Consider the following 125,924-nt stretch of genomic DNA (forward strand, 5'->3'; position numbering starts at 1 on the left):
GAATAACTATACAGGCTTCAGGGGTCGCTGAAGAGAATGAAATTTTGGGGATCTGATGAATTCATCTGAGATTTCATGGAAGAGATCAGTTTTTATTCACACTAGCTTTGATGGAGGATTATGGCTCAGTTTGGCAGAGAGAACCAGGGAGAGTGTTCCAGGCTCGGCGGCAGGAAATGAGACAGGTAAAGCAAGCAGGAGAAGGTAGAAGAGAGTGATTGACAGAATTTTGCTCCTGGCCTGCCACCTGAAAAGAGGACAGTAGGATTGATTAGAAGTCCACCATGTGAGCTGGAAAGCCGGAACAGGGTCATGCTACAGTCCACCTGAGATATGCTGCTTCTCCCTTCTTTTCCCTTCCTCCACTTTCTCTCCCTTTATCACAACTGCAATCATTCCTTGCAGAATCATTCCTTCCAACTCTGCAAACTGTATTTAGGGCAACCTGCCCAGAAACCTGCAGGAAGCAGAGGGGGTGGTCAAAGGAGCAAGAGAAGTGGCAGGGGTAGCAGGGAAAAAGGGAGAAGAAGAGAGGAGGAAAAATTTTCAGGCAACAGTGGGAGGGGTACAGTGAATGTGTGTGTATGTGTGTATGCACGTGCTTATGTCTCCTATATGGACCCTGTCTCAATCTCCTTTTCCCTTAAATGTTTTTCCTTCTCTGTTTCTTGCTTTCTGGGACTTTTCCCTCTCTTCCCATTTTGTCTCTCTTCCTATTTCTCTTTTTCTTCCCTACTTCCTCTGTTTCTTTCTCTCCATGCCCCTTGGTCTCCATCTCTGTTTTTCTCTCGCTCTGCCCTCTAGGCCTTGGCTCTTGTCCACATGGCACTATGAGAAATGGGTGCCATTACAGTTTGAGGTGTAGGAAAAAACAGTTGTCTAAATCTGAGCTGGAGATCTGGGTCTGGCATGTCCTTAATTCCTTAGGTCCTTCCTGAACTCACACCTCCTCCTCAGCCTCTCCTCTTTCTCATCTGTTCAGCATTGGGGCATCTGGTAAGGAATTAAAGGAATCTCTAAGTTCAATGTAAGATCTCCTGACTCATTGCCCCGCATGGAAAGCCAAACTTCCTTTTGGGTTGAATAAGCTTTAGGAGCATGACAGGCAGTCTGGACTGCCTTAGTCTTTTATGACTGTCCAGAATGCCTCCAAGGGAGTCAGTACTAATTAGTGCCCAGAAGAAACACCGGCCACATTATTGCCAGGAGATTTTATATATACTGTGTCCAGCCAAGCTACCTGAACAGCAGGGTGGCCTAGTGGAAAGACGAGGGGCCTGAGAGTCAAAGGACCTGGGTTTTAAACCCAGCTCTATCACTTGCCTCCTCTAAGACCTTGGGCAAGTCACTTAATTCTCTGTGCCTCAGTTTGTTCATCTGTAAAGTGGGGATTAGACTGCAAATTCCAGGTGGAACACGGACTGTGTCCAACTTGATTATCTTGAATCTAGTCCAGTGTTTAGTACAGTGCTCGATATGTAGTACGTGCTTAACAAATAACATTATTATTATCACAATTTCAGGAAGAGGCCTATGAGCCAGGTCCTCTGTATTACCCCGAAGCCTCAGTGCATCTGCTCAGTTTGATTTGCAAAGATGGAGGAAGCTGACAATGAGTTTACTGCTCGCCAATAAATCTGTTATTGGCCCAGAGACTGTGCCCTTTAGCGGCACTGAAGCAGGAGTGCTTCGCCGTGTTTTAAGGGCATGGCCAGAAGGGCATGGCTCCTGGAACAGACATAAATCCTGTTCCACCTACTAAATACACAGCCTTTGAGGAATACCTCTGAAGGCCAGAGGACTCAGAATCGAACACTAGAAATCACTGGCAAGGAAATACCTAATCATGGCACCAAACTGCAATGAGAATTAAAATTAACTCTGGGAAAACCAATGTCCCTGATCAGAGAAAGCTTTGATAAGGGCACAAAAGCCTCTGAGAACTGCAAAACTAAGCAAAATACTGGGGTTAAATTTAGATTGTCGTAAGAGTATCACAGAAATGTAAGGAAGAACTTGTTGATTAGAAAAGTAATGAAACACTGGAATAATAAAAACCTAGGTAAGTTGTGGAATCTCCAGGAAAGGAGATATTTAAAAATAGGAATGACAAAATTACTATGGGATGGTTTAGGAACTCCATTGCCTGGGCTAGGTAATGTCTAGTTTCCAACTTCAGAAAGTGTGCTGGTAGTGTTTTCTGTTTCTGCTTTTGGCTTATATTGGGAAATCAGTTAGCTGTATGCTGAGAAAGGAAGTTTGCAAATGTCTTTCCAGCCAGAGTTTGAGAGAGTTGATGTGGCTCTGAGTTTGAAAACCCCATGGCCTCAGATGTCACATTTCACCTGACCTACCAAGATGTGTGGTCAGAGAGGTGGGAGAAGAGGATCCTTGCTTCCGTTACCATACTCAAAGTTCTCCCTCTGAGGGGAGAATTTAAACTAAAGAGCAAGTCTCCCTTTCTCAAAGGCCAGCGAAACCCCAAGACAACAGACCCACAGATGTCCAGAGGTGTCAGGGAAAGTATAAATTTAGGGAAGCAGTGTGACCTAGTGGAAAGAGCATGGGACTGGGAGTCAGAAGACTTGAGTTCTAATCCCAGCTCGCCCACATCCCTGCTGTGTGACTTCAGGCCAGTAACTTAATTTCTCTGTGCCTCAGTTCCCTCAACTGCAAAATGGGGATTCAATACCTTTATTCTGTCTCCTACCTAGACCGTGAGCCGCACTGCGAACTGATTATCTTGTACCTATCCCAGTGCTTCGTACAGTGCTTGGCACTTAGTAAGTGCTTAACAAATACTATTATCATTATTAATAATAACACATAATAATAATAATATTTAGAATTACTTGGTACTCAGATTTCAGATAAATAATATATGGACTCATTTCTATTTTAACTACATGCTGCACTGACACTGTTACTGATGAAAAATATTCCCATGTGTTCCAAAGTGTTTAAATGACAGTAAGAGGAAAGCCCTTACAGTTTGATAAAGGAATAGAAATCTATGCATTTCTATGATAGTCCATACCAGAGACATTGAGAAGAAGCATTTTCTACAAACAGCTGTTCGAGGAGTTATATGAAACTTCAGACCCAATGCACACATTCTGATGCCACAAAACCATCATAGCTGATGTGCATCATGGCAACTTGAGCAGCAAGGGTGAAATGTGCCTTTGGAAATAGGGAAAGGCCTATTATTACACAGAGGAAAGGTTTGCAAGCCAGTGTGGAGGCTGATCTCCTGTGGCCATGGCCAGGTTTAGAAGGTGGCACCAACAGTTCAAAAGCACTGTTTGTTTTGGGGTTTTTTTTTGGGGGGCGGGCAGGTTGGGTGGGTTTTGTAATGGTATTTAAGTGCTTACTGTGTACCAGGCACTGTTCTAAGCACTCGGGTAGACACAAAGTAATCAGGTTGGACACAGTCCCTGTACCACCTGGGCTTCACAGTCTTAATACTCATTTTACAGATGAGGTAACTGAGACCCAGGGAAGTGAGTAACTTTCCCAAGATCACACAGAAGACAAGTGGCAGAGCCAGGACAAGAATCCAGGTCCTTCTGATCCCCAGGTCCATACTCTAACCACTAGCACATGCTGCTTCTCATGTAATAATAAATAATAACAAAATAATATCTCTTGGCCCATCCTGTGGCCAGTCCCTCCTCTGGTACTCTGGATTTGTAACAGTATGTCATTGACATGAAACATTATGAGGAGGGTGTGGCCTAGTGGAAAGAGAACGGTCCTTCGGGTCAGAGGATCTGGGTTCTAATCCCAGGCTCTGCCACTTGTCTGCTGTGTGACCTTGGACAAGTCACTTAATGTCTCTGTGCTTCAGTTACCTTAACTGTAAAATGGGGGTAAAGACAGTGAGCCTCCCACTTGTTAGCTGTGTGACTTTGGGTGAGTCACTTAACTTCTCTGTGCCTCAGTTACCTCATCTATAAAATGGGGATTAAGACTGTGACCCCCATGTGGGGCAACCTGATTACCTTGTATCTACACCAGTGCTTAGAGTGGTGCTTGGCACATAGTAAGCACTTAACAAATACTATTATTAGTATTATTATTATGTGGGTCATGGACTCTAACCTGAATATCTTCTATCTACCCCTCTGCTTAGTACAATGTCTGGCACATAGTAAGCAATTAATAAATGCCATAAAAATTAAGAGTACTATGTGGTGCAAAGCACTGTGGAAAGACCATGGGCCTGGTATTAAGGGGATCCAGGTTTGAGTCCCAGCTCTGGCACTGGCCAACTGTGTGATCTTGGGAAAGTCACTTAAGCTCTCTGAGACTGTTTCCTCATCTGTAAAATGTGGATAAGACATACTGTGAGTCTAATATGGGGATAGGACTGAGTCCAATCTCAAAATCTTGTATCTACACCAGAGCCCCAAATAGTAAGTACCTAGTAAATGTTATAATTGTTTTTATTATTGTTATTATTATATTTAGAGAGTGGCACAGTCCTTACCCATTAGGAAGTTACAATTTGGTAGGGAGATAAGTAGGACAAACTGAGGTTGAAAATTACTAGATACATAAATTATATAAAACATGCATTCATATTTAGGCATGGGACACAAGGCAGACAAGAACAAAGTAAATCAAACTGATTTTGTTTATTTTACCCACTGCATATACCCTGGAAGGAGATGAAAAGGTTAAAAAAAGTGTTTGATTGTAAATTTTATTTTGCAGTTTGCTCTTGCTCTGGGTTCTCACTGCTTTAAGTCCAAATGCCCCAAGTAGAAGTGTGCTCACCTTAAGCATTAAAATATTGTTATTATGCTATCATATGAATTACTTAATCATAGTGTTTTATGTCAGCAACTGATTATTCCTCAAGTGAAAGTGGGTAAGGATCAGATTCATTCTGAGAGAGTTCGTTGTGGGCAGGGAACATATCTACCAATTCAGTTATAGTGCATCATCCCAAGCACTTAGTACAGTGCTCTGCATACAGTAAGTGCTCAATAAATATGATTGAGAAATAAAAAAATATAATAATAGATCTTGGATTTCTATAACACATTTATTCCAAAGATCTCAAAGATCTGTTATTTTTCCTCTCTTGTTGGACTGCACTAGACATGCATTCCTGTCCTCTGGTCCCTCTACACAGGCACTTCAATTTGAATGGAGGGGAAGCTGTCTTGGAGATGGTCATATCATATTAAACCAAAAGACACTGTCCTCTGGGGAATTTACCATTTCTTAACTCATCCAGCCATTAAATGAGAACAGGTCCTTTGGGAATCAAAGGGAGATAGAGAAGAGGGAAAATATCCTGCTGATTCATGCCCTTTTTGGTGCCTTAGAAGGGAGAGTGGAAGATGAATGAGGAAGTCCCAGGAAGCAACACATAGGAGAGATTCTCTGGCTATCAAACCAAAGAGGGCTTGCCCTCCCTTCAGAAACACTTATGGGGGTTGTGGGATCAGGGTCAACAGTTAAAGGCAGAGAAGATGTTGGGGTCCAGGCTTCTGATGCCATTTCCAAAACACTGGATTCCCATATTGCCCCGGGTCGTTCCTCAACTCATCTGTAGACACTGACAGGAGGGATGTCTGGAATCCTTCATGGCCACAAAGCCAATTCTAGAGAGGCTAATGAACAGTGCAGGGGCCACTTTGGAGCTCAGTCCATGGTATGAGGTGGGGAGGGGTATTGAGGAACAGACTCATCCTATCCTGACTGAATTACTGCATCAGCCTCCTTTCTGATCTCCCATCCTCCTGTCTCTCCCTGCTTCAGTCTATACTTCACTCTGCTGCCCGGATTATCTTTCTACAGAAACTCTCTGGGCATGTCACTCCCCTCCTCAAAAATCTCCAGTGGTTGCCTATCAATCTTCGCATGAAACAAAAACTCCTCATTATTGGCTTCAAAGCTCTCCATCACCTTGCCCCCTCCTACTTCTCCTCCTTTCTCTCCTTCTACAGCCCAGCCCACACCCTCTGCTCCTCTGCTGCTAACCTCCTCACTGTAACCTCATTCTCACCTGTCCTGCCATCAACCCCTAGTCCACGTCCTACTTCTGGCCTGGAATACCCTCCCTCCACACATCCGCCAAACTAGCTCTCTTCCTCCCTTCAAAGCCCTACTGAGAGCTCACCTCCTCCAGGAGGCCTTCCCAGACTAAGCACCCCCTTATCCTCTCCTCCTCCTCCCCTCCCCATCACCCCCCTCCCTCCCTCTGCCCTATCCCTTCCCCTCCCCACAGCACTTGTGTATATTTGTACATATTTATTACTCTATTTTATTAGATGTGTATATATCTATAATTCTATTTATTTTGACAGTATTGACACCTGTCTACTTGTTCTGTTTTGCTGTCTCCCTCTTCTAGACTGTGAGCCTGTTGTTGCTTAGGGACTGTCTCTATAGGTTGCCGAATTGCACTTTCCAAGTGCTTAGTACAGTGCTCTGCACACAGTAAGTGCTCAATAAATACAACTGAATGAATGAATGAACAGATTGTCAGCACATGGCTTCATTCCTTTAACCACACACCCCTTATTCATCCCTAAAATGGACTCTGAGATTTAAATTAATGGCTTGACACATTGTCGTATGTCACATGTCACTGTCACTGAACTAAGCAGTTGGGATAGTACAATATAACAGAGTTATATATCTCCTCGCTGGAGGACATGTACCTTCAATAAGACTCTGAAGGTGGGGAGAGTGATTGTCTGTTGGATATGAAGAGAAAGAGCAGTCCAAGCCAGAGGCATGACTTGGGCAAGAGGTCAGCGGTGAGATAAATGAGATGGAGGCACAGTGAGCAGGCTGGCATTATAGGAGTGTAGCGTGTGGACTGGAGAAAGAAAGGGGCATGGTGATCAAGTGCTTTAAAGCTGACTGTAAGGAGTTTCTATTTGATGCAGACATGGATGGGCAACCACTGGGGGTTCTCGAGGATTGAGAAAACATGGACTGAACTTCTTTGTAGAAAAATAATCTGGGCAGTAGAGTGATATATGGACTGGAGTAGGGGAAGACAGGAGGCAGGGAGATCGGCAAAAAGGTTGATATAGTAATCAGGGCATTAATACTACTACTACTCTTCTTCTTCTGAAGGATTAGAAAGCATATTTCTACTTTATTCCACAAAACAGTAAGTAGCTTTTTGTCTGTAGCCTCTCTGGAAGATAAAGAATTATCTTCAGTGTGTGTGTCATCCTATAGGAAAGATGAGTCTGTGTGACAGGGAGGGACAGCCCGAAGAGAATAATTTATGTGCTGAGAAAACGGAAGGGGTCCTGCGCATGCCAGATGAAGGCCACCAGCACCAAGTTTTGTCCAAGACAGGGATGTCTGTGTTCAGTGCAGTAATGATGTTGAGAAATAATGAGTCAAACTACTGGAGACTGACTCTTGATGTGGGAGAAGTGGGGGAGGATGAGCTATAAGGGTGAGATGGTGAGGGAGTCCTCTTCCTGTTCACAATTTCATTTTGAACCTATTTAAACTAGAAAGAAACCATCACCAGACAAGGTTGGAAGCCCCTTATCCTGCCATTCATTCCAGCTGGCCGAGGTGCTGGCCGAGGTTCTGGGCCTCCTGGATTCTCCTGGATTCTGCGAGGACAGAGATACCCCAGCTCAAGAACTGAACCCCACGGGTCTGTCAGAGTTTCAGTTTACAACCCGTGGAATTCAGTTCTCAAAGCTGAGTGTACTGAATCTCCAAGTTGAAACCAGACAGTCACGTAGATGGCCAGCCTTCTCTCCTCATAGCCTGGCCTCCTTCCAGAATCAGTTAGACCCAAGAAAGATGCCACAGGACAGCAGTGGCTCTTGTTCCTTACCCTTACTGCCATGACACAGAAATTATCAAGGGATGTTCGCAGGTTCAGCTAAGTCCAGGAAAGTGAGGGATCGGCTGGACACATTTCCTGGGGTGGGGACATCATTATCAGAATTGGAATGGTGATCCCAAGCAGTTTTGCTGCCATCCTGATGTTCTCCTGAGGTGACACAGGCCACTAGGAGGATAAAGAAAGTTGTAGTGGGGTGGAGTGACCTGGAAAAAATAACAGTTTCAGCCTTCTCAGTTGTCACCTGGGTCCAAGAATTTATATAAGGATTAGCAAATTATACACCTGATTGTTTTAACCAATATACAGTATACCTCATAACCAATGATTCCCCACCCCTACCCACCTACTTTTCAATAAGAACTGAAAAACCCCAAGTTTCTTGAAACTTTCAAGGTTTTCCTTTCCAAAGTTTCTCTCAACCGAAGGCTCAGGAAAGGCTGCCCTGAAAAACCTGAATTACCAAATGACCAGAGGTGAGTGAGAGTGAGTAGGAAGGAGTGAAACAATAATGCCGTAATACGACACCCTTGATCCAATACTCCCAAAGCATTTTGGTAGCAGATCCACAGTGACTGTTTTTTGTTTGCTTGGTTTTTTTTATGGTATTTGTTAAGTGTTGACTGCTAGCAGGCAGTGTGCTAAGTGCTGGGGTGGAGGCAAGGTATTCAGGTTGGATACAGTACCTGTCCCATATGAGACTCACGATCTTAATCTCCAATTTACAGACGAGGTAACTGAGGCACAGAGAATTAAAAGATTTGCACAGGGTCACAAAGCAGACAAGATTACAACCCAGGTCCTCTAACTCCCAAGATCATCCTCTAGTTTTCTATCAGAGAAGGAATTTTAGCTCCTCTAGGAATCTCCGAAGTTATGTGTTGGACTCCTATCTTGTCAAAGCATGTAAAGTTAGCCCCGTTCCCACACCACAATGCCCAAACTTGCCCCCGCCCCACCATCCGCTCCCTGTCCCCACCTTTCTCCAACTTCCAACCTTTCCTGGCTCCTTTCCCGTCTTCCTGTCTTCCATTTCCTCTTCCTCAGTTTCTCCAATGCAACAGACCTGCTGCCCCACCCTAGCCCACACAGAGCTTGTTGCAATCAGGAGCCAGGATGGTATGGGTAGAGAGAGCAGGTGGCAGAGGAAAGAGAGGGTTGAGGAGAGCTTCAGATCTTCCCAAAAGACTCCTATTTTTTTAATGATACTTGATAAGTGCTTACTATATGTCAAGCACTGTTCTAAGCACTGGGAGGAACAAGTTAATCAGATCAAAGTCCCTGTCCCACGTGGGGCTTATAGTCTGAGTAGGAAAGAGAATAGGTATTGAGTCTCCATGTTACAGATGAGGAAACTGAGGCACAGAGAAGTTAAATCACTTGCCCAAGGCAACTGGCAGGTCAGGGTCCTCTGATTCCTAGATCCATGCTCTTTCCACTAGATTCCTCAGCATTGATCTTTTTGACCAAGCAGTGGTACTTACTGAGGGCTTATTCACTGGGAGAGTACAACACACAGTATACATTAGGCACTAAATAAATACTATGATTGAGAGTTGAGGTTCCTTTATTTCTTGATTTGGCCAAATCTCTATGGGATCTGACTGTTAATAATAATGCTATCCTCAAATATAAAAGAGATCATATAGATATTTAATTTCTAAACATTGCTATTAACTTCTGATTTCTGAAAATATTTCCTTTCTCTATACTGATTTTTCCCCCTGAAATGTGAACAGAAAATCAATTACTTAGGATGTGATCTGGTAAAAATTCCATATTGGTTTTGTTTTTTTAATAAGCCGATGGGTTTCTCAAAACATAACTACTGCCCTGATGCCAGGAAACTTTAAAACTCAGGTGCCTAAGTGTGTATTTGAAAAGCAAAAGCTTTTCCAAGCAAAATGACACTTTTATGGGTGGTTTCACCAGACTCATACAAATCAGCAGAGGAAATAGTCCCAAATTGCTTCAGTGTCCTTGTTTCTTTATAACCTTGAGAATCTGAAGAGGTATCTTTCATTAGACACCTGCAATCCAGGACCCATTCACCGGGGTGGGTCCCTCAAGGTTCAGTTCTGGGTCCCCTTCTATTCTCAGTGCTTAGAACAGTGCTTTGCACATAGTAAGTGCTTAACAAATACCATCATCATCATCATTCTCTTTCTACACTCACTGCCATGGAGAACTCAATTACTCCCGTGGTTTCAACTACCACTTCTACGCAGATGACACCCAACTCTACATCTCCAGCCCTTATCTCTCTCCCTCTCTCCAGTCTCGCACATCCTCCTGCCTTCAAGATATACTTGGATGCTCTCTCATTACCTCAAACTTAACATGTCCAAAACAGAGTTCTTTATCTTCCCACCCAAACCCTGACCTCCTCCTGACTTTCCCATCACTGTAGATGGCTCCAACATCCTTCCTGTCTCACAAGTCCATAACCTTGACATTTTCCTTGACTCTCTCTCATTCAACCCATATTTTCAATCCACCACAAAATCTTCTGGGTCCCACCTTCACAACATTGCTAAAATCCACCCTTTCCTCTCCATCCATACTGCTACCACATTAATACAATCACTCATCCTATCCCGCCTGTATTACTACATCAGCCTCCTTGCTGACCTCCCAGCCTCCTGTCTCTCCTCACTCCAGGCCATACTTCACTCTGCTGCCCAGATCATTTTTCTACAGAAATGCTCAGGACACATCACCCTGCTCCTCAAAAAACTCCAGTGGCTTCCTACCCACCTCCATATCAAATAAAAACTCCTCACCATTGGCTTTAAAGCACTCCATCACCTTTCCCCCTTCTACCTCACCCCTCAGCTCTCTTTCTATAATCCAGCCCTAAACACTTTAGTCCTCTGTGCTAACCTACTCACTATTCCTCAATCTCACCTGTCTCGCCACCAGCCCCTAGCCTCTGACCTGGAAAACCCTCCTTCCTCTAATCCGAAACACAAACACTCTCCCCCGCTTCAAAGCATTATAGAAGGCATATCTCCTCCAAGAGGCCTTCCCAGACTAAGCCCCACTTTTCCTCATCTCCAACTCCCTTCTGCATTGTCCTGATGTGCTCTCTTTGCCCCTCCCAACCCCACAGCTCTTATATACATATCTGTAATTTTTATTGATATCTGCTTCCCCCCACCCTGCAGACTGTAAACTTGTTGTGGGCAGGGAATGTCACTGTTTATTGTTGTAGAGTACTTTGCTAAGTGCTTAGTACAGTATTCTGCACACAGTAGTGCTGAATAAATATGAATAAATGAATCCATCATACACTTACATCTTGGGTACATACTGTCCTTGACACATCTGCTCTACTGTTAGTCTATCATCTTTGTAAAAGTCACATGTGCCCTTGTCAGGATAGTTGGGTGGGTGGTAAGCGTGGCCTAGTAGAAAGAGCACGGGCTTAGGAGTCAGAGGTCCTGGGCTCTAATCCGCTCTCTGCCACTTACCTTCTGTGTGACCCTGGTTAAGTCACTTAACTTCTCTGTGCCTCAGTTCCCTCTTCTGCAAAAAGGGGGGTGAGACTGTGAGCTCCAGCCCTCCCACCAGCTAACTGGTTCTAGGGTTCATAAAAGCCAATCTGATCATCAGATGATATCCAATGGCCATTCAGAAAATGGCCAATCCGTATGTCAACCAAGGAAAACCCCAATCCCCAAAACACACCTGCTTCCAGAATCCAGGAGAGTCTAATGGAGTCTGTCTGGATCAGAAGAGCAAGGAACACTTGGCTTCTCGGAGGCTGCTCATGGAGTTGGGCCAAGTCAGTCCAATCATGTGGCATTCTGGCATGGGAATGATGTTTTTTTCCAGTCCAAACAGACTCCCTGGTCCCAAAGGACAGAAAGGCACAACATTTACGGCCACAGTTGGATGCATCATAGTCACCATTAAAATTTTTTAAACCATCACTGTGTGACACAAGATTAGATTCTCCCTCTTTCCCTACCTTCCTACCCATATCTGCCCAGTGACTCCAAGAACAGAGCACTCACTAGTGCCTTTGCGATTGGACACTCCTTTACAAGAACTGCAGAAGGAGGAACTGAATCCGCGCTTAACAGACTCAAACACTGAGACTCCACCCACCTCCATTCTAACCACTTCATCTTCCACTAGGCCCATTTAGTAATTTACAGCTTAGATTTTATTACACTGGAAATGACTGTCCCTACCAGATGAGTACTCTTGAGAGCAAGTGTAATTGTTTTACATAGGCAGCTAAGATAAAAGGCTAGTTTTTTTTCTGGGGAATGTAAGTAACATCGAATGCCAGGAGACTATTTTTCCATCCATCTCCTCTGAATTGCCATATGATGGTGTGTTTCAATGGTAAATGGGCCCAACATTTCCAAAGCTATCAAACTAATGAGTCATGTAAATTCTCAGCTTTTATCCTCGTCACCCAAGATTTCTATCATTTTTTTTATGCCACTGTCATTACCGCAGTGCTTAGGAAATCATTTCTGCTCTGTCTGTGACTCCTTGGAGCTGTATTGTCATTTTCAGTTCCTGTTAACTAACCAGAATTGCTCTTCTGTAAAATCAACAGGCAGCCAGAATGAGTTTATCATGGGAGGTAATTAATTAGCATCGATGGGACCCTGGAAATAAATATGGTTCCATCCTATTAGCAATAGCATATATATTTTTTTGGTCTTTTGTTGTGATTTAGATACATTTGTTCCACAACAGGCAGGGGTGAGGGAGAGAAATAAAGAGGATTTGATGGGAAATACTTGGTGTGTTTAGTGAGTAGGTTCAGAATGGCAAAAGTGGAATTTTAAATACAGAATCAAAAACTCATTCTAGAGGACTGAGGAGCAGCATAGCCTAGTGGAAAGAGCATTGACCTGGGAGCCAGAAGACCCAGGTTCTAATCCCGGCTCTAACGATTTTTTTAATGGCATTTATTAAGCGCTTACTATGTGCAAAGCACTGTTCTAAGCGCTGGGGAAGATTACAAGGTGATCAGGTTGTCCCACAGGGGGCTCACAGTCTTCATTCCCATTTTATAGATGAGGTAACTGAGGCTCAGAGAAGTTAAATGACTTGCCCAAGGTCACACAGCAGACATGTGGTGGAGCTGGGATTCAAACCCATAACCTCTGACTCCAAAGCCCGAGCTCTTTCCACTGAGCCACGCTGCTTTGCTATGTGACCTTGGACAAGTCACTTAAATTATCCGTGCCTCAGTTACCTCATCTGTAAAACAAGAATTAAATCCTCTTTTCTCCTTTTTAGACTGTGAACCCCATATGGGACAGAGACTGTGACTAACGTGGTAAACTTGTATCTACCTCAGAGCTTAAAACAGTGTTTGAAGCACAGTAAATGCTTAACAAATATCTTTTAAAAAATTGGTGTGTCAGGAACAGAAGTTCAGAAGCATTTGAAATCGTTGGAGTACTTAAGACAACTAATTCCATAAGGTTTAGTGGAGCTAAGTCACTCTATTATCTTTCCCTATACCAGCCCTTAGTCCCCAAGATAAGCAAGACATTTGCAGTGAGGACTTGAGCCATGGGATGTTCTCGAAGGGAAGCTTAGTTAGCAGTCTGGACATGTCATGTTTTCCCAGAAGAGGACACTTCTTGGACTGAAGGCATTTTGGCCTTGAGCTGCCCAAGGAATGGATATGGCAGCATTTAGGATCTTGCACAGTGACCTACAGCTTGGAAGAGTTTTAGCTATGATTTTTGTTTCCAACTCTATCACCCAATGACCTTTAGGAAATCGTTCTGAACTCTTACCAGGTTTCTCAACTCGGACTTGGAGCAAGTGCTTACTTAATACAGTGCTCTACGCACAGTAAACACTTAATAAATACTATTGATTGATTGGAGGTGAATTTATATTTGGCGACAACCATTTACACAGTTCTCAGACATCCTAGAGAAAGAGAATTTTAGCCAAACTGTTGATTTTGATATGGAGGGGGCGTTTTGTACTTGTTTTTAAACCACTGATGAATAACCGATATTCCAGCATCATCATCATCACCCTCATCATCATCAAAAGTATTTATTGAGGGTCCACTGCATGCAGACCACTGTTCTAGGCCTTTATTTCGCAGTAGAAGTAAAAGATACCATTCCCGCCCTTGAGGCGTTTACCATCTAATGGGCGAGATAACGAGGTGTAAATTGTCAAATACACATTAGAAAAAAGACTGAGTATTCTTTAATACAGTATTACAAGGTAAAAGAATAAGAGAATAGATGTAACAAATATGCCAAAAATCATTATGACATTTATGTGCTGAAAATGGCGTAGATGGAAGGAGGTACCTACCTGACGGTCTTTCATTTTGCAATGAATCACTCCCGTCTGTCTAGAGGTTCTCCCTCCCTGCCTCCTCCCTCGGCCCCACGTTCTGTCACGAACAATCATAATTAATCCTAGAAAGGGAATAATCACGTTGTAAAGCTGCCTGTAAGTCAATCAATGTGTAACAACTAGCCCAATATGATGATCATTGGCAAAAGTCAGCTCAGCAGGGATCGGGTACAGTGCCTGTCCCTATTTTAAAAAAGAGAAAACTGAAACTCTGAGTGGTTAGGCGACTTGCCTAAGATCACATATTAGGCAGAACAGGGATTCAAAACTGGATCTCCTCCTAATCCTGTGCTTTTTCCATTGGGCCACACTGAACACGGGAGAGCAATTTAAAAACAGCAAATAAATAAAAGAAACTTACATGAGGACAAAGGTGGCTGATGGGACAGTTTACAAATTTTAGTTTTTCGTAGTTCGACTGAAAAGACACTCTCCTCTTGAAATACCCGCCGCAGTGGTTCCTCTTCTTGCCGCTACCTAGTAACTTGAATGGCAAAAATGAAGCCTATTTCACTTCCAGTGGCAACATCTCTACATTTCTGATCTGTCTTGGGTCACTTGCCTGTAGAGAGTACAAGGAGCTCCCCATGATTCAGTCACTCAGTAGTAATGAGTCCCAACTGTGTGCAGAACACTGTACTAAACCCTGGAGAATACAATGTACACCACCACACAGGGGCTCACGATCATCGCCAAGAACTTCCTGTACATGGAAAGAGCCCGGGCTTGGGAGTCAGAGGACCTGGGTTCTAAACCTTGTTCAGCCACTTATCTCCTGTGTGACCTTGGACAAGTCACTTCACACCCTGGGCCTCAGTAACCTCATCTGTAAATAGGGATTAAATCCTACTCACTCCCACTTAGATGTGAGCCTGGGACTATGTCCAATCTGATTAATTTGCATCGAACACAGTGCATAGAGCAGTACTTGGCACATAGAAAGCACTTACAACATAATCATCTTAATAAAGAGAAAGTGAAATATTTAGGAGGGCTTTGAATGTGAGGAGAGTTGTGGTCTTGCAGATTTAAGGAGGAAGGGATGAACCTATTTATATCCTCCTTGGCATTTATCAATCGTCATCATCATCAATCGTATTTATTGAGCGCTTACTATGTGCAGAGCACTGTACTAAGCGCTTGGGAAGTACAAATTGGCAACATATAGAGACAGTCTCTACCCAACAGTGGGCTCACAGTCTAAAAGGGGGAGACAGAGAACAAAACCAAACATACTAACAAAATAAAATAAATAGAATAGATATGTACAAGTAAAATAAATAGAGTAATAAATATGTACAAACATATACATATATACAGGCGTTGTGGGGAAGGGAAGGAGGTAAGATGGGGGGATGGAGAGGGGGACGAGGGGGAGAGGAAGGAAGGGGCTCAGTCTGGGAAGGCCTCCTGGAGGAGGTGAGCTCTCAGTAGGGCCTTGAAGGGAGGAAGAGAGCTAGCTTGGCGGATGGGCAGAGGGAGGGCATTCCAGGCCCGGGCGATGACATGGGCCAGGGGTCGATGGTGGGACAGGAGAGAACGAGGTACGGTGAGGAGATCAATCAAGCAACCGAGCATATTTACTAGGTACTTACTGTGAGCAGAGCATTGTAGCAAGTGCTTGGGAGGGTACAATATAACATAGTTGGCAGACACGTCCCTTAACCACAACAAATGTGACCAATTTATTAATTGTGAGTGCTGTAAACATTATTATGAGTATGAGGTCATTGTATCACTTTATTCCCAAGCATCCAGAGTTTACTGCACCAAGTGAGACCTCAGTAAATGCTGCAGCTACCACTACTACACTTATGGCTGAGTTGCAAATCCAGTATAGCGTGTGCAAGAAGCCAGAGATCAGAGTCAAGAACGAGGTGTAGTTGGAAGATCAGCTCGGGCAGAACCAAGAGAGTGGTTCTTGGGAAAGCAGCTTGGCCTAATGAATACACCATGGGCCTAGGAGTCAGGAGGACCTGGGTTCTAATTCTGGCTCTGCCACTTGCCTGCTGTGGGACCTTGGGCTAGTCATTTAACTTCTCTGGGTCTGTTACCTCTTCTGTAAAATGGGGATTAAGACTGTGAACTCCATGTGGAACAGGGACTGTGTCCAACCTGATTAGCTTATATCTACTCCCAGTGCTTAGTACAGTGCCTGGCACATAGTAAGTGCTTAACAAGTACCATAAAAAAAATGACCGAGCTGGGGAAGACAGCAAAATGGTAGGTAGTAAATTGAATCATTCATTCATTCAATTGTATTTATTGAGCTCTTACTGTGTGCAAATTCCTGTACTAAGCACTTGAGAAGTGCAATTCAGCAACAGAGACAGTCACGGCCCACAACGGGCTCACCTTGAACTCTTCTTGAATCCAAGAACTTCAAGTGGACCTTTCAAACTAAAGCCATCCCTGTTCATTCAGTCATAGTTATCGAGTGCTTACTGTATGCAGAGCGCTGTACTAAATACTTGGGAAAGTACAGTATAACAATATATCAGACACAGCCCTTTTCTGTGCAGTTTGCTTTTCTAAGTAAAAATGTCTGACCCCGATTGGCGAATGGGATTCTCAGAGGCAAATGAATCTGTAATGAAACACCTGAAATATCCTTAGAGCTGGCAATGGGCCAACTTGGCAACCCACTGAAGGAATTACAGAAGAAGGCAGTGTAAGGAGACCTAGAAGTAAATCACCTGTTCTGCTCACAGAGGAAATTTTCAACCAATGATTTGGAAACATGACACATAGTGATCAAAGGAAAGCACCCTTTGGGTGGACCTTACTGTCGGCACATTTTACCTGCTTCCGTACCTTTAATTCTTTATCCCATGTGGTCTGCAATGATGACCTAAAAGACTCGTGTGATCAGCTTTTCAGTCCTACTTTTGAGCGGCATCTTCAAATGGAGCATTAGCCTTTTCATAAACTAGATTTTTTTTCACTTTGAAAGTCTGGAATCGTCTTGCTCTCAGTCCCTGAGCCGGTTTGTGTGACTTTTCCTCCTCCGAGGAGCAGGCAACCTCAGTTGTCCTTTCCAGTTAATGGGACTAATGTGTTTATTTTCTCCCAGCCCCTCCCAAAGCCTGAAGCTGCCTCAATAGTTCATTGTCACAAGCTTTTCCTGTTGCTCGGGAATCTAAAGGGGAACTTCCCAAACTGAGAAATCCAGCCTCCCTCATGACCTACTGTTTACTATAATAGAATCTCCAATGCATCAGAACTGAAATTCTGAAGATAATTCCTGGATGAGAACAGGGCATCTCTTGAATAGCGAGTAGTTATCTCCATACTAGATAAGCTTTCCTTCTATAATGTATCTTTTCATACAAAATTTAGAAAGGGAAAGTGTTCCAGCCCAGAGTTTAAAAGACTATTTTCACTCATTCAGTCATATTTACTAAGCGCTTACCGTGTGCACAGCATTATGCTAAGCACTTGGGAAAGTACAGTATAACAATAAACAGTAACATTCCCTGCCCACAGTGCTCTGCACATAAGTGCTCAATAAATATTATTGATTGATAGCTAATCAGGTTGGACATAGTGCTAAGTGGAAAGAGCACAGGCTTGGAAATCAGAGGTCATGGGTTCTAATCCAGGCTCTGCCACTTGTCAGCTGTGTGACTTTGGGCGAATCACTTCTGTGTGCCTCAGTTACTCCATCTGTAAAAGGGGGATTGAGACTATGAGCCCATGTGGGACAACTTGATTACTTTGTATCGATCCCAGAACTTAGAACAGTGCTTCATACATAGTAAGCGCTTAACAAATACCATCGTTATTATTATTATTCCTCCTCTAGCAGGGATAGATCACAGCCTAAGTAGGAGGGAGAACAGCTACAGTACCCATTTTACAGGTGAGGAAATTATAGAACAGAGACGTTGTGACAGGTCACACAGCAGGTGGGTGGCAGAAATCAGTTTAGAACCCAAGACCTCTGACTCTCGGGCTCATGCTCTTTCCACCGGGCCTGTCTCTAACATTGAAAAGATTTAGTCTTTAGGAATTTTGACTCTGAGGAAGAGAGGAGGAATGCCTTAGCTAGTTAAATAAGAAGACTGAATCAGATCTGCAAAAAAGAATTCTTTGCCCTCCTTCTCTGCCATCATAGCATTACCACATTCCTTGCCTGGGCTTGCTGACTGTCCCTTGGTCTCTCCCCACAAGGTCCTAGCCATGGACCTCCCAACGTATTGAGTTGTTATACTTGAGTTGCTGCTTTTGAGTTACTCTTGAGTTGTCGCATTCAACAAACTTCCTTTATTTAGATTCCCACCCCACTAGTACCATTCAAAAATTATCTATCCAGCCATTTTTAAATTTAAATTCTGGGTAAAGGCAGCATTGTCTAGTGGGAGTCATAGGACCTAGGTTCTAATAATAATAATGGCATTTATTAAGCACTTACTATGTGTAAAGCACTGTTCTAAGCACCGGGGAGGTTACAAAGTGATCAGGTTGTCCCACGGGGGACTCACAGTCTTAATCCCCATTTTACAGATGAGGGAACTGAGGCCCGGAAAAGTGAAGTGACTTGCCCAAAGTCACACAGCTGACAATTGGTGGAACTGGGGTTTGAACCCACGACCTCTGACTCCAAAGCCCGTGCTCTTTCCACTGAGCCACGCTGCTTCCCATCTTCCCCACTATCTGCTGTGTGACCTTGCACAAGTCACTTAACTTCTCTGTATTTCAGTTATCCCATCTGTAAAATGGGGATTAAAATATGAGTCCCATGTGAAACATGGACTGTGTCAAGCCTGATTAATTTGTATCTACCCCAGCGCTCAGACCAGCATTCGGCACATGGTAAGCGCTTAACAAATAACATAAAACAAAACGAATTCTCTTTTCACCTTCAATGGTATTATTTGAGTGCTTACTATGTGTAGAGCACTATACTAAGTGCTTGGAAGAGTACAGTAGAACAGGATTGGTAGGCATGTTCTCTGACCACAACGAGCTTACGAAAGCAGCCCGATGAAAAAGGAATGATTTTTGTTCCTGTCTTCAAATTTAGCCGTTTTCATGTGCCTCATTATAATGGGACATCCAGAAGATAAAAGGGAAATATCAAAATTCAGTCAATAGTATCAGGACATTTGGCCTCTAATATTGTCCAATTTGATGAGAGAACCCAGGTATAGAAACTAGTACACTTGGCAGTGTAAAGCTGATGAGCTGTTGGAGAGTGAGCAAAGGTTTTGACGGAGAAAATAAAGTGAGCTCAACACACCCAGCAAAAGGCTCCAATATTTGTCAACCTCATTAATCAGTCTCAGAATCCTCAAGAAATTTCCTTTCCATAAAAAATAACAACTAGCATGTTAATGTCCAAAAGACTAAGACTAAATACCAAGGTTAGAAAACTGTAGGGGAAAAAAATGAGCATTTTTATAACTGAGTGTCCCCTTCACAATGCATACTGTTAACTATTTTTAAAGTGAAAAGCATGTATTGTTTTCAGCTTCTTTCTATCCAGGATGTTTGTTTCTTCCTAAATCGGCTCAAAAGATAAAGCTGCTATTGCTAGGAGCTGTTATTGTGGAGTAATTAACAATTTAAAAAGTTAAAAAAGACTTTTCCCTCAAAAATGGTTATTTTTTTCCTCAAAAGGCTAAACATTATTTTAAATTTTGAATAAACCACATCTCAATAAAACCCATAAAAAAAGATCAACTCCTTGACTTATTTACGATTATAATTCCTAGCAAGTCTCGCCCACTTCCATTAAAACAAAATCCAGTGTGATTTAAACATAGATGATTGTATTTTCAATGTGCAGTTTACTCTGCACAAAGCCATTATATAAGAGCTCACTGCCTCTAAGAAGATAAGTAGGTAATAAATAAGCTTGGAATTTTTTTTTCCAACTCTTCATCATAAATCATCAATCGTATTTGAGCGCTTACTATGTGCAGAGCACTGTACTAAGCGCTTGGGAAGTACAAATTGGCAACATATAGAGACAGTCCCTACCCAATAGTGGGCTCACAGTCTAAAAGGGGGAGACAGAGAACAAAACCAAACATACTAAAAAATACTAACCAAAGTAAATAAATAGACTAGATATGTACAAGTAAAATAAATAGAGTAATAAATATGTACCAACATATATGCATATATACAGGTGCTGTGGGGAAGGGAAGGAGGTAAGATGGGGGGATGGAGAGGGGGACGAAGGGGAGAGGAAGGAAGGGGCTCAGTCTGGGAAGACCTCCTGGAGGAGGTGAGCTCTCAGCAGGGCCTTGAAGGGAGGAAGAGAGCTAGCTTGGCGGATGGGCAGAGGGAGGCAATTCCAGGAATGACTTGGGGGACGATCCGGGGGGCGTTTGGGGGGATGGGGCTCCTTACTCTTACTCACGGTGATCTCCTAAAAATTCTTTCTATTTATCTTTTCCAACTCCAAGGCTTTTCCGTTTTCCTCTTCTTCGGTCAACTTCTGCGGCACGATTGCATCTTTCCAGGTAGCTCCACAACTTAATTGTCCCGCTGTCGGACAGAGAAAAAGTGAGCTGTCACACCATCTCCAAGAGAATACCTATGCCCATCTTCTGGAGAGCCACATGCTTTCTAAGTGAGCAAAGGAAGAGACTCAAACCCCATTTGCATACGCTTTTATTCCATCTCTACACCCGGCACGCTGATGGCTCTGGAAAGTCCCTTCTCAATTCCCTCCGCAGTCTAGAACTGGGGAAGCAGAAGGTCTCTCCCCTTCTGTTAACCTCTCTGTGAGGGAGAAAGCTACAGTCTTGAATCCTGCTATATCCTCTATCCAAGAGCCTAGTGGTCTGGGCTCTTCTCCCTGCAAACTGGAGAGCTCAGGACCATTCATTTGGCCTGTATTGTGCGGAGAACTCCTACTTTTTCTCTTTTTTTTTTCTTCACGGGAGGAAGCTCTGGTCAGGCGCTCGATACTCTGGCTTCCTGTCTGTACTCTCCGTGGTCTAATCTGGGGAAATCCTGAGAGCATTATCAGCTGCCTGATAAGCCTCTAAGCTTTTCAAGTATGCTCTGGTTAAGTTTCAGCCAAAACCTCAATTGAACGTTAGTCAAAAAAAAAAAATGCATGTTTTTTTTAAAAGTTATGGGCACCAACCAGAAAGCTTTTGTTCACATCTTATGACATGTAGAGCCAGCGCTTGAAGCCTAAATTTGTCAACCTCTCCAGAGCCTGGATGCTCCAAGTCAGCAGGCAAAATTCTGTCAAAAAATAATTTTAAACATCCATCACTGAGGAGCAGGGTAGTCCGCCACTGATCTTCCCCACACAGACATGGTTCTTTCTTCCTAGCAGTACTTCCCGAGGAGACAGAAATATTAGAAGACCTGTGATCTAACCCTGGCTCTGCCGATTGTTTGCTGTGTGACTTCAGGCAAGTCACTTAGTGTCCCTGGGCCTCAGGTACCTCAACTGCAAAATGAGGATTAAATACCTATTCTCCCTCCTATTTAAACTTTGAGACCCATTTGGGTCAGTAACTGTGTCCACCCTGATTGACTTGTATCTATCCCAGCACTTACAACAGTGTTTGAACACATACTAAGAGAATTTAATCTGACCTATGTGTTACTCTTCAGACCATCCTTGTAAGTGTGGTACCTGGTACCTGGAATAGAGGGAGAGGGAGGTACGAGATTCTATACTCCAACAATTTCTGGAATATGCAGTTGTAGAAACGTGATCTGGAAAAATGGGAAATGTCTCTGGGACTATATACCCCAGAAACATCTGAAACCAAAGAATTGATGGCAGTGACAGTAACATAACCATAGTTTGAACCAGGGATCTGCCTTGTTGCAGTATTGGGTAGTCTTTATGTAACCTGAACAAGACTGTGAGTCCATTGTTGGGTAGAGACCGTCTCTATAAGTTGCCGATTTGTACTTTCCAAGTGCTTAGTGCACGCTCTGCACACTTTAACGCTCAATAAATACGATTGAATGAATATTGAATAGGCTGCTATCTACATTTCATCCAGCTTGCGCAAACTAGATTAGGAACTCCTTGGGAGTAAGGGTCTTGCTTTTTCTTGCCCTGGTCTCTTATTCCATAGCACATAAAATAAGATTGGGCCTTATGCTATGCATGTTATGAAATTGGTAGTGTCAGTGTCAATCTATTGATGTTTGTGTGTGTGTGTGTGTGTGCATGTAGACATAAACTAGTACTGTCTTTCTTTGCAAAAATGTCACCTTTTTTATTAAGCTCTCATCCATGTACCTCACTGTGGCTGAGAGATATCTTGCATCCTGTGCCCATGAAAATAAATAGTAGAAAGACTTTTCTGGCTCCTTCCCATTCAGGATGAGCATTGTATTCTCCCAGAAGGACTGCTGTCTGTCTCAGCAAGAAACTATACTGGGAGTGTTTGGGTTTGAAAGGGCTTTGATTTTAGATTGGAAGGAGAAAAACATACCCTACGGCCAACTGAAGACAGGTTTGATTGGTTTTTGCTATAATGATAAGGGTTTGCCACACTATTTCACCATGTCCCCTGTGTTCAGCTGAACTCACTGTGAAATAGCTGGTGTGGAGAGTGGTTTGGGACAGAAGATCTTGTGAGCTGTAAATGTCATTTTGCTCACCCATTTTTCAGAAGTCACTTTATATTATGGCACCCAGGGTGGTTTTATAGGAAATTTATAGGGTGGATTTATAGGAGAGCCACTTCAGTTTTTTTGCAAAAACCAGTGTAAAAACTAAACCCAAACTCTACCATGCAGAGGAAATAAAACCAAAAAAGGAAGCCAAAGAGAAAATTCAGGTGAAATAAGACAAAAATCCTTATATGAATTTTTTTTATTCATTGTTGTGCCTTACTTTAAGCAGAACACTGAGCTTTCCCCTTCACCACAACCTCTAACCTCTTCCCTCCTTCCCTCCCTGAACCCTTAGAAATACAACCAGCCTTTTCAAGAAGTCAATCATCTCTTCTCTCCCACAAAGCCTAGGAAATTCACCTTGTCTGTCCACTGAAGAAATTTCCTGGTCTCTCCAACTGAGCTGTCAATTGTACAACTCGTATTTTTACAAGAATTTTGGGCTCTAGCATGTTGTTTCCTCATTGGTCTATCTGGGTTGCCCTTGTGTTTTACATTGTAAATATCAATCATTCGAGAATCTCGAGTAAGCTGGCTTAAATATTAACATTTTTGGCCTGAGCTGACAAACATGAATCAAAGTGGTGATTTCCCTCTCATCACCAGCTCCTCAGAGCCCAGGTGTGTCTGCCATGAGAGCACTGCAAGAACAGCTTCTCTGGAGCTATTCAGGCCTTCTGTTTCCTGTTTCAGGAACTAGGAAATTGTGTCATAAGTGATAAAGCATGATAGCAAAATGATGACATGTTGTGTTTCCACACCACTTTCCAGTCGAGGTGCTCTTTAACCTGAATCTCCACAACAGCCTCAGACCAGGAAGGGGTGAGATGAGGAGATCCCACATTCAGGGATGTCATTAGGGAATTTGGGGGGTGGGGGCAACTAACCCTGTGTGGTTGCCATCTGTTCAGGCCAGAGGGGGTTAAAAAGCAGATACTCCACCCATAAATCTTCCTCCTCCAAGCCAAACTCTGCTAACTTCCTGGTCCCTTAGCAGATCTCCAGAGATCTCCAGACACCAGGGGTCCCATCCTTCACGGGACTCAAGACTCGGGAGAGGTGCAACTTGACAAGATGACCGAGGGAGAGAGGTAATTGAGGCACTTGGGAAATGGGTGTGAGACACCTCCCGCCCTGCTTTACACTGCCTCATGGAACAACAGTTCCTGGGGCCCCGCTCTCTAAGATAAGCAGAGCCCTCTAAGGTGTAGAACCTGAGGATAGTGCTCAATCTGACAGCCCTGATATTTTATTAAAGCACTACCCAGCAGCTGAATTCCCTCAAGCAAACCATCAACGGTATTTACTGAGCTCGTATTGAATGCAGAGCATTGTACTAAATGCTTGGCAGAGTAATAATAATAATAATTGAGAATTGGTAGACATGTTCCTTGCCCTCAAGGAACTTACCCACAGCAAGTCAGTCAGGCGTCCAGGATTTCAACTCAAGTTCCATGTTTCTCAGTCCAGCACTCTATCAGTTCAATCAGTGGTATTTATTGATCACTTACCATGTGCAGAGCTCTGTTCTAAGTGCTTGGGAGAGAACAATGCAACAGCATAGATAGACATGTTCCCTGACCACTCTAAAGACTATATTTTGTCCATGTGCACACCATAGGGTTTTGCCTCATCAAAAGGTCACCAATCTTCAGCCAGAATCAGCCAATAAAAATCACTCTCCAGGCACTCTATTCTAAATTATGCATTCATTCAGTCAGTCCGTCAATCATATTTATTGAACATTTACAGTGTGCAGAGCACTATACTAAGCACTTGGGAAAGTACAATACAGCAATAAAGAGAGATCTAACCAGGTTGGCTTTATCTCAGTTAAACATCCCTTTTTTGGTTTTAGCTAAGTTCAGTGCTTTAATGGTCAACTTAAGCAATCATTTGATCATATTTATTGAGTGCTTACTATGTGCAGAGCACTGTACTGAGCGTTTGGGAGAATACAGTACAACAGAGTTGGTAGATACATTACCTGTATCTACCAGTGATCCCTGGATCACTGCCACTGTCCGCCTCCTTCGCTCTTATGCTCGAGCTGCCAAACGCTGCTGGCGAAAGTCTAAACACCATGCCAACCTCGTTCACTTCAAGTTTATCCTTTCCTGCCTTAACTCAGCCCTCTCTTCTGCCAGACAAAACTATTTCTCCTCCCTTATTGACACCCATGCCCATCACCCCCGCCAGCTCTTCCGTACATTCAACTCCCTTCTCAGGCCCCCGGTTCCTCCCCCTCCTCCTTCCCTCACCCCCAACGATCTGGCCTCCTACTTCATTAACAAAATTAAATCCATCAGGTCCGACCTCCCCAAAGTCTCTTCCCCCCCTTTCTCCAACCCCCCGGCTCTCAACACTCTCTGCTACTCTCCCATCCTTCCCAGCGGTATCCTCAGAGGAACTCTCCTCCCTCCTCTCAAGTGCTACTCCGGCCACCTGTGCTTCTGACCCCATTCCCTCTCATCTTATGAAATCTCTCGCTCCATCCCTTCTCCCCTCCTTAACTTCCATCTTCAACCGCTCACTCTCCACTGGTTCCTTCCCCTCTGCCTTCAAACATGCCCATGTCTCTCCCATCCTAAAAAAACCCTCTCTTGACCCCACCTCACCTTCTAGTTATCGTCCCATATCCCTCCTACCATTCCTTTCCAAACTCCTTGAACGAGTTGTCTACACGCGCTGCCTAGAATTCCTCAACAACAACTCTCTCCTCGACCCCCTCCAGTCTGGCTTCCGTCCCCTACATTCCACGGAAACTGCGCTCTCAAAGGTCACCAATGACCTCCTGCTTGCCAAATCCAACGGCTCCTACTCTGTCCTAATCCTCCTCGACCTCTCAGCTGCCTTTGACACTGTGGACCACCCCCTTCTCCTCCACACGTTATCTGACCTTGGCTTCACAGACTCCGTCCTCTCCTGGTTCTCCTCTTATCTCTCCGGTCGTTCTTTCTCAGTCTCTTTTGCAGGCTCCTCCTCCCCCTCCCATCCTCTTACTGTGGGGGTTCCCCAAGGTTCAGTGCTTGGTCCCCTTCTGTTCTCAATATACACTCACTCCCTTGGTGACCTCATTCGCTCCCACGGCTTCAACTATCATCTCTACACTGATGACACCCAGATCTACATCTCTGCCCCTGCTCTCTCCCCCTCCCTCCAGGCTCGCATCTCCTCCTGCCTTCAGGACATCTCCATCTGGATGTCCGCCCGCCACCTAAAGCTCAACATGTCGAAGACTGAGCTCCTTGTCTTCCCTCCCAAACCTTGTCCTCTCCCTAACTTTCCCATCTCTGTTGACGGCACTACCATCCTTCCCGTCTCACAAGCCCGCAACCTTGGTGTCATCCTCGACTCCGCTCTCTCATTCACCCCTCACATCCAAGCCGTCACCAAAACCTGCCGGTCTCAGCTCCGCAACATTGCCAAGATCCGCCCTTTCCTCTCCATCCAAACTGCTACCCTGCTAATTCAAGCTCTCATCCTATCCCGTCTGGACTACTGCACTAGCCTTCTCTCTGATCTCCCATCCTCGTGTCTCTCTCCACTTCAATCCATACTTCATGCTGCTGCCCGGATTATCTTTGTCCAGAAACGCTCTGGACATATTACTCCCCTCCTCAAAAACCTCCAATGGCTACCGATCAATCTGCGCATCAGGCAGAAACTCCTCACCCTGGGCTTCAAGGCTCTCCATCACCTCGCCCCCTCCTACCTCACCTCCCTTCTCTCCTTCTACTGCCCAGCCCGCACCCTGCGCTCCTCCACCACTAATCTCCTCACTGTACCTCGCTCTCGCCTGTCCCGCCATCGACCCCCGGCCCACGTCATCCCCCGGGCCTGGAATGCCCTCCCTCTACCCATCCGCCAAGCTAGCTCTCTTCCTCCCTTCAAGGCCCTACTGAGAGCTCACCTCCTCCAGGAGGCCTTCCCAGACTGAGCCCCTTCTTTCCTCTCCCCCTCGTCCCCCTCTCCATCCCCCCGTCTTACCTCCTTCCCTTCCCCACAGCACCTGTATATATGTATATATGGTTGTACATATTTATTACTCTATTACTCTATTTATTTATTTATTTATTTTACTTGTACATTTCTATCCTACTTATTTTATTTTGTTGGTATGTTTGGTTCTGTTCTCTGTCTCCCCCTTTTAGACTGTGAGCCCACTGTTGGGTAGGGACTGTCTCTATGTGATGCCAATTTGTACTTCCCAAGCGCTTAGTACAGTGCTCTGCACATAGTAAGCGCTCAATAAATACGATTGATTAATTGATTACCTGCTCACAAGGAGCTTATAGTCTAGAGGGGGAAACAGACATTAAAATAAATGGATTATGGATATGAACGTAAATGCTGTGGTGCTGCTGATGGGGTGAATATCAGGTGCTCAGATAGTACAGATCCAAGTGCTTAGGTGACACAGAAGGGAGAGGAAGTTGGGAAAAAGAGGGCTTATTCCATGAGGAAGCCCTAATGGAGAGATGTGACCTGAATAAGCCTTTGAAGGGCATGGGGGGGAATGGTGGTCTGGCCTTATAAGGAGGAGGATGGAGTTCCAGGCTAGAGAGAGGACGTAGAAAGGAGGTCAGTAATTACATAAATGGGATCAAGGCACAATAAAAAAGCTGGGACTAGAGGAGAGAAGTGTGTAGACTGGGCTGTAGTAGGAGATCAGTGAAGTGAGGTAGGAGGGGGTAAAATGGTCACGTTACATTTCCCCCACATTACTGAGTTCTGAATTGACTTGGAAGGACTTCCTTCTGCAGAATTCAAAATAGCCCATGTGAATTATTACCTATGCATATGCATGCCTTGAACACATATACTAGACAAAAGACCTGTGCTATGCACAGATTAAAAAAAAAAAAGAAGAAACAGTGTATACCTGAAGGAAGAGAAGACCAAGAGAGCCAAGGGAGTCAAAAGAGACAGACTGAGAAAGAGTGAGACACAAAGGGGACACAGGAAAAAATACTGTCAGAGACAGTGAGAATCAAACAGGAGCCAGACTCGCATACATGCTGTAAGCATATATCCTTTCAGACACACCCACTCACAAAAACACACATGCATGCACAGAGAGAGAAACTTTTTTTTCATTTATCTCCTTTCATTCCTGCACCTGTTTCCTACTCTTCCTCTCTATGAGGATATCTGAATGAACAAGTGGATTATTTCAATGCATTTTGTGTGTATGTCTGACCATGTTTGGGATCTATGTCCTGTATGTCTCTGTTTGGGTGCTTTGTGTGTTGGCATGAGGGACTGCAGCTACAGAGACTCCATAGTGATGGGTGGCAAGGGTAAAATTATTTGCCAACTTCTGTCCTCCAGCATTTATCCCATCCCTCTCTTATAAAGGAGGCAAGCCAGGGGCAGCAGGGACATATGGCAAGAAAGGGTGGGAGGATAATCAGACTGATGTGACACATGTTTGCTACAGCCTTGCCCTTCTGGGGGCATTGCTACAGTAGCCAGAGTTGGGTTCAGTGAGAATGGCGGCAGTAGATCAGGAATTTAGTAGGTGAATATTCGCATGGCCCCATCTTCCCAGCCAACGAACCATATAAGGCCATCTCCACCCAAAAAAATCACTCAACCGAGTACAGACGCTGAAACCCAGACAGTAACCCTTCCAGTGTTTTATCTCTAGCTCTATCAAGCTGTCCTTGATGCCATATTGCATATCATTTGGCAAGACAGGAGCACCAGCAATATTGGTCTCTAATACCATCAGCTCACTAGGATGGAGGCAATACTTTTGTGACATAGCTTCATTGACTGGAATATGAAACAAAAATGGATCACAGCAGGGTATCCAAGCAGCTGCTGAATGGTGAACTGAAATCGGGCATGCCCAAGCAAGGAAAGAAGGATGAATTTTTTAAAGCCATAGTGGAGTACAGTGTATAACCGCAGACTGCTGCAGCCCTTGAGCTCTTCATGGGTTCTCCTGCTCTAACTATATCCATCCTTCTACTCAAAAAAGAAACAATACAGGGACATGACCCTCCCAATCCCAGGACAGAATATCTAGGGCTTTAGTGGAGTTTGGGGTCCCAACCAGAATATCTATTCAGATAGGTTATTACCATGGTTAGCTTGGAAAACCTTTCATACTAAATGCCACGACTATACATTGTGGTTTAAAAAGTACTCTATTGCTTCTGTTACCCATACTTATCATCAAACTTAAAAACTCGTTCTAAATTCAAGGGATTTGTCCAGTCTTTCATTCTAAGGGAAAGACAGAGGAAATAAGCATCTGATAACTGAGGGACAAAAAAAAAAGACAAAAGCTAAATCGTGAATTGTTCTTACCCACTTACATCAGCCAGGATGGTTATCTTGTTGCCTTCTCTTCTGGAACGTTTTGACTTAAGGTTCTTTCAACAGGAAGTGTCACCGGCTAAGATCTTACCTTGATCCGTGGCTGGGAGTTCTCCGAAGTTATGTTACAAGCAGCAAGATAACCTTACCTTCAGGCTGGAAATATTATCAGCAGAACAATGAACAGTCTCCTGCTAGGCTTCACCTGCAAACACCAGCAACATTAGTGCCCAAAAAAGGTGGTTTCTGAAGTCAATTTATTTTTGCTCATGACATCTCAAAGCAAAACATTATAAATCAAACCACTATCTCCTGTGGAATATCTTTCAATTAGAAAAAAAGAATACACTGCCAGCTCTAAACCAGACATTATTCTGATGCTACTGAACATACATTTTGTGAGTGCATGTGTGTGTGCATATTGGCTTTTATTTCCGAAAGGTAGAAAATGGGTTAACCCCAACAGCAGGATGTAGAGCCAGGAGTGCTACAAGTGTTATTCAAGAGATCGATCTAACAATGGTATTTAAAGAATGCTTACTGAATGAGCATTGAATTAAGTTCTTGGAAGAAGACAAACAAGTTAGTAGATGTGTTTCCTGCCCGTAAGAATCTTACAATCTAGAGGAGACAGACATTAAAATAAATTATGGCTATGTTCACAAGTGCTGTGGGACTGAGGGTCGAATGACTATCAAGTGCTTAAAGGACACATAGCCAAGTCTACAGAAGACGCCGAAGGGAGAGGAAGCAGAGAAAATGAGGGCTAAGTTGGGGAAGACCTCTTGGAGGTGTGTCTTTAATGAGCCTTTGAAGGTGGAGTGAGTGGTGGTCTGTTATATGTGGAAAGAGACGGAGCTCCAGCCCAGAGGGAGGTCATGGGCAAGAAGTCAGCGGCAAGATAGATGAGATCGAGGTTCAGTGAGTAGGATGGTGTTAGAAGAGCAAAATGAGAGGGCTGAGTTGTAGTAGGAAATGAGTGAGGGGGTGAGCTGATTGAGTGCTTCAAAGCCCGTGGCAAGGAGTTTCTGTTTGATGAGGAGGTGGATGGGCAACGACTGGAGGTTCTTGAGAAGTGGGGAGACGAGAAGTGAACAGTTTTTTACTGGGCAGCAGATTGAAGTAAGAACTGGAGTGGGGAGAATCAGAAGGCAGGGAGATTATTCATTCATTTAATCATATTTACTGAGCACTTACTATGGGCAAAGCACTGTATTAAGCCCTTGGGAAAATATAATGCAACAACAAATGACACATTTCCTGCCCATATCGAGCTCACAATCTAGAGAGAGGAGACAGACATTAATATTCATAAATAAATTAAGATAAATAAATTGCAGCTAAAATAAATACATTACAGATACAAATTACAGATTAGCTAGGAGGCTAATGGAATTGTGAAGGCAGAAAGTAAGTGCTTGAATCAGCATAGTAGCTGTAAAGATGGAGATGAAATGGTGGATTTTAATGAAGTTGTGAAGGTAGAACAGACAGGATTTTGTAACAGTTTGAAAATGTGGGTTGAATGAGAGATGAGTCGAGGTTTTGTTTTGTTCTCTGAATCCCCCTTCTAGACTGTGAGCCTGCTGTTTTGTAGGGACCGTCTTTATATGTTGCCAACTTGTACTTCCCAAGCGCTTAGTACAGTGCTTTGCACACAGTAAGCGCTCAATAAATACAATTGAATGAATGAATGAATGAAGGATAAGCCAAGGTTATAAGCTTATGAAACAGGAAGGATAGTGGTGATGTCAACAGTAATGGGAAAGGCACGGATAGGACAGGCTATTACTGGTAGGAAATCAAAGTCATTTGGATGTTAATTTGATCCCTAGGGCCCTGGAATAAGTTGGCCAATAAGTGACAATACTCGAGGATACCAGACCATGAGCACAAAGCATCTCGTGATGACATGGGCACCATTTTCTCCAAACCTAAAGTATCTCTTCAGGGAGATCACTGCTTTCCCCACTTACCCCAGAGGAATAGCCTTCCCTCCTTGGGTCCATTTAAACACAAGGGCTAGACTGTAAACTCATTCCTCTAGACTGTAAGCTCCTTGTGGGCAGAGAATGTGTCTGTTTATTTTTATATTGTACTCTCCCAAGCTCTTAGTACATTGCTCTGCACACAATAAGCAATCGATCAATCAATCAACCAGGCGTATTTCTTGAGGGCTTATTGGGGGCAGGGCACTGAACTTCTCAAAAATCTCCAGTGGCTACCAGTCAACCCACGCATCAGGCAAAAACTCCTCACCCTGGGCTTCAAGGCTGTCCATCACCTCGCCCCCTCCTACCTCACCTCCCTTCTCTCCTTCTCCAGCCCAGTCCACACCCTCCACTCCTCTGCCACTGATCTCCTCACTATGCCTCATTCTCGCTTGTCCCGCCATCGATCCCCAGCCCACGTCCTCCCCCTGGCCCAGAATGCCCTCCCTCTGCACATCCGCCAAGCTAGCTCTCTTCCTCCCTTCAAAGCCCTACTGAGAGCTCACCTCCTCCAGGAGGCCTTCCCAGACTTAGTCCCCTCCTTCCTCTCCCCCTCCTCCCCCTCCTCACCCCCTCCGCCTTACCTCCTTCACCTCCCCACAGCACCTGTATATATGTATATATGTTTGCACATATTTATTACTCTATTTATTTTACTTGTACATATTTATTCTATTTATTTTATTTGGTTTATATATGTTTCGTTTTGTTGTCTGTATCCCCCTTCTAGACTGTGAGCCCGCTGTTGGGTAGGGACCGTCTCTATATGTTGCCAACTTGTACTTCCCAAGCGCTTAGTACAATGCTCTGCACACAGTAAGTGCTCAATAAATACGATTGAATGACTGAATAAGTGCCCAATAAATACAACTGAATGAATGAACAAGGGCTGCTTCTGAGATGTGAAACTTGATGGGAGGAGCTGAGGTGGGAGTAAGGCCAGGTGGGTGCTAAAAATAAAATTTCCCAACATAAAGACATCTCTAGACTATAACCTTCCTCCAAACCATAAGCTCCCTCTAGACTGTAAGCTTGTTGTGGGCAGGGAATGTGTCTGTTAAATGTTATATGGTACTCTCCCAAGTGCTTAGTACAGTGCTCTCCACTCAATAAATATGAATGAATGAATGAATGACTCTTGACTGCAAGCTTGTTGTAGTCAGGGAACAAGTCTTTTGTAGAGTACCCTCCCAAACACTTAGTACAGTGCTCTGCACACAGGAAGCACTTGGTAAATATGATTGATTAATCCAACCGGTGATGTGTCTAAAATGGACAGAAAGCTAAAAAACTGGACCGTCAGGTACTAAATTTTTCTGGGATTTTTCAAGAGGCTTTTTGGGGTTGGAATTTCTTTTCACTTTAAGAATTGTGGTCCACCTTTTCCATATATCACTCTCCAGGAGCTTTTTCCATCTGGATTCCATAGGCGGGGTTCCAAGTTTTGTTTTTTGGGGATGTGACATGATTCTGGACCCTCTAACTGATGTCCACATCTGGGGGATCCTCTGAGCAGCCCTGGGGACCCAGGCAGCCTCGCCATGAGAGCCCTCCGCCGAAGCACGTGTCGAGCCAATGAGTCAGAACCAGATTTTGATCTGAAAATGATTACTTTGCACTTGCATCAGGCTTCTAAATTAGGGCTTTGAGTCCTTTCAGTGTCATGGGTGCTGAGTTCCTTCCTCTTGCTCCCTTAGCCCATTTTAAAAACTTAGTTTTAGTTTTTAATCCTAATGCTAAAATCCCTGTGAAACTGAAGTTTCTAGGACCAAAGGAGGAGCTGTCCATCAGAGTGCTCAGGCCATATCCAAGCTTCCATAATCAAGGAATTTCATTTTCAGAATGGGATTGGGAATTCAGGACGCACCTTTCTGAAGAGCCTGGAACATTTCACACATTATTAGGCCCTTGAATGCTGAGGAGTAGGTAGGGGCAGATTTGAACATCCTGGTTTTAAGGAGCAAGCTGCTGCCAGAGAGGTTAAATGGATGTATCCGTGTCTACAGCTAGCCAGAGACAGAATAAAACCTAAAACCCAGCACTTGGAATTGCTGATTCAACAGTCTTTCCAATATGCTGTCCGTTGTGTTCAGCAATGATGCTGCTGATGGTGAGATTTTATCAGTGTGGAAATCTGGCTGATGAGAGCCCAACACTGTCCCCCTGATGCAAGGACATATAAAGATGGCCCTTTGCTGCGCTGTGGCTTTTCACAGGGCACCACTCTTTGTGCTTGTCTCTCTTTAAACTCCAACCTTCCACATCTCTACCAAGCCACTGAGGATTTTCTATACCGTTTCCCCCCAGAAAGGTGCCAGCCTACACGAAAAAGATGTGGGATTCTTTGGGACCATAATAATTATCGATCCTGCCTAAAAAAAGACAAAAGCTGTTTTGAGAGGGACAAACAGTTCATTGCATATAAACTGTATTGTAGTTAATCCAGTGATTTATTCAATCATATTTATTGAGCACTTACTGTGTGCAGAGCACTGTACTAAGCGCTTAGCACTGTACTAAGATTTATAGAGTATCTTTTCACCCCAACATCTATCAAATGCCTGTGAAAGTATTTCTCACTGCCACAGAAATATTAGCTGTTTGGTGGTGGTGGTAGTGATAGTAATGGTAGTAGTTAGTAGTATTAGTAATAGTAGTAATAGCATTTATTAAATGTCCACTGGGTGCAATGTTCTCTAGTAAGAGGCTAGAAAATTCTAAACAAAGTGATATGTTCCAATCTATCATTTGTATTTAAGCAATCATATTTATTGAGTGTTATTGTGTGCGAAGCAGTCCATAAGCATTTGGGAGACAACAGAGTTGGTAGACATGTTTCCTGCCCACAAGGAGTGTGCAGTCTAGAAAAGGTGGACAGACACTAAAATAAATTATGTATATTTACATAAGTGCTGTGGGGCCAAGGGTGGGGTGAATATCAAGTGCCGAAAAGGGTTCAGATTCAAGGACAAGGGTGACGTAGAAAGGAAAGGGAGTAGGGGAAATGAGTGGTTAGTTGGGGAAGACCTCTTGGAGGGGATGTGCTTTGAGGAGTGTTTTGAAGGTGGGGGAGAGTGATGGTCAGTTGTCTGTGAAGGGAGAGGAACTTCAGGCCAGAGGTAGGCTATGGGTGAGGGAACAGGGGCAAGATAGATGAGATTGAGTTAAAATGAGAATGTTGGTTTTAGAGGAGCAAAGTGTGTGGCCTGGGGTTGAGGTAGGAAATCAGCAAGGTAAGATAGGAGGAAGCAAGGGGATTGAGTGCTTTAAAGCCAGTGGTAAGAATGGTAAGTTCCCTAACTACAAGGAGCTTCCACTCTAACAGGGGAGACAGACATAAAAAGATCGCACATACCACTTGATTTTAGGAAGCGCATCCTTGATGCTTGAGAGAGAAATGTAAGGGTCAGGAATAGAAGTTTAAAGAAGAGTGAGAAGGGGAGAGATGAAAGGGACAGGTTTAGTAGGAAGAAATTGCCAAAGAGACAAGGGTTCAGAATGAAAGGAAGTCCCCTCAGCAGAGGGAAAACTGAGCCTGAGCAATTGACTAGAGAAGTAGATGGGGGAGGCCAAAGCAGATTGCAGAGCAGAGCGGTCCAGAGAAGCAGCAAAACCAGTTAAAGTAGATGGGGATGAAGATGCTGCCTCCCAGAATCCCAGTGAGGGTGCCTTGTGAGCCAAGGAAGAAGAATATGAATAATAACGATATTAAGCACTAAGTATGTGCCAAGCCCTACACTATGTGCTGGGGTGGCTACAAGAAGTTTGTCTGTCAAGTCAAAGACAGTCCCGGTTCCATGCAGGGCTCACAATCTTAGTAGAAGGAAGAACAGGCATTTAATCTCCTTTTACAGATAAGGAAACTGAGGCACAGAGAAGTTAAGTGACTTGCCCATGGGCACAGTAGGCAAGAGGCTGAGCCGGGATTAGAACCCAGGTCCTCTGACTCCCGGGCCCCTGCTCTTTCCACTAGGCTACGCTGCTTCTCGAGGAATCCCTACGACCTTAAAAAAAGATCCAAGGACTATCTGTCCTGGATGCTTCAGGCACCCACCTGCTCAGAGGCAGGGGGCTGGACCAGTTGACCACTCAAGGTCCACTCCAGCTCTGTGATTCGGTAATGATGATAATAATGATGTAATCCTGAGGCCCACTGGAAAGAAGCTGGCTTAAGATGGTGCAAAGTTGAACCTAGCAGGGATGAGGAGAACAACCAAAGTGTTAGCAGGGGAGATGTCAACTTGAGAGACCTGGGTAAGCACAGAAATTCCCCTGGATTGTGTTTAGTTGCAGAATCTCATCCAGCAGAATGGACCCTGCCTGCTCTTGGCAGCAAGAGGGACTATTCATCTAATTCATAAAGAACTTACAATAAATACCCTACAAATTTCAGGCTTCCCAGCCCCACCCAGCCTCATCACAATGCCAAGGGCCCAGAATCGACCAACGGGGAGTTTACGCCCTGACAGACTCTGTAGGAGCCTCATGGTCATTTTCAGGAAGCAGTGGTTAGTGGGCCAAGCAGAGGACAGGGTCTGGTTTTCAGTGTCTCACTTTGGGCTCAGCACAAGTTGTCGTCTCCCCCCACCAGCCTCCAGAGTTGCTTGCGTGGGCTGCCTGCACAGAGCAGGGAGCTCGTGATGCTGGAGCACGAGCAGCTCAGTCCTCTGAGAATAAAGGTCAGGGCCTCTCGGCTTTCCTGCTCAGTTCTGCTGTTGACTCACAACGAATTCCAGAATATTGCCTACTGTTCTAGGGGATTCCAGTGTCTTAATTGTACCTGCTTCACAGAGAGAGTCTGGGGGGCCTGTGTGTGTGTGTGTGTGTGTGTGTGTATAGAATTGGAAGTATTCCTAGGTAATTATTCCAGCCTGTTAATTCCCAGAAATGGGGGTGATGGGCTGACATAAAGACCACCAGCCATTGAGTCAGAGACAGTGGCTGGGTCTTAGGAGAAGTAGTTTTCACACCTGATTCCACAGCCCGCCTCTCCGTGGGAAGAGGCGGAGGCGGTATAAAGGTCAAGGGCCTCTGAGTCAGAAGCAGTCACCAGTGCCCCAGAGAGCAAAAACTAGTCTCGGGACCCACACCCATGAGGTTTTCATTTTGACAAATTTGTGTGTTTTATTCATACGGAAGCCGAATCGGAAGGTTGATTCAAGCAGGATTGGCAAGGAAACTGGAATGATAGGGATAGAGGTCACAGCCTTTGAGTGAGCCATGAACTGGACAGGCTCAACTGTATGTGTTGAGCACTTTACTGGGCATAGAGCACTGTATTCAGCCCTTGGGAGAGTACGATAGAATTAGTGGACATAATGCCTGCCTTCAAGGAATTGATAATCTAGTTGGGAAGCAGAAATTAAAATGAAATACAAAAAGGAGGAAGAAGGAAAAGGGGGTATGTACATGAGTTAGGGTGTAGGTAATAAGGTGTATGAGATGTGTATGAAAATGCTATAGGGGCCTGTGAATACTTAAGCTCTTAGATGGCACTTAGAGAAGCAGCGTGGCTCAGTGGAAAGAGCCCAGGCTTTGGAGTCAGAAGTCATGGGTTCAAATACCGGCTCTGCCAATTGTCAGCTGTGTGACTTTGGGCAAGGCACTTAACTTCTCTGGGCCTCAGTTCCCTCATCTGTCAAATGGGGATTAAGACTGTGAGCCCCCCGTGGGACAACCTGATCACCTTGTAACCTCCCCAACACTTAGAACAGTGCTTTGCACATAGTAAGCACTTAATAAATGCCATCATTATTATCACTGTTATTATTATTACGGCCCACATGTGCTGAACAGTCACTATGGGTTCATAAGTAGGGAAGCAACATAGCCTAATGGATAGAGCATGGGCCTGGGGATCAGACCTGGGTTCTAAATCCAGCTCTGCCAATTGTCAGCTGTGTGAACATGGGCAAGTCACTTCATTGCTCTGTGCCTCAGTTACCTCATCTGTAAAATGGTGATTAAGACTGTGAGCCCCATGTGGGACAGGGACTATGTCCCTGTGTCCACCTGATTAGCTTGTATGTACCCCAGCACTTAGAAGGGTGCTTGACAAATGGTAAGTGCACAATACGTATGATTGAAGGAAATATCATCAATATTATAAGAGAGCTTAGCAATTAAATCAGAGAAGGTCTCCTCGAGGCGACACAATTCCATAAGGGCTTTGAAAATGGGGAGAGTTATTATCGGTAGAATTTGATAAGGGGGAAGTTCCAGAGAGAAAACATGAGGAAAAGGTCAGTGGAGAGAGAGATGAAGACAGCACAGCGAGTAGGTTAGCTTGAGAAGGAAAATGAGTGAGAGCCGGAGTGTAATGGAAGCAGAGAGTGGATAAGGATAAGAGAGAGAGCTAATTTAGTGACTCGGAGCCAATAGGGAAGAGTTTCTGATTGGTGTTTTTCAGAAGTGGAGAGATGCATACAGATAATTGTGAGGTAAGACCAATTCAATATGGTAATTTCATACGAATACTGGAGCTTTACCCGAATTGGAATTTTCCATTGAATTCAAGAGACCTTGATCTAATTTTGAGCATTGAGCCAGATTTATAGTCACAAAGTAACATTCTCCTCAGTTTTTAGTTCCTATTTTAGTTCCTTCAGCCATTAAAAAGCTGGAGAAAGAGGCTGAGGTTTCCAGGTACCAAAGGTCTCACTAAGGTGAGCGCCTACCCTCAATTCTCAACCCCCTAATTACCCACCATGTAAACAATGTGAACAGTTGTACTGGAAAGAAAGCAGTGTGGCCCGTAGAAAGATCCCAATCCTGGGAGTCAGAAGACCTCGCTTCTAATCCCAGCTCTACCACTTGCCTACCATGTGACCTTGGGCAAGTCACTTAAATTATCTGTGCCTCAGTTTCCTCATCTATAAAATGGGAATTAAATACCTGTCCCAACTCCTATTTAGATTGTGAAGCCAGATGAGAGACAGGGACTGTGTCTGATGTGATTATCTAGTATTTACCCCAGATCTTGGTACATATAGAGCTTGGCACAGTATAAAAAACCCCACCATTACTGTAGTTATTTCGGTGGGGTGAGTCCATTTTGGAGATTTGATCCCACAACCTGCAGGCCCTGGCAGGACCTATTTGTGTTCCTCTTCCTGCCAGGATGATGAGGGGGATCTGTCAGCTGCCAGCAGGGCAGCAAAGAGGGGGAAATAAGTAGAAGAAGCTGCCCAGTCCCTTTCTCCTCCTTCCTCTTTAATCATCAGTCACCATGAATGGGATTTATTGAGTCCTTTCTATGAGCAGAGCACTGTACGAAGCACTTGGGAGAGTACAATATAACAGGTTGGCAGACATTCCCTGTCCACAACGAGCTCAGTCTCGTGATGGCAAACATCTGCTTCCACTCTCCCTCTGCCACACTAGGGAGCTTCTGGCCAAGTTAAGAAGGTGTATTTCCAGCCTCATTGCAAACTTCAACCAGTGAAACAGTGGTATTTACTAAGTGCTAACTATGTGTTGAGCCCTACTGAGAGCTCACCTCCTCCAGGAGGCCTTCCCAGACTGAGCCCCCTTTTTCCTCTCCTCCTCCCTATCCCCCCGCCCTACCTCTTTCCCCTCCCCACAGCACCTGTATGCGTTTGCACAGATTTATTACTCTATTTATTTTGTACATATTTACTACTCTATTTTGTTAATGATGTGCATCTAGCTTTATTTTTATTTAATCTGGTGACTTGACACCTGTCCACCTGTTTTGTTTTGTTGTCTGTCTCCCCCGTCTAGACTGTGAGCCCGTTGTTGGGTAGGAACCGTCTCTATATGATGCCAGCTTGTACTTGCCAAGCGTTTAGTACAGTGCTCTGCACACAGTAAGTGCTCAATAAATATGTTTGAATGAATGAATGAATGAGCACTTGAAGATATGGACTGGAGGGAGCCAGTTTGGCTGGGGCAATAGCTCCACCAGCGCTTCTATTAGCTTTACTGCATAAGTGATGACAGGCAGTAACCAGCAACCGTGGTTGGTGGACACCCCAGGACTACAGTTACCCTCTGAGTCTCCCCTCTGGACCTCTCCATTCTTCCTCTATCTTCCTTTCTTCCTTTTTCCCTCAGTTCCCTGCCTTCTTTCTCTCTCTCTCGCTCCCTTCATCCCCCGTTCATCCCATGGAGAAGCAGTGTGGCTCAGTGGAAAGAGCACAGGCTTTGGAGTCAGAGGTCATGAGTTCAAATCCCAGCTCCGCCAACTGTCAGCTGTGTGACTTTGGGTAAGTCACTTAACTTCTCTGTGCCTCAGTTGCCTCATCTGGAAAATGGGAATTAAAACTGTGAGCCCCCTGTGGGACAACCTGATCACCTGGTAACCTCCCCAGTGCTTAGAATGGTGTTTTGCACGTAGTAAGTGCTTAACAAATACCATCAATATAATATATTATCCCCATCTCACCTTAGGGTGAATGAAAATCTTGTGGCCTTACCCAAGAGAGAGCTGGGTCTGGTTCTTCATCTGGTCATTCCTCTCCCTGGGCCTCCAGAGATTCAGGAAGAAGACCAGATGCCCAACACCCTAAAGATATTATGACACCTTACGATGTCTCCATTCCCTCCTTATGATGTTACTAACAACTGTGATATCTGTTAAGCACTGTACTAAGTGTTGGGGTAGATCCAAGGTCATCAGGTGGCACCCAATCCCCATCCCACACAGGGTTCCCAGTCTAAGGGCCTTATGCACGATAGCCTGGATTCCGGTCGTTTCCGAGACTTAGGGGTGTGGTGGTGGAAGGGTGGCTAAAGCAGGAAAAAGATAAAGCATAAACGGATGTAGGGGAAAGGGTCTCTCAGAAATAATCAGGGCAGGGTGTGGGCATGGAAAACCACAGGCCATTGGGTCCATGTTTGGCAACGAAGATAAGCAGGGCAGGCCTCACCAAGCAAGCTGAGCTCTGAGGTGCCAATTCTAACAGCATCATGTCCAGTTTTCATCCCTTGACCCCACACACAACCACAGAAGGTACCAAGAGTTTGTTTCCAGGGAGACCAGGCATCCGGAGTTTCCCCGTCATCTGCCAGAATCAGAGAGAGAAGCAGCGAACGTCTATGAAAGCAACGAGCCCCATCTGCTGGCATAGACACTTAGGACTGCGGGAGAAAAAGTGAGTTTGGGATTGATGATTCAGTGAGTAGGTTTGCAAATTTCTCATGTTTTCTCCCTCTCTGCTTATAGAATGAAAAAAAAAAAAGGATTTGCTCTGCATTCTGTTTCATATAGCTAATGGCGAGGCAGCTTCCCAAATCTAATGAGAGAAGACTTACCCTCCCCACATTCTGGTACTAATGTGGCCCATCTTTTATTTCAAAAAGGATTCACTCCATCCCTTCCTGGGAGAGCTGAATCCGGTTCCTCTGAAGCTCCATCTTTGCTGTTTTCCTCTCCTACTCTTGCTCTGCTCCTGGGAATTGTCTCTTCCAGCTTTCACCTGACCCTCTCATTCCAAGTTCCAGCTAACCTGCTTCCTTTCTCTCTCTCTCTCTCTCTCTCTCTCTCTTCCTCTTTCATTCATTCAATCAATCAATCAATCGTATTTATTGAGCGCTTACTGTGTGCAGAGCACTGTACTAAGCACTTGGGAAGTACAAGTTGGCAACATATAGAGACAGTCCCTACCCAACAGTGGGCTCACAATCGTATTTATTGAGCTCTCTCTCTCTTTCATTCATTCATTCATTCAATCGTATTTATTGAGCTCTTACTGTGCACAGAGCACTGTATTAAGCACTTGGGAAGTACAAATTGGCAACATATAGAGACGGTCCCTACCCAACAGTGGGCTCACAGTCTAGAAGGGGGAGACAGAGAACAAAACATATTAACAAAATAAAATAAATAGAATAACTCTCTCTCACTTCAGGTAAACAGCAGAGAGCAGCATATTTGTGTCTTTATTAGGGGGTTAGGGCTGATGGGACTGTGCTCCCTAGGCAATCAATCGTGCAGAGCCTCATCTAAGTATTAGACTCACTCACTGCCCCACTTACCCTACAGGCTTCTGTGATCTGGTGGCTTCCCCGCCCCCACTCCCCTGAGAGGAGTGCTAGAACACCAGCCGCAACCCGGGCTGTGCATGGCATACCAAGGATTAAAAAGCTCACACCTCCGCAGTCAGGCCAGAGGAGGAGGCAGGGATGGGGCATGCCATTTCCATGGAAACCTTCTTCCCACTTTGCTGGCACAGATGAAGGCAGGTTGCTGGGAGGTGAGTGGAGAAGATAGAGCATTCCAGTCTGTTTAGCGCATGTCCCAGGGAGAAAAGCTGCTCAGGTCTCTAGAAGGAAAGGAGGCCATATCGGAAGAGGCAGAAATTCCTCTACCATTTTTGGTTAGGAGAACAAAAGGATAGGGAACAGTAAAAAGGGACCATCTTTTCCTTGGCACGGCTAAACTCTACCTACAAAAAGGCTCCTTAGACTGCTTTTTGTTTTCACTCATTGTGTCTCTCCTGGAGAGTTTCCAGTACTCTACCAGCCTGTGAGCCCTCTGTTGGGTAGGGACTGTCTCTGTATGTTGCCAACTTGTACTTCCCAAGTGCTTAGTACAGTGCTCTGCACACAGTAAGCGCTCAATAAATATGATTGATTGATTGATCTGGCCTGACTGCAGAGGTGTGAGCTTTTTTATCCTTGGTATGCCATGCAGAGCCCGGGTTGCGGCTGGTGTTCTAGCACTCCTTCCCTCTGGGGGTTGGGGCGGGGAAACCACCAGAGCACAGAAGTCAAGCAGAGGCATATATATTCAATTGCATTTATTGAGCGCTTTCTGTGTGCAGAGCACTGTACTAAGCGCTTGTCTATCCATTCCATTCCTAGCTTGGGGAGTGGCTAGTGAGTGGATGACAATCTGCTACAAGTCAAAGCTCCCCTATGCTGAGCAGCGGCAGCCTGGGAGAGTCAAGGGTGGAGACTCAGATTTAATGCACGGAAGGAGGCAATGGTAAACCGCTTCTGTATTTTTACCAAGAAAACTCTATTCATTCAATCGTATTTATTGAGCACATAGTGTGCAGAGCACTGTACTAAGTGCTTGGGAAGTACAAGTTGGCAACATATAGAGACAGTCCCTACCCAACAGTGGGCTCACAGTCTAGAAAAGGGAGACAGAGAACAAAACAAAACATATTAACAAAATAAAATAAATAGAATAACTCTCTCTACACTACCAGAATGATTGCTGACGGAGGTGGGGCGTTCTGGAAGAGATGTGTCCATTGCGTCACTATGGGTCGGACACGACTCGACAGCCTAAAACAACAACAGTTGTGCCTCTGCAAACAGCCACACCTCAAAAGTCCCCAAAGTCTTTCCAACCTTAGTTCAACCTTTCCAACTATTTGATAGAACTAATTAGTTGGAATCTCTGTCTTTTCAGCAGATGGCATTACTTCTTTTTTAATAATGGTAATCGAGGTGTTGGTTAATATGCCAAGCATGGTTCCAAGTGATGGGGTAGATACAAGATCATCAAGTCTCGCGAGTGGGGCTCGCACTCTTAGAAGGAGGGAGAACAGGTAATAAATCCCCATTTTGTAGATTAGGAAACTGAGGCATAGAAAAGTTAAGTGGCTTGCCCAAAATCACATGGCAGGTATGTGGTGGAGGCTGGATTGGAACCCAGGTCCTCTGACTCCTAGGCTCTGGCTTTTTCCAGTAGGCTATACTGCTTAGGGAAAGAGGTTTGTCTGCATGTCTGCAGCCTTGTGCGATAATTAATCAATCAATTAATCAGTGGCATTTATTGAGCATTTACTATGTATGTGATGACCAGACCATAGTGATTCTGCAGTGACAGAGGATAGCTGAAGCAGAATTTGGAACCTGGAGGGGTCCCGAGACTCACGAACCTTGGGGGCAGTGGCAATTGAAGCCAGAGTGGGCAATATACCCTAGGCAGTAAAATGAGAAGGCAACGAACTCTTTGATAGAATTTCTCAATGTGCAGTTAGAGTAGACCCTGTGCACAATTTTTAATCTCTTTCTTGCATTTTGTGTGTTTTTTTTCCCAATTTCTTCCTCCTCTTCCTGGTTTTTCCTATTTTCCATTCTTTGTACTGTTCAAATCCATGATTTCTGTTCTCCCTCCCGTGGTCTCTACCTGCTGTTCCCTCCCTGGCCTGCACTCTTTCCAGCCCGTCTTCTGTGTCCCCTCCCACCCAACCTTACAGGTGCTCTGGCTCTGAGCCTCAGTCTCCCCAAATCCACTGACCTAACCTCCTGTCCATCTCCTTCATGTTCTGCTTCCTGGCCTCATCTCTCCCAGTTGTCATGGCCAAGTTCCACTGGACCCATTATCATTCTCACCTTTTGACTGCAAGCTCATTATGAGTAGGAAAAGTATCTCTTTTTGTTTCTGTTGCATTTTCCTAAGAGCTTAGTACAGTGTATTCTACCCATGGATAGTTGATAAATACTACTATTATTATAAACGCAGTAGACACAGTAGTCTACTCTCTGTCCTTTCACGAAAGCCCGCCTCCCCACAGAAGCAGTGTGTGCAGTATTAGGAATGTAGGTTTTGAAGCTTCCCTATGGAGAGGATAAGTAAACTGTCTAAGGCGTTAGTACTTTTGCAATAAAATCAAACTGCTGATATTACCTCTAATGTACTAAACAGTATCTAGCCCCTTTCCTTATATTGCACTCTGGTTCTGTGGTATTTAAGACAGAGTTGCTCAAACACAGGTTGTTCAAACATGAAGCAAAATGGTAACCTGGGGAGTAAGATTTCAATGTCACAATATGTACACATTAGCCCAAGCAGCCCAGCTTCACACAACTGCATGAAGGGAAAGATCTGCTACATTGTAAGCTGCTTGAGGTCAGGAGTCATATTCACTAACTCCATTGTACTCTCCTAAGATCTTTTTGTGTTCTGCACAGAATAGGGACTCAATAATCAATCAATTGCATTTATTGAGTGCTTACTGTGTGCTATTGATTGATTTTCCCCAAGAAAATATATCTATTTAGCCTCCCAGTGGAACTAATAATAATATGAGTATTTGATCAGCATTTACTATGTGTAAAATACTGTGCTAATGTTGCTACAAGATACTCATGTCAGACACAATTCCTGTCCCACATGGAATTCTCAATCTCAGTAGCAGAGAGAACAGGTATTGAATCCCCTTTTTTACAGATGAGGAAACTGAAGCACAGAGAAGTGATTTTCCCAAGGTCACACAGCAGGCAAGTGGCAAAGCTGAGATTAGAACCCAAGTCCCCAGCTGTCCTGCCCCAGGCTCTTTCCGGTAGGTCATTACTTATGTACTCTCAATGAGAGATTTATTTAATAATAACCATGGGCTATATTCAAGGAAAATTTGTCCTTCTCACAATCCCCATCCCAGAAGAAGATTCAGAGACTCCAAGAAAGTCCCGGGACCCTTGCATTAACTTGTACAGAAGTGCTGTACAAAATGAGGTCTTTGAGCAGTTTTTCATGTGCAAAGAACCCATCATACGATTTAGAGGACGGAGGAGGACACACATGAGTATACTTCTTCCAGGTTCTCTTCATTTGAGAGGGGGAGGAGAGGTGTCAGAGTTGCCAAGCCTGCCATCTCACCCCCTGCACTGCTTCACATATTCAGCTGTGGCACATACTGTGGAGGGGTGCTGTGAGTCTTTCTAGTGCCCCCAGCAAGGGGGCTGATTTTATGTGCTTCCCTGCTTGTTCACAGGTGCTGAGGAAAATGGGGGTGAGGAAAAGAAGGAAAAGGTTGGGAGCAGCTCCAGCTTTCCATGTCAGCCCAGAAAGGATGGTGGGAATTCCACAGGTCCCCAGGACAGGAGGAGCCGTATTCTGCTGGTAGCAGGTAAGGAGTAGAGCCGCCCTCTTGGATCTCCTTCAGGATCTTTCTAACTCCAAGGGATGGGCTCAGAGCTATGGCGGTGAGTCTGTGAGCACCTCCATCTGAAGAACGAGATACAGGAGAGCTAGGGGTCACCACCCCTTGGTATTACCTAACACAGCTAAAAGACAGTAACTAAATTGATTAAGCTCAAGGCCAGTTCAAATCAACCAAACATTTATTTGTATATCCATCAAAATGGGATATAGATATGACCAAAGAACATTTAATTGTACTTCCCAAGCGCTTAGTACAGTGCTCGGCACACAGTAAGCGCTCAATAAATACGATTGATGATGATTTAATTTTGTTCTACACAAAGTCTGAACTTGGTGGCGGATCAGAAATAGCCTCAATCTGGGCACTAGCTTTTGACAGTACTCATTTTATATAAATTAAGGTGGAGAGACCGAGTTTAATCCCTCCTAGACATGTTTAAGAATACACTCGGAGCTCCTGAACTTCACAACTCAAAGAGAGCTAGGAGAAGAGGCCAAATCTGCTGCCTTGCCAAATTGCTTTGTGAGGCAATAAGGCCAAAACACATAACTCTCATTTGATAAGTCTAATAACCATACTCAAACTGCAATATTGCTTTGAGTTAATATAAGTTTCCCTTTCATTTTTATTGGACAGTCATCTGTTTAGAGTTTTCAGAAACAATCATAGCCTCATAATGCATTATAATCTGATTAGCAGTCGAAATGACCAGAGATTCAATCCGTTCCACATTGTCTCTGGGGGTTCGGAAATTGCCTTTACCAAACCAAGATGTAATTGGTAGGAGTGTCTTCCTCCCCTGGCTTCTCCTCCAGCCTGATGTCTGAATTTCAGTAGGTTAGGCGCCCCTTCGCCTTGCTTCCTGCAAGATTCCAGGTTTTTCCTCACTTTTCTAGCAGAGTAGGTCACTGCCAACAAGGAACAGAACAGCTACTCAAAAGGGAAAGGCCTCTTAGTTCTTGAAGCCCACCACCCTTCAAGATGGAGAATCTGTCCCCAGCAGGGTTCTGACGCATCTATTCTAGTTCAATCCATGGCTTTTAGAGACATACAGAAATATTAAAGTGCTAAATTTGTCTGAACAAAGATTAAGGGGCAGCCTGTACCCAGAAGCAAGTGAAAGTTAGGGTTCTTCCAGCTAAATCAGATTATGGAGGACTTTTCAGTTTATTTCATTAAGCAAATATCGACCCTGTTTTTCCTTCAACTCCTGTGTCCCATCACCCGCTACATTATTTTGTAAAATCCTTCCTCTAGGAGAGACTTTGGCTCAGCATTGTCTATTATGATTTTAAAGTGATTTTCACTAGTACAATGTGGAAAACCTACCTTCAGCATTGAATTTCAAGTGAAAAAAATCCCCTCTGGGCTACTTTAAACAGACCAGAAATTCAAACTCACCCCATGCAAATGGCGATCTTTTCCCTACCTGACATTTGAAGCCATTAGAGATTAAACAGGAGTAACTATATGATGTTTGAGCACTGAGTAACGTTTGGATTTTCATTAGAGTACATCTTCTTTGGAGAAAGTATGTCCTTGTTTGTCTCAGGGTTTCATAGTAATCATACAACAACCAAGAAGAAAAAGGAAAGCACCGAGAAGTAACAAGCAGTGAAAAATATTTCAATCCTCCAGAAGTAGTCTTTCCTACATCTAGAATCAATGCCTAGTGGAAAGAGCACAGGCTTGGGAGTCAGAAGACCTGGATTCTAATCCCAGTTCCACCATGCACCTGTTGTATGACCTTGGGTAAGTCACTTCACTTTCCTCATCTGTAAAATGGGAATTCAAACCTGTTCCCTCCAACTCAAACTGTGAACCCCATATGGGACTGGATTATTTTGTATCTACACCAATGTTTAGTTGAATGCTTGGCATATATTAAGTACTTTAAATACCACAATTATTATCTGGACCAGAAAACTGTGTAAGCTGTAAGATATCGCCAGTTAGATTAGTGGGAAGCCATTAATACCACAGTAATGATAAAAAAAGTTGATAAATACAAATTCTGCTATTTGCAATACTAAGTGCTTGTACTCTAACTGTCCATGTGAAACTACCCCCTCCCCAAAATATGAAGAATCCAGTGTATAAGCCAATATAGTCTTTATTTCTAAAATTATTATAAACTGTTTCAGCAATAAGATATTTAAATATTTAAGTCATAACATACAGGTGGCAAATCCATATCATCCATTGTTGAGAGAAGGCTTGAAGTTGATCTCAGCAGAGCTAAAAGAGAAAGTTTCAAGTTTTAGGCTTCTGCAGGGTAGAAGAAATTATGACTTATGAACTTAGAACTTGCACAATCTGGGCATCATTTCTGACTCTGCACACTGTAAGCACTCAAAAGATTTTTTTTAAGGTATTTGTTGAGCACTTACTATCTGCCAAGCACTGTATTAAGTGCTGGGGTAAATACATGATAATCAGGTGTGCTCTGCACACAGTAAGCACTCAATAAATATGATTGAATGAATAAACAGACATTCCCTGCCCACAATGAGCTTAACAGTCTGGTGGGGAGACACAGACATCAATACAAATAAGGTTACAGATACATACATAAGTCTTATGAAAGCAGGCTCCTTCCCTGACCAGTGTCTGTGATTAACAATAACAAAAAGTACCCAAAAAGACAACCTATATCCCTAGACAGTTATTCTGTATCAGTTGTTTTATCTTCAATTTGGTTTCAGTGAACTTTGCATACTTGATTCTTCACTACACAGTACAAAATTCTTCTGGACATTTTAGTTGCCAAAACGGCTGATCTCTTTTCTAGTAACTGATTTGGCACCTCAGATGGGGGTATGTTTGGCTGGGCAATGTCATACTCCCTCAAAAAAAAAAGAAAAAGAAAAAAAGTCTCCTCTGTATAATGATCCAATGGCCAACGTAGCCCAGCATTTACAGGCAGAACTGGCTGATGCTCACAGATTTAAGAGGAATTGAAAGCACTGGTTTCAGCTAAGTAGTCACTGATATTTTAGCAAGCAAAGTCCTGAATGGCTTGGAAGTTGGTCAGAATGGGCAGCAGCTGTCAGGAGGACTGGGGTTCTATGGGAGGACAAAGCAGGGCCTTGGAAAAGGCTAAAATACAATTTCTCTCCCAGGAAGATGTGTGCAGAAAAGATCAAGTCAATCAATAGCATTTATTGAGCCCTTACTGTATACACAGTACTGTACTAAGAACTTGGGAGTGTACAATACAGAGTTGGCAGACATCCCCTGCCCACAGTGACCTTACAGTCTAGAGGGGAAGACAGACAATATAAATAAATGACAGATAAGCATATAAAGTAAGTGCTTTGGGGCTGAGGGTGGGTGAATATCAAGTGATCAGACTCAAGTGCATTAGTGACACAAAAATGAGAGGAAGTCAGAGAAAAGAGGGCTTAATCTGGGAAGATTATGATGGCCCAAAGCAGGGTCTGAGGTAAAACTATTGGGGCAGAGCTGTAGAACTATTAGCCTTGGTTGGATGGGGCAATTTTTGCTAATGCTACCTTGATGCTTAATTTCAGAAGACAGATTTTTTTTGTTAAATTATTTCAAGATACTCCTTACCTCACGCCAGTGTCTCTGAGGAATCACCTCAGTATTTTAACTTGAGTCTTGAAGTCAGTGTAGCTCTAGAGAGACTTGCTGAACAGTTCTTCCAGAGAAAGGTATTGAATGTCTTTCCCAATGGTTCTTAACAAGATAAAGACCGTAACTTACCAGCCTCCCAAGACAGAGGGGACAACTTCACAGGTGAAGGGGCCAGATCATCACAGTTTTCATGATTTTCCTTGTCAAGGATCAGAAGAGGTACACCAGTCAAGGGCAGATGTGCAAGTCGGTGTTCTTCAGGTACTTCAAAACTTTCAAAATCTAATAGAGAGAAGCGGTCAAGTTCAGGAAAGGCAGCAGTTAGTCAAATTCCCCATAAAGGTTCTGTGTGTGTGTTCCTCTTTCTCGAATGTTTTGTTTAAATCGGTTAAAAGTCTAGAAAATTGTTCTTTCTCCCATCAACAATGTAGGCTATGGAAATTTTCCTGGTTCACCATCCTCAGGGAGTAGCCAAATGACTTGCCGAGGACCAGTGGTAATTTACACAGTTTTGACACATTATACCAGTGTGCCATGTTGTTTTTAGGTCCCAGGTTCACATTTTTCTCCAATATTGGCACACTCAGTGATAAATGTTTTAGCCTGTTAAGAATAGGTAGTTTAAGCAGATTCAAGCCAATGGGCAAACATTTTATCAAGAAACCTATTTTGTTCTGATAGCAAGATCCTGAGGGAATAAGACAAATGTTTTCCAAAATATTCTCTCATCACTTTCTTGCAAGAAGCATTCTATTTTAAAGATTTAAAAAGCTATTTAATGTGAACTAGCATAACTTTCAGCTTAAACTTCCACATTTACTCCAGTATTTCGACTTTTTGACTGTCACATTAGAAGCATTGAGCCATGTCTACATTATCAAGTGGAATAAGTTGTGGGGGAGCCTGTAATAATAGAAATAATAATAATGGTGGCATTTGTTAAGCGCTTACTATGTGCCAAGCACTGTTTTAAGTGCTGGGGTTGAGGGGGGGATACAAGGGGATCAAGGTTGTCCCACGTGGGGCTCACAGTCCGTCCCCATTTTACAGATGAGGGAACTGCGGCCCAGAGAAGTTAAGTGACTTGCCCAAGGTCATACAGCTGACAAGTGGTGAAGCCTGGATTCGAACCCATGACCTCTGACTCCCAAGCCTGTGCTCTTTCCACTGAGCTACACTGTTTCTCTGTGGATCTACTGTCACCAACTTTTCCAGAGGCAGTTTAGACAACTGCGTCCTCAGAAAATTGCTTCTCCACTCCACCACCCAGCAAAAAACAAAAAAGTTATCTTGTAAAATCAAAATGAAAACTGAGGTGAGCTGCTTTTCCCAGACCACAGGGTGAAACAGCCAGATTCCCAGGGGATAGGGGCTAGGGAGAATCAGTTAGAGCTCTCAAGCAGTGATGAGCAAATATCCATTTACTGCCACTACTCATTTCTCATATGACTTCAGCAGCACAGACATCCTGTCACATTTTTTTAGTTATGGTGATGTAAGACATGAAGGGTTGGGGAGGTTGCAGGATCCACTAACCAAGGGGATCGAAGGAATATAGCTTTTCTATTTCTGGGTAAGTTTCATTTGAGACTGGAACACAATTTTCAACCTCAGCAGTTTTTTCTGTTATCTAGGCAGAACCAAGAAAAAAAGAAAAAAGATTAGAAAAGTCTACCAAGTTGACCAAGAAAGTTATTAGACGGGCACCATTATTCTTAAATTAATAGCAAACGCAATGCTGTACCAGGCCAGACCGATGGTCCAGTTAACCTGGTATTCTGTCTCCATAGCGGCAGTAAAGAATGTTTGCTGCCATTCCTCACTATCCAGACCCAGAAACCCATGAGTGCTGAGTTGAGCAGATCACAGGTGACCAATTTGGACAAAAGTGGAGTCGTCGCCTTTTGTTTTGCCCACAGGAGAGAAGTAACTCCATTATTCATTCATTCAATCATATTTATTGAGCGCTTACTGTGTGCAGAGCACTGTACTAAGCGCTTGGGAAGTACAAGTTGGCAACATATAAAGACGGTCCCTACCCAACAGTGGGCTCAGTCTACAATAGGCATTAGGCATTCACAATATGCCCGTTGTGACATATCTATTCAGCCATGCTCTTGTGACTTTAGGCAAGAGGGCAGGTCTCAGGGGGCGGTTGAAGTGGGCCAGCAGCAGGGAAATTATGGCTGTGAGCCCTTCCATTCCCTCACAAATCAGCAATCCCATTAAAGTAGCCGCCTCTTTAAACTGTGCCCCTCACTCCCTCCGCAAAAAAAAAAAAAAAAAGAAAGAATTATTTATTTATTTATTTATTTAAAATCAAGCCTGGGGCAGTTCAGGAATCCAGAACCAAAGCTCCTGGCCTTGATTTAGGAAGTAGCACCATCATCCTCATCAGTATGGTATTTGTTAAAAAACTTACTCTGTGTCAAGCAATCTACTGGGGGAGATTCAGGATAATCAAGACAAACAGTTCCCCTCCCACATAGAGCACACAGTCTAAGAAGGAGGAAGGACAGGTATGTAATCCTCATTTTGGAGCCGAGGTGCAAAAAAGTGACTTGCCCAAGGTCACACTGCAGGCAAGTGGCAGAGCCAGGATTAGGGGATTAGGTCCTCTGACTCCCAAGCCTGCTCTTTCCACTAGTCCACTCTGAAGGACTTACCTTGTTAATGGGGATCGGTTGATCTTTCTGTTTGAAGGGCTCCTTTTTCTTCCCTGTTGTTTCCAGAGTCCTGTTCACGTTTCCCAGAGCCTTTCTAACGGATTTAGGTGGAGCTGGAGTTGTAGCAAAAACTTTACCCGTCTTTGAATTTGAAGTCTGGCATCTTTCAGATAGGGATTTGATCGCTTAAGAAAGAGAGGCACTGTTAAAATTCCAGATCCAAAGTAATGAAATTTTGAAGTAGCCCACCAATATTGGTGACAACCCTAAAATAACATCATAAATAAAGGTCTCCAACTTTTACCAGTATTATAGAAATAAGCATCAATTGCCTGAAAGTGCAATACTAGCATTGTGGATTATAGATGGCTTCGCTTAAAAAAAAAAATACTACTTTCTCCAGCAGATTTCCTTCCCATCTCAAGTTCTGATCCTATGGCCATTTGCACAGATGTATCTAGGGATCCTTTCTCCTAATCATCCCACTGAAAGGGAGCTAAGCTAAAAAGTGAGATTTCGATTAAAGATGTTTGATAGAAATTGGAGGTAAGAGGTTATGCAGAAAACATGAAGAGGTCACACAGGACACAAAGGACACGTTCTGGAAAAGTAGAGAGATCATTACCACCTGAACTTTTCAGTGAACAAGTGGTTCTTGGTAGACAGACCCCGGTTGTATAGTGACGGTCTTCATTCCCAGGTGCCTCACTTACAAGACACAGAGCCCAGCTTCAGTCGATCCTTAGGAGCCACACGAGCGTCGACTCCGCCATTCTCTTTATCCACAAAGGTCAGCGTTGCCATTTTCAATTCCTCTGAGAGGTGGGGGAAGACAAGGACCAAGAGTGACAGTTAAAGCAATGCTCAGTGTTTACTCAGCATCCTGTATTCCCATCTAGAATTAACAGTGTTTACTGGGCATCTTATATGTTGAGTACTATGTGAAGTGGAGACAAACATATCCATACAACTTTTGAGCATAAGAGTAGGAACTTAAGTGAGTAAAAACCAAACAAAACATGTTTACAAGTGCTGAGGATGGCATGTACAGGGTTGGGGAAGAAGGCAGATGGTATGCAATAGGTCTTTGGGACAGGGGCAGAAGAGTGACAAGAGCAAGGGAATAGGTGGCTTGCTTGAAAATCATTTTTTGAGCACTTACTGTTGCAGAGCACTGCACTAAGTGCTTGGGAGCGTACAATAAAACAGAGTTGGTAGAGCTGTTCCCTGCCCATAACAAGCCTACAATCTAGAGGGAAGGAAAGGAATGGAATGGGGCTAGGATGTTGCAGGAGAAAAATACAGTTATATAGAAGGGAATTAGCCGATACCGGAGGGCAGGAGCTTGTGTTTTATACAAAACCAAGAGATCTGAAGTGAGTTATGTGCTCTGATTGGACTCCCCCAAGTGTTTAGTGCTTTGCACACACACTAAGTGCTCAATAAATACGACTGAATAAATGATTGGCACTTTGGAATGAGGGTGCTTGGAACTCCATCTAACAGACTGCGGGCAGACAGATGGTTAGGGCAACTCTGAAAGACAGTCCAGGTGAGAGCAGGGTAAACAGGTAGTCTATTTTGCTCCCAGATCTGATAAGGCAAGTCACAATCTATATCTCTGCAACTCTATAAGTACCTTCTATTGATTGATATCTGTAAAGAAATACTAGTTACCAGGCCCATGGGTACCTATGGATTAGGTGGGGGTACGTATTCCAACCCACTTCTCCCTTCTATTAGCGGTCATGCTATCCACCTACCACATTCCCCTTGGACCAGAATGGCGTGGACTGGGGCTGAGGAAAAAAGGGGGAGAGAACCTGTCTCAGGGGGCCAAGACAGAGCCACAGTGAATCCCGGATCCCTTGGCCGTGATGGCTATCAACCCTAAGCACAACCTGTGCCCACGTGGGACAGTGACCCAAGCCACAACGCTGCTCTGGGTACCTGGGGCTCGGATTTTCAGACTGTGAGCCCACTGTTGGGTAGGGACTGTCTCTATATGTTGCCAACTTGTACTTCCCAAGCGCTTAGTACAGTGCTCTGCACACAGTAAGCACTCAAAAATACGATTGATGATGATGATGATTGGGTACACTAAAGAGACACTGGTCTCTAGCCAGATTAGTGTTTCAACCAAAACGGGGATTGCACGGGTTAAGATGCAGGAGCAGTCCTATGAAATGGTGGGGGGGGAAGACTGTGGGATTTTGAAACTGATCAAACACATAAGATGAATGAGGAAAGGATCAGGGATGAGACTACAGATATTCAAGGTCTTGGATTTGCCTATTTACTTCTTCAGGCTGCTCCTCCCTGACTTGCATTTTAGCCACTTATAAAAAAAAATACAAAAAACAACAGCATTGATTAAGTGCTTACCCTGTGTGGAGCACCGTGCTAAACGCTTGGGAGAAAACTGCCTTTTCCCATTGGTAGCGCCCAGTCGGGCCCAAACCGGGATTTGGGACAAACGAAGAGGCTGACGGCGCTCAGGAAACACTCGCAGAGGATAATCTTGCACCTGCCCGGGACAAAATTGAGGATGAAGACTGCAGTATCACCCACTGGTGCCTGCCCTGGACGGGAACAAAGGAATCAGAAACCCTTCCAGAGGCCCCCCAGCCTAGGCCAGCACTCATCATCAATCGTATTTATTGAGCACTTACTGTGTGCAGAGCACTGTACTAAGCGCTTGGGAAGTACAAATTGGCAACATATAGAGACAGTCCCTACCCAACAGTGGGCTCACAGTCTGAAAGTCTCAGTCTCAGGGCAGGGGCGCCTCTTCCACTCCTACTCCCCCCCCTTAATCGTATTTATTGAGCGCTTACTGTGTGCAGAGCACTGTACTAAGCGCTTGGGAAGTACAAGTACAAACAGTACTATTTATAGAGCGCTTGCTGTGTGCAAAGCGCTCCCAGATGCACTCAATCAGTAGCACTTACTGAGCGCTTACTGCGTGCAGAGCACTGCCAAATGCACTCAATAACATTTATTGAGCGTTTACTGTGTGCAGTGCATTCAACTAAGCGCTTGAGAGTCATTCATTCAATCGTATTTATTGAGCGCTTACTACATGCAGAGCACTGTACTAAGCGCTTGGGAAGTCCAAGCTGACCCAACAACAGGTTCACAGTCTAGAAGGGGGAGACAGACAACAAAAACATGTAGAGAAGCAACGTGGCTCAGAGGAAAAAGCATGGGCTTGGGAGTCAGAGGTCATGGGTTCAAATCCCAGCTCCACCGCTTGTCAGCTGTGTGACTTTGGGTAAGTCACTTAACTTCTCTGTGCCTCAGTTACCTCATCTGTAAAATGGGGATTAAGATTGTGAGCCCCACATGGGACAACCTGATCACTTTGTATCCTCCCCAGTGCTTAGAACTTCGCACATAGTATAAGTGCTTAACAAATACCAAAATTATTATGATGATGTAGACAGGTGTCAAAACCGTCAGAATAAATAGAATTATAGTTACAGGCCCATCACGTGGTTGGGTAGGGACCACCTCTATCTGTTGCCGACTTGGACTTCCCAAGCGCGACTCCACCGCTTGTCTGCTGTGTGACTTTGGGCAAGTCACTTAACTTCTCTGTGCCTGTTACCTCATCTGTAAAATGGGGATTAAGACTGTGAGCCCCACGAGGGACAACCCTATCACCTTGTATCCCCCCAGCGCTTAGAACAGTGCTTTGCACGTAGAAAGTGCTTAACAAATGCCATCATTATTATTATTATAAATACGACTGAATGAATCATTAACAAAATAGAGTAGTAAATCCGTACAAGTAAAATAGAGTAATAAATCCGTACAAATATATACAAGTGCTGTGGGGAGGGGACGGAGGTGAGGCAGAGCGGGGATGGGGAGGAGGAGAGGAAAAAGGGGGCTCGGTCTGGGAAGGCCTCCACCAGCACAGAGTCGGGAAACCCGTTTCCCTAGTCCCGGGAAAGCGCCTCCCGGGGGGAAAGAAAGAAGCGGGGGGGGGGGGGGGGGGGGGAGGAAGCGGGGGGGGGGAGGAAAGGGGGGGAGGAAAGGGGGGGGAGGAAAGGGGGGGGGAAGGAAAGGAGGGGGAAAAGGAAAGGAGGGGGGAAAAGGAAAGGGGGGGGGAAAAGGAAAGGGGGGGGGGAAAGGAAAGGAGGGGGGAAAGGAAAGGGGGGGGAAAAAGGAGGGGGGGAAAAAGGAGGGGGGGAAAAAGGAGGGGGGGAAAAGGAGGGGGGGAAAAAGGAGGGGGGGAAAAGGAGGGGGGGGGAAAAGGAGGGGGGGGAAAAGGAGGGGGGGAAAAGGAAGGGGGGGAAAAGGAGGGGGGGAAAAAGGAGGGGGGGAAAAAGGAGGGGGGGGGAAAAGGAGGGGGGGAAAAGGAAAGGAGGGGGGAAAGGAAAGGGGGGGAAAGGAAAGGGGGGGAAAGGAAAGGGGGGGGAAGGGGGGAAGGAGAGGAGGAGGGAAAGGAGAGGAGGGGGGAAAAGGAGAGGAGGGGGGAAAGGAGAGGAGGGGGGAAAGCAGAGGAGGGGGGAGGAGGGGGGAGGGGGGAGGAGGGGGGAGGAGGGGGAGGGGAGAGGAGGGGGAGGGAAGTGGGGGAAAGGAGGGGGGAGGGGAAAGGAAGGGGGAGGGGAAAGGAAGGGGGGAGGGGAAAGGAAGTGGGGGAAAGGGAAAGGAAGGGGGGGGAAGGGAAAGGAAGGGGGGAAGGGAAAGGAGGGGGGAAAAGAAAAATAATAATAATAATGGTATTTGTTAAGCGCTTACTATGTGCAAAGCACCATTCTAAGCGCTGGGGGGAACACAAGGAGATGAGGTTGTCCCATGTGGGGCTCACAGTCTTAATCCCCATTTTACAGATGAGGGAACTGAGGCCCAGAGCGGTGAAGTGACTCGCCCAAGGTCACCCAGCAGATACGTGGGGGAGGCGGGATTCGACCCCATGACCTCTGGCTCCCAAGCCCGGGCTCTTTCCACTGAGCCACGCGGCTTCGGAGGCGGGAGAAAGAAAGAAGGGGGAAAGAAAAAGGGGGTCGCCTCACTCACTCACCCGGCGCCCGGCTGCCGCCGGCCCAACCGCCGCCGGTGGCGTTTAAAGCCCAACTCGCTTCCCCATTGGTTCCCCGACGCCCAGGTGGGCGGGGCCCTCCCGGAGAGCCAATGAGGGGCAAGAACGGCCGGAGGGCGCGCCCCCTGGCGGCCGCACTGCCCCACACGCTCCCGAGCCCGCGGGGAGGCGGGGTGGAGGGCGGCGCGCGCAGGGGGAGGCCGGGGAGTTAACAAGAATAATAAAAAGAACAATGATGATAGTATCTGTTAAGCTCTTACTATGTGCAAAGCACTGTTCAAAGCGCTGGGGGGACACAAGGTCATCAGGTTGTCCCACGGCGGGGGCCCACAGTCTTAATCCCCGTTTGACAGATGAGGGAACTGAGGCACGGAGAAGTGAAGTGACTCAATCAATCAATCGTATGTATTGAGCGCTTACTGCGTGCAGAGCACTGGACTAAGCGCTTGGGAAGTACAAGTTGGCAGTATATAAAGACAGTCCCTACCCAACAGCGGGCTCACAGTCTGAAAGGGGGGGACGGAGAACAAAACCAAACATACTAACAAAATAAAATAAATAGAATAGATATGTACAAGTGAAATAGAGTAATAAATATGTGCAGACATATCTGGATATGTACAAGTAAAATAAATAGAGTAATAAATATGTGCAGACATATATACAGGTGCTGTGGGGAAGGGAAGGACTCGCCCAAAATCACACAGCTGACAATTGGCGGAGCGGGAATTTGAACCCATGACCTCCGACTCCAAAGCCCGTGCTCTTCTCCACTGAGCCACGCTGCTTCTCTACACTGGGAGTCCCATTTGGGTCTATATGTACATAGTTATTACCCTGTTTATTTTATTAATGATGTGTAGATAGCTATAATTCTATTTATTCTGATGGTAATAATAATGATGACATCTGCTAAGCGCTTACTATGTGCAAAGCACTGTTTTAAGCGCTGGGAGGTTACAGGGTGATCAGGTTGTCCCATCTGGGGCTCACAATCTTAATCTCCATTTTACAAATAAGGTAACTGAGGCCCAGAGAAGTGAAGTGACTTGCCCAAAGTCACACAGCTAAGTGGCGGAGTAGGGATTAGAACCCATAATAATAATAATAATAATAATAATAATAATAACAATAATAATAATAATAATAATAATGGTATTTGTTAAGTGCTTACTATGCGCAAAGCACTGTTCCAAACGCCGGGGGGATACAGGGTGATCAGGTTGTTCCATCTGGGCTCACAATCTTAATCTCCATTTTACAAATAACAGGCCCAGAGAAGTGAAGTGACTTGCCCAAAGTCACACAGCTGACAAGTGGCGGAGTCAGGATTAGAACCCATAATAATGATAATAATAATAATAATGGCATTTATTAAGCGCTTACTATGTGCAAAGCACTGTTCTAAGCGCTGGGGGGGTTACAGGGTGATCAGGTTGTCCCTCACAATCTTAATCTCCATTTTACAAATAAAATAACAGGCCCAGAGAAGTGAAGTGACTTGCCCAAAGTCACACAGCTGACAAGTGGCAGAGTCGGGCTTAGAACCCATAACAATGATAATAATAATAATAATAATAATAATAATAATAATATTTGTTAAGCGCTTACTATGTGCAAAGCACTGTTCTAAACGCCGGGGGGATACAGGGTGATCAGGTTGTCCCATCTGGGCTCACAATCTTAATCTCCATTTTACAAATAAAATAACAGGCCCAGAGAAGTGAAGTGACTTGCCCAAAGTCACACAGCTGACAAGTGGCGGAGTCGGGATTAGAACCCATAATAATAATAATAATAATGGCATTTATTAAGCACTTACTATGTGCAAAGCACTGTTCTAAACGCCGGGGGGATACAGGGTGATCTGGAGCTCACAATCTTAATCTCCATTTTACAGATGAGATAACAGGCACAGAGAAGTGAAGTGACATGCCCTAAGTCACACAGCTGACCAGTGGTGGAGTCGGGATTAGAACCCATAATAATAATAATAATAATAATAATAATAATAATAATAATAATAGCATTTGTTAAGCGCTATGTGCAAAGCACCGTTCTAAGCGCCGGGGGGGATACAGGGTGATCAGGTTGTCCCATCTGGGGCTCACAATCTTAATCTCCATTTTACAAATAAGATAACAGGCCCAGAGAAGTGAAGTGACTTGCCCAAAGTCACACAGCTGACAAGTGGCGGAGTCGGGATTAGAACCCATAATAATAATAATAATAATAATAATGGCATTTATTAAGCGCTTACTATGTGCAAAGCACTGTTCTAAGCACCGGGGGGGATACAGGGTGATCAGGTTGTCCCACAGGGGGCTCACAATCTTAACCTCCATTTTACAAATAAAATAACAGGCCCAGAGAAGTGAAGTGACTTGCCCAAAGTCACACAGCTGACAAGTGGCGGAGTCGGGATTAGAACCCATAAGAATAATAATAATAATAATAATAATGGCATTTATTAAGCACTTACAATGTGCAAAGCACTGTTCTAAGCGCTGGGGGTATACAGGGTGATCAAGTTGTCCCATTTGGGGCTCACAATCTTAATCTCCATTTTACAAATAAAATAACAGGCCCAGAGAAGTGAAGCGACTTGCCCAAAGTCACACAGCTGACAAGTGGCGGAGTCGGGATTAGAACCCATAATAATAATAATAATAATGGCATTTATTAAGCGCTTACTATGTGCAAAGCACTGTTCTAAGCGCTGGGGGGGTTACAAGGTGATCAGGTTGTCCCACAGGGGGCTCACAATCTTAATCCCCATTTTACAGATGAGGGAACAGGCCCGGCGCTCAATAAATACGATTGAATGACTGAATGAATGAATGAAAGCCAACGGCTCCGCCCGCGCCCCTCCCCTCGCCCCCTCTCCCTGCCCCCGCCCCGCGGCCGCAATGGCTTGTGGGTGTGACGCGGAGTATCCCGGATGTAAACGCCGCGGAGTATCCCGGATGTAAACGCCGCGGGTCGGGGCAGCCTGACTTCCGGTTGCGCTCCGGGAGCTGCCTGAGGGGCGGGCTGCCGGACGCCCCAGTGCCCCGTCCCCTTTCTGGTTGTGATTGTGGTTTTGGCGGCGGTGTTGTTGCGGTAAGTGACCCCGGCGCGGTCGGAGGGTCGGACCGGGCCCGCTTAGGGCCGTGTGTCGGGGTGGGGAACCGGGACGGGCTCCCTGGGGCAGAGAGCCTGTCGGCGGACGGGCGGACGGGAGGGGGCGCCGGCGAGCCGCAGCCGCGGACGACGGCGGCTCTCCCTGGGGGCTGCCGACGGCCGGGCGGCCGGGAGGGGGCGCCGGCGAGCCGCAGCAGCGGAGCCCACTATTGGGTAGGGACTGTCTCTATTTGTTGCCAACCTGTACTTCCCAAGCGCTTAGTACAGTGTTCTGCACAGAGTAAGCGTTCAGTAAATACGATTGATTGATTGATTGACGACTGCAGCTCTCCCTGGGGCTGCCGACGGCCGGGCGGCCGGGAGGGGGCGCCGGCGAGCCGCAGCTGCGGACGACGGCAGCTCTCCCTGGGGCAGAGAGCCTGCCGGCGGCCGGGCGGGGGCGCTGGCGAGCAGCTCTCCCTGGGGCAGAGAGCCTGCCGGCGAGCCGCAGCTGCGGACGACGGCAGCTCTCCCTGGGGCCTGCCGGCGGCCGGGAGGGGGCGCCGGCGAGCCGCAGCTGCGGACGACGGGAGCTCTCCCTGGGGCATAGAGCCTGCCGACGGCCGGGCGGACGGGAGGGGGCGCCGGCGAGCCGCAGCCGCGGACGACGGCAGCTCTCCCTGGGGGCTGCCGACGCCCGGGCGGCCGGGAGGGGGCGCCGGCGACCCGCAGCAGCGGAGCCCACTATTGGGTAGGGACTGTCTATATGTTGCCAACTTGTACTTCCCAAGCGCTTAGAACAGTGCTCTGCACAGAGTAAGCGCTCAATAAATACGATTGATTGATTGATTGACGACTGTAGCCCTCCCTGGGGGCTGCCGACGCCCGGGCGGCCGGGAGGGGGTGCCGGCGAGCCGCAGCTGCGGACGACGGCAGCTCTCCTTGGGGCAGAGAGCCTGCCAGCGGCCGGGCGGGGGCGCTGGCGAGCAGCTCTCCCTGGGGCAGAGAGCCTGTCGGCGGCCGGGCGGCCGGGAGGGGGCGCCGGCGAGCCGCAGCATTGGACGACGGCAGCTCTCCCTGGGGGCTGCCGACGCCCGGGCGGCCGGGAGGGGGCGCCGGCGAGCCGCAGCCGCGGACGACGGCAGCTCTCCCTGGGGGCTGCCGACGGCCGGGCGGCCGGGAGGGGGCGCCGGCGAGCCGCAGCGGCGGAGCCCACTGTTGGGTGGGGACTGTCTATATGTTGCCAACTTGTACTTCCCAAGCGCTTAGAACAGTGTTCTGCACAGAGTAAGCGCTCAATAAATACGATTGATTGATTGATTGACGACTGCAGCCCTTCCTGGGGGCTGCCGACGCCCGGGCGGCCGGGAGGGGGCGCCGGCGAGCCGCAGCTGCGGACGACGGCAGCTCTCCTTGGGGCAGAGAGCCTGCCGGCGGCCGGGCGGGGGCGCTGGCGAGCAGCTCTCCCTGGGGCAGAGAGCCTGCCGGCGGCCGGGCGGCCGGGAGGGGGCGCCGGCGAGCCGCAGCATTGGACGACGGCAGCTCTCCCTGGGGGCTGCCGACGCCCGGGCGGCCGGGAGGGGGCGCCGGCGAGCCGCAGCTGCGGACAACGGCAGCTCTTCCTGGGGGCTACCGGTTGGCCGGAAGGGGGCGCCAGCGAGCCGCAGCAGCGGAGCCCGCTATTGGGTAGGAACTGTATATGTTGCCAACTTGTACTTCCCAAGCGCATAGTACAGTGCTCTGCACAGAGTAAGCGTTCAATAAATACGATTGATTGATTGATTGACGACTGCAGCTCTCCCTGGGGGCTGCCGGCGGCCGGGCGGCCGGGAGGGGGCGCCGGCGAGCCGCAGCTGCGGACGACGGCAGCTCTCCTTGGGGCAGAGAGCCTGCCGGCGGCCGGGAGGGGGCGCCGGCGAGCTGCAGCTGCGGGCGACGCCAGCTCTCCCTGAGGGCAGAGAGCCTGCGGGCGGGCGGCCGGGCGGGGGCGCTGGCGAGCAGCTCTCCCTGGGGCAGAGAGCCTGCCGGCGGCCGGGAGGGGGCGCCGGCGAGCCGCAGCTGCGGACGACGGCAGCTCTCCCTGGGACAGAAAGCCTGCGGGCGGCCGGGCGGGGGCGCTGGCGAGCAGCTCTCCTTGGGGCAGAAAGCCTGCCGGCGGCCGAGCCGCAGCAGCGGACGACTGCAGCTTTCCCTGGGGGCTGCCGAGGCCGGGCGGCCGGGAGGGGGCGCCGGCGAGCCGCAGCAGCGGAGCCCACTATTGGGTAGGGACTGTCTCTATATGTTGCCAACTTGTAATAATAATAATAGTAATAATTGGCATTTATTAAGCGCTTACAATGTGCAAAGCACTGTTCTAAGCTCTGGGGAGGATACAGGGTGATCAGGTTGTCCCACGTGGGGCTCACAGTCTTAATCCCCATTTTACAGATGAGGTAACTGAGGCCCAGAGAAGTTAAGTGACTTGCCCAAGATCACACAGCAGACATGTGGCGGAGTCGGGATTCGAACCCAGACCTCTGACTCCAAAGCCCGGGCTCTTTCCACTGAGCCACGCTGCTTCGCTGTACTTGTACTTGTACTTCCCAAGCGCTTAGTACAGTGTTCTGCACAGAGTAAGCGTTCAGTAAATACGATTGATTGATTGACGACTGCAGCTCTCCCTGGGGGCTGCCGACAGCCGGGCGGCCGGGAGGGGGCGCCGGCGAGCCGCAGCTGCGGACGACGGCAGCTCTCCCTGGGGCAGAGAGCCTGCCGGCGGCCGGGAGGGGGCGCTGGCGAGCGGCTCTCCCTGAGGGAAAAGAGCCTGCGGCCGGCCGGCCGGGGGCGCTGGCGAGCAGCTCTCCCTGGGGCAGAGAGACTGCCGGCGGCCGGGCGGCCGGGAGGGGGCGCCGGCGAGCCGCAGCTGCGGATGACGGCAGCTCTCCCTGGGGCAGAAAGCCTGCGGGCGGCCGGGCGGGGGCGCTGGCGACCAGCTCTCCTTGGGGCAGAAGGCCTGCCGGTGGCCGGGCGGGGGCGCCAGCGAGCCGCAGCAGGGGACGACTGCAGCTCTCCCTGGGGGCTGCCGAGGCCGGGCGGCCGGGAGGGGGCGCCGGCGAGCCGCAGCAGCGGAGCCCACTATTGGGTAGGGACTGTCTATATGTTGCCAACTTGTAATAATAATAATAATAATAATAATAATAATAATAATAATAATAATAATAATAACAACAACAACAACAGGCATTTGTTAAGCATTTACTATGTGCAAAGCACTGTTCTAAGCGCTGGGGAGGATACAGGGTGATCAGGTTGTCCCACGTGGGGCTCACAGTCTTAATCCCCATTTTGCAGATGAGGTAACTGAGGCCCAGAGAAGTTAAGTGACTTGCCCAAGATCACACAGCAGACATGTGGCGGAGTTGGGATTCGAACCCATGACCTCTGACTCCAAAGCCCGTGCTCTTTCCACTGAGCAACGCTGCTTCTCTGTACTTGTACTTCCCAAGCGCTTAGTACAGTGCTGTGCACAGAGTAAGCGCTCAATAAATACGATTGATTGATTGATTGACGACGCTCTCCCTGGGGGCTGCCGGCGCCCGGGCGGCCGGGAGGGGGCGCTGGCGAGCCGCAGCTGCGGACAACGGCAGCTCTCTCTGGGGCAGAGAGCCTGCCGGCGGCCGGGAGGGGGCGCTGGCGAGCAGCTCTCCCTGGGGCAGAGAGCCTGCCGGCGGCCGGGCGGGGGCGCTGGCGAGCAGCTCTCCCTGGAGCAGAGAGCCTGCCGGGCGGCCTGAAGGGGGCGCTGACGAGCAGCTCTCCCTGGGGCAGAGAGCCTGCTGGCGGCCGGGCGGGGGCGCTGACGAGCAAGACCCCGGGCTTTGGAGTCAGAGGTCATGGGTTCGAATCCCGCTCCACCTCCTTCATTCATTCAATCATATTTATTGAGCACTTACTGTGTGCAGAGCACTGGACTAAGCGACTGGGAAGTAATAATAATAATAAAAAATAATGGCATTTGTTAAGCACTTACTATGTGCAAAGCACTGTTCTCAGCGCTGGGGGGATACAAGGTGATCAGGTTGTCCCACGTGGGGCTCACAGACTTAATCGCCATTTTACAGATGAGGTCACTGAGGCACAGAGAATCAATCATATTTATTGAGCGCTTACTGTGTGCAGAGCACTGTGCTAAGCGCTTGGGAAGTCCAAGTTGGCAACATATAGAGACAGTCCCTACCCAACAGTGGGTTCACAGTCTAGAAGGGGGAGACAGACAACAAAACATATTAACAAAGTGAAATAAATGGAATAGATATGTACAAGTAAAATAAATAGAGTAATAAACATGTGCAAACATACGTACACATATGTACATATACACAGGATATACATATATACAGAGAAGTTAAGTGGCTTGCCCAAGGTCACACAGCTGACAAGTGGCAGAGCCGGGATTCGAACCCATGACCTCTGACTCCCAAGCCCTCGCTCTTTCCACTGAGCCACGCTGCTTCCCCAATTGGCAGCATCTAGAGACGGTCCCTACCCAACAGCGGGCTCACAGTCTAGAAGACTGAGCCTCTTGTCAGCTGTGGGACCTTGGGCAAGTCACTTCACTTCTCTGGGCCTCAGTCACCTCATCTGTAAAATGGGGATGAAGACTGTGACCGCCCCCCCGTGGGCCAACCCGACCACCTTATAACCTCCCCAATGCTTAGAACAGTGCTCTGCACATAGTAAGCGCTTGGTAAATGCCATTGTTATTATTGTTAATCCCGACTCCGCCACTTGTCAGCTGGGTGACTTTGGGCAAGGCACTTGGCTTCTCTGGGCCTCAGTTCCCTCATCTGTAAAATGAGGATGGGGTAGGGACTGTCTCTATATTTTGCCAACTTGTACTTCCCAAGCGCTTAGTACAGTGCTCTGCACACAGTAAGCGCTCAATAAATACGATTGATGATGATGAGGAGGAGGAGGATGAAAACTGTAAACCCTCCATGGGACAACCCGATCACCCTGTAATCTCCCCAGAGTTTAGAATGGTGCTTGGCACTTAGTAGGCGCTTAATAAATGCCATTATTATTATTATTATTATTATCATTATTAATCCCGACTCCGCCACTTGTCAGCTGGGTGACTTTGGGCAAGTCACGTGGCTTCTCTGGGCCTCAGTTCCCTCATCTGTAAAATGGGGATGAAGACTGTGAGCCCCCCGTGGGACAACTCGATCACCTTGTAATCTCCCCAGCGCTTAGAATGGTGCTTGGCACATAGTACGTGCTTAATAAATGCCATTGTTATTATTATTATTATTATTAATCCCGACTCCGCCACTTGTCAGCTGGGTGACTTTGGGCAAGTCATGTGGCTTCTCTGGGCCTCCATTCCCTCATCTGTAAAATGGGGATGAAGACTGTGAGCCCCCCGTGGGACAACTCGAACACCTTGTAATCTCCCCAGCACTTAGAATGGTGCTTGGCACATAGCAAATGCTTAATAAATGTCATCATTATTATTATTATTATCATTATTAATCCCGACTCCACCACTTGTCAGCTGGGTGACTTTGGGCAAGTCACTTTACTTCTCTGGGCCCCAGTTACCTCATCTGCAAAATGGGGATCGAGAATGTAAGCCCCATTTCTAGACTGTGAGCCCACTGTTGCGTAGGGACTGTCTCTATATGTTGCCAACTTGTACTTCCCAGGCGCTTAGTACAGTGCTCTGCACACAGTAAGCGCTCAATAAATACGATTGATTGATTGATATGGGACATCCTGTTTACCTTATACCACCACCACCCCGGTGCTTAGAACATACTAAGTACCTAATAAATACCACTGTTATTATTTTTAATCCCGACTCCGCCACTTGTCAGCTGGGTGACTTTGGGCAAGTCACTTCACTGGGCCTCAGTTACCTCCTCTGGAAACTGGGGATCGAGCCTGTGAGCCCCACATGGGACAACCTGATCACCTTGTATCCTCACACACACACACCCCGGCACTTAGAACAGTGCTTGGCACGTAGTAAGTGCCTAATAAATTGTTATTATTATTATTATTATTAATAATCCCGACTCCGCCACTTGTCAGCCGTGTGACTTTGGGTAAGTCACTTCACTTCCCTGGGCTCCAGTTACCTCATCTGGAAAGTGGGGATCGAGCCTGTGAGCCCCACATGGGACAACCTGATCACCTTGTATCCTCACACACCCACCCCAGAACTTAGAACAGTGCTTGGCACATAGTAAGTGCCTAATAAATGCCATTGTTATTATTATTATGAATAATAATAATAATCCCGACTCCGCCACTTGTCAGCTGTGTGAATTTGGGCAAGTCACTTCACTTCCCTGGGCTTCAGTTACCTCATCTGGAAAGTGGGGATCGAGACTGTGCCCCGCATGGGATAACCTGATCACCTTGTATCCCCCCCACAGCGCTTAGCACAGTGCTTGGCACGTAGTAAGCGCTTGACAAATGCCATTATGATTATGACGATGTGCCGAGATGTACACCATCATTACTTTGGACACGGACCCGCCCCATAGTCGGTGGTATGTACTGAGAGTTCATTGTGGTAAGAGCATGCTACTGAACACTTAGGACAGTAGAGTCAGACAGAGCTGGTAGATGTGTGTGTTCCCCAGTCGACTGTAAGCGCATCACAGGCAGGGAACATGTCCGCGTATTCTGTCGTAGCGTACTCGCCCCAAGCGCTTAGTAGGGTGCTCTGAACATAGTAAGCGATCAGTAAATGCCACTGATTAATCATCATCATCAATCGTATTTATTGAGCGCTTACTGTGTGCACAGCACTGTACTAAGCGCTTGGGAAGTACCAATTGGCAACATGTAGAGACAGTCCCTACCCAACAGTGGGCTCACAGTCTAGAAGGGGGAGACAGAGAACAAAACCAAACATACTAACAAAATAGAATAAATAGAATAGATACGTACAAGTTAAATAAATAAACGGAGTAATAAATACGTACAAAAGTGCTGTAGGCCTGGTGGGGCTGGGGGAGATGAATAAAGGGAGCAAGTCAGGGCGACGCAGAAGGGAGTGGGAGAAGAGGAAAGGGGGCTTAGTCAGGGAAGGCTTCTTGGAGGAGATAATAATAATAATGATGGTCTTTATTAAGCGCTTACTATGTGCAAAGCACTGTTCTAAGCGCTGGGGAAGTCACCAGGTGATCAGGTTGTCCCACGGGGGGCTCACAGTCTTAATCCCCATCTTACAGATGAGGTAACTGAGGCCCAGAGAAGCAAAGTGACTTGCCCAAAGTCACCCAGCTGACAAGTGGCGACGTTAATGAGCCTGAATCCTGCCCTCGTGGAGTTTCCAATCTCCCGGGGCTCGTATTCCAAGGGGAAGGGAGAGCAGGTGTTGAGTCCCCGTTTTACAGGTGAGGAAACCGAAGTACAGAGGGGTTTCGTGACTTGTCCGTAAAGTAGTGGGGACGGGGTACCACCCAGGTCTTGTAACTCCCAGTTAATCAGTGGTACTTAGAGGGTAGCCTGTAAGCTCACTGTGGCCAGGAAATGTATTGTATGTTGCAATCTCCCAAGCATTTAGTACGGTGCTTTGCCCACAGTAAGCTCTGAATAAATCTGATTGATTAATTGGGACACTGGCACAGTGTACCGTACTAAGCGCCAGGGTGGATACAAGTAAATCAGGTAGGACACAGTCCCTGTCCCACGTGGATCTCACAGTCTCAATCCTCATTTTACAGATGAGGTAACTGAGGCACAGAGAAGTGAAGCGACTTGCCCGGAGCCACACAGCGGGCAAGGGGCAGAGCCGGGAATAGAACCCATGACCTTCTGACGCTCTGTCCCCTGCTCCATGCTGCTTCTCCAGCTCCTGAGCACGGGGTGGGATATCAAGGAATGGGAGAAAGAGGAAGAAAAGGGCCGAGGACTAGAGTCTACAGCTGCCTAGGACTGAGGTCATACCTTCTGACAGGCCCTAGGATCATCCCTCGGTATCGGACTCACATCCAAGAAAAGTTGTAGTTAGGTAGAATTAGGGGTAGCACAGCCATCTTAAAAGCATATATAATGTTCTATAAGAGGTTTATTAATAGAAAGCTCTAAGGATGACCAATGGCATCGGTTTTTAAGTGGAGTATCACTACATTAAATAGGTTTTTATCCTCCTATCCCCCCATTCCCCCTCAGCCCCTTCGCCGGAGGGCTCAGAGACCATGTCGGCTGCCGTCGTGGAAGCGATCAGCTCGACCCCCGCCACGGGGTCGAATGATATCGGTTTGGAGGAGCCAAAGAAGATGACCAGAGAAGATTGGAGAAAGAAAAAGGAATTAGAAGAACAGAGGAAACTGGGGAATGCCCCCGCAGAAGTAGATGAAGAAGGAAAGTAAGTCTTCCCTTGCGTGCGGGGGAACCGTTTGCACAGTTCAGTGATTCATTTCCACCCTTTTGATGGCTTGCGTACGAACCAAGAGTTGCAGGCAGCCAGCAGTCCCTAAGGTTGGGGCAAACACCCTGAGCCGTGGCGGACCCCAAATCGGTCAGGGAGTGAAATGGGGTGGGGAAGGAAAGGTCGGGGGTCCAATAACCCAGACCCTCATATCCCTTCTTCACATTTTTCCACATGACCGCAAGTGTCCTGTGTTTTGAGAGGGGTGTTGCCTACACACCCAAAGAACACTACGAAGGTGTTAGTGCTCGTGAGTCCCACCACTACCCCATGCCACTGGGAGAGGAGGGAGATTTAAGGATTAGTTGCCCTGGGTCCCACACCCCATTTAGAGATAGCAGCCATAGTAGAGTCAATCAATCAATCGTATTTATTGAGCGCTTACTGTGTGCAGAGCACTGTACTAAGTGCTTATTATTAGAATTATTATTAGAATGTATTATGCGCTTACCTTGTGCATTGTGATAGCCAACAACAATAATAATATTTGTTTAGCCCTTACTGTGTGTCTAACACTGTAGTAAGCCCTGGGGTAGATACAAGATAATCGGATCCCACATTGGGCCCACAGTCTAAGTGAGAGAGAGAACAGGTATTAAATCCCTATTCTGCAGATAAGGGAACGAAGGCACAGAAGTTAAGTGACTTACCCAAGGTCACCTGCCAGGTTCCTGGCAGAAACCAAGTCTTCTGACCTCTGGGTCTTGCTCTTTCTACTAGACCACACTGCTGTGCTCTCTCTCTTGGTGTCACCAAAACTCCAGAAAGACAATACTATATTTTACTTGTACATATCTATTCTATTTATTTTATTTTGTTAGTATGTTTGGTTTTGTTCTCCGTCTCCCCCTTTTAGACTGTGAGCCCACTGTTGGGCAGGGACTGTCTCTATATGTTGCCAATTTGTACTTCCCAAGCACTTAGTACAGTGCTCTGCACACAGTAAGCGCTCAATAAATACGATTGATGATGATGATGGAGCCAGAAATTGTTCAGAAAGGATAGTGGTGGGATTTGCTTGACTTGACCTTTGAGTGCAGTCTGTTTAAACCTATATAATGAAGTGGTTGTTTCAAAATCTGTTTTAAGTAAATTTACATTAGGAAGTGTTACTTGTGAGAGGCCCGAAACTGATCATTTCTTTTTACATTGTTACCGAGGGTGCAAAAAACCCATCTTCTCTAATTTTTTTTTTCTTTTAGAGACATCAATCCTCACATTCCTCAGTACATCTCCTCTGTGCCGTGGTATATAGATCCATCCAAAAGGCCCACTTTAAAGCACCAGAGACCTCAACCAGAGAAGCAGAGAGAGTATAGTTCCTCTGGAGAGTGGTATAAGAGGGGTGTTAAAGAGGTATGTGAGCAACCATTACCCCTAATGGGGAAGTGACCAACTTTGGACACAGTGTTATGTCTTATTTTTCTTTGTATTGCTTGGAATTGAAAGGAAATATATTTGAGATTTAATTTCAGTTGAAGTAAAAAGCTTTTAAGATAGGTGTCACTGTGATTTTCATCATTTCATGATTCAAAGTGGCATTGCTTTATTTCCGTAGAACTCTGCCTGATTCCGCTATCGTATTCCATCTAAACGTACAGTGAAAAACTGTGTTAAGGCAGAACTGTGCCTTAACTTTGCTCAGGATTTCACTCACATTTCAGATTCTTAATTTAAGCTTTTAATCCCAGCCTCCAAAACCTGAATCATTATTTTGACTGGAAGGGCTTTTAAGTGTGCATTTTGAACATTTGCTATTGCTATGAAATAGACAAACAGAACGTAATGGTACAAAGTGTTTTGAAACATGCATTCTTTAATGCACAGTAGAATAGTTGCAAGTCGTAAAGATACTCTTAAAAGCATTGTCACTGGCTACTAGTCTTGAATCTCCGATTGTCCTTTTATTATGTTATCAAATTGCAACGTAGTTGGTCTTTATTCCATTTCTATGAATCAGACTTGAGATAAATGTAATTGAAGAAGACCCCAGGAAATTTTCCCCGTCCAAGAAAATGGTTATCGCTTTCTTTTAGCACTTGCTGGCCCTTTTTTAGTTTGTAAGAAACAAGTCTGTTCTGTGTCATAATAAATCCTGCAGTTCATATCTCTTCAAAACAAGCAAAACTAATGAACAAAAACTGTTTCTGGGTTATTTAGATTAATGAAGCAGTTTATTAATGTGGTTGGATTTTTAGAATATCGTTACTACCAAATACCGCAAAGGAGCTTGTGAAAACTGTGGGGCTCTGACACACAAAAAGAAGGACTGCTTTGAGGTAAGTGTTTTGGAAAACTTTTCTAGGATGCAGAAGTCTTTTTTCCTCTCTCTCTACTCTTTAGCACCTTGGGGTAAATATGTCAAAAGTTCCTTCTTCAATGTCCTAAAATATATATTTATCTTGTGTGTAAACATTCTTGGGGGGAGGGGGGAGAGACAATGGATATTGAGCATAATACAAAAGGCTTTGTTGATTGTTTCCCATATTTTCATTCTGATTCCGTAAAACATTTTTCAAAAAAGCTTTGTGAAATAGTTTGAGACATTTGATCATTTTCAGCGGCCCAGGAGAGTTGGAGCGAAATTTACAGGAACTAATATTGCCCCTGATGAACACGTGCAGCCTCAGTTGACATTTGATTATGATGGGAAGAGGGATCGTTGGAATGGCTACAACTCAGAGGAACATATGAAGATTGTAGAAGAATATTCCAAAGTTGATCTGGTGAGTAAACAACTAGTTTTTCTTTAATCCTACAGCCGTCAGTCAACGGTATTAAGTGCTTACTGTCTGCAGAGCACTGTACTAAGCTCTAGGGAGAGTACAACACAACAAAGTTGATAGATACATTCCCTGCTCACAAGGAGCTTACAGTCTATGGGGGAGGCAGACATTAATATAAATAAATTACAGGTAAGTGCTGTGGGGCTGAGAGTGAGGTGGAGAGGGAGTTCCACGACAGAGAGAGGACGTAAGCAAAGGGTAGGCATTTGAGATAGATGAGATTGAAGTACAGTGAGTAAATTGGCAATAGAGGAGCTAAGTATGTGGATTGGGTAGTAAAATCAGCAAGGGAAGGTAGGAGAGGCCAAGCGGATTTGAGTGCCTTAAAGCCAATGGAGAGGAGTTTATATTTGCAGAGGTGGATGGGCAACCACTGTAAGTTCCTAAGGAGTGGGGAAACATGGACTAAACAGTTTTTATAAAGAATGAAGCAGGCAGCATAGTGAAGTGTGGACTGGAGGAGGGAGAGGCTGGGAGATCAGCAAGGAGGCTGATGCAGAATAGGATCAGTGAGGTAGGTTAAATGGGGAGGAAAGGGGATTTTAGCAATGTTGGGAAGGAAGAACCTACAGGATTTGGTGATTGACTGAATATGCGGATTGATTGAGTCGAGAGGTTACAGGTTTGTGAGATAGGGAGGGTGGTGGCGTTATCTACTGTGTTGGGGATGACGGAGAGGCAGGGTTTGGTTGGAAAATGCGGGGTTCTGTTTTCGACAAGTTCAGCGTGAGCTGTCGGCAGGACAGACTCCAGTAAAGGAGAGGTAGCGTGGCCTACTGGATAGAGCATGGCCCTGGGACTCAGAAGGATGTGGGTTCTAATCCCAGCTCTACCACTTGTCTTCTGTGTGACCGTGGGCAAGTCATAAGTCACAACTTCTCTGTGCCTCAGTTACCCTATCTGTAAAATGGGGATTAAGATTGTGAGTCCCGTGTGGGGCAGGGACTGTGTCCAACCTAATTAGCTTGAATCTACCCCAGCGCTTCGTACAGTGCCCGGCACATAGTTAAGCCCTTAACAAATATCAAGAGGGAGATCAAAGAGAGAGACCAGAGCTGGAAACGAAGATACGGGAATCATCAACATAGAGATGATAGTTGAAGCCATGGGAGCAAGCGTGGTTGGAGAGTAGAAGGGGACCCAAAACTTAGTCCTAAGGGACTTTCACAGTTAGAGGACGGGGGCCAGAGGAGGAGCCTGTGAAAGAGACTGAGAAGGAGTGACCAGAGAGAGAGAACCAAAAAAGGATAGTGTTAGTGCCAAGGTTGGATAATGTTTCTAGAAGAGACTTCAGTGTCTGTTTCTTCGTAAAGTGCTCTGCAAATGCTCAAAGTAAATGCTCAATAAATATGATTAATTGATAGGAGAAGGGGGTGGTCCACAACGTCAGGCAACTGAGAGGTCGAGGAGGATTAGGATGGAGTAGGCGTTATTGGATTTGTGAAGAAAGTCATTGGTGACTTTAGAGAGGGCAGCTTGAGGGGAGTGAAGGAAGCAGATGCCAGATTGGAGGGGTCAAACAGAGAATTGAAGGAGAGGAAGTGGAGGTAGCGGGTGTAGACTAGACTAGAAATCAATCAGTGGTATTTATTGAGCACTTAACTGTGCAGAGCACTATACTAAGCGCTTGGGAGAGTACGGTATAAGAGCAGAAACTGTTTCCTACCTAAAATTGTGAAGCATCTTAATTTTAAAAGCGAGAGCTCTATTTATTAGTGATATATATGTCTAAGGGTTAAAGTGAGCCACCTGTTCTTTATCAAGGCAGATTTAATATTTCCCTGTTTTTTTATAGGCTAAACGTACTCTAAAGGCCCAGAAGCTGCAGGAGGAATTGGCATCAGGGAAATTAATGGAACAGGCGGTAAGTAACCAAATGTACCTGCTTCCCTCTACGTATCGGCAGAAATGAGAATTTTAATATATTGCCAACTTTCCTTCTTAAAGCCCCTACCGTTTAAATTTCTTCAAGTTGCTGAAATTGTAGTCGTGTATAAAGTGTTCCTGTCTCGTATAGAGCTGGGCCTGAAACTTTGCCTTGCTTTGCAGGAAGAGTCCAGGTATCGGAGAGTGTGAGCCCTTACTCTTCACACCATATTTTTACATGGGCAGCTATTAGATCCAATCTAAGTGTACTTGACAGCATCTGTAGGTTTTTTGGGATATTCTTATTGCCACCCCAGAGTAAAATCACATATTCATCAGTTAATCAGTCAGTGATATTTATTGAGCCTGTACTGGCAGCCGGGAAGAGCGCTGCAGAGCGGGAGACATGTTCCCAGCCCTCAAGGAACTCATAAACTAATGGATTGAATATTTAAAATGCCCGAGAGTTTCCCGCAAACACAGACCTCTTGTTGATTTAAGGCGACTTAAGAATCATAGTCCACCCAGTCGTTTTCCCACACCTCATCGCTGGCCCCTTCACCATCGTGCCTGGCTAATGTAAAAAAATGTGGCTGCCCTGCCTTAAACCTTCTTTCACCCTCCACTTTTACTAGTACTCAGTACTAGTACTTTGGTGGATTTTTCTCAGCAGTCTAAAGCCGGGGAGAATGGCTCCGGTTGAGCTGTGGGCAATTGGAAGGGTTCAGAAAGTGGCGTGGATTTCTCCAGCAGTTGAACCTGGGCTCCCTGAATCCAGGCTAATACATATTGCCAAGAATATAGAGGAAGAAGGAGATGATGGGTAGATGAACTGTAGAAGAACTTACTATGACTTTGGAGCCAGTGGCACCCAAGAGCAGGAAAAACATTTTTTGCTCCATGATAGAATTGTTAAGCGCTTAGTGCAGTGCTCTGCACACAGTAAGCACTCAATAAATACGATTGAATGAATGTATCACTTAATCACTGAGCCTATTGCTCTTGTTCAATCAATCAATTGTATTTATTGAGTGCTTACTGTGTGCAAAGCACTGTACTAAGCGCTTGGAAAGTACAAGTTGGCAACATATAGAGACGGTCCCCACCCAACAGTGGGCTCACAGCCTAGAAGGGGGAGACAGAGAACAAAACATATTAACAAAATAAAATAAATAAAATATATATGTGGAGCTCTTCTGGTTTAGATTGAGAGAGGAAAATTCCCTGAAAGCAATTAAACAACTTTTGGAGTTCAATTAATCATATTTATTGAACACATACTGTGTGGAGGGCACTGTACTAAGCGCTTGGGAGAGTACAGCACAACAATGTCGCAGACACATTCCCTGCCCACTGGCAGTTATACATCTAGGTTTCTTAAACATTTACAAAAAATTATTCTTAAAAATGTTTATACTTACACGCCATAGTTACTGCTGGAGTTTTTTCCTTGCTTCCTTTTAAATAGCTCACGGAATTTTCCGCCCTACCAATTATCCAACTAATTCTTGTTGTCCAACAATTCCAGTCATCAAAATTTTACTTGAAAATGTGTAGCCTTCCTTTTTGTCTACTAGGTGGTGCAACACATCTGCAAGATACTGTCTGTAATTGATTTAAGTTTTTTAACAAGAAATGAAGACTGTCCATGTTTTTAGATTTTCTCTCTGTTATTAAAGGTATTTTTAAAACAGTGTGATAAATGATACATTTCAGAATTTTACCGACTCAAAGGTAAGTGCATGAGAATGTATGTCTGTGTTTAGATTAAGCTCTTGTATTATAGAAATTTTTGATTTAATCCTTGGAATTTGGATGGCATGGCAATCTGCTTCTGTTTCTTTTCCCTTCATGCAGAATTCTCCAAAGCACCAATGGGGAGAAGAGGAACCAAATTCCCAAACGGTAGGGATGTTTTCTTAAAAAATAATATAATGAAACCAGTAAGGAGAATATTTGAAATGCATTGAATGCTTTGTTTTTTGTGGTTTAGTAGTGGGATATGAGATATTGTCTGTAACTGTTATCATCTGTAGTTGAGAGGACATTAATCAGTGGTATTTTTTTTCCTGAAAAAATTGCCCTTCCCTCCCATAGACTTCAGATTTCTTGATAAAACTAACAGAAATCCTAGATTATAGTTCTTAAATCAAAAGTACAAGTCAGATGGGTTGATCGATCTTAAAATGGAGTTCTAATCGTTTCTTACTTCCACTTTATTTCAGGAAAGAGATCGTAACAGTGAAGACGAAGATGAAGACAAATATGCAGATGATATTGACATGCCTGGGCAAAATTTTGATTCCAAAAGAAGAATTACTGTCAGGAATCTCAGAATTCGAGAAGATATTGCTAAAGTAAGCCAGGGCAGAAAAAAGGAGCTGTCCTCTGTTAGGAAACCAAATCTCGTTTAGCATACCAAGTTCAGTTCTTGTATTTTATAAAAGTCAAAGCCGCTCTGTGCACCCTCAGTACCCAGGGTGTCCTCCAGCTCCTGTCCCCTGAAAGTCCTATTTCCCACAGTTTTCTTTACTTTGCCTTTATTGCCATCCTCCTTTAAATAATAATAATAATAATAGCATTTGTTAAGTGCTTACTATGTGCAGAGCACTGTTCTAAGCGCTGGGGAGGTTACAAGGTGATCAGGTTGTCCCAAGGGGAGCTCACAGTCTTCATCCCCATTTTACAGATGAGGGAACTGAGGCCCAGTGAAGTGAATTGCCCAAAGTCACACAGCTGACAGTTGGCGGAGCCGGGATTTGAACCCATGACCCCTGACTCCAAAGCCTGTGCTCTTTCCACTGAGCCATGCTGCTTTTAGCATCAAGCCCTCTGACCATTCCTGCGATGTGCTCTTGCTAGCAATGTTAATGTTGTCAATGGGTGCATTTTCCTTTTTTGTCTTTTTAGTACTTGAGGAACTTAGATCCAAATTCTGCCTACTACGATCCGAAGACAAGAGCCATGAGGGAAAACCCGTATGCCAATGCAGGAAAAAATCCAGATGAGTACGTTTAAACCTGAGGTCTTCTAGGGATTTTAAGGTGGGAGAGCATTTAGCCATGAGGATGAACTGACAGATCCTTAATTAAAACGATTGTTGTGTCAGGGAAGTAGTAAGCAACTTTTAAGAAATTAGTCTTAATGAAATATGTTTTCTCCTTTTGTAGAGTGAGTTATGCTGGAGACAATTTTGTTCGATACACCGGAGATACAATTTCCATGGCACAGACACAGTGTAAGTCTCGTCTCAGTTAAGTTTGGCTCATGAGAAATTGTGTTTTTCAAGGCTTGACTTTGAGAAAAACAGTATGAGCCATGTTTTCTTTCATGATTACGGGAATAGTGAAGCTGCCATTGAAGGTAGAACAAACAAATTAGGATCCTTCAGCTTACAAAGGCCAAGATGGTGAGGGACTACCACTGAAGTTTGTAGTGGCATTAATAGTATGAACAGGACAAAGGTAAAATTACTGTTCATTTCCCACAATACTAAACTGTGGGGGGGTCATTTCTTGAAAGTGGTTATTGGGTTGTAAAAGTAGTTGCGGAGGCATAACGTCTGTATATTATTAAAAAAAGCTTTAGATATAGTCCATAATGACTTATTTGAGGGTATATTGCTGTCAAGGAGTGGTTCCTTTTGAGCAAAAGTTTCATGAAGAATGAGACAAGGAGACAAAGGCAAAAACAGCTCTAAACAATGTAGCACCAAGTGTAAACAAGCGAACCTTTTTGTGCACACAGTTTGGTTGGAACTGTGGGTCCCACATTGGCCTCTTCTTCCACTCGTGCCCTAGAAGGTGAATTTAATCATCAGTGGTGCCTTCTTCATGTGCGATGAACAACTATGTAATTAGAGGGAAAATGTAGGCTGGACAGAAAGCACATTTTCAGTCCTAAAGATTGGATGTCAGAGGATAGTTTTCATCTTTCAGTGCCACTGTGAGAGGCAGAATGCCTAGCTGCCATTGTCTGACAGTGTAACACTGCCTATATTCTTGTTCTGTTCCTAGTGTTTGCCTGGGAGGCATACGACAAGGGATCCGAAGTCCATCTCCAGGCGGATCCTACAAAACTGGAGCTGCTGTACAAATCGTTCAAAGTCAAGAAGGAAGATTTCAAAGAACAGCAGAAAGAAAGCATCCTAGAGAAGGTAACTTTGACCTAAAAAGATGTTGTTGCCACCTGGCGAAGAGCTCTGATTTAAACTGATTTAATTGTGACTTGACTGAAAGCTGTGTGTCTCACTCACTTCACTAAGCAAGGCAACTTTCTTTTTTGTAGTATGGAGGGCAAGAGCATCTGGATGCCCCTCCTACCGAATTGCTGCTGGCGCAAACTGAAGACTATGTGGAGTATTCTAGGCATGGAACAGTAATCAAAGGGCAAGAGCGAGCTATTGCCTGCTCTAAATATGAAGAGGATGTGAAGATCAATAATCATACAGTAAGGCACTAGAAGGTACCAACGGAGAATAGCTGCCCTGAACTTCTGGGTGACTTTAGCATTTACATTGTACTCTGTTAATAGGCCTTAAAAATCTTTAGCTGCCTTCATCAGCCAGGCCTCCTCAGTAGTTATATGAAAATTTTAATTGTCCCTTTTAGTAGACCACTCATAAGCGAGTTGAAAATGTAATCTGTAAATACCTCTCAGGTTGGAGGTATAAAAGTTAGTCATTGGGTGGTATGAGTTCATCGGAAGCACTGAATTTTTGCCACCACCCGTGTCCCCAATTTACACTCTTTGTCTTCACTTTTACCTGACTTCATTTTTGACATTGTCCCATCTGAGGCATGTCCCACCACTGATGATTGCTTTCTCGCCTACTTTGTGCTACCTTGATGCGGTCCGTAAGCAGCTGCTCCACTGTTTGCTTTGCAGTGTATCTGGGGTTCGTATTGGAAGGAAGGCAGATGGGGCTACAAGTGCTGTCACTCCTTCGTCAAGTACTCCTACTGCACTGGCGAGGCTGGGAAAGAAATTGCTGTAAGTGCCACTTAGGTATTGGTCAATGTTTGTAGGTATTGCTTTGTTTGTTAAAGAATACTCTTGCCTTGAGTGGACCTTGAAAGAAACGTCTCTGTTCTTGGATTTCAATAAGGCTTTTGCCTCTCCTGTAATGTATAGCCACTCTGATATTTGCAGGTCGCTCATTTTTCCCTTTTGATTACTAGAATGCAGATACCTGTATTCCGGATGAAGAGGCAACAGAGGAAGAACAAACAAATAAACCTAAAACACTAGTGGAGGTAGGGGGTTTTTGTATTTTGCTCACGCGGTAGACTAATCTCCAGGATTTCTATTCATGACTTGCCCATTTTCTGAGACTCTTCTCGGGGATTTAGCACCTGTCACTGGTCAGTATCATTTATCCCGTGCCGTATTCATTCTCCCCCTCTCAGATGCACCAAGAGAAACAGAAAGAGAAGAAGAAGAAGAAAAAGCACAAGAAGAGTAGTTCAGACAGTGATGGAGAAGAAAAGAAAAAGCACGAGAAACTGAAAAAGGTACGGCACGAACTTGTCCTGACTTCCAGGATCTTTTCAGAGCTTTCTTCTGCCGCTGTTAAGGAGAGGCTTCCTAGAGCCCTGGCATCTAGGATGCTCCCTCTGCCCCCCTTTCATTTGGAGTGTTAGATGTATCTGGTGAAGCATTGGGGCAGAAAAGAAGGTGGAGGAAGGAAGAGGAGAGAGGGAGAGACAGAGGCCCTCACCGGTACTTGTCTTCCTTCACTGCCGCTCCGGGATCCCATCGGGTACAAAGGCCGAGGCACACGCCTGCCGAAAAGCAGCCTTTTCTCCCACCTTTGGCAGGGAACCAGCAGAAGCAGCAAGGCCTGTCAGCCGTGGCTGCTCTGGAAGTGTCCTGCCACTGAAGCTTGGATTTCTCAATCAGGAGCACCAGCCCTCCAGAGCTGCCTTGGGTGGGAGGCAAGGTGGGCACATGGGCCCAGTCTGGGGGCCGGAGGAACTGCTCGCCCCCAGCTCTGGTGAAGACCAAAAAGCAGGGGCAGGGACGGCATCCTCTTCCACCGCCGCTTAACTCATTCAGTCCACGCGGGAGCCACATCCCCTCCCTGGCTTGCCAGCCACCCACAGCAATTCCAGCTCAGCTGGCCTGCTTTGGCATCGCTGCTGCCGGCAGCTATGCACAGCTCACCCCAGGGGGTGCTTAGTACAGTACTCTCTACACAGGTGCTGATGGTTTGATTGGGACGGCTCACTCTCAAAGGTCCCCGGGTTTTCCCTTTCCACAAGAGGCAGGCAGGGCTGTGGGCAAGATTTCTGCTATCAGTAGAGAGAGAGAGAAAGAACTCTTACTGAGCTGGCCCTGGGGAAGGGGGATGAGAAGGTTAAAAGGATCAAGATCCCAAGTTAGTCGCGCCAAAATCTAGAGCTCAAGCCAAATCAGCCGAACCGAGGGGAATTAGAAAAAGAATTTGTGTGTCGAGGAGGGTATTGGGCAAGGGACCAAGAAGAGGGAACCCCTGAGTGGTTTTGGAAAGTCGAGAATAGGGTTCTCAGGCATAAACTGGACAGAGCAGAAAGGGAGTGAAAAGTGTTCGGCTGGTAGGTCTGAAAATTAATCCTGTACTTATTTGAACTTAAATCTTCTGATGTACCAACTTTGGTTTGCGGTATGACGTACCCAATGTTGTGCCCATCCTTTGAGGTAATATTAGAGGTCCGATGTATTTCTTTCCCTGCAGGCATTAAATGCGGAAGAGGCCCGGCTTCTCCAGGTTAAGGAGATCATGCAGTTAGATGAGAGGAAGCGGCCTTATAACAGCATGTATGAAGCCCGGGAGCCCACGGAAGAGGAAATGGAAGCCTACAGAATGAAACGCCAGCGTCCAGATGATCCGATGGCCTCCTTCCTGGGACAGTAAAGGCCGAATTTGGAATGAGATCTAGGAACTACATTTGAAAAGCTTTTTTTTTCCACCTGCACTTCCCTTTGTATTGGTGTTTGTTAAACACACTTTCAAAAGTACCAGCGCTTTTAGATCTGGTAAATATATAAAATGGGAAATATGGCTGTTTTGATAAACTTGTTACAGCTTTCACTTGTTTTGTGGGTCCAGGGTTCCCCAGCAAACATTTTGTAGCTTGTCAGTATCTGTCAATATCTGATTGTTGTTTTTTTTTTGAAGTCTCCTAAAGAAAGTTCTTTGATTTCTTTTTTCCCAGATGGACATTGTTTGGGTGATGCAAGCATTTATCTACCCCCTATTGCCTTGGTTCTTTTTTAGCTGAAGCTATTTTAGGCAAAGCATCTCTAGAGGGTAACCAAAGTACTGGAAATGTTGGGGGGGGGTTTTGTTTTATCAAGCTCCGAGAAAAGCAGTGAGAAGTCTAAGGATTTGTTTGGAATGACTTGTTTTTCACTAGTTCTGGGAATAGAAATGGTGTGACAGGCCTGGGAGTCAGAGAAGCGGCATGTTTCAGTGGAAAGAGCCCGGGCTTGGGATTCAGAGGTCGTGGGTTCTAATCCCGGTTCTGCCACTTGTCAGCTGTGTGACTTTGGGCAAGTCACTTAACTTCTCTGGGCCTGTTACCTCATCTGCAAAATGGGATAAAGACTGTGAGCCCCATGTGGGACAACCTGATTACCTTGTACCCCCCCCCCCCCCCAGTGCTTAGAACAGTGCTTTGACACATAGTAAGCGCTTAACAAATGCCATCATCATTATTATTATTATTATTATTATTATTAGAAGGACATGGGTTCTAATCCCAGCTCTGCCGCTTATCTGCTGTGTGACCTTGAGCAAGCCTCTTAAGTTCTCTGGGCCTCAGTTACCTCATCAGAAAAATGAGCATTAGGACTGTGAACCCCATGTGAGACATGGACTGTGTCCAACCTGATTAGCTTGTAGCTATTCCAGCGTTCAGTAGAGTGTCTGGCACATAGTAAGCGCTTAACAAATGCCATAAAAAGATAGCATAGGTTTCCCTGTAGTTTAGAAACAAACAGAAACTTGTCAATGCCCTTCACTGACTATTTCAGGACAGAACCCTAGTGAGATGCCTGGGGAGTCTCTGTAGATGACCCACATCTCTGGACCAAAATTTCCCTCTTGGCAGTCAAAGCCAGAATCTGATGGCTTTCTTCCTAGTCCTCAGAGATGATACTTGTGGTGATATATAGTCAGTTTATAAATTCAATCATGAGAGTTTTGGGCAATTCTTAAGTTAATCGAATCAAATCCAAATGACCAGTCGGTGTCACTTTCTGTGCAGCTGTTGCTATTAATCTATGGTATTTTTTGAGCTCTTACTGGGTGCAGAGTACTGTACTAAGCACATGGGTGAGAACTATACAACAAAGTTGGTAGACACATTCTCAGGAAGAATGTGCCCATAGGGAGCGTACAGTCTAGAGGAGGACCTTACAGTCTACTGCCAATCATAATTTAAATTCAGCTGCCTCCAAAGTCTCTTTAAAAAACCTATCTAGGTGAACTAACTTAACGTTTCTATCGGAGGTGGAAGTTCCTGAAATAATCAGTACCCGTGAGCCTCTTTGTGGAACAATACAACTGTAGTCAGTCATATTTAATTGAGCACTTTGTGCAGAGCGCTCTACTAAGCACTTGGGAGAATACGATATAACAGACAATCCTTCCCCACAACAGGCTTACAATCTTGAGGGGCAGAGGTAGTGAGGATGGGACCTAAGAAAAGTGCAGCAAAGACTTAGGAGGGAGTGGAAGAATGGAGCACTGTCATCAGACCAAGGATCAGTGAGCTTAAATCACTAAGAAGCATTTGAAGTGAAAGTTCACCAAGTCTGATAAAATCATGCTGATTATGAAGTGACTGACTGTAGTTTTTACAGGTCCATTATGTGTATATTGTACCTTGACATTCAGGAAAAATTGTGAGGAAAGAAATGTCTGTGAAATGTTTCTTTTGGCATGCTCACTCAAAAATGTGAGTGGAGTGCTCTGCACCCAGAAAATGCTCATTAAATACCAGTGATGGATTGATGCAATTTTCAAAAAGCTTGATCGTGACCCGATTAGCATGGCCACAAGATACCTGTTTTGAATATTGATGAAAATAAATATCTGAAAATATGCCCTTGAAGTATGAGCAGTTTGTATGTATGTGGCTGCCCTTTTAGACTTCAAAAATTTTACACCACTGTAAGGCTAAAATGTAGTTGAAGCAGCCAAATGCACTACTCAGCCCAATCCTAACCACACATCATGTCCTAGGTCATCTTACTGTATTTGTTGTTTACGAGGCCTGGCTCTGTTTTGGCTTTTGCCTTATCAGAATCCTCTCAAAGCCTCTGGTCAGAAAAAAAAAAAATTGCAGTTTTCCTGTTTGCAGTGAACTGAGCTAATCTGCAGTTTCCTTCAGCAGAGAGGCCATACCATCTGAGAACATTTTGAGGCGTGCTTTGAATTTGCACTTTAAAAGTGCAGTAATGGCCACCCCATTGGGGATTGCTACATTCAAACTTCCTAATCCAGCAGCCCTGCATAGTTTATGGATTAACAGAAACCCAAATGGGGTTTCTTGAAGCATTTTCTGAATCACTCATGTACGTAGTTCAGTGCTCTGCACACAGTAAGTGTTCAATAAATACTTGGGAAGAATTGATTGATTGGAAGCCCCGCAATCCATTTTTGGGTTGTTTTCTGTCTTGTGTGAGTGTCTGTGTAACTCTAGTAAAATGGGACTTCTATCAGTTCATGCAAAATTGCTCTCCCTAATTGTGCAAAATCCTTGGCCTCAAACCTAGCTGGATCCTTCCGTGCCTCTGTTCTTTATGAAAATTTACTTGGTTAATGTAATGCAATGACATGGTTCTCGAATGCCTTCGGCCAGCCAGAAGCTGTTCCAGCCCCAATCTTGGCGGATTGCCCATCTGAATTAAAAGGAAAGATTTCCTCAAACCACAGCACGGTACCCAATTCAACTCCTAGGTGGGATGAAGTAACAACTTATGCTTCAACACCCTAACCAAGACAGAACTAACACTCAGTCCTGTCCACTCTCTCAGTACGACCTTTTATCTTAACAATTAAGGTATTTGTTAAGTGCTTACTCTGTGCCCCAGTGTTGGGGTAGATACAAGTTGAATTAGGTTGGACATAGTCCCTGTCCCACATGGGGCTCACATGCTTATCACCGTTTTACAGCTGAGGTAACTGAGGCACAGAGAGCTGAAGTGACTCAAATTCACCCAGCAGATATGTGACGGAGCTTGGATTAGAACCCAGTTCTTCAGACTCCGAGGCCCATGCTCTAACCATCAAGCCATGCTGCTTCTCTGCTTATCTTTATCATCAAGCCATATTGGCAACTGATCCTTGACTGTTCCCTGGACTCCTTTGTGTTGGCATAGATTGAAAGGGCATGGGCTCGAACAGTGATCCCACAGGAATAGCTTTTTGTAAAAAAAAAAAAAAGAAAATTTTTGGTTAAGCGCTTACAATGTATCAATGTTATCAGGTATTGTACTAAGTGCTGGGGTAGATGCAAGCTAATCAGGTTGGACAGTTATAGAGAATTTAAGTGACTTGCCCAAGGTCACACAGCAGACAAGTGATGGGATTAGAATCCGGGTCGTCCGACTCGGGTCGGTGGCTCTTTCCGCCAAGCCACGCTGCTTCTCAACAGCTGACTCTCATATGCTGCCACATTGGTAATATCACATCTGGAATGACTCATTCTCGGAAAGATCGTTGTTTTTGGTTGCTTTTTAGACCAGAGTTAAAAAGGGAGTGTTTGGCTTCCCTGGGCCATGATCCTGGGATTTCTAGAATGAGATCATAAGGGGAGAGAAAAGCTGTTGGGATGGGGGCGGTGAAACAGTCTCTAAAATTTGGAAATAATAATAATAATGATTGCATTTCTTAAGTGCTTACTATGTGCGAAGCACTGTTCTAAGCGCTGGGGTGGAGACAAGGTGATCAGGTTCACAGTCTTAATCCCCATTTTACAAATGAGGTAATTGAGGCACAGAGAAGTTGTGACTTGCCCAAAGTCACACAGCTGACACGCGGAGGAGCTGGGATTAGAACCCATGACCTCTGATTTCCAAGCCCGGGCTCTTCCCACTAAGCCACGCTGGCACATATTAAGCACTTAAATACCTCAGTTGTTACTATTAAATCAAGGGAAGGTGGAGGTTGCTTCTCCTGTTGATTCCAAATAGTTCTTTTGACCAGTCCATCTTCCTTCATCCTAGGCCTCAGTGCCCCACTCAGGCTCCAGTCAGCTAGGAAGAAGCAACTCAAATAACACACGGCAATGTCACCACCTTCCCCAGGAGCCAACTCCCATTCTCGGCCAGTTGATAAATGCCTATTCCCATGGAAAGAGCTATTGCCTTCCCAGCTGCTCAGACGTCAAGCCTGCGGCAGAGGCTAATCCTCTAGTCGGAAAGGACCATTCCATTGGCTCATGCTGAAGGAATTATCGTGCATCCAAAGGCCGTTTATCTAGAAACTAAACTAGATTAATAGTTAAGTGGGCTCCTACAATGGGGCAGATCCCCGCCCCTGCCTGAGAATTACCACCACCCCTCAGCTTCCTCTGAGTAGGAAAGTGGTAGCCGTGGGCACCTGGCCCAGACACCCCAGAAAGAGAGACCAGAGCCAGAAACAGAGAGGCCTTGCTTTCCCTCTGGCTTCAAGCACCTCCCATGATATTAGACTGTGAGCCCACTATTGGTTAGGGACTGTCTCTATATGTTGCCAACTTGTACTTCCCAAGCGCTTAGTACAGTGCTTTGCACACAGTAAGCGCTCAATAAATATGATTGATGATAGGAGAACAGGCCCCCGGGCTTCCCCCGAAAGATGGGAAAGCCCTCTCCCTCCCAACCCCAGACTTGGTCCACTATTAGACCTCTGACTGTGCCCTGGGAAAGGATCAAAACCACTCTGTGGTTCTAGTACCTTTATCCAGTGCCTCTTTGGTTAATTCATTCCTGCAGCGTGAGATGGCAGGGTGAACCGCCTTGGTTTCTTTTACAACTCAGGGCATGGAGGGGTTAAATTAAGTCAAATAATCATTATTGGTAACCAAGTGTGAATAAATCAGGCAAAGCATGCTCTTCCCTGCTTTCTAACCCTTCCATAGCAATCACCCCCCTGAGGCATTCCCCGATGAGTTTCAACATTGATTCTGTAATTTATTATTCCCTCTAGATTGTAAGCTCCTTATGGGCAGGGAACATGTCTACTAATTCTGTTGTACTGTACTCTCCCAAGTGCTCAGTACAGTGCTCTGCACACAGTAAGTGCTCAATAAATACCACTGATTGATTGATTCCTTGAGCTGGTCATCTCAGTCATCCTGAGAACTGATGGGTATAATGATAGATTAATTCCACTTATTTATTCTTTTTTGATACCAATTATAGCTATATTTTCCCTCCTTCCCAATCCATGCATGCAATCCGTGACTATCTGTCTTCTTCATTAGATTGTAACCCTTTGAGAACAGGGACCGTGTTTTCTACTTTTATTGTATGCTCCCATGCACCTAGTACCGTGTTGCGTACCCATTAGGCTCTCAGTCAGAATCGATGGTGTTGAAGCCAAATGAAAGAATTGTGAATTAATTAGCTCCAAATTAATTAGGAAACATTTGGTGTTTCCCTCCCACCGGAAGAGCTCAAAACAAATGACTGTTGTGGCCTGAATGGTAAACACAAAGAGTAGTTTTCCACTTGGTAAAGATGAAAGTTTAATTGTTCAGTTTTGGGACACTGAACAATTCTTCAGCAGTGCCTGATGAGATTATACTGAAACTGGATCTAAAGTGGCTGCTGACCAAATGGCAGCCAAATGATCAGTGGGAACAAAGAGCCATGAGAAAGAAGGGGGAGCGAAGGCCAGTCGTGAACGTTGTTCTTTCCCTTACCTGCTGTGAAAACAGCATAAGCACAAGATCTACGGGGAAGAAGCCTCTCATTAAATACTAATACTCAATGAAAGTTCTTCAGTCGGCAGGGAGGTTTGTTGGAATCTGGCTTCAAAAAGAAGAGGCTGGGCCTGCGAGTCAGGAGATCTGGGTTCTAAACCCCGCTCCACCACTTGCCTGCTCTATGCCCTGGGAAAAAGCACTTAACTTCTCCGTGCCTCAGTTTCTTCACCCGCAAGAAGGGGATTTTCCTTTCTTTTTTAGACTTTCAGCACTTATTATCTGTATTATTACTGGTAGGATTGACTTTTCCAGTGACAATTACGAAGATCATCACAGAGGTTTTCTCAAGATCACCATCTCCTCCCCCTGAATCTTCGGATAAGGGTGCCCCCGAAACTAAGGCCCAAAGCAGGAATGCCTTTGACATCATTTCCCCTTTGTGAGCCATTCTTGGCCCTTGAAAATTAGGTGTGGATAAGAAGCAGGGTGGCTTAGTGGAAAGAACCTGGGCCTCGGAGTCAGAGGACCTGGGTTCTAATCCTGTCTCTGCCAATTTCTTGCTGTGTGACCTTGGGCAGTCATGTAACTTCTCTGTGTCCCAGTTTCCTCCACTGTAAAATGGGGATTAAATCCTACTCGCTTCTACTTAGACTGCAAGCCCCATGCGGGACAGGAACTGTGTCCAGCCTGATAAACTTGTATATACCCCAGCACTTAGAACAGTGCTTGACACATGCTACGCACCTAACAAGTACCATTAAAAAAAAATGCCAGAGATGGTCCCTGTCCTAGAAAGCCATTCATTCAATTGTACTTATTGAGTGCTTATTAAGCACTTGGAAAGTACAATCTGGCAACAGATAAAGACAATCCCTACCCAATAACGGGCTCACAGTCTAGAAGGGGGAGACAGACAACAAAACAAAACAAGTAGACAGGCATCAATAGCATCAAAATAGATAGAGTTATATACACATTAATAAAATAGAATAACAAATATGTACAAATATACACAAGTGCTGTGGGATGGGGAAGGGAGTAGAGCAGAGGGAGGGAGCGGAAGAACCTGTGTCCCTCTCTGGAGGGCAAGGAGCACCATGTTGCTGTGCTGATAGAGATGGGAGAGGATGACAGAAATTATCAACACCTGTTGCAGCCTGTGCACAGATCTGCTAGATCTCTGGATCCTTTTGGGTTTCAGCATGGAAATTCTGCTCTGGGAACCATTTGCAAATACATTCACATGTAAACATAAACTGATTTTCCCCAGAGTGAACCCAGCTGTAACAGGCATCAGAGTTTTCCACACTAACTGCCAGACAAAGGGAAAGCACTCGAGCAACGAGAGGCCCAGAGCTCTGGGAGCGTGAGTGAGTGGACCGTCACGTGATGCGGGAAAGCTGCTCAAAGCCCATTACAAGATGAGAAAAATATGCCCTGAGCGGAGGAGAGCCAAACCCTGGAGCCGCTGCAAGACACAGGGGACACAAGGAGCGGCAGAAACTTCGGAAAAGGTTAGCAGACTTTAAATTCGAAGTCCTCCAGCTAGAAAGGAGCTGTTTGAAGCCGTTGCACGGTCCCCGCTTAATTGGGCGGTGATGATTTGCCGTGGAATGGGGGTTTAAGACCTGTGGAGCTTTCCAGTAGATGTCAGCGTCTCACTGAAGAGATTAGTCTTGGTGAGTAAAATCTATATTTCCTTTTTTAACTTTTAACATCTTTAAATGTCAAGCGCATTCCTGCAAGTTTGGCTCTTAGGTACTTTTCATGTGTGCAAGAGGCTCCTTAACATCTGAGTTTTCCAGGGAGTTTTGAAATAGAAGCTTTCCTTCTATTCTCAGCGGGAACGCAGCTATAGTAGGAATTGACAGTGGATGCAGGGGCAGAGGTAAGGGCAGAGGCAGAAAAAGGGATGATAATGCAACCCTGAGCCAAAGTCACCCTCTTTGGGGAAAACGGTAACCCCATCAAGTCCTGTCTTTGACAGCGCTATTGCTTTGAAATGCAGCATCATCTTGACCAATTTTCTTGGCTATTTAAGTCCCTATCACTAGTCCATGGAAGGCAGATGCAGGGGGTTGAGAGTTCAGGCAGAAAGCAATCTGATCTTCTAGGAAAAGCAGAAGCCCTGGGGAGCCCTGTGAGTCCCAAGCCAAGATCTCATGGAGATGAGCCTGTTTCAGAGCAGTCCGCTGGGCACCCCGAGAAACCCTAAGTCTGCCAGGACACCAAGTCACTTAACTTCTCTGTACCTCAGTTACCTCATCTGTAAAATGGGGATTAAGACTGTGAGCCCCCCGTGGGACAACCTGATCACCTTGTAACCTCCCCAGCACTTAGAACAGTGCTTTGCACATAGTAAGCACTTAATAAATGCCATTATTATTATTATAAAGCAGGGACTCGGAGCAAGCAAGGAGACTTGGGAGTCTCCCTTTACTCCAATGACTGGGACCTATTTACATTTCCCGAGAAGCCCATCACCAAGCCGGGCCCTCAGAGAGGGTGTCATAATCTCAGAATAGACCCCCACCTCGATCTCTTTTGCCTTCAGTGCCATCGGATTACTTTTACTTGTACCTATCTATTCTATTTATTTTATTTTGTTAGTATGTTTGGTTTTGTTCTCTGTCACCCCCTTCTAGACTGTGAGCCCACTGTTGGGTAGGGACTGTCTCTATATGTTGCCAGCTTGTACTTCCCAAGCGCTTAGTACAGTGCTCTGCACAAAGTAAGCGCTCAATAAATACGATTGATTGATTGATTGATCGGATCCCTGCCAGGCAGCGCCTCGGCCCCACTGACTTGCAGATTACGCTGCATTGCAAGGCCCTTTATGTTAAACTTCATTTTCGATTCCCCATTTGAATCATGGTTTCCCATTTATGTCGTGGCAGGGCTCTATTTTCCGTCCACAGTGACAGTTTATCCATAGAGTGTGATCATTTGAAAGGGTGATGAGTGTGTCCTCCTCCTGGCCCTGAATGAGACATCCCTGGGGTACGGGAAGGGAAGAGAAGAGAGGAAAGGACAGAGCCCTCCAGCTCCCATCTTTGTCCAGTCTCCGGCCCTCCCTTCCCTAGGCCGCACCTTGGCCCCCCAACATTGGCTCGTGGAGCCAGAGAAGATCTGCATTTGGAGGAGGTTGGTTTTCCGAAGAGACTCTGACAGTTCACTGCTAATCGTTTTAACGTTTTATATCGCTTTAGCTGGCGTGCTCTTAACCTTGAATGAGCACCCTGAGATGAATCTATCACAAAGAACTCAATTTTATAGATTTTGATCATAAATTTGAAATCTGGAAGCACTGACTTTTTTAGTGCTGCAGTATAACAGCCAGGGTTATAAATGACTGTTGTGCTTGTCAGTTCTTGGTCGAACTGTACATTTTTTACTCTGTGATCTGTTTTTCCAAAGACATTTCCAAGAAAATGTCTGCAAGAGGTCAGTGTGTTCCTGGCATCTGTTTTAAAATGGGGGCAATAGCTTTTAATCGGGGGAAGATAGTGTACACCTGATGTTATTGAAGAAGGCAATCAAGTCCCTGGAAAAACTCACTAAATCACAAAAATGGTGATCAAACCCCATCGGGGTCTCAAGCCTAGACCCTGTGATGAAATAATCTGTTCTCTGCTTCTCTCCTACAGACTGTCTCTGCTGGAATCCGCATATCTGTCGCTAGGGACCCTGGGCTCTGTTTCCAATTTACTTCTTGGAATTTTGCATGGATGTGTTTCATATTATGGAGTAGTGCCTTTAAGGAGGGTGTGTGTGTGTCTATTTGCTTCAGACTCCGATCTGAGCCATTCTTCCCTTGGCCTTCCTTGCTGGCCCATCTCCTCCCACTGCTGCTTTGGGGCTCCATCCATTCAAACTCATCATGAATGTTTTTGGCTGCTTTATCAGGCACTAGAAAGGCTTAGTGAGCCTGCCATAATAAATAGAAAAGGATGGTCCTCTGTGGATTTTCCTCTGGAAAGGCATTATTGAGGCCCCACCTCTTTCTTCTTCTTGGGGCTAATTGACCCCGTTTTCTCCAGGTGTTCAGTGTGATTGGAAAATTGGAGAAGGAGACCATTCCCTGGAGTTCTGGGTGGGATGCTGGCTTTCATTAAAAAAAAAAAATGACACAGCATTCCAAGTCCTTTCAAGCATATTCTTAGGGGCTCCTTGGGAGAGGCTAAGGAATTTAGTGTGATCCTTAAACAAGGACTTGGAAACAGCAGGGACAGAAATAATATTAGCAGTTCATGTCTACAAAGAAGAATGTTGCCAGAGAGCAAATTGAGAGGGCTTGTCCTGGGGACAGAAGGTTTGGGCTGGCCATGAGGGTGACCCCCCTCTTTCTTCAGAGGAAATCATATTCTGCTTCCTCCAAGCACTATCTAGATGAGCATAATCTGCTTCCACAGTCACTTTCTTTAAAGGGCTGGTAGGCCCTGCCTCCTGGAGGATAAGGAAGCAACTGAGAATGACTTCGGCAGAACAGACCTGGAAAATGTGCCATCCAGACCACTGAGCAGGGTTTCCAAAAATCAGGAAACCGCAAGGGTACCATGGAGATAAATGAAAGTTAATCATACATACACAACAACAACAACACACCCCCTCAACTTTCTCCTATTCAGGCCACCAGCTGACACACTGACACCGCTGACATTCATTCATTCAATCGTATCTATTTAGCGCTTATTGTGTGCAGAGCACTGTACTAAGCGCTTGGGAAGTACAGGTTGGCAACATATAGAGGTGGTCCCTACCCAAAAATGGGCTCACAGACTAGAAGGGGGAGACAGACAACCTAACAAGACATGTAGACAGGTGTCAAGATCGTCAGAACGAATAGAATTATAGCTATATGCACATCATTAGCAATATAAATAGAATAGTTAATATGTACAAGTAAAATAAATAGAATAATAAATCTGTACAAATATATACAAGTGCTGTGGGGAGGGGAAGGAGGTAGAGCAGGGGGGATGGGGAGGAGAGGAAAAAGGGGGCTCAGTCTGGGAAAGCCTCCTGGAGGAGGTGAGCTCTCAGAAGGACTTTGAAGGGAGGAAGAGAGAGGTAGCTTGGCAGATGTGTGGAGGGAGGGCATTCCAGGCCAGGGGAGCACATGGGCCGGGGGTCGACGGCGGGACAGGCGAGAACGAGGCACAGTGAGGAGGTGAGCGGCAGAGGAGCGGAGGGTATGTGCTGGGCTGTAGAAGGAGAGAAGAGATGTGAGGTAAGAGGGAGCAAGGTGATGAAGAGCTTTGAAGCCAATAGTGAGGAGTTTTTGCTTGATTCGTAGGTTGACAGGCAGCCACTGGAGATTTTTGAGTAAGCGAGTGACATAATAATGATAGCATTTATTAAGCGCTTACTATGTGCAAAACACTGTTCTAAGCGCTTCTGTACAGAGATAATCTGGGCAGCAGAGTGAAGTATAGACCGAAGCGGGGAGAGACAGGAGGTTGGGAGATCAGAGAGGAGGCTGACACACTGACCCATACTATTACTACTACTACTACAGTGCCTCAGTGCTTAGTACAGTGTCCCAGTGCTTAATACAGTGCCTTGCATGTAGTAAGCGCTCAACAAATGCCATTATTATTATTACTACCCCTGCTACTACAATTCACTCTCTGCCTCATTGTACCACCTAGCTCTCACATTGGAGTGGTGGTCGGAGCTCTAGGAGCAGAATGCCATTTGTCCAGCTTTACACAATCCAGTTTTCCCCTGGCTTGTCCCCTGTCTGATACTGGGACAGGACTTAATGCCTTTTTGTCAGATGGTAAAATATGAACCTCCAAGCCTCTCCCTCTCCTGGGCAGCTCCCGCTACCCAGTCCCACAGCTCCAATGTGACACTAGAGTTTATGTAGGCCTGATGGGGCTCAGGTTCTGGTGCAGACATCACCCCAGAAAACACTCTAGGACCGGGCAAGTTTCTGCCTTATTTCTGCAAAATGGCTTCTGCGGCATTGCCATCTTCCACTGTCTGCCTGGAAGATGTGTGGAAAGCCCCAGTCCATTAGGCCCATTGGTGTGGCCACCACATCTGAGAACTCTGGCCTACTTAAGTGTTAAATAAGGTGATAACATGAGTCTGGAGCCCCAGGCAGCCCAGAGATCCTTGTGTTCTCCACCCACCCGACTACCCATCACCCAACAACACCACTGTGGCCTCCGGTCCCTGGCTTTTGAGAACAATTCCCCAGCTCAATCAGAAGACCCTTAGAGTCTCTTGGGCCTCCTCTAAAGCCACTGGCACCTTTACATGTCCAGCTCTGGCACGACTCTCCTCTGAGGTACCAAGAAAACAACTGTGTGGACCTCTTTGGCAAGAGTTGGTTTGCAAGGAAGGGTCAAAGCAGGGAGGCGAGCTGAAGCTATGGTTTCTTTGCTTTTCCATTTATGTGGCGGGGATTCTCCTACCCTCTTTATAACTCTCCTTTTCCCCATCCCCTACACCAGTTGACCAATGACTAATCTTGTCTCAGGCAGAGCCTCCAGGGTAGCTGAATCTACCGGGAAAGGGAAGTGATAAAAGGGTCCTTCAGTACTTAGCACAATGTGAAAACTGGCCATGCCCACCCTGCAGACCCCCAAGGGCACCAACAGAGAAGCAGTGTGGCTCAGTGGAAAAAGCCCGGGCTTTGGAGTCAGGGGTCATGGGTTCAAATTCCGCCTCTGCCAATTGCCAGCTGTGTGACTTTGGGCAAGTCACTTAACTTCTCTGTACCTCATCTGTAAAATGGGGATTAAGACTGTGAGCCCCCCGTGGGACAACCTGATCTCCTTGTAACCTCCCCAGTGCTTAGAACAGTGTTTTGCACATAGTAAGCACTTAATAAATGTCATTATTATTATTATTATTAACATATTTTGGGAAATTTCCATGTAAACTCATGCCCCTGAGGAACCATCACTCAGCTCTGGCAACGACTGAGGGGTCAGTGGGGTCTTTCCACTTTCTTCTCAATTCTGGGGCTTAATAGAGGTCAGTGCAGTGTGAATCTGTGACAAGTTTCTCTGTTACATTTTCAGCGAAGCATCATGTCCTCTCTCTTCTTCAGGAAATTCTGGACAGAGAAGGAGAAGTAGCATTTATTGAAAGCCCACTGGGTTCAGTGCACCATCCTAAAGGCGTTGGGTTGTTCAAAATAACAAAGTGATGCATTCCCTGCTCATAAGGAGCTCACACACTAACAGAAAAGGCAAACAGAAACGTTTATCATCATCATCATCAATCGTATTTATTGAGCGCTTACTATGTGCAGAGCACTGTACTAAGCACTTGGGAAGTACAAATTGGCAACATATAGAGACAGTCCCTACCCAACAGTGGGCTCACAGTCTAAAAGGGGGAGACAGAGAACAAAACCAAACATACTAACAAAATAAAATAAATAGAATAGATATGTACAAATAAAATAAATAAATAAATAAATAGAGTAATAAATATGTACAAACATATAGGGGGAGAGGAAGGAAGGGGCTCCACAAGAAAGATCAAAAATAAACAATTGAAGGGAAAATGTGTACTTGAATATTAAGAAGGAGGGTAAATAGGTACATTTGTGCTAGAATTGGCTGAAGAAATCTATCGCAGAGGGTGTTGAGAAGTGAATCAGAGAGAGACTGATGGAGGTGCAATTTTAGGAGGGATTTGAACGCGGAGAGAGCTGCCACCTGTCCAATTGGAGAGGGAGGGAGTTCCAAGCCCAGGGAAGAGTGTGAGTGAGGGGATGGAAGCCGGAAATTCTCAAGCAAGGCTCGGCTAGAAGGGTGGCTTGGGAGGAATCAAGGCAGTGAAGACAGCACACAATAAGTACTCAATAACTACCATTGATTGATTGATTGAGTGACTGAGTCTTAAGTAGCCAACAACTTGCTTAGGGGCTGGGGCCTGTTGGACTACTGTTCCTCCTCCTGGTTCCCATCTGGATCTCTCATTCTCTTCTTAGTCAAATGAAAGATTTCTGATCCTTGTTCAGCCTGCAGCCTGGCTTATTGCCAGCAGTAAACACCTGGGAGAAAAAAGGAGGAGGCAGGAGGAGGCCTTGAGCAAGATTAGGAAATGAATCTAGCACAGTCTGGAGGGGATGAAAGAGGAATGGGGGCTGGGCCGAAAAGGAAGTTCTCACAGGAGGAGATGGAGAGGCCAAGCTGAAAGACAAAGAATGTCCCTGATCGTCCGCCAGCTCAAGCAGCTGGGAAGAGATGACTGAAAGGGGGAAGCCCTCAGGATCCTGCCACTGAGTCCAAAGGAACCTCTTGTCAGAATCCTGCCACTGAGCCACAGGTAGCCTTCAGAGGTGGTCTCTGGCCTCTCATCATTGGGGAGGGACAAAAGAAAAGCCCTGAGACCCTCTCAGAAGATTGCTGCCTCCTTGGCAGATGAGCAAGAAGGGAATTTGAAACAGGGAGGAGAAAGAAAGATGCAGGGAGAGGTATTATTTTTAATCATAGACATTTATTAAGCACTTGAAAAGGGCCAAGTGCTGAGATCAATCAATCAATCAATCAATCAATCGTATTTATTGGGCACTTACTGTGTGCAGAGCACTGTACTAAGTGCTTGGGAAGTACAAGTTGGCAACATATAGAGACAGTCCCTACCCAACAGTGGGCTCACAGTCTAAAAGGGGGAGACAGAGAACAAAACCAAACATACTAACAAAATAAAATAAATAGAATAGATATGTACAAGTAAAATAAATAAATAAATAGGGTAATGGATAAATACAAACATATATACATATATACAGGTCCTGTGGGGAAGGGAAGGAGGTACACAATACCTTGTGTCTGACTAATAATAATGGTATTTGTTAAGCGCTTACTATGGGCCACACACTGTTCTAAGCGCTGGGATAGTTCCAGTGTGCTTTCACATTGACCTTCTCATTTTAGGCTCACAGCAGTCCTTGAAAGATAGGTATTATGATCCCCATTTTACAGATGGTAAAACTGAGATACAGAGTGATGAAAAGATTTACTCCAAGTCATACTGCAAGCCAGGAGAAGGGCTGTGATTAGAACCCAAGCCTCCTGACTCCCAGACATGTGCTCTTTCTGTTAGACACCATTGCCTCCATACATATCCCTGGCCCACCAAGGAGCTCACAATCTCAGCAGAGGAGGATAGAGACATAGAGCAACAGGACTTCAATACTATAAGAAAGTTAAAATTTAGAAATCAAAATATCCGCAGAAACATACGGGAAGTAAACAATATTTAGAGAATGTGATCCAGCCCCACCTCTGAGAGGAGCAGAGTGAGGGGCCAGAGGGGCCAATAATAGTGGTCTAAAAATGGTCTAATAGTGGTCTACTAATGCCATTACTTGTAGTATTTGTTAATTGCTTATTCTATGCCAAGCCTAGCACAAAGCACTGGGGTTGGTACAAGATAATCAGGTCAGACACAGCCCCAGTCCCTCTTGAAGCTCACAGTTTGAGGGTGAACAGGTATTGAATGCCTACTTTTTCTGGTGAGAAAGTTGAGGCACAGAGAACTTAAGTGCCTCACTCAAGGTCACACTGCCGGCAAGTACAAGAGTTATGATTAAAACCCAGGCCCTCTGACTCCCAAGTCTGTGCACTTTCCACTAGGCTGCACTGCTTCCCGTGCTGATACTCACAACCTCTTTTCCTGTCTCGACAGGTGGTGCCATGATTGTCTGGGTGTTCCTAGCCTGGCTCGGTCCCTGTGCCGCCAACCAGCTCCTCAGTGCCTTTGCCAAAAGGGACTTCCAGAAGAGCTCCCCACAGCTCGTCTGCAGCATGCCAGGGCCCCAAGGCCCCCCTGGCCTGCCAGGGGCACCAGGACTTTCTGGGATGGTGGGCCGGATGGGCTTCCCCGGCAAAGACGGTCAGGATGGAAAAGACGGGGACAGGGGCGAGAATGGAGAAGAAGGTGAGTGAGCGGCTGCCAACAGAGCAGGCTTAGTACCAGTCCCTGTCCTCAGCTTGAGGAGGAGAGAGTGGGAGAGACGAAGAGCCATAAGGGAAGGCCCCGGGTCCTGGACCCTCCACTCACACCACTCATACTCCCTTCCCTGTCTCCTTTCCTCTCCCCTCTCTCCAGTCCCCGGTGTCTCCAGGGTACACTGGGATCCCCATTTGGAAAATGGAGGCAGCTGCACTTGGTTCCAGCCCATTCCCCAGGATCCCGGAGGACAGTGGAGCTGGGGTCTGGGATGCATCAGTGTCCCTAGAGTGAAAGTGCTTGGGGAGGGCCCAGGCACAGCCCCAGCCACGGAGTCTGGTTTGATTAGGAAGATGTCTCTGTGAATGGCCACTGTGAGAGACAGAATGCTGGACTGGCAGGACCGTCAACCTGCCCCAGGACTGGCATTACTTGTGGGCTGATTTCTCCTATGAGGCTTGGCCATCCTAGAAGCAACTGGTGCCAACCAATCAATTGTGCCTACTGTGCGCAGAGCATTAGATTAAACATTTAGGAGAGTACTACAAAAATAAGAGCGCACTCTTTGCTCCTTTAATGTCAACCTACTCACTATACCTCCATCATCTCATCTGTCTCTACCTACCCTTGTTCACATCTTCCCTCTGGCCTGAAACTCCTCTTCCTTCATCTCTCACAAACCACCATTCTGTCATTCTTCAAAGCCATACTAAAATCATATCTCTTCCAAGAGATCTTCCTTTACCAACTCTGTTATATTGTACTTTCCCAAGCACTTAGTACTGTGCTCTGCATACCGTAAGCACTCAAATATGACTGATTGATTGATTGACTGATTAACCTCTCATTTTCCATTCTATTCTCCCTCTCCACTGCATCTCTTATTCACTTGGATCTGTACCTCTTAAGCACTTTGCTATTCATCTTATCTCCAGGCCCACAACACTTATGTATATAACCTTATACTCTACCACGTCCCCTATTTGTAATTTATTTTAATGCCTATGTTCCCCCCTAGATTCTAAGCTCCTTGTGGACAGGAGCTTAGACTAAAGCGCTTAGTACAGTGCTCTGCACACAGTAAGCGCTCAATAAATATGATTGATGATGACAGGGAATGTGTCTACCAACTCTTTTGTACTGCAGTCTCCTAGGCACTGGTATAGTGCTCTGCATACAGTAAATGCTCAATAAATACCATTAGTAGATTGAAGGGAGACAGTTCCTGCTCTGAAGATCTTACAATCTAAGGGGACCTGAGGCAAATGAAATGATCTCAGGGCTAGCCTGGGATGGGCTATGTCTCAGCCCTGGTGTAGGTCCCCAAATGCTCTTTTTATTAAGACTTTTTATTTTTATTATTTTATTTTTAAGGGCACCCAAAGTTATCATATAAGTGAAGTTAGGGGAAACACTTCAGAAGTTGCTAGAATGGCTAGAAATAATAATGTATTTGTTAAGCATTTACTGTGTGCCATGCACCATTCTAAGAAACCCACCTGAGGGTTCCCTTCCCTCAGGTAAAACTCATATGCTTAAGTACCAGGTACCTAGCTAGTGCCTCTCCCAAGTTCTTAGTAAAGTGCTCTGCACATAGTAAGTGCTCAATAAATACTATTGATTGACTTCCTCCACCTGGAACACCAACTAATCACAGGTCGAGGTTGGGAATAGGGGATTAGTTTACTGGTGGGAAGAAGCCCCTCAGTCATTTTAAGAAAATTGGGACTGAGAAATCCTGGGGACAGGACACAGGAGAAGGGTTCTCCACGTTGAGGTCTGGAGGCTAGGCTCCCTAAGGAAAGTGTGCACTCTACAAGTGCTTAGTACAGTGCTCTGCACAAAGTATGTGCTCAATAAATACAATTGAGGAGGACGGGGGGGGAGGGAAAACTTCTGCCCCTGGGTGAGGAAACAACCCAGGGCATCGGCAGTAGTTTCATCCAGGTGTCTGAACATCTGGAAAGAAGGATCCAAAGGCGATAACTTGGAACCCAGGTTTACCCAAGAGAGGCTGAAGGGACTGGACCAGCCAAACAGGTGGGCCAGGACCCTCTTGCTTCATGGCAGTCCCTCTTACTTTCCTGATTTTGGGCCCCGAAGAAGCTGTCAGGAGTCTGGGCCCTCCTGCAGTGATTTTTGGGACCTATTTCTGCCTAAGAAGGGCTAAGGAGTTGCCTGGCTACCCAAAACCTTTGTCAATCCCTTTTTGCGATGGATCTTAGGGGAAACAGTGAACATTCCTTTCAACTTCCGAAGATCAAGAATCAGTCAATTAGGAGGATTCATTGAGGGCTTCCTATTGTCAGCGTATTCACCCTGCTTTTGACTTAGGGTTCATTCATTCATTCAATCGTATTTATTGAGCGCTTACTGTGTGCAGAGCACTGTACTAAGTGCTTGGGAAGTCCAAGTTGGCAACATATAGAGACGGTCCCTACCCAACAGCGGGCTCACAGTCTAGAAGGGGGAGACAGGCAACAGAACAAAACATATTAACAAAATAAAATAAATAGAATAAATATGTACAAATAAAATAAATACATAAATAGAGTAATAAATACATACAAACATATATACAGGTGCTGTGGGGAGGGGAAGGAGGTAAGGCGAGGGGGATGGGGAGGAGGAGGAGGGGGAGAGGAAGGAGGGGAAGGGTTCCAGAAAGGAATAATTTTTCCATTTTACAAATGAGGACCCAAAGCTTACCAGCAGGCTCTGAGATACTCCGGTCCAGGCCCTGAATCCTCCCATTCTGAGGCAGCTTAGATTTGAATCCAGATCTGGAATATGAAAGCCTGATTAATCAGGCTTTCTAGCCTCTTTGGATGACCACCTAGTGGTATTTTCTCCTGAGTGTCTCATGCTGTGGAGCCTCTTCCTGTTCAGCACAGAGCTCTCCCCACCATTGCTCAAGCACTAACCTGTAATAAGCGCTTGGTACAGTGCAAGTGCTTAGTACAGTGGCCTGCACTTAGTAAGCGCTCAATAAATATGATTGAATCAATGAATAGCCATACTGCTCCTCCTCCGACTTCCATCCACTCTGGGCTGATCACTCTGTCCTTACGTTCCAGGTGTACCGGGGCGAACGGGAAACCCGGGGAAGCCGGGGCCCAAGGGGAAGGCCGGGGCCATCGGCAGAGCCGGCCCACGAGGACCTAAGGGTCTCAGGGGGAATCCAGGCCGGAATGGAGCTGCCGGGAAGAAAGGGCCCAAAGGGAAGAAGGGAGAGACGGGGCTGCCCGGCCACTGCAGCTGTGGGGCCACCCAGGCCAGATCCGCCTTCTCGGTGGCCGTCACCAAGAGCTACCCCCGCGAGAGGCTGCCCATCAAGTTCGACAAGATCCTGATGAATGAGGGCGGCCACTACAATGTGTCCAGTGGCAAGTTCGTCTGCGGCCTGCCCGGGATCTACTACTTCACCTATGATATCACGCTGGCAAACAAACACCTGGCAATCGGGCTGGTGCACAATGGGCAGTACCGCATCCGGACTTTTGACGCCAACACTGGCAACCACGACGTGGCTTCGGGCTCTACCATTCTCTCCCTGAAGGAGGGGGACGAGGTCTGGCTGCAGATCTTCTACTCCGAGCAGAACGGCCTCTTCTACGACCCTTACTGGACCGACAGCCTGTTCACTGGCTTCCTCATCTATGCTGACCAGGATGATCCCAATGAAATATAGGGGGAAAGCGGGTGTGCACTGGGGGAAAGGGAAATGGGATTGGAGGGGAGCCTTGGAAAACTATACCTCCAGCGGGGGAATGATCTCAAACAAGCTTCCCTCCCACCACTCACTGTCTGGGATGGAGTTATTACCGGTTCTTGCTCCCAAAGCCCCAGTAACTAGAAAAAATGATTGCCTCCCCTTGCCCTGTCGCTAGCCTAGAAACTTCCAACCTGTCTCCAGCTCCAGGACTGCTTGCTCCACTTTTCCATGGGCCCTGGTCAGAGCGCGGCATGCTAGCCATTTGGGACTTTTTGGAAGTCAGAGTCAACCACTGTGCAGTTGCCATTTAACTTGTTCTCTGCTTACTGGCCAGGTGTCATCTCCGTCTACCATGAGGCTTTCCTACCCTGGCTCCTTCTGCTTCGGAGGTGGAGTTGGTGAAAGAGATCATTCTGGGGTGGAGAGAGAAGGGTCTGCAGTGCACAGGCATGCTCTCACTTCCTCATTTCTCCTGGTCTCACTTGATACTTGCAAATCCAGAACTTTTGAAAAAGAGCAGATGTGTTCTGGAATAGGGATGTTTTCATCCCACAGCCTGTTCCAGGGTGTTAGAGAGCAGATCCAGGGAGCATGCTCAGAGTGGAGTTTTTAGGGTGGGTATGGTGGGGTTGGGGTTGAGAGGGAATAAATATTGCACTATTATTTGTGGCCTATTTTGGTCTGTATATCATCCTTACTTACCCTATTCCGTCCACCCCTTTATTTTACTTTCCCCATCCCTCTCTGTCCTCCTTTTTCTCCCTTTCAGTCTCTATGCCCCCAACTTTCTTCCCCTGCCCTTTTTCTTCCTCTCTTCTTCTACCTCTTCCTCCCCCACTTTCTCTTTTTCCCCTCCCTCTCTTCTTTCCCTCACCCTCTCTCTTTTTCTTCCCCTATCTCTTTCCCTCACCTTTCTCTCTTTCCCTTCTCTCTCTTTCCCTCTCCCCTTTCTCTCTCCCTCTCTCTTTCCCTCCCTTTTCTCTCTTTCTCTCCCCCACTGCTGCATATCTCCATCTCTGTCTTTCTATTTTACTTGCCTTTTTGCCCCATCCCCTGTCTCAAAAATCTGGTCACCTTATATTGTGTGCCTTTAATAAGACAGGATGCTGTCAGGTAAACACTCTCCAACAGTTCTCCAATCCCCCTTTCCCTCTTTAGAGAGGGAAATGCGAGCACCTTGAAACTTGTTCCATTTGTTCTTTTTGCATCCAGAAGGGAACCAGAGAATCACATTGTACTTTATCCCCAAAGGGCAATGATTCTTAAACCGCAACTACTAAGCTTTTTTTTTTTTTTGCATAGGAGGAAGACTGCGCTCTTCTTCTTCTTAATTATGCTCACAGAAGAAGTGTTAACTTTTCAGTTACTATTGTTTGTGTTCCTCCCCCTCACTGAGAGGTTTAACCCTTCCAGTTTCATTCTCCGCCCCCTCCTTTCTTCCCTTTCCTCTCTTCATCCTACTGGGTCAGTCAGTCAGTGGTATTTATTGAGTGCTTCCCCTCTTCTCTTCACTGACAGTAAGGAATAGATCATTAAATGAAACCAACCAAACCTTCAAGCTTGGGTAAAATATGGAAACACAAAAGCAAGACAAGGAAACTATCGGAAGAGACTGCTGAAATGCCATGATATTGTCCAGTTTACTGGGTGCTAGAAGTAATTGTATTTTTTAATAGTCTTTATTAAGCACTTACTATGGGCTAAACAATGTGCTAAGCACGGGTAAAGAATTCACAGGTGAGAATTAGACATGGTCTCTGGTCCTCATGGGACTCACAATCTCTCTCTGCAAGGGCCAGACTGGTCTGGACTGGTCCTGGAGATCTACAGTGCTCTGCACACAGTAAGCGCTCAATAAATGCGATTGATTGAATGATTGATCTGGAATGTCAAAGAAATATTGTAAGTACAGCCAGGTAATGTTAGGGCTTCATGACCATACTAAATAAAGTACAGCCCAGGTGATGCCTTAGCTTGATTGAAAAGGAATTGGACAGAGATCTAAGTTGTTGTACTCTCTCACATGCTTTAGTACAGTCCTCTACACACAATGTTTAATAAATATGATTGATTGATTGATTGTTCAGGCTCTCCAGGCATCCCTTTGAGTACTACATTCATGTTCAGTAATTGATCACTGCAAAAAAAAATTGAATTGGAGGATTATTGGGCCTTTATCCAAGAAATAGAACAGGACATCTTCCTTTTTATAATAATAATAATAATAATAATAATAATTTTGGTATTTAAGTGCTTACTATGTGCCAAGCACTGTTCTAAGCACTGGGGGAGATACAAGGTAATCAGGTTGTCCCATGTGGGGTTCACAGTCTTAATCCCCAATTTCCAGATGAGGGAACTGAGGCCCAGAGAAATTAAATGACTTGTTCAAAGTCACACAGCTGATAAGTGGCAGAGCCGGGATTAGAACCCATGACTGCTGACTCCCAAGCCCGCACTCTTTCCACTGAGCCACACTGCTTCTTTGGAAGCAGCCTGGCCTAGTGGAAAGAACACGGGTCTGGAAGAAGACCTGAGTTCTAATCCTGGCTCTGCCACTTGCCTGCTATGTGACCTTGGCAAGTCACTTCACTTCTCTGTGCCTCAGTATCCTCAGGTGTAAAGTGAGGATTAACCCCCTCCTGTTCATTCAGTCATTCATTCAATCGTATTTATTCAGTGCTTACTGTGTGTAGAGCACTGTACTAAGCGCTTGGGAAGTACAAGTTGGCAACATGTAGAGATGGTCCCTACCCAACAGCAGGCTCACAGTCTAGAAGGGGCAGACAGACAACAAAACAAAACATATTAACAGAATAAAATAAAATAAAATAATCCCCAGGTGGGAGAGGGACTGTGTCCGACCTGATTATCTTGCTTAGAACAGTGTTTGGCAATCAATCAATTGTATTTATTGAGCATTTATTGTGGGCAGAGCACTGTACTAAACACTTCAGAGAGTACGATATAACAGGGTTGGTAGCTATGTTCCTTGCCCACAATGAGCTGACGGTCTAGAGGACATAGTAAGCACTTAACAAATACTCCCAGGATCTTATTAACCAAAATATCTCACTTCCAGCTCAGCTGCCTTCCAAAATAGCCCAAATGAAGAGTCCTGCAGGTCAGGAAGTTGTCTCTTCCTTCTTGCCTTCAGTCAGTAGATACTCAAAGAGATGTGTAACTCCACCTACACCCTACAACCACCACTAATCAAGGGATTGTGGTCTCTACAGTGCTTTTTCCTCCCAAGGACCACATATCCATGTGTGAAACCAATAGGTCAACCATTGATTCAGGAGAGTATGGTCTCTTTGATTATAATAATAATATTTCTGGTATTTGCTAATCAATCAATCAATCGTATTTATTGAGCGCTTACTATGTGTAGATCACTGTACTAAGCGCTTGGGAAGTACGAGTCGGCAACACATAGAGACAGTCCCTACCCAACAGCGGGCTCACAGTCTAGAAGGGGGAGACAGAGAACAAAATCAAACATACTAACAAAATAAAATAAATAGAATAGATATGTGCAAGTAAAATAAATAAATAAATAGAGTAATAAATATGTACAAACATAGTAAGCTAAGCACTTACTATGTGCCAAGCACTGTGCTAAATATTGGAGTAGATAGAAAACAATCAGGTTGGACACAGTCCCTCTTCCACAGGGGGCTTCACATCCGAAGTAATAGGAGGGATGATAAATTGGTATTGAATTCCCATTTTACAGATGAGTAAACACAGCAGGTGAGTGGCAGAACTGGGATTACTCCACTCTCTCCCAAAAAAGCCATTTTTTCTTCATTAAATTAGCCCTATCATTTATTTCCACATCCTTCTCAGCTCAGGATAGGATGACCAGCGTGGCTTCGTAGAAAGACCACGGACTTCTCAGTCAGAGGCCATGGGTTCTAATCCCGGCTCTGCCACTTGTCTGCTGTGTGACCTTGGGTGAGCCACTTAACTTCTCTCTGCCTCAGTTACCTTATCTGTAAAATAGGGATTAAGACTGTGTGAGCCCCACGTGGGACAACCTGATTACCTTATATCTACCCCAGTGCTGAGAACAGCACTTGGCACATAGTAAGCACTTAACAAATACCATAATAATAATAATTATTATCATGACCACTGACAGCACTCAATCAGTCAATCAATTACTGGTATTTATTGAGCACTTACTGTGTGCAGAGCACTGTACTAAGTGCTTGGGAGAGCAAAATATAAGCGAATACTGGGAATTGAGATGGCTGTGACATCACAAACATTATGCTGGACACACAGTGTGAAGTGGTGATGTCATAAGATTGAATGAATTTTGCAGAAGTGAACCAAGTTCCCCAAGCCTAGATTGCTTCTCCATGGGGACCCCACATCCTCTAGATTGTGGGCAGGGAACGTGTCTACCAACTGTCATATTGTACTCTCCCAAGCTTAATACAGTGCTCTGCACACAGTAAGTGCTCGATAAATACGACTGATCGACCTCTGATCTTCTCTTCTGGGCCACAGGTCTTTGCATTCCTCTCTCAGTCGGCATGAGGGGACTTCTTCCGAGCAGCTGAATTTGATGAGAGGAATCAACGCAGAGGGAGACTAGGATCTGAAAATATCAATCCCGCACTTCAAGGCCTCTGGTGCCTGGCAGCGGAGCAGACCGTATGAATCTGGGTTGCCTTTCTCTGCTAGCAAACCCTTGGCTGTTTTTTCTTCCCTGTGCTTGCTTGTCCTGCGGAGGGGGTGTTTTTCCCACTCAAAATATCTATGTATAGTAGGGAGCTTTTGGCCCTCAGATACGCCTTCCTCATCTTTTTCTAGTGCTTTCTTGCCTTCTCTTTGGATTTGCAAAATCAAACACATAGATTTCTGGTAAACGAGCCTGTACGCCACTTGATCCCGAAAAACTACTATTCTAAATTAAATCATAAGTCTTTCAGAAGCATGCTATTTTAGAAACCATGAAATTAATAATAATAATAATAACAATAATAAGTGTTTGTTATGCACTTACTATGTGCCAGGCACTGTACTAAGCTCTGGGGTGGATACAAGCAAATCAGGTTGGACACAGCCCCTGTCCCACCTAGGGCACACAGTCTCAATCAAGCAGTGTATTTTTGGAGAATCCAGAAGGATAACAAGTTATGGTATTAAGAATCCAGGAAATGGATGTAGTTTAGGCATCTGTGGTTTAGGGGTGACGTGGTGACCACCATTTCTCAGGCACAGTTTAAAAAGGAGACTGAAATTTTGAAAGCTCATAAATTCATGTATATCTGTAGATTTGGTCGGTGGTTCTGATTTTTGCAATCTGTCACAGAGCATTTCCAGGCTTTGTTTATTCTAATGACAAATTAGTCAAAATTATTTGATAAAAGAAGGAGGGAGGATCACATGGTTTTCCCCTGAGCTAGTCGGATTCCATTAAAGGTGTAAACCCGCTGCTTTCCTGGTGTTCTCACCAAAGATGCTAAGGCAGGTATTTCAGGGTTTGTTTGAGTTTTTTTCTTTTTTTCTTCTGCTTTCCTTTCCCATGGCCATTTCTCACGTTAGATTACTATCTTGGCAAACTCACAGGGCTCTTTCAAATAGAAAGGTGAACATACTGTGAATGTCAAAAGAGCGGGTCACAACAACAACAAAAAATAGGTTTGCAATCTGTTCCCTGTATTAACTGAGGCATAGAAGTACGGGTGTGTTACACTCATACAAACTTGTACCCTGACTCGGTGACTTTTTCAATGTACTTCTATCCAGAGAGCTAGAGCTTTAAGCAGTCTTACCCGAAAGGCCTTAAAGACAGTTCTCTAAGCCCTCAATAAAAAAAAAATTAAATATGAAATACCTTCCTCAGTTTCACTGCCAATTGCTGAACAGCTGGGATGATTTTATTTTCTTGAGCAGCAGATGGCTTTCGGAGGGCTTGGGCAAACTATGACCTGCTAAAAGCTAGGGGAAATCTAGTCCACCCATGCACTTTTGGAAAGAGCCAGCCCCGCTATAAAATTATGGAAACATCAACCTTCCGATGAAGCTGGGATTCAGAGCTCCAATTTCCTTTCTCCGGGTTTAGAATCAGATAGATGAGGTGCTAATAGAAGAGGAAACAACTCTGCAGAGCTCTGATTTCGAGTTCCCGCTCACATTCCGGGTGAATTTACAGAATCCTCTTCCGGTCAAAGGGGAAGACTTTGAAGCCCATGACAGATAAGCCCAGCAGAACTGTAGAGCCTCTCTGGCTGCACCATTCTGCCCTCCCCCAGTCACGCCAGTCAGTCAGCCGGCTGTAAAGCACCTCAGTTGTGTAACTGCTGTTTTGTCCACCGAACAAGATCAGCCAGAGGGGAAAGTCAGAGGAGTTTAATTCATTTGTAGATAAGCAACTATGGAGCAAATTTCACTCTGGGGAGGTGGAAGTTTGAAGTGGTGACCCACCTTGATTTACACCCACGGTTCCAGCCCATCTCTGCCTGGTGGCTGCCCACTCCCTTCTCCTGACCCCATTCCCCAAAGCTCTTTGGAATTCTCATTCCCTGCACCTCCTAAAGATGAATCTGGAACTCCCAAACCCACCCCTCCCTCATCCCTATAATCTTCCTGTCCTTACATCCCACCAGACTGCCCACACATGGATGACCTGGGACATTCCCTGCTTGACTTTTCTTTTTTTTTTCTCACTTGTCACACCACCTGTTCCTTCCCTGTCTTACTTGGGATGGGAGGCACAGAGTGAGGGAGGAGACCTAAGATTTCCCCCACCACCACCTCAATCAATCAATCAATCAGTGGTATTTATTGATTGCTTTCATTCAATCGTATTTATTGAGCGCTTACTGTGTGCAGTGCACTGTACTAAGCGCTTGGGAATTACAAGGTGGCAACATATAGAGAAGGTCCCTACCCAACAGTGGGCTCACAGTCTAGAAGGGGGAGACAGACAGCAAAATAAAACATATTAACAAAATAAAATAGAATAAATATGTACAAGTTAAATAAATAATAATAAATATGTACAAACATATATACATATATACAGGTGCTGTGGGGAGGGGAAGGAGGTAAGGCGAGGGGATAGGGAGGGGGAGGAGGGGGAGAGGAAGGAGGGGGCTCAGTCTGGGAAGGCCTCCTGGAGGAGGTGAGCTCTCAGTAGGGCTTTGAAGGGAGGAAGAGAGCCAACTTGGCGGATGTGCGGAGGGAGGGCATTCCAGTCCAGGGGGAGGAAGTGGGCCGGGGGTCGATGGCGGGACAGGCGAGAACGAGGCACAGTGAGGAGGTTAGTGGCAGAGGAGCAGAGGGTGCGGGCTGGGCTGGAGAAGGAGAGAAGGGAGGTGAGGTAGGAGGGGGCGAGGTGACTGACAGCCTTGAAGCCGTGAATGAGGTGTTTTTGCCTGATGTGTAGGTTGATTGCTTACTTTGTGTGGGGGTGAATTGGGAGAGGATACTGAACTAAGCATTTGGGGGAATACAATAGAGTTGGTGGACATGATCCCTACCCTCAAGAACCTTACAATCAGAGCCAGGAAGACAAAAATTAAAATAAATTACAGGTAGGGGAAGTGATGGAGTATAAAGTTGTATCCATAAGTGCTGTTCTATGGAGCTGGGGTCCTGTCCTTTTTATCCCGTTGGCTTCCAAGAGGCACAGGTTCTAAAACAGGGGGAGAAGAGTCAGACATCCTTGGAAAGAACATGGTCTTTAAAATGCTGCAAGAGGCAGGTCTGGTTTTGGACACAGGGGCAAGTAAGAACTGTCAGGGTCGGGAGACCACAGGGATGGGGCTAAGAATGGATTTAGGGGAACAGAGAGTCCATCGTTACACCAGAGAGCCTGCTTTTCAAAATGTTGTTCCCTGTCCGGTATAGTTGGTACTGAGGGGAGGGAAAGAAACAGAGAAACAGTGTGGCCTAGTGGATCAAGCATGGGGCTGGGAGTCAGAAGGACCTGGGTTCTAATCCTGCCTCTGACACTTGTCTACTGAGTGAGCCCCATGTGGAACATGGACCGTATCTGACTGATTAGCTTATATCTTCCCCAGCACTTAATACAGTGCCTGGCGCAGAGGAAGCACATAACAAATACCATTAAAAAAAGAGGGTCTAGTATTTCATGAGTACTTTCTGTGGCCACCCTAAACTTCAGCTTAGAAGCTGCAGGGAATGACAGTTTCAGGAGAGGTGAGGTAGGGTGAGGAGATCAGAGCAAGTGGGACAGGGACAGGGAGGGGCAGGAGGAGAGAGGAATTTAGCTAGTTGTCGGGTGGTGTGAGGAGGTTCATCAGGGTGGGATGCCACATCAACCTTTCACATCAAACGGAAATGACCACATTATCATGGAACTGAAGTAATAGAAGTTTAAGTGAGAAGCAGCATGGCCTAGTGGAAAAAGCACCGGCCTGGGAATCAGAAGGACCTGGATTCTACTCCCGGCTCCATCTGTTGTCTGCTGTGTGCCCTTGGGGAAGTCACTTTACTTCTCTGTGCCTCAGTTCCCTCATCTGTAATAATAAAAATAATAATGGCATTTAGTAAGCGCTTACTATGTGCAAAGCACTGTTCTAAGCGCTGGGGAGGTTACAAGGTGATCAGGTTGTCCCACGGGAGGCTCACAGTCTTAATCCCCATTTGACAGATGAGGGAACTGAGGCCCATAGAAGTTAAGTGACTTCCCCAAAGTCACACAGCTGACAATTGGCAGAGCCGGTATTTGAACCCATGACTCCTGACTCCAAAGCCCGCGCTCCTTCCACTGAGCCACGTTGCTTCTACGGTGGTTAAGACCGTGAGCCCCATGTAAGTCAGGGACTGTGTCCAACCTGATTAGCTTGTATCAATCCCAGTGCTTAGTACAGTGCCTGGCACATAGTAAGTGCTTAACAAATGCCATTCGTTAAAAAAAAGTGAATGCTGAGGGTGAGAATGAAAAGGAAAATTGGATTGAACTTCAAGGACAGTTTAGTGTTCATAATCCATAGATGAGGAGTAAGGTCAGTCCAGAGTCGGCTCCCACACATCTCTCAGAGTCCTCTAACTAACAGAGGGGCCACCATGAAGGTGACCACCACAGGGCTGCCTCCCACAGACAGAAAGCGGCTGGAAATTCTGGGAGATGGAGGTGAAGAGTGGTAGGGACAGACATGAAAGAGAGGAAATCTCTCAGCTTCTACGTATTGAAAGGTGGCGAGAGGGATGGATCCAGGGGACCTGCAGAAGGAAGAATTTGTACTTCAATCAATCAAACGATTCTATTTATTGAGAGCTTACTGAATGCAGAACACTGTACTAAGCACTTGGGAGAGTACAATATTAACAATAGAACAGAGTTGGTAGATATGTATCCTGCCCACAGTGAGTTTACAATCTAGAGGGAGAGACAGACATTAATATAAATAAATAAATTATGGTATGGCTATGTCCCTAAGTATACCTGAGAAGCAGTGTGGCTTATTGGATAGAGCATGGGCCTGGGCGTGAGAAGGACTGGGGTCTAATCCCAGCTCCTCCCTGTCTGCTGTGGGACCTTGAGCAAGTCACTTCATTTCTCTGTGTTTTAGTTACCTCAGCTGTAAAATGGGATTAAAACAGTGAGCTCTATGTGCAACAGGAACTGAGTCCAACCAGTATCAATCCTAGCACTTAATACAGTGCCTGGCACCTAGTATAGTAAGTGCTTAACAAATAACATTAAAAAAGTGTTGTGGGGATGAGGGATGAGTGAATAAAGGTTGTAAATCCAAATGCAAGGGTGATGCAGAAGGAAGTGGAAGAAGATAAAATGAGGCCCTAGTCAGGGAAGGCCTCTTGGAGGAGATGTGCCTTCAAAAAGGCTTTGAAGGTGGGGGAAGTGATCGTCTGTCAGATATGAAGAGGGAGGGTGTTCCCGAGGCAGGACATGGGCTAGAGATCTGCAGTGAGATAGACAAGACTGATTTACAGTGAATAAATTGGCATTAGAGGACCAAATTATATGGGCTGGGTAGGAAATCAGAGAAGTAGGTAGGAGGGGACAAGGAGATTGTGTACAATAAAGCCGATGGAAAGGAGTTTCTATTTGTTGCAGAGGTGTAGGGACAACCACTGGAGGTTTTTGAGGAGTGGGAAAACATGGATGGAAGATTTTTGAAGAAAAATGATCCAGGCAGCAGAGTGAAGTATGGCCTGCAGTGGGGAGAGACAGGAGGCAGGGAGGTCAGCAAGGGGACTGATACAGTAATCAAGGCGGGACAGGATAAGTACTTGGATTGACATGTTAGCAATTTGGGTAGAGAGAAAAGGGTGGATTGTAGCAATCTTGTTCAGGTTGAACGGAAAGGATTTAGTGACAGATTTAGTGAAATCTTTCTCATTGAGTTGAATGAGAAACATGAGTCAAGGATAATGCCAAGGTTATGGGCTTGTGAGACAGGGATGATGGTGGTACTCATTGGTAAGCTTCTTATGGACAGGGTATGTGTCTACCAACTCTGTTCTATTGCACTCTCCCAAGCACTTGGTGCAGTACTTACTGCACACAAAAGTCCTCAATAAATAATAATAATTATAATTATACCAAAAATTGTGGTATTTGCTAAGAGTTTACTATGTTCTAGATACTAAACTAAGAGCTGGGTTAGGTACAGGCTAATCAGGTTGGATATAATCCATTTCTCACATGGGGCTCACAGTATTAATCCCCATTTTGCAGGTGAGGTAACTGAGGCACACAGAATTTAAGTGACTTGCCCAGGTCACACAGCAAATAAGTGACATAGACGGGATTAGAACCCAGGCTCTTCTGACTCCCCCAAAAATACCAGGTCCTTTGTGTTACAAATACGCCAGAAAGTTTTTAGCAGAGGGTGGCTGGCGATCACTCTCTCCTCAACAGGCATGAGTGTGATCGTTTATCTGGTTTTATACTGAATAGTCCATTCTTTAGCTTGACTTGACCCCTGTCTTGTACTGTGTGGGGAGGAGAAAAGGGTGACCAGTATTCTTGAGGTAATCAGAGGGCCTCCCTAGCTGGCTCTGAAGTGGAGGCCAGAAGCTGTTCCTCTTTGCTCTCTCCCACCGGACTTGTAAAACCCTGGCTGTTGGGCTGCATTCATCTTTCATGGTCTCCACACTGAAGCCAAAGTAGTGCCCTCTCTACTTGCTCTAGCACAGGACCTTAGTTTAGGACTCTCAATCCTTAGAAAGAAAGCTTGTTTCAGTGCCCAGTGAAGTTCAAAATCCACAGTAGAACCTCTCCCTGCCAAATCCCTGAAGATCATCAGACCACAGAGAAACAGATTGTGGGCCCTCCACAGCCTCCAAATCTCAAGAATAAAGGAACCAGAAAAGCCAAGGAAGTTAAGAACAGGAAAGGAAAGGAATGTGATGGAGATTGACAGAGATATTTTTTTCCAGGATCGCTGGAGAAGGGGAAAATTATGCGGTGGAGTTCATTTTACAAGTACGTATGGTCTTTCAAAATCCCACTAGGAAATATGGAAATCAGTATCAGCATCAACAGTGCTCATTGTGTGTGAAACGCTGTACTAAGCACTGAGAAAAAAAATACATGGGTGAGAATTAGTCCCTGGTTCCATCGGATTCATAATCTATTAATAAGAGGGAGCAGGTTGATGATGGACGATGGACACATAAAGGAGAGATGAAGCAGCAATGAATCAATCAATCAATGATACTTATTGAGTGCTTACTGTTCTAAGCGCATAGGAGTGTACAACACAATAAGCAGATATGTTCCCTGCCCACAAGTTTACAGTCTAGAGGGAGAGACAGATATTCATATGAATAAATGTCATTTATAAAAACACAAAACAAGAGAAAAGACATAATAAACATAATGAGAGTACCAGACCACTCTGGTTAAAAGAACCCAAAACTCTACTCCTCTTTGGTGTTTTGTGCTTTTATTGCTTCATCTCACCATGTGTCTGTCACTAACCACAACTGCCTGGTAAGGCTGTTCACAGCCAGACAGTCCCAACAGTCACAATAGCCCAAGCCACAGCCATGGGCTTTCTAATTGACGTGAAAGGTGCCATCCTCGCTCTTGAACAGCTTGAAGAAAAGACAGTAGTTATAAATTGATGAATAGAGCAATAATAATTGTGGTATTTGTTAAAACTATGTGCCAAGCACTGTCTTAAACATTGGGATAGGTACAAGATACAAGATAATAAGAATTGTGGTATTTGTTAAGTGTTTACTCTGTTCCAGGCACTGTTATAAGCACTGGGGTGGATGCAAGCAAATCGAGTTGGACTCAGTCCCTCTCCCACATGGGACTCATAGTCTCAATCTCCATTTTACAGATGAGGTACCTGAGGCACAGAGAAGTTAAGTGATTTGCCCAAGATCACATGACAAGTGACAGAGCTGGGATTAAAACCCAGGTCCTCTAATTTCCAGGCTTGTGCTCTTTTCACTAGGCCATGCTGCTCCTAGAATCAGAGTGATAATAATAATAATAATAATAATAATAATAATAATAATAATAATAATAATAATAGGTTATAGTCAAGAGTAAGGGAATATATATTTGTGCAGATTTATTACTCTAGTTTACTTGTACATATTTACTGTTCTATTTATTTTGTTAATGATGTGCATATAGCTATAATTCTATTTGTTCTGACGATTTTGACGCCTCTCTACATGTTTTGTTTTGTTGTCTGTCTCCCCCTTCTAGACTGTGAGCCCGCTGTTGGGTAGGGACTGTCTCTATATGTTGCCGACTTGTACTTCCCAAGTGCTTAGTACAGTGCTCTGCACACAGTAAGCACTCAATAAGTACGACTGATTGAATGAATGAATGACTTTGTAAACAGTTATAATGAGTACATAAAGACGTCAGTGAGAAAAAAAACAAATGTATAAGCACCTAGGTGGCTGATGATGTGGAGGTGAGGGAAGAAATGAGCTGGAAAAATCTAAAATGCCTTTCTACCCAGGGGAAAATATTCCAAGAGCCCAGTGAAGTCTGAGCCCAAGTTTAGAGTCAAAGAAGAGCTTGGCAGGTTGCAGGTGAGAGGCAAATTTCCTGTACTTTAGGAAACATCACTTAACCACCTTGTGATTTAGTTTCTTCATCTGGGAAACACACTATAACAGTCATAGAACTGGAAAGGACTACAAGGAACTGGACTAGTCAGTTATTTTCTCTTGGCCTCAGTCTCCTCATCTAATAATAATAATAATGGTATTTATTAAGCGCTTACTATGTGTAAAGCACTGTTCTAAGCACTGGGGAGGTTACAAGGTGATCAGGTTGTCCCACGAGGGGCTCACAGTCTTAATCCCCATTTTACAGATGAGGTAACTGAGGCACAGAGAAGTGAAGTGATTTGCCCGAAGTCACACAGCTGACAATTGGCGGAGCTGGGATGTGAACCCATGATCTCTGACTGAAAAGTCTGTGCTCTTTTCCACTGAGCCACGCTGCTATCTGTAAAATGGGGATTCAACACCTGTTCTCCCTCCTATTTAAGGGACGGGAAGGAGCTCCCAGCAACTAGAGAGCTAGATGTCTGACCAGTGGATGCTGCGGACAGGTGCGAAAGGAAAGGCAGAAACCCCTGGAGACTGAAGACATCTGAATAAGCTTCTCAGTCCCCATCTTCTAAGGAGTACCTGGCCCTTGTCACGTTTGGAATAAAATACAGAAGCAGGAGCAGGTTTGTGGTCACGCTGCATGCAAATTTCAATCTACTGTTGCATAATACTGTCACCAGGAATTTTCTAATTCCTGGCCGCTTTTTAACCTAGTATCCTTGTCAGCTTCTCAGAAAAGCTGGTCCGGGTTTTATCCCTCTTTCAGGAGGCCTTCCCAGACTGAGCCCCTTCCTTTCTCTCCCCCTTGTCCCCCTCTCCATCCCCCCATCTTACCTCCTTCCCTTCCCCACAGCACCTGTATATATGTATATATGTTTGTACATATTCATTACTCTATTTATTTATTTATTTTGCTTGTACATATCTATTCTATTTATTTTATTTTGTTAGTATGTTTGTTCTATGTCTCCCCCTTTTAGACTGTGAGCCCACTGTTGGGTAGGGACTGTCTCTATATGTTGCCAATTTGTATTTCCCAAGCGCTTAGTACAGTGCTCTGCACACAGTAAGCGCTCAAAAAATGCGATTGATTGATTGATTGATTAAGGAGTACCTGGCCATTGTCATGTTTAGAATAAAATACAGAAACAGGAGCAGGTTTGTGGTCATGCTGCATGCAAATTTCAATCTACTGTTGCATAGTATTGTCACCAGGAATTTTCTTAATTTCTGGCCACTTTTTAACCTAGTGTCTTTGTCAGCTTCTCAGAAAAGCTGGTCCGGGTTTTATCCCGTTGATCTGAGGGACAGCCATCCAAATGTTTCCAACCCCATCTAGGTTTAGACAGAGAGGATGGGCTGAACGAACATTTACAGTCCAGTTTAGAGCCCTCTTCCTGTTCATTGTCTGCTGAGGGGGCTGGGAGGAACAGAGCCTTTGATGTTAAGCCCAGCTCCTGGTTTAGGCAACTCACATGGCCTCCAACCAATTGTTTGTGTTACCTGTATTTGTTCAAAGCAGCCCTGCCCAGTCTTCATATACCCCTACTGCCACTTGACCACTTCCTTTTAACTTGTCCTCTTGACTCTTCATTTCCCAAACCCCTGAGCGCTCATCCCCACCCTCACCCTCCTAGCAATCCAACACCAATTTTAGTCTCAGTTACTTTCCCAACTATAGTATAGCCTAGTGTCTATCTCCCCTACTAACTGTAAAGCCCGCGAGGGCGGAGTTCATATCTACTTTCAATCAATCACATTTATTGAGTGCTGTCTGTATGCAAAGCAGTGTACTAAGCGCTTGGGAGGGTACAATATAACGGACTTGGTAGGCGACTGTGCAAAGAGCACAAGCCTGGAAATTAGAGGACCTGGGTTTTAATCCCAGCTCTGTCGCTTGTCATGTGATCTTGGGCAAGTCACTTAATTTCTCTGTGCCTCAGGTACCTCATCTGTAAAATGGGGATTGAGAAGGGGTGTGATTCATTTCTTTGTAAATGCTCAATTTGAAAGAATGAAAACTGAGTCAGAGCTCCTCCCCCTCCCCCCCGCCTTACCTCCTTCCCCTCTCCACAGCACCTGTATATATGTATATGTTTGTATGTATTTATTATTCTATTTATTTTATTTGTACATATTTATTCTATTTATTTTATTTTGTTAATATGTTTTGTTTTGTTGTCCGTCTCCCCCTTCTAGACTGTGAGCCCACCGTTAGGTAGGGACCGTCTCTATATGTTGCCAACTTGTACTCCCCAAGCGCTTAGTACAGTGCTCTGCACACAGTAAGCGTTCAATAAATACGATTGATTGATTGATTGACTCGTTGTAACCCACGAGTTTACAATCTGGAGGGGGAAACCCGGTACTTCCCAAGCGCTGCAGAGAGTTGGTTCTCAACAAAAAGCGATTTGAATGATTGATCGTTTGAACAGAGACAGGGGAAGGGGAAAGCCATAGCTCCGGAGCAAGGAGAAGGGCCCCTTGGAGAAATGCTGCCAATAAACGTCTGTATAAAGTCACTATGGTATGCTGCTTGTGTCTGCAGCATACCATAGTGATGTCATAAAGAAAGGGAGGGGCAGTACATTTTTTCCTGCCTCAGGGAAATGCCTGAAGCTGACCCTGGTGAAGTATGCGCTCTACTCTGATACCATAGATTGGTTTGTGTTCTGTTATTTTGACAGAGGGAGAAGCTAAGCTCTTGGAGGGAAGGCACTGTATCTAGCAGTCATTAGTGGACAATTCTTAATGAACATGTTTTGGAGAGAGACAGTGAAAAAGGGGCTAAGTGACTCTCTGTCAGGCCAAAGGCTGAGACATCGAAAGGGAAATCAATCAATCAATCATATTTATTCATTCAATCGTACTTACTGAGTGCTTACGGTGTGCAAAACACTATACTGAGCACTTGGGAGAGACTACATTATAACAGAGTTGGTAGATATATTGTACTTCCCAAGCGCTTAGTACAGAGCTCTGCACACAGTAAGTGCTCAATAAATACGATTGATGATGATGATGCACACAGTGAGCGCTCAATAAATACGATTGAATGAATGAATGAATGTTCCCTGCCCACAAAGAATTTACGGTAGATTACGGTTATGTGCACAATCTGCAAATCCAAGTGCAAAGGCGACTGGGAGAAGAGGGAATGAGGGGAAGAGCCTATTCCACTTTATCAAGAGAGAAAAGAAATGAGGCAAGGCAGATGGTTGGGAAGAGATGATGGGAAGACACTGAGCCTCCAGAGATTTGAATGAGACACTTGAGGCCACCTGACCCCCCTTAGCACCCACTTATGTAGAAGCCTTACAACTCACTTGAGAATTTACAAAGAAATGAATCACACCCCTCCCCTGCCCTCAAGGAATTTATAGTCCAAGAGGAAAGACAAACACAGAAAAATTTTATCAATTTGAGGATCCACAGGAATTAAGTGCTGTAGAGCAGAATAAAGCATAGAAAAAATAGGACTTGCCCATGAGGAACTGCCAGAAGAAAGAAGCATGGCAAAATACAAATCTGAGTTCTCTTCATGCTAGTTTGGAGTTTATGTGTAAAATCAGGGCAAAACATTCAGAATGCAGTGGGGAAATCGATGAGGTGGGGCAGGAAAGAGATCGGAATAAATGTTGCCTTAACTATAATGGCATTTGTTGAATGCTTACTAGGTGCCAAGCACTGTACTAAGCGCTAGGTGGATATAAGCAAATCGGGTTGGTTACAGTCCCTGTCCCTGGGAAGTACAAGTTGGCAACATATAGAGACAGTCCCTACCCAATAGTGGACTCACAGTCTAATATTAGAGGCATGCCAACTGATCATTTACAGAGCTGTACATAAGTGATAAGAAGTATCCAGTGTAGGTGGAATAATAGTAATTATATTATTTATTGTGTTTATTGTGTGTAGAGCAATGAACTAATTATACAGAGGGAGAGCATAAACATAAGGTATTAGAGATTAATCCAGGCTGAAAAGCCCAGCCCTGGGAATAAGGAGACTTCAAGCAGGGGAGTGTCTGCCAGAGCTTTTTCATCAGTGGTGGAAGCTTCTGACTGAAGAACCACTTTGGGCTTTCCTCAAGGTGAACAGGTCCATCAACGCATGATGAAAAGCAATAAAAATAATCATTATGGTACTTGTTCATTCATTCAATTGTATTTATTGAGTGCTTACTTGTGCAGAGCACTATACTAAGCGCTATGTGCCAAGATGGCTTAACTGGGCGGTGAAGACCACAGTGGCCACCAAATCTGCCCGCCGGATTACAATGCTACCCCTCACAGCATCAGCCCTAGCGCTGCAATCACTTGGGGTACAGGTGGTCCTGCATTTCAAAAAGTGGTACGTGCACCTCTCAATCTGCTGTAGCCTCGTTGCATTCATTCATTCATTCATTCACTCACTCACTCACTCACTCATTCATTCATTCATTCAATCTGTTCCTGGGTCATTACAATCCATGCCCCTGTGGGAACATGACTAACTGCTAGGGACAAGAGAGAGAGTGTGAATAGCACTACACCAACTGCTTTCACTATAATTAATAATAATGGCATTTATTAAGCGCTTGCTGTGTGCAAAGCACTGTTCTAAGTGCTGGGGAGGTTACAAGGTGATCAGGTTATCCCACGGGGGGCTCACAGTCTCCATCTCCGTTTTACAGATGAGAGAACTGAGGCCTAGAGAAGTTAAGTGACTTGCCCAAAGTCACACATCTGACAATTGGCAGAGCCGGTATTTGAACACATGACCTCTAACTCCAAAGCCTGGGCTCTTTCCACTGAGCCACGCTGCTTCTCATTTTCATTCATTTCTTGGTCCTGAAGGCTCGTCTTTCATTCGCAATGGGAGACTCCATACTTGAAGACAGGCAGAGACCCCCACAGTCCCTGCGTGGCTGGGAAAGGCACAGGTGAAGCAATCACATGAGGGTAGTGATGGCCGCAGTTATCAACTGCAATGGGTTTGATGGGAATAGATTAGATGACCTCTCAAGCCCCTGCAGCCCAAGGATCCTGTAATAGGCCTAGTGACATGAAACTTAGGTGACGTCTAAGTTATAGTCCAAGTCCAGCTTAATGTCAGTGACACAGGGAAAACAAGGGAACAGAGCCATATTATCCTTTCCCAAGCGCTTACTACAGTGCTCTGCACACAGTAAGTGCTTAATAAATAATAATAATGGCATTTTGTTAAGCGCTTATTACGTGCAGAGCACTGTTCTAAGTGCTGGGGGGGATACAAGGAGATCAAGTTGTCCCACGTGGGGCTCACAGTCTTAATTCCCATTTTAGAGATGAGGGAACTGAGGCTCAGAGAAGTTAAGTGACTTGCCCAAGGTCACACAGCAAAACACTGTTCTAAGTGATGGAGAGGTTACAAGGTGATTAGGTTGTCCCACGGGTGGCTCACAGTCTTAATCCTTATTTTACAGATGAGGTAACTGAGGCCCAGAGAAGTTAAGTGACTTACCCAAAGTCACACACCTGACAATTGGTGGAGCTGGGATTCGAACCCATGACCTCTGACTCCAAAGCCCGTGCTCTTTCCAAAGAGCCACGCTGCTTCTCTTCTAATAAATAAGATTGATTGGTTCATGATTGATTGAGAAGCAGCGTGGCCAGAGAAGCAGCGTGGCTCAGTGGAAAGAGCCTGGGCTTTAGAGTCAGAGGTCATGGGTTCAAATTCTGGCTCCACCAATTGTCAGGTGCGTGACTTTGAGTAAGTCACTTAACTTCTCTGGGCCTCAGTTACCTCGTCTGTAAAATAGGGATTAAGACTGTGAGCCACCCGTGGGACAACCTAATCACCTTGTAACCTCTCCATCACTTAGAACAGTGTTTTGCACATAGTAAGCACTTAATAAATGCCATTATTATTATTATTATTATTCGTGTGGATTCAACCTAACATCCTGAAGCCCCTGTCACCAGAGGATGGGTGTGGTCAACGTCATCTAGTCACCTAGCCCGTTTACAAAAGATTTGAGGGAAGAACCTGGGTATCTTCTAGACTGTGAGCCCATTGTTGGGTAGGGACCGTCTCTATATGTTGCCAACTTGTACTTCCCAAGCGCTTAGTAAAGTGCACACAGTACAGCGCTCAATAGATACGATTGAATAAATGAATCCTCTATTCCACGAAATCAATTTGGCTGCAATAAAAATGATAAAGGATAAGTGAAACTCAAGGAAAGGGAGTGGTTTGCACATACTTGAATACATATTCACAGCTCATTACAGAGGAACATTAGAACTTTAGTGTGAACACCTTGGTTTTAACACCAGGAATTCAGTTAATTCGCACCATTTGTATGTGATAGAAACTGAAATCTCACTGAAGTGTTCTAAGAAAGATCTGCAATACGACCTGGGGCAACTCTTTAGAATCTGGAATTGCAAAAGTACATTTAAATCTGTGAAATATAGTACACATTTAATTGGAAAGATGTAACGATGCATCAAGAAGCAGAGTGTTTGAAACTTGAGTACTTTTTGATTCCTTTAAAATGAAACAAACAATTCCCAGGAAAACCAAGCACTCTCTCAACTGTCAGAGTTGGTGGTGGTGGTTGGGGGGGAGTTCCCTTTGAAAAAGATAAGGTTTAGGGAAATGAGAATGCAAACTAGCTGTGAATGATGAAGCTTCAGTGCTTCTTTTGTAAAGAGCTATTCATTATAGTTGGAGTGTGGGGAAATGAAGTTGCTTCCAGAAAGCCCAACTAATCTAAAAGGTTCTCCAAATACAACAGTGTAATATACACAGACACAAATGCTGTAAAATTAAGGCTTTAATTCAACTTCCATTATAAACTCATTGAACTTTATTATTAGAATGAATCTTTCCATACTGGGTGTTCATTTGTAATGACAGGGAATCCAATAATTCCTTTATTTGCAAAAAAAATGACAAATCACATGTGTTAATATAAGGATGAAGAGACTTTCAGGGACTCTCTGATCCACATGCATATAGATGACTAACAGTCACAAACAGACCATCTGGCACAAAGGAAAATCAGTTCAACCCTCTGTATCTGTCTCCCTAATTAGTGTGTAAGTTGATTGCAGGGAATGGCCACTTCTTTGCAGTAGACAAAGACTAAAACTAGATTGTAAACTCATTGTGTGCAGGGACCATGTCTACCAACTCTGTTATATTGTACACACTCAGCGTTTGGTACAGTTCTCTGTATGCACTAAGGCTAAATAAATACAAGTGATAGATTGTATATGCTTCTAAGTGCTTAGAACAGAGTATCACACCTACAGGGCTCTCAAATATACTACTACTACTTAATAATAATAATAATGGCATTTATTAAGCACTTACTATGTGCAAAGCACCGTTCTAAGCGCTGGGGAGGTTGCAAGGTGATCAGGTTGTCCCATGGGGGGCTCACAGTCTTCATCCCCGTTTTACAGATGAGGGAACTGAGGCACAGAGAAGTTAAGTGACTTGCCCAAAGTCACACAGCTGACAATTGGCAGAGCCGGGGTTTGAACTCATGACCTCTGACTCTAAAGCCCGTGCTCTTTCCACTGAGCCACGCTGCTTCTCCCTGACCCTTCCCGTAGACCCTTCCCTGACCTTATAGTCGATTATAAAAACAACTGAGCTCGTTCTTGGCATCCTGAAAGATTACGTTTTACTTAATTCATAGGGCTTATAACTGGGTGGATTATAAAGCAGTGTTATCTTGCTATTATAACCCTAACAAGATGAACTTATACGTTGGAGAGGTTTAGGATAGGCAGTCTCACCTTTAGCACTGAATTCCCATCCTCAACATATGCACCTTTATCTATGTTCATTTGTATATTCAATTACCTGTTCAGCGATTTCAAACAGACACATTACTTTCTGTTATATCCTTGTCCTAACTCTTGCTCCCACAATTTGAAATGCTTTTTGTCTGGCTGTCAACCTCGTTATAATAGGAATCAAGGATATGTGTTGCATTGAGTCTGTTCTCCCAGGCCCTTAATAGTGTTTCATCCTCAATAGGTGCTCAATAAATGACTTTGGGGATCTGTGCAAGTTTTGGCGTCCAATCAATTATAGTATGCATTGAATGCCTATGGAGTACTGAACTAAACATTGAGAAGCAGTGTAGCCCAACGGAAAGAGCATGAGCCTCGGGAGTCAGAAGAGACAGATGTTCATATCTATAATTCCATTCATTTGTAATTAATGCCTGTTTACTTGTTTTGATGTGTATATATCTATAGTTCTATTTATCTATATTAATGATATTGATGCCTGTTCAATGTTTTGATGTCTGTCTTCCCCTTTTTAGACTGTGAGCTCATTGTGGGAAGGGATTGTCTCTCTTTGTTGCTGAATTGTACTTTCCGGGCATTTAGTACAGTGCTCTGAGCACAGTAAATGCTCAATAAATATGATTGAATGAATGAATGAATGACTTTCTTAGTGGACAGAGCATGGGCTTGGGAATCGGGTGTCATGGGTTCTAATCCTGCTTCATCAATTGTCAGCTGCGTGACTTTGGGCAAGTCACTTCCCTTCTCTGTGCCTCAGTTACCTCATCTGTAAAATGGGATTAAGACTGTGAGCCCCATGTGGAACAACCTGATTATCTTGTATCCACCCCAGCACTTAATGATGGCATTTATTAAGCACTTACTATGTGCAGAGCACTGTTCTAAGTGCTGGGGAGGTTACAAGGTGATCAGGTTGTCCCTCGTGGGGCTCACAGATTTAATCCCCATTTTCCAGATGAGGTAACTGAGGCACAGAGAAGTTAAGTGACTTGCCCAAAGTCACACAGCTGACAATTGGCGGAGCCAGGATTTGAACCCATGACCTTTGACTCCAAAGCCCGTGCTCTTTCCTACTGAGCCACACAGTACTTGGCACATAGTAAACGCTTAACAAATACCATCATTTTAATTATAATCCTTGCTCCTCCACTCATCGGCTGTGTGACCTTGAGCAAGGCAATGGGGCTTTAGACTGTGAGCACTGGGTGGGACGGGGATTGCATCCATTCTGATGATCTTGTATCTATCCACCCCGGCGTTTAGTACAGTGCCTAACCAATACCGCAATTACTAATACTATACCAGTGCTTAGAACAGTGCCTGGCACATAGCGAGCGCTTAACAAATACCATCATTATTATTATTTGGCAAAGTACAATAGTGGTAGAGGAGGCCAACCTCGTCCGCCAGTCTATGGCTTGCCACAGAAAGGGACAAAAAAGAGAATCATTTAGATAGACAGTCTTTTAGACTGTAAGCCCACTGTTGGGTAGGGACTGTCTCTATATGTTGCCAACTTGTACTTCCCAAGCGCTTAGTACAGTGCTCTGCACACAGTAAGCGCTCAATAAATATGATTGATTGATTGATTGATTGATAGGGAGGAGAGTCCGGAAAGAAGTCTCATAGGAAATTGAAGTGCCGAAATGGTTCGTTCATTCATTCATTCAATCGTATTTATTGAGCGCTGACAGTGTGCAGAGCACTGTACCTTGTAACCTCCCCAGCGCTTAGAACAGTGCTTGGCACATAGTAAGTGCTTAACACATAATAATAATAATAATAATAATTTCATTTATTAAGCGCTTACTATGTGCCAAGCACTTTTCTAAGCGCTGGGGAGGTTACAAGGTGATCAGGTTGTCCCACGGGGGGTTCACAGTCTTAATCCCAATTTTACAGATGAGGTAACTGAGGCATAGAGAAGTTAAGTGACTTGCCCTAAGTCACACAGCTGACAATTGGCAGAGCCAGGATGTGAACCCATGACCTCAGACTCCAAAACCCGTGCTCTTTCCACTGAGCCACGCTGCTTCTCCTCACACCATCATTATTACTATGCAGTGCACAATGGGCAAGGACAACGCCGAGGCCCGTGTCACTTCATTCCATTCATTCATTCAATTGTATTTATGGAGCACTTACTGTGTGCGGAGCGCTGGACTAAGTGCTTGGGAAGTACAAGTTGGCAACATATAGAGACGGTCCCTACCCAACAGCGGGCTCACAGTCTAGAAGTCTAGAGAAGCAGCATGGCTCAGTGGAAAGAGCCCGGGCTTTGGAGTCAGAGGACATGGCTTCAAATCCCGCTCTGCCAATTGCCAGCTGTGTGACTTTGGGCAAGTCACTTCACTTCTCTGGGCCTCAGTTCCCTCATCTGTAAAATGGGGATGAAGCCTGTGAGCCCCCTGTGGGACAACCTGATCACTTTGTAGCCTCCCCAGCGCTTAGAACAGTGCTTTGCACACAGTAAGCGCTTAATAAATGCTATCACTATCATTATTATTATTATTAGAAGGGGGAGACAGACAACAAAACAAAACATATTAACAAAATAAAATCAATAGAATAAATATTCATTCATTCATTCATTCATATTTATTGAGCGGTTACTGTGTACAGAGCACTGTACTAAGCGCTTGGGAAGTACAAGTTGGCAACACATAGAGGCGGTCCCTACCCAACAGTGGGCTCACAGTCTAGAAGGGGGAGACAGAGAACAAAACAAAACATATTAACAAAATAAAATAAATAGAATATTCATTCATTCAATCACATTTAATGAATACGCTCAATAAATAGGACTGAATGAATCAATCAATCAATCATCAAACATATTAACAAAATAAAATAAATAGGATATGTACAAGTAAAATAAATAGAGTAATAAATCTGTACAAACATATATACAGGTGCTGTGGGGAAGGGCAGGGGGTAAGGCGAGGGGGAGGAGGGGGCTCAGTGTGGGAAGGCCTCCTGGAGGAGGTGGGCTCTCAGGAGGAAGGTTGGCGGATGTGGGGAATGAAATATCATAATTATGATTATTATTGCTATTATGATGGTGGCTCCCAGGCCTGTGCTCTGTCGAGTAGGCCTTGCTCCCCGCCCCTTACTAGAGTAATAAATATGTACAAACATATATATACAGGTGTTGTGGGGAGGTGAAGGAGGTCAGGCGGGGGGGCAGGGGGGAAGGGGGGGGAGGGGGAGAGGAAGGAGGGGGCTCAGTCTGGGTCTTCACTTCTCTGTGCCTCAGTTCCCTCATCTGTAAAATGGGGATGAAGACTGGGACAACCCGATCACTGGGACAACCCGTGGGACAACCTGATCACCCTATAACCTCCCCAGCACTTAGAACAGTGCTTGGCCCATAGTAAGCGCTTAATAAATGCCATAATAATAATTATTATACAAGCGCTGCGGGGCGGGGAGGGAGGTAGGGCCGTTGGGCCCTCCTCCGTCCGTTTGAAGCTTCGGGGAGATCAGCGGGAGCCTTGGGCAGACACCGAGAGCTTCACAGCCAAGTTTGCTCCTCGTTTTCCAGGACGAGGTGTGGACGGGGTCCCCACAAAAGGGATGGAGACGGAGGACGAACCTCTCTACATGGCGGTGGAAACGGGGTGGTTGGTAAGTGGCGAGTGGGGGTGAGTGGGGCGAGTGGGCCGGCGGGGCTGGGGAAAAAGACATCCCCCCCAGCCTTACCTCCTTCTCCTCCTCACCTGTAATATATTTATGCACATATCATCATCAATCGTATTTATTGAGCACTTACTGTGTGCTGAGCACTGTACTAAGCGCTTGGGAAGTACAAGCTGGCAACATAGAGAGACGGTCCCTACCCAACAGGGGGCACACAGTCTAGAAAGGGGGAGACAGAGAACAAAACCAAACATACTAACCAAATAAAATAAATAGAATAGATAGGTACAAGTAAAATAAATAAATAAATGAATAGAGTAATAAATCTGTACAAACATATATACATATGTACAGGTGCTGCGGGGAAGGGAAGGAGGTAAGATGGGGGGAATGGAGAGGGATGAGGGGGAGAGGAAGGAAGGGGCTCAGTCTGGGAAGGCCTCCTGGAGGAGATGAGCTCTCAGTAGGGCCATACATATACATACATATATGCGCATATATACATACATATATCATCATCATCATCAATCGTATTTATTGAGCGCTTACTATGTGCAGAGCACTGTACTAAGCGCTTGGGAAGTACAAATTGGCCACATATAGAGACAGTCCCTACCCAACAGTGGGCTCACAGTCTAAAAGGGGGAGACAGAGAACAAAACCAAACATACTAACAAAATAAAATAAATAGAATAGATATGTACAAATAAAATAAATAAATAAATAAATAGAGTAAAAAAATATGTACAAACATATATACATATATACAGGTGCTGTGGGGAAGGGAAGGAGGTAAGATGGGGGGGATGGAGAGGGGGACGAGGGGGAGAGGGAGGAAGGGGCTCAGTCTGGGAAGGCCTCCTGGAGGAGATGAGCTCTCAGTAGGGCCATACATATACATACACATATATGCGCATATATACATACATATATGCATATATATGCACATATATATACATATATATGCACAGAGAGAGAGAGTGGAGAGAGAGACTTGCACTTGGTTCACTTTCTTCAGATTGCAAACTCACTGTGGGCAGGGAACATGTCTGCTAATTCTGCTGAATTGCACTCCTCCAAGCATTTTAAAACGAGGCTCTGCATATAATAAGACTCGAATAAATACCATTGGAGAAGCAGCGTGGCTCAGTGGAAAAAGCCCAGGCTTGGGAGTCAGAGGTCATGGGTTCAAATCCCAGCTCTGCCAATTGTCAGCTGTGTGACTTTGGGCAAGTCACTTCACTTCTCTGGGTCTCAGTCACCTCATCTGGAAAATGGGGATTAAGACTGTGAGCTCCCCGTGGGACAACCTGATCTCCTTATAACCTCCCCAGCCCTCTTGCCACTCTTTCCACTGAGCCACGCTGCTTCTCTAATACGATTGAATGAATGAATGAATAAATAAATAAATACAATCGATTGAATGAATGAATGAATAAATACGAGTGATTGAATGAATGAATAAATACAATTGATTGATTGAATAAATACAATTGATTGATTGAATGAATGAATGAATAAATATGATTGATTGAATGAATGAATAAATATGGTTGATTGAATGAATGAATAAATACAATTGATTGAATGAATAAATGAATGCGATTGATTGAATGAATGAATATGATTGAATGAATGAATAAATACGATTGAATGATTGAATGAAAGAATACGATTGAATGAATGAATGAATAAATACGATTGATTGAATGAATAAATATGATTGAATAAATGAATGAATAAATATGATTGATTGAATCAATAAATATGAATGAATGAATGAATGAATACAATTGATTGATTGAATAAATGAATAAATATGATTGATTGAATGAATAAATATGATTGAATAAATGAATGAATAAATATGACTGAGTGAATGAATAAATACGATTGAATGAATGAATGGACTCACCGGAAAAGGAGGAGGTGTCGGTTTCCTTCTCGCCCCCCAATGTCGCTTTCGCACTATCCCTCCTCCCCCTTCCCTTTCCTTCCCTTCCTTTGAAGCCCACATTATTCACCTCTACCACCCCCTCCAGATTCTTGTAGCCGTCATCTACCGCCCTCCCGGCCCCACTTCCAACTTCTTTAACGACTTTGACCCCTTCCTCACCTTCCTTCTCTCCTTCTCCATGCCCACTCTGATCCTCGGAGACTTCAATATCCACATGGATATCCCTAACGAATCCTCTGCCGCCCGCCTTCTATCTCTCCTTGACGCTACCAACCTCTTCCTTCACCCCATCTCACCCACTTACCAACTTGGTCATACCCTCGACCTCATCATCTCCTACCGCTGCACTGTGTCCACCCTCACCAACTCTGAAATCCCTCTCTCTGATCATAATCTTCTCACCTGCCTCCTCACTCACACTCCTTTCCCCTGTAAATCCGTATTACTCCC

At 45.3% G+C, this 125,924-nt stretch overlaps 4 protein-coding genes across 4 annotated transcripts; 2 read left to right on the top strand and 2 right to left on the bottom strand.

Moving 5' to 3' along the window:
- Window positions 1-47,100: 47,100 nt before the first annotated feature.
- PTTG1 (PTTG1 regulator of sister chromatid separation, securin) lies at window positions 47,101-53,798 on the bottom strand. Its single transcript, XM_038740039.1, has 6 exons — window positions 53,657-53,798; window positions 51,985-52,086; window positions 51,272-51,456; window positions 50,142-50,235; window positions 48,735-48,887; window positions 47,101-47,243 (listed from the first exon to the last, which is right to left on the bottom strand). The coding sequence occupies exons 2-6, from the start codon at window positions 52,073-52,075 to the stop codon at window positions 47,161-47,163; spliced, it is 606 nt and encodes a 201-aa protein (XP_038595967.1). The 5' UTR covers window positions 52,076-52,086; window positions 53,657-53,798; the 3' UTR covers window positions 47,101-47,160.
- On the bottom strand, window positions 53,675-65,951 carry LOC119949838 (basic proline-rich protein-like). The gene is made up of 10 exons (XM_038771678.1): window positions 65,930-65,951; window positions 62,975-63,255; window positions 62,099-62,481; window positions 61,211-61,621; window positions 60,752-61,052; window positions 60,303-60,581; window positions 59,766-60,110; window positions 59,319-59,593; window positions 56,304-56,458; window positions 53,675-53,853 (listed from the first exon to the last, which is right to left on the bottom strand). The coding sequence occupies exons 1-10, from the start codon at window positions 65,949-65,951 to the stop codon at window positions 53,675-53,677; spliced, it is 2,631 nt and encodes an 876-aa protein (XP_038627606.1).
- On the top strand, window positions 59,405-79,984 carry SLU7 (SLU7 homolog, splicing factor). Its single transcript, XM_038740336.1, has 16 exons — window positions 59,405-59,423; window positions 67,590-67,785; window positions 69,051-69,204; window positions 70,047-70,127; window positions 70,410-70,574; window positions 72,430-72,498; window positions 74,358-74,405; window positions 74,726-74,857; window positions 75,411-75,508; window positions 75,671-75,738; window positions 76,517-76,656; window positions 76,788-76,949; window positions 77,388-77,492; window positions 77,681-77,755; window positions 77,909-78,013; window positions 79,216-79,984. Exons 2-16 carry the CDS (start codon window positions 67,616-67,618, stop codon window positions 79,393-79,395), a joined length of 1,752 nt encoding a protein of 583 aa, XP_038596264.1. The 5' UTR covers window positions 59,405-59,423; window positions 67,590-67,615; the 3' UTR covers window positions 79,396-79,984.
- Window positions 79,985-86,913: 6,929 nt separating this feature from the next.
- Window positions 86,914-99,650, top strand: C1QTNF2 (C1q and TNF related 2). Its single transcript, XM_038739918.1, has 3 exons — window positions 86,914-87,078; window positions 95,060-95,311; window positions 98,401-99,650. The coding sequence occupies exons 2-3, from the start codon at window positions 95,068-95,070 to the stop codon at window positions 99,012-99,014; spliced, it is 858 nt and encodes a 285-aa protein (XP_038595846.1). The 5' UTR covers window positions 86,914-87,078; window positions 95,060-95,067; the 3' UTR covers window positions 99,015-99,650.
- Window positions 99,651-125,924: the final 26,274 nt, after the last annotated feature.

This window comes from Tachyglossus aculeatus, chromosome X1 (genome assembly GCF_015852505.1).
Source record: "Tachyglossus aculeatus isolate mTacAcu1 chromosome X1, mTacAcu1.pri, whole genome shotgun sequence".
NCBI classification, from domain to species: Eukaryota; Metazoa; Chordata; class Mammalia; order Monotremata; family Tachyglossidae; genus Tachyglossus; species Tachyglossus aculeatus.

Bases quoted from the DNA above. Each gene is read 5' to 3' on its own strand.
- PTTG1 (XM_038740039.1), bottom strand. From the start codon at position 52,075: ATGGCAACGCTGACCTTTGTGGATAAAGAGAATGGCGGAGTCGACGCT. The intron at 50,236-51,271 runs GTAAGTCCTTCA...GGTTCTGCCTAG, and splicing joins AACCGATCCCCATTAACAAG to ATAACAGAAAAAACTGCTGA. The intron at 47,244-48,734 runs GTAAGTTACGGT...TTTCTCTTTTAG, and splicing joins CCCTCTGTCTTGGGAGGCTG to CTCTGCTGAGATCAACTTCA.
- LOC119949838 (XM_038771678.1), bottom strand. From the start codon at position 65,951: ATGGGGCGGGTCCGTGTCCAAA. The intron at 62,482-62,974 runs GTCGTCAATCAA...CGGCCTCGGCAG, and splicing joins CGGCAGCCCCCAGGGAGAGC to CCCCCAGGGAGAGCTGCAGT. The intron at 61,053-61,210 runs GTCAATCAATCA...GCCAACCGGTAG, and splicing joins CCCCAGGGAGAGCTGCAGTC to CCCCCAGGAAGAGCTGCCGT.
- SLU7 (XM_038740336.1), top strand. From the start codon at position 67,616: ATGTCGGCTGCCGTCGTGGAAGCGATCAGCTCGACCCCCGCCACGGGG. The intron at 70,575-72,429 runs GTGAGTAAACAA...GTTTTTTTATAG, and splicing joins AATATTCCAAAGTTGATCTG to GCTAAACGTACTCTAAAGGC. The intron at 75,739-76,516 runs GTAAGTCTCGTC...TTCTGTTCCTAG, and splicing joins TTCCATGGCACAGACACAGT to TGTTTGCCTGGGAGGCATAC.
- C1QTNF2 (XM_038739918.1), top strand. From the start codon at position 95,068: ATGATTGTCTGGGTGTTCCTAGCCTGGCTCGGTCCCTGTGCCGCCAAC. The intron at 95,312-98,400 runs GTGAGTGAGCGG...CTTACGTTCCAG, and splicing joins GGGCGAGAATGGAGAAGAAG to GTGTACCGGGGCGAACGGGA.